The sequence below is a fragment of the Crassostrea angulata genome, chromosome 8 (genome assembly GCF_025612915.1).
Source record: "Crassostrea angulata isolate pt1a10 chromosome 8, ASM2561291v2, whole genome shotgun sequence".
Lineage (NCBI taxonomy): Eukaryota > Metazoa > Mollusca > Bivalvia > Ostreida > Ostreidae > Magallana > Magallana angulata.
This window is the reverse complement of record NC_069118.1, coordinates 24,602,164-24,710,595: the sequence shown is the minus strand read 5'-3', so window position 1 is coordinate 24,710,595 and position 108,432 is coordinate 24,602,164. Positions and strand designations below refer to the sequence as shown.

General features: G+C 31.5%; 10 protein-coding genes and 3 pseudogenes across 10 annotated transcripts in view; all 13 read right to left on the bottom strand.

The window, feature by feature from the left end:
- Positions 1–1,823: 1,823 nt before the first annotated feature.
- Positions 1,824–2,821, bottom strand: LOC128160564 (complement C1q tumor necrosis factor-related protein 3-like). Its single transcript, XM_052823900.1, has 3 exons — positions 2,790–2,821; positions 2,516–2,670; positions 1,824–2,281 (listed from the first exon to the last, which is right to left on the bottom strand). The coding sequence occupies exons 1-3, from the start codon at positions 2,795–2,797 to the stop codon at positions 1,875–1,877; spliced, it is 570 nt and encodes a 189-aa protein (XP_052679860.1). The 5' UTR covers positions 2,798–2,821; the 3' UTR covers positions 1,824–1,874.
- A 3,522-nt stretch (positions 2,822–6,343) lies between these two features.
- LOC128160837 (uncharacterized) lies at positions 6,344–10,208 on the bottom strand (annotated as a pseudogene).
- A 1,033-nt stretch (positions 10,209–11,241) lies between these two features.
- Positions 11,242–12,690, bottom strand: LOC128160836 (complement C1q tumor necrosis factor-related protein 4-like). The gene is made up of 3 exons (XM_052824152.1): positions 12,683–12,690; positions 12,409–12,563; positions 11,242–12,079 (listed from the first exon to the last, which is right to left on the bottom strand). Exons 1-3 carry the CDS (start codon positions 12,688–12,690, stop codon positions 11,673–11,675), a joined length of 570 nt encoding a protein of 189 aa, XP_052680112.1. The 3' UTR covers positions 11,242–11,672.
- Positions 12,691–15,474: 2,784 nt separating this feature from the next.
- LOC128161295 (complement C1q tumor necrosis factor-related protein 3-like) lies at positions 15,475–16,425 on the bottom strand (annotated as a pseudogene).
- Positions 16,426–18,399: 1,974 nt separating this feature from the next.
- LOC128160835 (complement C1q-like protein 4) lies at positions 18,400–19,082 on the bottom strand (annotated as a pseudogene).
- A 9,518-nt stretch (positions 19,083–28,600) lies between these two features.
- LOC128160834 (uncharacterized) lies at positions 28,601–33,669 on the bottom strand. Its single transcript, XM_052824151.1, has 4 exons — positions 33,654–33,669; positions 32,063–32,335; positions 30,992–31,231; positions 28,601–29,117 (listed from the first exon to the last, which is right to left on the bottom strand). The coding sequence occupies exons 1-4, from the start codon at positions 33,667–33,669 to the stop codon at positions 28,660–28,662; spliced, it is 987 nt and encodes a 328-aa protein (XP_052680111.1). The 3' UTR covers positions 28,601–28,659.
- A 2,315-nt stretch (positions 33,670–35,984) lies between these two features.
- LOC128160832 (complement C1q tumor necrosis factor-related protein 3-like) lies at positions 35,985–36,911 on the bottom strand. Its single transcript, XM_052824150.1, has 3 exons — positions 36,904–36,911; positions 36,634–36,788; positions 35,985–36,391 (listed from the first exon to the last, which is right to left on the bottom strand). The coding sequence occupies exons 1-3, from the start codon at positions 36,909–36,911 to the stop codon at positions 35,985–35,987; spliced, it is 570 nt and encodes a 189-aa protein (XP_052680110.1).
- Positions 36,912–39,480: 2,569 nt separating this feature from the next.
- Positions 39,481–40,531, bottom strand: LOC128160109 (complement C1q tumor necrosis factor-related protein 3-like). The gene is made up of 2 exons (XM_052823375.1): positions 40,336–40,531; positions 39,481–40,069 (listed from the first exon to the last, which is right to left on the bottom strand). Exons 1-2 carry the CDS (start codon positions 40,514–40,516, stop codon positions 39,660–39,662), a joined length of 591 nt encoding a protein of 196 aa, XP_052679335.1. The 5' UTR covers positions 40,517–40,531; the 3' UTR covers positions 39,481–39,659.
- A 13,289-nt stretch (positions 40,532–53,820) lies between these two features.
- Positions 53,821–62,346, bottom strand: LOC128160420 (uncharacterized). Its single transcript, XM_052823736.1, has 4 exons — positions 62,210–62,346; positions 61,387–61,706; positions 58,690–58,801; positions 53,821–54,217 (listed from the first exon to the last, which is right to left on the bottom strand). Exons 1-4 carry the CDS (start codon positions 62,328–62,330, stop codon positions 53,826–53,828), a joined length of 945 nt encoding a protein of 314 aa, XP_052679696.1. The 5' UTR covers positions 62,331–62,346; the 3' UTR covers positions 53,821–53,825.
- A 1,024-nt stretch (positions 62,347–63,370) lies between these two features.
- On the bottom strand, positions 63,371–69,838 carry LOC128161245 (carboxypeptidase B-like). The gene is made up of 11 exons (XM_052824487.1): positions 69,682–69,838; positions 69,148–69,229; positions 68,824–68,957; positions 68,105–68,234; positions 67,683–67,784; positions 66,743–66,850; positions 66,012–66,122; positions 65,689–65,776; positions 65,238–65,440; positions 64,592–64,676; positions 63,371–63,766 (listed from the first exon to the last, which is right to left on the bottom strand). The coding sequence occupies exons 1-11, from the start codon at positions 69,777–69,779 to the stop codon at positions 63,573–63,575; spliced, it is 1,335 nt and encodes a 444-aa protein (XP_052680447.1). The 5' UTR covers positions 69,780–69,838; the 3' UTR covers positions 63,371–63,572.
- A 4,451-nt stretch (positions 69,839–74,289) lies between these two features.
- LOC128161246 (uncharacterized) lies at positions 74,290–76,732 on the bottom strand. Its single transcript, XM_052824488.1, has 3 exons — positions 76,387–76,732; positions 75,899–76,102; positions 74,290–75,716 (listed from the first exon to the last, which is right to left on the bottom strand). Exons 1-3 carry the CDS (start codon positions 76,661–76,663, stop codon positions 75,283–75,285), a joined length of 915 nt encoding a protein of 304 aa, XP_052680448.1. The 5' UTR covers positions 76,664–76,732; the 3' UTR covers positions 74,290–75,282.
- A 6,594-nt stretch (positions 76,733–83,326) lies between these two features.
- On the bottom strand, positions 83,327–86,188 carry LOC128161247 (uncharacterized). The gene is made up of 3 exons (XM_052824489.1): positions 85,787–86,188; positions 84,206–84,451; positions 83,327–83,895 (listed from the first exon to the last, which is right to left on the bottom strand). Exons 1-3 carry the CDS (start codon positions 86,058–86,060, stop codon positions 83,675–83,677), a joined length of 741 nt encoding a protein of 246 aa, XP_052680449.1. The 5' UTR covers positions 86,061–86,188; the 3' UTR covers positions 83,327–83,674.
- Positions 86,189–103,420: 17,232 nt separating this feature from the next.
- LOC128160831 (uncharacterized) overlaps positions 103,421–108,432 on the bottom strand; it is a 5,102-nt gene continuing 90 nt past the window's right edge. The window contains exons 1-4 of the mRNA XM_052824149.1: positions 108,255–108,432; positions 107,496–107,723; positions 104,357–104,962; positions 103,421–104,067 (exon numbers count right to left, since the gene is read on the bottom strand). The exon at positions 108,255–108,432 is cut by the window's right edge and continues 90 nt beyond it. Of these exons, the coding sequence (XP_052680109.1) occupies positions 103,646–104,067; positions 104,357–104,962; positions 107,496–107,723; positions 108,255–108,432 (1,434 nt within the window). The 3' untranslated portion in view covers positions 103,421–103,645. The remainder of the gene's footprint in view (positions 104,068–104,356; positions 104,963–107,495; positions 107,724–108,254) is intronic.

The following is a 108,432-nucleotide window of genomic DNA, read 5'->3' as shown; positions in this document are numbered from 1 at the left end:
TGCATCACAAGGACGACCGTGAAATTGGTGGCTTTTGTCAGCTTTTCCGATGCTTTTCCGATGCAAGAAGAGAGAAGGCCACTGCTAATCTCCATAAGAAAAGACGCATTTACCATTGTAGGTAACGTGTCAGGTCCCTTAGGTATCATTTTTGGGGCACATCCTCTCGGCTCTTACAATACCAATACATTTAAAGCAGAAATAATGAACTAAATTAAAACTAGTATAATAGCAAAAAAAAACTAGTTTGGTGTAGTGAATAAATTTTACATAATTTATAATTTTTGCAGATAATTAGGTATCCACAATGCTGACTGTTTATTATCTATCGACGTTTTTATGATTAAATGTAGTTACAAAAAAATACGGATGCCGTAATGAATAAAGGCACTCACAACCTTCGGACAAAAAAAAACCTGATAACAAAAGGAGCGATACTTTCTTTGCCAATATATAAATGTTAATTAATTACTTACAATAATATTTCTTTTTGTGGCGACTCCCACGTTTGGCATCAATAAAATTTTGACATTGTTGTGTGTCTATCGAAAACAGATAAGGATAGATGCATTCTGTCGGATGCAGAACTGGATGACAAAAATCTCTGTCTTCAAACATCAAGCAGTTGTAATATTGTTGACACTTCACTGGATGTGGCAGGATCAATTCCGAGTATGGTTTACAAATGTCAGATATTTTTTCACCTGTATCTTCAAGGGGCATGGTCACGATTTGGGTCAAAAAATATTTTTCTGATTTGAATGTTTAGAATTCTTCATTAAGGCATTTTAAAAAGGCAACCAAAATTTGAGTGTCATTCGTTGAGATAACCAATTCCTACCACTTTGGATCATGATTTGAACACACTTGAATCTGATATACGTAGGATGCATGCACACGAGTTCTAATCTTTCTAGCCAAATGGGTCTTGAGAAGATTTTTAAAGATTTTTTTCGTCATTTATTCCTATCTTAACATCAACCCTTAATGTGTCCTTCTCTACCACAGAGGATCAAGATTTTTACATCAAGATTTGTAACACACTATCCAATCCTTCTCCCGGAGTCATGATCATTACAAACTTTAATCTTTACTATCTGAGTATACTTCCACAAAAGCGTAAGGTTTTCTGGCCAAAAAAGGAATACGATTTAAAGAAGAAATGCTAAAATATGTTTCTTTTAAGGAGAGTGTTATTTCGCTCCGAGTTCTTTGTGTCACGTTTTGGTTAGGAGAAGGCCATCCTCATTTATCCACTTATACGTGCCTGCTTTTCAGAGTGGTGTACTGTAATAAAACAATTATAAGTTAAAAGATACATGCACTTTTTTAAATCATTGCATATTGCAGTCTTAATAAATAAATTTGATTCACTGCGAGTTTCTGTCAAAAATTGAGTAATTTTTTACCCCCGTATTTAAAATGTGTAAAAACCTAATTTGAAAATAATCTGCGGTTTAAGTTTACAGTTTGATACACATTGGATTTGTCATTCTATTTCAAATTTGTGTATGTGTATGTGTGTGCTTATCAACTGATTTTTTTCTCGATATAATGATATATCAGTAATCCATTATATCTTCATAGAAAATAGAGATAACCTGAAATAGACAGTTTTTGTTAATTAGTTGATAATGTCAATTAACATTTTCTTCTTTTTTTCTACGTGGATAAATTAATTTTTTATCTTACAGCAAAGAGGCTTTGCTTTCGCTTAAAAGTTCGTATTCTTATGCACAAATAAAAAAAAGATAAGATGTAATTAAATTGGCATAATTTTAATACTATTAAGAAAAATCATCAATAAATTAAATTTATATACATTCTAATGCAATATATACAGCTTTAAAACATTGAGTACAGACATTTATTTTTCAAAGTTTAAATCCAGAAAAATTACACCACTGCCCTTTATCGTCACATAGAGCATTTTGTCCATAATTGTGATAGGGTCTGATCCATACTTCATCCCCTTTTTTCATTTTGATATTAGCCTGTGAGGATGCCATACAATACCCTGTGCTGAGACCCCTTGAATCCGTATAATTATACGCTATTGGAATACCGTTGAGAACGATTTCAGTTATAAAATATTTTCCTGTATTTGACATAGTTGTCCAGCTGAAGGAATAAACACCATCTACCGGCGCAGTAAATTTTCCTGTACTGGTACTGTAAGCGCTGCCTTCATTTAGCGATACCTGATTGAATTTCATAGTCTGACTGGTTTTTAAGTTTTCCAAGGTACCTCTATATGATGATTGGAATACAATAGGTCCTTCTTTAATATATAAGCAAAAAACATGAAATCAAAATTTGCAGTTTGGTCTGAAGTTGAAATTCTGTTATCAATAATTTTAATGATTTTTCTTCTAAAATCAACGATAGTGCTATCGATGATCTATTTCATACAGATTTTATAATCTTCAATAATTTTGGATCTGTCATACACTTATTACTTAATTATATGATTACAGAGTAAAGTAAACTACTTATCTTTGTATATACACCGTACCTGTGCGTCCACCGTTGCATTGTGTGTTTTTATAACCCAGTCCGGTACATATTGTTTTGTAGTTGTTGTACTTCGTCACCACCTGCTGTGGAGTGTCAGGTACAGACTCTGATACATCCGTGACCAAGGACAGCAGCATCACGAGGAAACTGAAACTAAATCAATAATATCTACATGTAAATAACATCACAATAAGGAGAGAGAGAGAGAGAGAGAGAGAGAGAGAGAGAGAGAGAGAGAGAGAGAGAGATGGCATGAATGAGAGATATGGTACCTTTTCATATTTCCAGGATACGCAACGTCATTTACTGTAAAGAGGAAATTTTCAAGCTTATTTGTACTTTTTTGTGAATTATCTCTCATGGAAAATAAATTTTAATTAAAGCAAGTCACGCTAACCTGTCATTTGTTCGAAACACTATTTTTTGAAGAAATTAAATAAATGGACAAATAAATCGTATAACGATACACATTTTCATACATATCCATCGATAACGGTGCAAAAATGCCTTTGCGCAAGTCGTTTGTAACTCGGTTACATGTAGACAGAACACTTCTTTATTTCCCGTTCATATATGGCAATGAGTACGAATCATAATTTATGGTCATAATATCATATACTAGATGTATAATTAGGGTCGAAGTCCAACTGATGGCGCCATTTAAGGATCAGTATGTCCCCCTGTCCGTGCCTCTCTATCCGTCCAACTTACTTTTTTCTAATTATAATTTCTCTGTTATTTGGTCTGCCTATATTAAACTTACTTACATTTATTCTAATAATTCATCCATATGGTGACTTTAGAAAAGACTGTTAGTGATATTAATCCAAGTTTCTAGGTAAAATGGTGAAGGTCAGATGTCCAGACCATAGAAATGTATAATTTCAAAAGTTGGTCGAATATTGCCCCAAAGTTTTGTAACTTACATGCATATACCTCTAATAGTTCAGCTATAGAGCGCCTTAAGCTAAAGGGTGTCCAGTGACCTTAAACTAAGTTTCTGCATCAAAGGCCAGGGTCATATGAGACCTGTTTGAAAAATCCTGGACTAACCGTAATTATTTTTTTCTCCCAATGATTCTGTCTGGCTCATAAATTTATATTACAATTAAAAGTGCTTGTTAGTAAAGGGTGTATAGTGACAGTAAAGATACATGACGTGGTCATATCACAGACCACTGTAAAAAGTTTCAAAAATTCAGTTCAAAATTTAAGACTAAAACCTATTTGCACGCAAAGTTTTTCTTCCTAATGCCCAATATTTAAGTGGCTAAATGCTTTAAGAGAGACACCATTTAAATGATGCCAGATATATTGCACACAGAGTGTTTTTTGCGTAAAGGACATCAATCACCCGATGTCTATGTAGAGAGTCAATGTCATAGCATACAACTGTATACACTGTAGTCTAGACCGTGTGTTCTCTCTCATGGCAAAAACTAGATCATGCTTCGCACAAACAGTGCTTGTGGTTTATGAGTGTGGAGTGATCTTAAACTTAGTTTTTAATTCAAAGGTCAAGATCACAGGAGGCATTAGTTAAACAGATGTATATTCATGTTATCTCCTTATGTCAAATCTAGTTTTAGTTTCACCAGAAGTAAGGGGTGTGTTTTGACCTTTAACTATTTTTAGTAAATATTTACGCATAGTGCTTTTCAAGGTCTGGCTATTTTAGAAGTTCAAGATCCCAATGATGTATACTAGTAGTTGTAAAATTCAAAGAACAGAAAATAAATCAAAAATAGGATCTAAACTCTTTTGATCGGTCAATCTCTTTGCGGTCAAAAAATTATTGTTATAAATATTGCATCTGATGTTCAGCAGTTGCTGATAAATTCGTTCTGAATTTTGTATTTCGAAAACATTTTCAACCATCAATACGCTGTCAAATGTATTTAAAATAGAAACCACGTGTTTTTTCCTGATAAAATGATTTCAACAGCGTCTGGGATGTTCCATCATATATTTGTGGCGCAAAGAGACAACGATGTGTTTGTTCTTATTTGGTAATATATATATTTGTAATATTATTTTCTGGTTATCTATTTGAAAAAACCCATGGTAATTCAGGATTTTGGAGAAGTGTGTATGAAAGTGAATATTGCTAAATTTTGCTAAATTATATTAGATAGTAAGAATGTTCATTGTTATAAATTTCAGTCGTTACAGGTAAAAATAGAGTAGAAGGGGGTAACATAAATTAAAGTGTTTTCTAAAGATTTTGATTCTTTAGTCAAGCATGTTGGTTATACAGATGTATTTTAATAATGTATGTTTCTTTAAGATAATCAGAGCTAGGTAAAATGAAACTGATGGAAATCAAACTTTTTATTATGCTTAAAAGAAACTATGTACCGTACAAATTAGTTTTATGTAATATAGTACAGTGAAAATGATTGGTTCATCTAAAAGGTCATATTTTTCTCAACTTCATATTAATGGTGCACACATTTTGTCAAAATTCATCATTTTACTAATATTTCTAAGAGAGGTGGCTTTTTTGAAGAGATTTATTGAAAGTTAAAGATTATAAAAGTCACATCCATTTGTTAAAAATAATGGATAATTTCAGATTTAAGGTAACTTCATACTCGTAAAAGTCTTTGATGAAAGCTGAAAAACCGAACTGATTTCAACATAATAGACTTAAATTTCATCAATTGTTAGAATAAATATACATTCCATCACACTTTTTGAGATGCCAGATAAACATAAACTAAAAAACACCCTCGCGTGCAATAATTCTGCATATTGATAACGCCGAATTCGAAATATAGCTAAGCAAACGTAAAGAGTTTCTCGAGTATAAAAACGTCTGGACAGCGTCTGCTGTTCAGAGGAACTCACTTTAATTGTTCAATTTGAAAAGTTATCGACTTATCAAAAGCATCGATCGACATTTTACAAAGCATTGATTTGTAAGATATGGAGATGCATTAATAATTGAAACACACTTGTTAATGAGGTAAATATATTTTTTACCTGATTTTGATTTTTAAAAATGTAAATATAACATAGGTACAATATACACAGAATAGAAATATATGCATTTGAACTACTATGATATATAGTATACTTAACTTGAATACTTAAAAATACAGTAACCGAAGAAATGTGAAATGTAATTTAGTTTTACATGTATTGTGGCATATAGTTATAATTATATCTTATTGGTATAGCATGGTAATTGTATTGAACATTTTGAAATTAATAAAAAATGTGTTGTTTTTAATCAACCTTTCTGAATCATTTAGTTTGATATTTTAAATAGACGAGTTAAGAAAAAGAAAAGAGCAAGAACCCCCCCCCCCCGCCCCGCCCCCACACACAAATGTTTATTTTATTTATTAACAATATAGATTGAGGGGAAAGTCAGGAGTGTCCATGCAGATAAGCCGGGAGAAGGAAAAGTTCGTATCGCAGAGGAGCTGGGCGCCGACCTGATTGTGGTCACGCGGGGAGGGAGCCGTGAGGCGGACGATAACCGGAAGTGTTAGTGACTATGTTCTTCACCATTCCAAAGTAACTATTCAGGTTCTTATCTGTCCCCCAAAGCACCGACCAAAATAAATGATTGTGTATTGTTATTTTTTGTATTTGATTTTGTGTATATGCACACATGAAAATATTTGTTGTGTGATGTTACTTTTATGTGTTCTACACTTCTTTAATGTTGTAAGATCAATAAAGAAAATCAGCATGCAATTGAAATCTAAATTTAAATTTTTAAATTTTATTTAAAGAAAATAAGTCATAACTTAGCAATATGTATTTAAGAATTATTTACACAACAGCTGAACATTCGCTATATGAAAGCTGTTGTTCAGACGAGCCTACTGCAATGCGCGTCTCTGACGCAGGTCCCAGTGTTTACGTCGAAAAGCTCGCCTTGATGGCTCTTCATCCCCCTGGCCGTTCCGTTCTCGCATGTAAAATATGCATCACAAGGACGACCGTGAAATTGATAGCTTCCATCAGCTTTTCCGATACAAGAAGGAAGAAGGCCTTTGGTGTTCTCGCTGGCAGGTATTTCATAAGAAGGGACGCATTTACAATTGTATGGAAACGATCTCCAGTAATCATTACTTGGGCAACATCCTTTTGACATTACCCGTTCGTTAAAACAAATTTTGTAACAAGGGCTCCATTTTTTCTATCATCTTTATGTAATCCATCCGGATTACCAATATAATCTGGGAAAAAATCACCTCAAGATGGCCCAAGCGGCGGACGGGAGTTACAGGGACGAGAGTGACTTATCCTATCATAGTTACCTATAGATACATTGTATACAAAGACAATAAATAGAAAACAGTTTTAACATTGAATTGATTACTTAAAAATGTTTACTTGAAAATAGTATAATGATTCAATGTTTAGAAAATCTCTTCAGATTATACATAATAATATCTGGCAAAGTACAGTAAACTAAATATTTTCGACATATTTTTTTTTAACACAAGCATGCATTTATTCGTTTCACGTATTAAGAATATCATATAAATGGGGCGAAATAGTAGTGTACAATTAATGCATTTTCGAATGAAAATGATTGAAGTGGTTCAGGAAGAAAACGCTTTAATAGCTGAAAAGTATCCCTGTTAACAACTCATTCAACATTTATCGTACTTTAAAAATTGCTCTCCTGGGACGCAGCAGCCAGAAAAAAGTTATCATAAATAAGATTAAAACTAATGTATCAAGAATGTTTTAATAAATTCTTACTTCTTTGGTTTTTGTTAAAAAAAAACTGATGGAAGGGGAGTGTTACACATTTCATGTATATTTTCAACTTTTTATGAAAATGGTCAGCAAATAATCAAATATAAGAATTCAAATTTGGAACACACGACTTTAAAAGCCATTGCATTGTGTAGGGTATTTCATGACTACGTCAACAAACTGAGGTAAAAGTGCTCACGCCGTCACACAACACCCACACAACAATAGGAACGGTGCTTTTTGCCAATATAAAACTTCAAATGTTAATAACTTACATTGATATTTCTCTTCGAAGTGTCTCCCACAGTTGACGTCGGTAAAATGTTCGCATTGTAGTGTATCTACGGAAAATAGATAAGGATAGATGCACTCTGTCAGATGAAAATAGGATAACAAAAACTATCAATAAGATCTCTGTCTTCTAACATTCAGCAATTGTAATATTGTTGACACTTAAGGTGGAATGTGTTCTTATAAGAGAGATAACTTCTGTAGAAAATAATATCACTTTGATTCTGTTAACTCACAATCATTAAGGGATGTAACAACAAGGGATGTGGTGCTGGGTCCCAATTTATGTTGGAATGCGATACACGTAATAAAATTCAAATACAGAAAGAAGAAAGTTTGAACGAAACGAACTGAACCCAAGGTCTCTTTAAAGGAGGGGTAAATAAAGTAAAGAAAACTTTTACAAAAATTTACAAGAAATGTATCATATTGATAAAGTATTAATGAGCCTCCCCACTCCCCTCCCGATGGATTAATTCTTTTTTTAAATACAAGTGTATAGCTAAATTTTTTGTACTTGTTCAGTACAACTACCGTACATGTTTGATGTTTTAGGCCAGAGAATATTTGGATGGAATTTTTTTTAATATGTCTATGTCTATGTTAACAGAGCTAAATGAATTATAATTTTAAAAATGTGACCAAAGCATGTAAAATTCTAGACTTAGTTATAATTGTTTAAAACTTATAACATAAGCTTTTCTATTCTGAGGGAACAGATATGGGAAAACAAAATTGAAAAAAAACAACCAATATCTCATATGATTCAAGACTATATATCCCTATATTAATATCATACCAATTACTGGAAGATTATTCACTTGAATTCTTTTTTGTGTTATAACAAAATGCTCTGGTTTACATTTTTAGGATTTCTTAAATATATGGATCTATTTACTATTATCTTATCCAAATTTTAAAACAGAAAACCTTTTCTGAAATTTTAGAAACTGTGGCAATTTATCATGCACTGTATTGTATGTAAAACATGTATGTAAAACCTTTAATATTTTATGATAAAGAAAGATAATTCTTGCTGATTAAAGCAACATTTGTTGCAAACCTATACAACAAAGTGGAACTAAAATGCAGTGCTTTAATATGTTTTGTAATATTAATTGAAAACGTATAAAACTATATAGTATTTTCATATACATTTTAGATTTTTAATTTTATGCTGCGATGGTAAAATTTTGCCTTTTCTAATCACTATGTCTAGTTTTCTTCATACATGCATCATGATTAGACACATTATCAATTTTTGAAAAATTTAGCAGCACTTCATTACTTCAATTGTTTCATATGAATTGATTGATATTGACTTTGATGACAATCAATATGAATTTTTTTTTTAAATATATGGTAAAATTAATAGCAGAGGGATATTACACCTTAAAGTAGTCCGAGTATTGCACTACGTCATAATTCGGATTTTACAATATTGGTTCGACTTTTACAAAGCGTTTTAGATACCCGGTATTGATTTTGCTCTACATCGCTGTTGAAAACAATGGCAATAATAAGCAATTAGAATGGTAATATATGTATTCTATGAGAGATAGAAATGATGAATGTTGAGAAACTCGATTCTGTTAAAGTAAAATGAAAAACGAAGTTTCTGATTAAACAGGATCTCAGGTATGCTTATATCTTCTTTGTTTTGACCCCCCCCCCCCGAATTTTTATTTTTCTTTGACTAAAACCGGTTTAAGTTTAGAGACAGAAGCTATTTCGAATTTAATCAATTGTCAATTAATTAATGTTTAAATGATATCTAATATTGTTGACAGATCTAGGCAGAAAACTGTAGCAAAATGTGATTTTTACGGATTTTTTCGTCAGGGTCTACTTTGTTTAGAGCTTCTAGAGTGAAAAGTAATCCGTCAACATATAATTTATTTTACCAAATCTTTTTTCTAAGATGTCAATCTATAGAATAAACACCATGAATTTAAGTTTGAGCCCATAAAATAGTAAAAAAAAATTACCAAACGCGATACTAGCACTGCATTTTTTTGTATTCTATTTTGATACATCAGGTCTATAAAGCGTACTTATTTACAAAAATTTGCGCAAAATTATTAATGAGATATGGCTTAAATAAATATTTATACTCTATTTTGTATGTTCAGTTCTAATTTTTCCAAAATTGGTAATGTTTTTAGGAAAAACGGACGTCTGGCAAATTTCATAATTGTCAATAATTTTTGAAAAGGGGTACACCCGTCTAAGAGGTGATAACAAACAAACTAGCATGTAAACATACATATTTTCTTTTGTATATGTATTGCTAGAATGTATATTTATCATTTAAAGCTAAGCTTTTAATAATTGAGCCCATTTAGTACCGTGTATAGGATTACCTTAAATGGATATGGAAGGACCAATTCTGGGTGTTTTTTTTACAAATGTCAAGCACCATATCATCTGAAAAAAAAGCCAAAACAGCGGATTGGAACGTGGCAACTACATCTTTGTATTAAAGATCATCAGCCCGAGACAGAAAAATTCCGTCCGACGCAGCGAACGGTCTGTGTAGAAGTGCTGAGAGATAACGCAAACAATTAATTTGCTAATTGGGGGTTGATGTTAATTACGTTGTACAAGTAATATAATTCGTAATGAAGGTTTGTATTTTGGATGCATAGACTGAAGTCATTCCGCCCTGACGGCATGAACAAATTAAGTGACTTCACCAAAATGAACATTAACCAAAGCATCCTGATTTTTGAACGATAACTAGTGAATTACATCCTTTAGTTAGGCGCTTCTTGATTCAGATATGGAACTCGAAAATACCCGGTTACTGAGATTGTATCAGTTATCGGCAAAATTGAGAGTTCTGAAAGTTACCTAATTAAGTTTCTGCAACAAATAACGTAATAAAATTTATGTTAATTTATCCATTAGCTTTAAAGCTGCTTGGTCCGATTTTATATCAAATCATAACGATGGTTATGCTTTGTATATGTAAAATAATAGATATTGCAGTATTTTTTTCTAGTCAATTATGCCAAATAGCAATGCAGAAAAATATGTACAAAATTTGCTAACAAACAAACGACATAAAAGGGTACCGCGTTATTTCGCCTCACGTTAAATTTTACCCCTGACGACGAGACGGGTATGGTTGTATTACGCCTTTGACATCGTAATAAATAAAGGTCGAAATAATCAGACAAATTACCAAAAAACATGTGTATGTTTTGTTCGCTAATGTTTCTGAAGTTTGCTTTCTTTACAATCGATGCATATCATGCGGGTTGAAAACTAGTAACCCCAATCATTCGGGAGACGAAACCAAACGGTTTCCTTTTCTAAAAATTCCCGTGATGCCCTTTGGTTTGTTTTTTCGTTTGCCCAAAAAGAAATTATTTTTAATTCCTTTGAATACTTTTAACTTTGAAAGGAGACTGATTCTGCTGGTGTAATAGGAGAAAGTGCATAACTTTCTAATTTAAATGGTTTGTATGGGAAAAAAATGATACTGTAATAACAAAAAAATCGACCAATCAGCTTTAAAATATATTATAAGAATCAATGATAACTAATTTTAGATGAATATTGTATATCATTCTAATTAGATCTTTAAATTGCAACAATTGGGAAAATGATGCAATCATATAAAGTCTAAAAAATATAATAGAATAACATTGTTTGCGGCAATTAATAATCTATTATAGTATAACATTGAAATAATTAGTTCACTTAAGATACAGCGAGAATATTCAACAGAAATATACAGTTTGGTATTTATGAAGCAGTTTAAAACCATTGTTACATGTACCCGCAATCAAAACTTGTCACAACTTCTGACCTTCACTGCCTCTTAAATTTCAAGCCTTAAACAAGTTATGCATTGATGTTATAGTTTAAAAATTTTTAAAGCTTTTATACGAGTAATCAGTCCTTTAATTATTTTGGCTATTGGATGTGGGCTTCAACGGACTATGTGGCTGTTGTTATTTGCTGATAGCTTCAGTATGACCGTGGCCGATACATATATTCTAACACAAAAGAGGCATTTGTGTCGCTAAATAGCAAGTGTATAAAATCAGTATAAAATGTAAATTGTCATGATTTAATTGTTTTTCAGAAACACAAATTAATCAGATGTTTGTAAGGATATACTGAAATTTTCAAAGTTTAAATCCAGAGAAAATACACCATTGTCCATCACCACATCGTGCAAATTGTCCATAGTTGTGATGAGTTCTGATCCATACTTTATCTCCCGTCCTCATTTCTATTATGACATTTGAGGACGACATAACATTTCCTGCGTTCTTCGTGCGACCCCTTCCATCGGTAAAATTGCATGCAATTGGACTACTGTTAAGAACGATTTCCGTTATGAAATATTTCTCTGCGTCAGACATTGTTGTCCAGCTGAAGGAATATACGCCATCGGCGGGCGCAGTGAATTTTCCTGTGGTGGTATCATAAGCACTACCTCTATTCAGCGACGCCTGATTAAATATAACAGTCTCCCTGGTTTTCAATTTAACCAAATCACCTTTGAGTGAAGATTGGAATCCAATTACCTCTATTAAGATAAAACAAAAACCCGTATTTATATTTTTTGGCTAAAGTCAATATTTCTCATTCACTACTGTAATTTTTCTGAAACTTACAATGCTTCTTTAGATAAATTTATCGACAATTTTTGAAAATTATTTTTTTAAAATTGATCTTGAACTATTTTGGATCAGTTTCTGCCATTTACTTTATGATATGTTTACAAAGTAAGAAAATCTCTGCATCAGTATATATATATATATATATATATATATATATATATATATATATATATATATATATATATATATATATATATATATATATATATATATATATATATATATATATATATACTTGTCTGTTCCCCGTTGCATTGTGTGGCTTTATAACCCAGTCCGGTACATATTGTTTTGTAGTTGTTGTACTTCGTCACCACCTGTTGTGGAGTGTCATTTACAGTCCCTGATACATCCGTAACGAAGGACAGCAGCAACACGAGAACTCTGAAACTAAATCAATAAAAAAAATTGAATTAAAGTATATAAACATATATCGTTTAAGAGAGAAATGGTAGAAAAGGGAAGAGAGAGTGAAAGAGAGAGAGAAAGAATGAAATTAAAAAAGGTACCTTTTCATTTTTTATGAAGACGTATTGCAACTACAGAATACGATGACTGTGACCGTAAATCTTTGATGCTTATTTATATATTGAAATGAATTATATGAAAACATATTAGATATTTTTAATGAGTCAAGTCACGATTATGTGTCATTTGTTTGAAACACTTCTTGAAAGTAAGATATTAAATGACAAACAAAGCATATAACTTTAAACTTGCTTAATATATATTTAATTGTATATAACAGCAAAAAACTATGACACTGATTACCAAGAGGAGCAACATCACGATTTTTTAAAGCCATACAGCAAAACTGTACTCGAAGGAATCAAAACAAAGTAAGAACATTGAGGAAACGATTACATGATCCAGTTTAAAGTTTTGGATTAAAGTTACATTTATTTGAACAAATGTTTTTAAATTGACAAAACTGTGCAAGAACTAAAATGCTTTCAATGGCATCATTTGGAAAAAAACACACGTACGAACACCTGAAAAATTATCTATCAAATAATCTCTCTCTCTCTCTCTCTCTCTCTCTCTCTCTCTCTCTCTCTCTCTCTCGTCTAGCATGTTATACCAAATGTTTTATTGTAAAAATTACTCAAAACTAAATATCTTTAAATTCTTTATTTTTTCTTTTATTAATAACTGTCGATTTTTTTCGCAAAGACAAATAGTGTAGATCTACAAAAGCTGGTTGATGTCCGATATGTTGACGAGTTGTCATTAACTTATCATTTAAAAGATTAGCACTCTTCAATTCATTTACGTTATTTTATTCAATTCATTTTTATATTTTTATTAAACCATCATTGCTGATGAGTTCCATTCAAGGCCATAAATAGTCTTTTCATTTACTTTAAAAATTGTTGTCTCTCCAATCATGAACACATTTTAATACACACTAGAAATTGACCCGTGCGTGCACGGGTTGACATAGCATATGATATCGGACATTTACGAAATAGATACATCGACAAACCGTATATATTGTTGATATTTGCATAAGGTTCAAAGCTTTAAAGCCTAATGCTTTTAATTACACTACACTCTGCTGAGTTGGAATAATGTAACTGTGTCTGGGGGAAAGGCCTTCACTACAGTTAAAATGCCTCCAATATACCCGTAATGTAGCAGAAAATTACGGAATCGCCCCAAAACGATTTTGGAGAAAATTCATAAAGTTGCATTGAAAATAACAGTCAAATTGTTTAACAAACATTTTGAAGCTTTAAATACCTTTTTTGAAAAGTTTATTTCTATAATTGCAGAATTCAACGTTTTTTCAGCAAACGTTTTTTACACACCATGTTTTCATTCGAAAATCTCGGGATTTTTTTTTATATAGTAAATGCACTGTGTTAGAATTATCTCCCGTATTTACATTGATGAACAAAAAAAAATTGCAATTAAAATTTAAACGCATTTGTAATATCGTCTCTGAATTTATCCATGCAAATGTGATATTGTGGAAACATAAAATAAAGAGCCTCCCGCGCAAAATTGTAAAATCCAAAAAATTCAGATGATTTCCGGAATTTTTTGAGGAATTTTCGTTGAATTAGCGAAGCTTGATTGAGAAATAAAAATAAAATTGGTAATCTTCAAGTACCAATGATGTTTAGAATATATAAAACAAAAGACAATACTCTTCCGATTAATCGGTATTAAAGCCCTAAGATTCGAGTCTATTATTTTAATACAGTAGTATAAATTTAACATTGAAGTTGTTTTCTTATTTTCTATATACACTTAAACATCTGTTGTCTTTGCCCCTTCCAGGGTTCTTTGATATTAACTTCCTGCTTGACAAGTAGCCTCTATTAACCCAAATTAGTTTGATTATTGGAACTCTTCCCATTAACTTAGAGTCTTTTCGATTTCTGTACTTTAATATTTTACACATTTTATATTGGCATTGTTTTTTCTTTCCATCGTCATTGCATTCAGATGTTAACATTATTTTCCATACAAAAATATCAACAGCAAATATTAGATCTGTTTATCCATGTATTTAATGTACATTTATCATCTTATTATTGACTTTTCCCATATGTTTCATAACTGTACCTATTTTTTTTTTTCAATAATTACGTCACCGCTACCATCTGTTTTGTTTTTAGTAAGCAAGATGGATTAGGCCTGAACAGATCAATCCATAATGGTAAATTAAACAACTTAATTATGTACTAAAATAACAAATTCTATCAAGTCTGCTGTTAGCGTTGTTTATTTCTTATGCAGACAATAGTTTGATACATTTTTTTGATTCTACACTTATGTGGTAGTTTTGCATTTTTCTGCACTCAATGTTGGTTTTAATATTTGTGGTCACTATTAACTTTGATAAGATATAAAAAAAGAAACGTGTCACTTTATTTCGGCTGCTTGGCATTAGTTAGGAACTTGGTTTTGCTAGAAACTGTTAAATATTCAATCCAATTCAGTTTTTATTGGTCAGAACTACATCATATGTAACCTTCCACAAGGTAATAGGTGCCTGTTAAATAAACTTATATAAACTTAGTTTACTTAAATATCTTTAGTTGATATCATACACTTGTTCGTAAGTAGACCTAATAACAATGGGTTCCTTGCAATATTTCAAATTATTTTTATTAAATATTTTATTAACAGTTTATTGGTATGTGCTACGCAATTTGGTCACAAAATAATTTAAGCAATTATAACTATGCAATACAATTCAGCACAACATACATCAACTATATATACGTTGATAAACATGTATAAGCATAAACCATCGAATGTCCATTACGCATTGAAATATTTAAAGATGTTAGAGTTTAAATCTAGAAAAGTTACACCATTCTCCTCTATCTCCACCTCGACTAAATTGTCCATAACTGTAATGGGTTCTGATCCATACTTTATCGCCTTTCTTCATTTTTATGTTTGCATTAGAGGATGACATAACAAATCCTGAATTGCTTGGGCGACCTCTTCTATCCGTATAATTGTACCCAATTTGAATACTGTTAAAAACGATTTCAGTAATGAAATATTTTCCTGCGTCTGAAAGGGATGTCCAGCTGAAGAAATAAACCCCATCTACCGGCGCAGTAAGCTCTCCCGAAGTTGTATTTTAAGCGTTGCCTTCTTTCAGCGAAACCTGATTGAATATCACCGTCTCATAAGTTTTCATGTTTTCCAGGTTACCTTTTGAGTGACGATTGAAAAGCAATTTAACCTGCTTAACGTTTGGAATAATATATTATCTTAGATACCATATACAAAATTACCAGTATATTTATATACTTTGAAATATATATAATTACTTATCTAAGAAAATTATCTTCTTTAAATTAGGGATTGAGCTTCATTGTAAGAACAAACGTGTAATTACAGATAATACAGTTTAAGCATAGTTTGACGCCAGTGTTGTTATTAATGATCTTCTGCACACTGTATACATGTAAATGCAATTTGAATAGAATATATTTTGTGTATCGATTTTTACATCTCTGTTCACCGTTGCATTGTGTGATTTTATAACCCAGTCCAGTACATATTGCTTTGTAGCTGTTGTACTTTGTCACCACCTGTTGTGGAGTGTCAGGTACAGACCCTGATACAAACATGACCAAGGACAGCAGCAACACTAGGACACTGAAACTAAATCAATAATATCTAAATAACATCATAATAAGGAGAGAGAGAGAGAGAGAGAGAGAGAGAGAGAGAGAGAGAGAGAGATATTGTATGAAAGAGAGATATAGTACCTTTTCATATTTTCTGGATACGCAACGCAAAAAGGTCAGTTACTGTAATTAAAAAAAATTAAAGCTGATTTACATATTTTTATGATTTATCTCTCACGGAAAAGAAATATTAATTAAAGCAATTCACGCTAACCTTTGTTGGAAATACTATTATTGGAAGAAATAAAATAAATTCATTAATAAAACGTATAACGATACACATTTTGGCACATGTCTATCGATAAACATATTTTATCTCTTCATATTTTTATTTTAATTGTAGTATCATGCAAATTCAAACCTTCATGTAGGGAGTTTCACAATAAAGCCATACTTGCTATGTAAAGCTATACGTCAATCAAGGAAATCGTACGAACCATTCGTACAGTAATATGCTTTAAAAATGAATATTTGGAAACACGTTTTCCAGTTTATTTGTCTATAATAACACTAATAATCGATTTTGTAATGTAATGTTTAGTCCAATTGTTTCATCATTGGTTCTTTTTATACTTAATCACAAAATTGCTGAAAATAATATAAATTAAATGGAATCAATTTTTGAATTTTTTGAGGTGATCAAACACCCCGTCCGTATTTGATCACCTTATACTGCTACAGAGTGTATGAGTAGGATTCCTTATTCATTTAAACTGTAAGCAGATCAAATAAATGTCAAATTATTGGTACTAACCAAAATTAAAATCTTTAAGTGATGCTTTTAAACTGAAACATTTGGGAAAACGCCAATATCATTTAAAGCTTATTTATACATTAACCAAAATTTTCCTTGAAACACCAATGTTTTAAGACAGGTGTTGCTAAAATGCAGAATGTAAAATGGAACGGAAAGCGGAATGGAAAGCGGAACGTAGAGGAAAACAGACAATCATATATTGCATGTATTATAAACTTGATAAAAGTGTCGGAATTGCTATATCTTATGGGTCATTAAAATATTGTTCACAAGATTATCAATATTAGTTACATGGAATTTATTCAGAGATAAAATGATAACCTCAGAATTATTTAATTGTAGATACATTAGCCACTAAACCCAAGAAGGCACAAAATCAACCAGACACCGTTTACGAGGGGACGAAACGAAACAAATTCAAATCAAAACCCAACAAAACGAAAAGAAATCAAATAAAAAACGAAACATAACAGAATGTTTATATTTCAGATCAATATGTATAATTTGTAATCTATTTGAAGCTTATCTGAACTTTTTTCTACTTTATATGAAATTCAGTTCCAGCACTTGTAAATATCAAATAAATACAAGTAAGATAGACATAGTTTACAATAATTCTAATAAATCTAATTTCTTTATTAAATGAATATGTATTTTTATTGGTAGATCTCTAATGTGTTTCCTTCCTTTTAAAATGATAGTCAGTATTGCTTAGCTTATTGTTTATGAGGCTTTATGGTCAGCAACCATCATATGAACTTTGTACGGATCTCTTCGTCTTATAGTGACCCTACAAATGGCCACGACTATACATACCTTTTAATATAAACTCTATTCATATTCCTATCTAAAGATTCATGGATTGATAAAATAAGCCATGTAAACTGGTGGTTGAGAGGGGGGGGGGCTTAATCGAATGTTGGTAATTACATATTTCATATCAGGAAAACAAAAGGCCCAGGGGCCACATAGCTTTTCTGAGTAACGATAGCAATAACTATGACCAATAAGCTACATGTATATGAAATTGGGATAACATTAAATGGATTTTTGCTGATTAGTTGAGATTGTCAATTAATATTTTCTTTTTTTCTCTACGTGGTTATACAACAAATTATCGATTTAACAGCAAAGAGGTCTTGCTGTCGCTAAAAAGTTCGTATTCTTATGCATGCATAAGACATATCAAATGTAGTTTATTGGCATAATTTTTATCATATTTTTAAACACCAATAAATCTAATTTATAAAAATTATGATATAATATATCAGGGTTTAACACTTTAAATAGGGACATTTTTTCAAAGTTAAAATCCAGAAAAATTACACCATTGCCCACATTTCCACAAACTGCATTTTGTCCATAGTTCTATATACACTTTATCACCTATTTTCATTTTGATATTAGCGTGTGATGATGCCATACTATGTCCTGGGCTGAGACCCTTGAATCCGTATAATTGTACGCTATTTGAATACCGTTGAGAACGATTTCAGTTTTGAAATATTTTCCTGTATTTGACATCGTTGTCCAGGTGAAGAAATAAACACCATTTATCGGCGCAGTAATTTTCCTGTAGTGGTACTGTAAGCGCTGCCTTCATTTAGCAACACCTGATTGAATGTCACAATCTCACTGGTTTTTAAGTTTTCAAGGGTACCTTTATGTGATAAATTAAATCCAATTGGTCCTGTTTAAATATAATTAAAAGACATGATGTAATTATTTGCAGTTTTTATCTCAAATTAAAATTCGTTTTTATACAATAGAATATTTTTTTCAATAAACATTGATACTTTACGGTAATAGTACTAGTGCTATCAACAATCCATTTCATGTGACTTTTTTAATGTTGCATTGTGTGGCTTTATAGCCCAGTCCGGTACATATTGTTTTGTAGTTGTTGTACTTCGTCACCACCTGCTGTGGAGTGTCATTTACACTCGCTGATACATCCTTGAATAAGGTCAGCAACAAAACGAGTACCATGACACCAAATCAATACGATATAAATAACTTAAGAAAATAAGTTGAGAGAGAGAGAGAAAGAGAGAGAGAGAGAGAGATAAAGAGAGAATATAGTGATTACGTTAAAAAGAATACCTTTCCATATCTTCTTCCCGCGCAACAAATCATCAACTAGTTAATGTGACAATGAATATTTCAAGCTTATTTTTATACTTATATCAATTATGCTTACATGTATTTGATACGCCATCGCTAAATCACTCATTTGTAGGAAATACTTTTTGTAATAAAATTCTTTAAACTAACCATCATAGCATATAATGCTACATGAACTTTATATAAAACTACGCAGTTGCTGGAATGGTTAAAATGTTGATGATAGAAAACGTCAACCATTAAGTACTTATTTCAGTTATGCGTATTAAATAAAATTATATAAAAGTTCTACAAAGAGTTAAATATGATTCAAATTAGGAAACTTATCACATGGTAACTCGAACTTTCCAAAACAAGTTCGGGTGTATTGTAGTTATTCTGTTCGGTAAGCCAGCCCGCCTGTCACGTTCTTCACGTCTTTCTCAAACTGCTTTCAAATTTTATTATTTGACTTATCATGTCTTAGGATATGTTTTGGGGTGTTATTATGGTTTGTAATTATTTTTTTCTAAAACTCCTACATTTTACACTGGAACTTAATTACGAGTGTCACCAAGTTTTTTTTCCTCCCTAGGGTCAATGAGATGCTGGCAAACAACCTAGTTCCCATAACGTTAACATTGCCCATAAAGGCTTCATATGTTTTTTAATAACCTCATGGGGATTTCAAATTTTTAAACTTTAACTTTTTTTAACTTGCTTTATTTGGGATTTGTACACTGTCAAAGATAAATATTAAAAAAAAAATTAATAAATATTAATAATATTTATTAATAAAAAAAACAAACCCATAAATTTACACTTTTCATAGATGTCAATTTATCTATTGAAATATGATCGGACATTTTATTTTCTCACTGGGGATAAATAAATCATATTCAAGTTTAGAGATGCAAAACCAGTGATATCATTAAGGGTGTTTTTGTAAATGCGCAATAAGGTTTGTGAAATTCTATTTTTTTATTTTGGTGGTCAAATAGTGGCTAATAATGATGTTTATATCGACATCCCTTTAATTAAACATGGTTCCTACAACCCTTCTAAAAATTTTCACAATAGCTAAATCATCTTTTGGATATGAATAAGGTTGTCTTGTTCAATTAAAATGTGCAATAAAGTTTTTGAAATTTAATTTTCATCCAGGAGTCAATTAGATGTTAAAAATGACTTTCTTTCTATACGAAGTTCCAATACCTCCTTTCACATTTTGCACAGTAAACAAATATGCTCTTTAAATATGATTGAGGGTGTCCAGTAGATGCCCAATAAGGATTTAGATTTTTCGCAACCTACTTCATTGAGATTTGTAAATAAATACGACCCCCTAAAAACCCAATACTTCTTACATTTACACTTTTTATAATTGTCCAATTATCTATTGAAATTGAAATATGATTAGTTGTCCAACCAATTAAAAAAAACTATAACATTTACTCCTCAGTACATAATTGTCAAATAATACATTAAAATGATTGAATATTTTTTTTCCTCTGGGGATCAGGAACTTATATTCAAGTTTAAAGAAGCAAATTCAGTTCTTGATTGGTATGTTTCTCTAGTTTGCATCAAGATTTCGGAAATTGCTTTTTAATCTTGAAATAAACAAGATGTAATATGTAATCGGGGCAATTATACAGTCTTCAAAACAAAGCAGGATCATCATTAGAATAGGAATTGTCAATCTTTAGATACATGTATGAATAAGATACAATACTTGATTTTTCTCGTTCTGAAATATCAGGGCACCTCAACATGGGCCTAACCGTTATACCATTTGATGCAATGACATTGGGAGCATGAATAAACTTTAGGGTGAGGGGTTGGGATCTCAAAAGCGATCAAAATATTTTATAATATCCTGTTGAAGAGGGGGAGGGGTGTTAAAACAATTTCTTAGAGGTCATGAACTTTACACAATCGCATTATAATACAAGAAAGAAGAATGTAAATGGTTAAGTGTTGAGAACCTCAACATTTTTCAATATATTTGATTATTTCCTGTTTCTGTGGGGTCAGAACCATCCAACAGGGCCAGAACTACATTGCACTTGATGCACCATTACACAAGGAACAAATGAGATGTATAAGTTAAGGGGTAAGAAATGCAGTGGGCATCAACATTTTACTTGATCACTTTTTCTTTTTCTTTTTTTGGGGGGGGGGGGGGGGGGGTAAGGGTGGGATGACCCCAAGAGAAGGGGTTATCTTGACATGATCAGCAGAATATATATGGTTAAAGGTATATATTTCAACCCTTTGAAATATATTTGACCAATTAGTGACCATGAATATTAGAATAAAAGGCCAGTGGCAATGATCAGAACTGATTTCATATGTCCCAAGGATAATTAAATATACAATATAACCCATTTAATGTCAGTCTCACAGCTCCTTAAGATGTAAGAAAAGTAAATGCATCTCTTGCTTTAAGAGAAACCCACCAACTGTATATTTCTTGATGGGTATATTAAAGGAAAGTCTGCAGTGTCCATTCGGATAAGCCGAGAGAGGGAATATTTCGCATCGCGAGGAACTCGGCGCCAATCCAAGTGTGATGGAAACACGAGGAGAGGAGGGAGCCGTGAGGCGGACGATAACCGGACATGTTAGTGACTATGTTCTTCACTATTCACACTTTCGGTTTTAATCTGTCCACCAAAGCACCGACAAAAATGAATGACTGTGTACTGAGTATTACATGTATCTTCCAGAAATCAAGCTAAAATGATAAATACAATTTCAACAATATGCAATAAATTCAGAAATAAAAACCGAAAGATTTTTATTTTACAGAGGTGAATCACACACGCAATAACTTGTTTCTGGAACATCAATTAAATATATTTTTTACAAATCCCACGTCAGTATCAATATATTTTATCACATACAATATAACTACTTAATTCCATCAAACCCCACCGCCCTTTTGCGTTGTCACCGGTTATGTAAGACCAATACTCATTTATAAAGTTAATGTTTTTCATATATCATTTTGTTACCCCCAATTTTTCTATATAAATAAAGTTTGATTGGAGTTTGATTAAGGTGCAAGGGCCTAAGATACAATCAATGTATTTAATTCAATACCTTCGTGTATTTTGCAAATTATTTTTATTACAAGTATTTTTATTTATATACATTTTTCAAATAATTTCAAAACAATCCGTTAATCCGTTCAAGAACTATAACATTTGCCTCCAGGTATATGAAAATAAATACAATTATGAAAAATACACAAAATAAGAAAACATTAATCTATTTGTCTAAATAAGTTTCCACAAACTTAACAATTTATTAGTTTTTCCTTTAAGCACAAATCAAAACGATTAAACCACAAACATAAAGTTAACGTTAATAAATAACAGAAGAAGGAGCTGCATGACCCTCCCACATTGTTACTAATGGCCAATGACATAAAATCAGGGAACGATTCCTTTAAAATTTTCTAATGGCACCAAACTTACAATTGTGTTGGCATTTCAGCCTATGGGAGAAAGACATTTTACAATACGGTCAAACTCGATAAGATTAAATGATATATGCTTTCTCAATTCTATTATCGTTTGTTACTAGCTCTCCTTTGTTTGGCAGCCGTAACTCTAATAAAAATGTGTTCAACATACTAAGACTAATCTTCAAAATATTGTATAAATTACTATACATTACCATAATGGTAAATTATTTTACAGTAGGTAGATATAATCACGTAACTTTATTTGCTCTTATTTCAGCTAATATTAATATACATATGTAGTATTTCATCTACGAAACAAGTTGTGCAAGTCAAACTGTTTTTGTCAAATTCTTGAACAGAAGAACAAGTCATTAAACACTAGCCTTTTAAGATCAAGGTTTAAATTATGTACTATAGACCCTAATCTGTAACTGAAGTACATTCATTTGTATAATCATTTGTCTTAAGATAGTCCATCCATAACTAAGGCAAATTTAACGCTTTTGATTGATCTAGACTACAACAAATACGTATTTTAAAGCTATTATGAGGCTGACATAAACCAAACTCGGGTGTATGTATGTAGTCAATTAAATGAACTTTTTGCACTTAAAACTTTTAAAAAGAATTGTCTGCCCTTTGGGAAAATTTTAAAAATGCATTTTCTGAAAATATATATGGTTAACTATGAAAGTTTTTAGAATATTCGAAGAAAGGGAACGCTTTTGCAACTTTTTACCAAGAGAAATGTGAGAAAATTACTTGTACTATAGAAATATATTTAAAAATGCATTTTTCCCATAGACTTCAATGTTAACTTTAACATATCATAAAGTTATTAATATTAATTTTTTTTTAAATACTTCAAAGGTAAATCTTTGTTATTTAATAAGCTCCTTAAAATCACACGAAGATTTTATTGATCAAACTTGCAATCTATTAGATATGAAATCTGATAGTTATGGATGGACTACCTTAAAACATATATATTTTGTAGTTAATAATACAATGTATATTTTACGCATCTATATACATGTATACAATTGATAAAATTAAATATAGTACCCTTTAACTTCAACCACTTTTAATACCGATGTTTAATCAACATTTTATTTCTTGCTTCCAAAATCATTGGTTGAATGCTTATTTCGTAAGTATATGAATCTTGTTTCATCTAATATCATCATATCTATATTAAACAAGAGGCACATGGGCCACATCGCTCACCTGAGCAACAATGGCAAACTACATTGACTTAACACACTTTACGGTCAGACGCCACCTATCTTCCATTATTTTCTATTTTTTCCTATCTCCACAATGTGAAGATTTCCACCAAGTAATTCCATAGTTATATTTTCCTGTTATATGATACTTTTTTTATTTAAATATAAAGTGTGTACTTATAAGCATTCCAATGCATTTTGCATGCTATTTTAAGAAAAATTCTAAATATTATAGCTCTAAAAATAGCCTGGTAATAACATTGAATTTTTGGGAATTAACAGGTTTAAATGTTAATAAATAAGGAATAATTTATCAATGAAAATTATATAAAATTGAGGAACGTCTCGTGTGTCCTTAAATAATTAAGAACAGCAAAATTTATTATTTAGCAAAGTTAAGTACCATGATAATTTTCTGACCTAAAACTCAATATTTTATAAAGGGGTAGGGGTGAAAATATATTGTGATATATTAATTATATATAACACCGGTATATTATTTCCTACAGTTTTTGCACATATGTGAACAGTATTAGCTCATTTAAGATAAAAAAAAATCATACATTTCCTAAGACGTATATCAGTTAAAAAATCAGCACCCATTGTGGGCCTACCATATTGTGTAATCATAATTTGAACATTTTGAATCTTCACAATTCAAGGATGCCAACATTTTATTTCATTAATATGTTGTCTTAGAGGCCATGCAATGCATATTTATTTTATATGATGAAAATACTGGAAAAGGTGGTTACCATTTACCTGCAATATTTCTTGTTTGGTATATTGGTACTTAAGAAAAAAAATATCGAACTTAAAGTAGATCCAGTGTTCTGTGACGTCACACTTTTTTTGTAAAACTTTGAATTCTTTCAAAATTGTGCAAGATAGTTTTATTTATTTTATGTGAATATAATCACATGGATGTAATTAGAATTATTGGTAGGTTAAAGATATTTTCGCACTTAATTTTATACTAAATTTCCAAATTTTTATATATTTTATCTATGCAAAGGGGAAATAACTCTTTTTCTGACTTTTCTCTCAGTTGTATGTCTAAATGCTATAGTTTTTCTTATTCCAACGATTAATTTTAAAATATTTTTGTAATTTTAGTTTTCTGATAAAGTTGACATTAAAATTAAACAAGAAAAACAAATTTCTGCATACAATATTTTACTTTAAACAGAAAAAATACATTTTTCTAATGCTAAAATATGCTTTAGTTTATGTTTATCTGGCATCTCAAAAAGTGTGATGACATGTATATTTTTTCTAACAATTGATGACATTTAAGTCTATTAAGTCGAAACCAGTTCGGGTTTTCAACTTTCCTCAGAGAATTTTACGAGTATGGAGCTACCTTAAATTAGTGTAATTTTCATTTTCCACATCTGAGTGAATATTTTTAGTGTGTTTATTTAAGATGCCAAGCTCTATGAATATACCATGCAGATGAGATACATTTCATTTTCACAGCTGATATCTCATATGTGAAAGTTAACAAAGATTGACGGACAGAGAATCGCCAGCTAGTCTGGAAGGCAGTATGCAGTGTTAGAACTATATGGCAAAAGTTGTTAAGGCTACAGTAAAAAACTTAATTGGTCTTCCCATAAAGAATTGTTTACCTGATGTAAACTTGTGTGACGTTTTATATCCTTACTCACTTGATCGATGAAAACATTTGACTGGAAAATGTTGTCACATGATGTGTTAAAAAACTATATAAGTTAATGTATTGTTAGGCATACAGGTATCAGTTCTGTACTAAGGCCCATTAATTATTTCATATTCCCTCAAAAACAACAAACGGCTTCAAACCAAGAAAATTTTCTGCTGCAATATTTTCTTTAAAATAATGATACATGTAACGCACGGATATCCTCATAATTATAATGTGTCACAACTGTTTTTATTTACTCGTTTGAAAAATACCAAAATTGTTGAAGATTTCAAATAATTTATCAAATGAGAAAGGACCCCTGAAAGTAGTTATAGCACATCATCCTTTTGATTTTTCTGTACACAAGTATATAATGTTTAGCAAGACAATTCCAATGATCAACAAACATTTCAGCGTCAGTCGCAGAATGATAGGCAACTTTTAAAAACTTATCCAATATGTTTAATTTCATTTTTTTAATGCATTCATACATTATATAGATAAAATGTTTTGTAATTGAGTTAGCCAGGTGACACAAAATTAGTTTATGCACTGTGTATTTTGGAGAAATTAGTCCTACCCTATGACCAAATTACAACAGTTTTTAGTTTTGAAGATAACTGTAAACAAACGGTTTTGCATTAATTTGGCAGAGTTATTAAATAATTACAAGTTACCTTCTAATTGTAGTATCAACAAGAAATGTAATGATTATCGATTGTAGTTTTCAATGCACGGTATATGGTGTTTGCATCACCCGTATTTATAACCTCTAAAGATAAGACAGTCGCGGGTGATAAATCACAACAGGGTTTAACTGAGACTGTGAAAACGTCTTCTCAAATTCATAAACATCTTTTTATTGTCTTTGGATTTAATTTACACGATTATGAACTCGGAATACATGGCTGCTTTAAATTCTCTTTCGGAAGAAATTCCGGCGAAGTTACCGATCAAAAATTGATTATTTCAACCAAAGTCGCTCCCTTGTTTGATCCTTGTTGACGCAATTAGAAATAAATTAACAATAAAAACAGAGGGAAATGTACTTTACTACGTTGTTAATGCATCAGATTTTATCATTTTCGCAGGTAAACAATCAACTGTCTATTTACCGAAGTCTACGTTCTAAATACAAGGCGATTGTTTCCCAAGTTAAAAAGCAAAATGAAACGAAAAAATCAAAACAAGCTAAAACCACCCTCACAATTGAAAATGACAACGCGTTGAAATATTTAACCTCAATTTACTTCACAATAATCGGCACCAATGTTATTTCCATGTCTCATAGATTATATTCGCACGTGAACTGTTGCACAACAAACTGCCAGCTTCAAACATAGAACCTCGTTTTCGAGATGCGGTAGACTGGCGATGCCTGTCATAAGACCAGTCTATCGCAATGAATTGCCAGTCTACAATATATGGAATAACGAGCCATTCTTTATGAGTATTTTCGCAGTTATCTCAAATTTGGAACAGAATTCGCCTATAATTTTTGCAATTTATATTTTCCTTTCCCTAAGGATGATTTATGCTAAATTACGTTAAGCTTAACTCAGTAGTTCTTGAGAAGATTTTTTAAAATGCAGCCCCCTTTTTTACAGTTTCGAGGTTTTCTCCGCTTTGAATACAATCTGGCCTTTTATTTTTGCAATTTATATTCACCTTCTTATAAGGATGATTTGTGCCAAATTTGGTTAAATTTGGCCAAGTGGTTTTAGAGAAAAAGATCAAAATGTAAAAAAGTTTACAGACGGACAGACAGACAGACGGACGGACGGACGGACGGACGGACGGACGGACGGACGGACGGACAGACGGTTGACGGACAACGGGTGATCAGAAAAGCTCACTTGAGCTTTCAGCTCAGGTGAGCTAAAAAGTATCTCTAGAAACTTAGGAACATAACACTTTTTCATCCAATAACCACTTCTTATTCAATTACTACATTAAACGATGATCTAATTTTTTTCAATTTCATGTGCTCAAAAATAACGACACATTCTAAATTGACAGTTGCTTTAGCCCCTTTTACAATTGTAGCACGAGCAGAAGCGACCGAATAAAATGGATGTGATTCGTAAACTGGTGCCGAAATAATTGCATTTGGAAAAGTATTCGTACGAAATTCGCACGATCTAAGCGAGCGTTGTGCAATGTAAACGCATTAAATCTTGCGATATATTTTGAGTCTATATGCGACTGTTGTTCAATAATGGCGACTGTTGAAAGAAAATGCGATATGGTCGCGCGAGAGACCAGGTGATCGGACGATTGAACATGCGCTTATGCGATTGGACGTGCGATCATACGTTCCAAGGTACGATTGCTCGTGCGAGTCAGAGGGGGATATATACCGCGAAATATCGACGCTCTTCAGTAAACATAGTTGAAAGCGAGAGAACATGTTGCCTAAAAAGACACAGATATGCAGCAACAATTTATAATTATACCAGAGTTCGACCCCTTTCTTTATTTATGGTTACATTGAAATTAATGTTTAAACATGCTTGGCACCTCTGTGTTTAACTGATTTATAAATAGGCTGGGACATCACGTGACGAAAATAATTCTGTCTTTTAATATCACGATATGCCAAGGCCTTGTGAGGAGCGGTGCGGATCAGAACCCTTGGCTAGCGAAGATGTTGAGAACGTAACTTCGTTTTTTCTCTTATATCAACTTAAAACATTATTGTATAAACCTAATTCATTATTTATTTCGTGGAGGATTTTAATTTGTGGTACCCGCATATTCCACGAAAATTGAGCAACCACAAAATCCATTGATTTCACGGTATTCGAATTTATTTTTCACCATTGATAATAATAAGACTTTAGTCTCTTTGCTTGACATTGATGTAGTTTAAATTTGTAAATAAATTATCCAAAAAAAAACTTATTCCTAATGCCAGGTTGAAGACGGAGATGTTGTACACGTACATGTATTCTTATTCAAACAAGTTAAAGGTTTAAAATTATTATCATGATTGAATCACATATTTCGTCTTTTCTTAAAAAGTAATGTTTATTGCTGAAAACAGTTATATAATTTATGACAATCAATATTCTGGATTTTGGCTTAAAAAATTGATTATTCATTGCAGCTTGCACCTTCCTGACAAGTTCCAGTGTTCACATCAAAGAGCTGGCTACCTGGACATTTTATTCCTTTAGCCTTTCCGTTCTTGCACGTGAAATACGCATTACATTTGTGTCCTTCTTGAGGATACTGGTAGCTTCCATCATTTTTTCCAATACACGATGGAATTTGGCCATATCTTTGTTCATTGTCAGGCATCTCAAATGGTGATACGCATTGCCCTTTGTGCAAAAAAGTTATTGTCTTCCACATGTGGCTATATGGACACTCTCCATATTCAATTGTTCGGCCATCTAAACATTTTTTGTAATACCTGTCATCACCTCTATGTTCATTAAGATATAACCCGTCAGGGTAACTGTCACAATTTGGAAAGTACCCGTAACAATACGGCGCTAGGTGAGGACCAAGTTGATATTCGCAGAAAACTCCGCCACTCTCGTAATCACCTTTAAAGGACAAATTTAAACAATAGGTCCACACCCGAGGAACAATAGGTATGATAAAATCAGCTTGATGGAGTCATAATACAAACTATCTGGACAATGTACAATAATATATGTAGATCCTGTATAAATAAAATCCATTTCCCCTGGATATACTTATGTTTATAATCATTAGTCCCTTTTCTAACAGGAGACTTTTATAGTCATATCACATGTTGAGTATTGCAGTTATCAAAAAAATCCTTAACAGTTGTTTCTATATGGGATATAAAGCTACATAAAACTCTGAACCTTCTTGTGAGGCAGTATAATTGTCCTGGAGCCAAAGTTTTAATAATTATAAAGAAGCATCTGGCTGATTAGTTTCTGAGAAGATTTTTAAAGATTTACTCACTATTTTCCTATTTAAAACTTTAACATCCCCCCAAATTGTGGCCAACCCTACCCCCCTCCCCCTCCCCCCCAAGGATCATGATTTTCAGAACTTTGAATCTACACTACCTCAGGATACTTCCACACAAGTTTCAGCTTTCCTGGCTGATTAGTTTCTGAGAAGATTTTTAAAGATTTACTCTTTATATTCCTATGTAAAACTTCAACCCTCCATTGTGCCTAACCCTACCCCCAGGGGTCATGGTTTTCACAACATTGAATTTACACTACCTCAGTGTGCTTCCACACAAGTTTCAGCTTTCCTGGCTGATTTGTTTCTGCGAGGAAGATTTTGAAAGATTAACTCAATATATTCCTATGTAAAACTTCAACCCCCCCCATCGTGGCCCAACCCTACCCCCGGGGGTCATGATTTTCACAATTTTAAATCTACACAACCTGAGGATACTTCCACACACGTTTCAGCTTTCCTCGCTGATTAGTTTCTGAGACGAAGATTTTTAAAGATAGACTCCATATACTTCTATGTAAAACTTCGACTCCCCATCGTGGCCCCACCCTTCACTCGGGGGTCATGATATTGACAACTTTGAATCTACACTACCTGAGGATACTCCCACACAACATTCAGCTTTCCTGGCAAATTAGTTTCTGAGAGGAAGATTTTTAATATTTAATCTACATATATATATTTCTATGTAAGACTTCGACCCCCCCCCCCCCTCGTGGCCCCATCCTACCCCCGAGCGTCATGATTTTCACAACTTTGAATCTACACTACCTCAGGATGCTGCCACACAAGTTTCTGCTTTCCTGGCTGATTAGTGTTTGAGAAGAAGATTTTAAATATGTACTCTATATATTCCTATGTAAAACTTCGATCCCCCATTGTTGCCCCACCCTACACCTGGGGGTCATGATTTTCACAACTTTGAATCTACGCTACTGGAGGATGGTTCCATACAAGTTTCAGCTTTCTTGGCTGATTAGTTTCTGAAAAGAAGATTTTAAAGATTTACTCTATACTCTCGTTTGTAAAACTTCCACTCCCCATTGTGGTCCCATTCTATATAGGGGTAATAGTTTTTACAACTTTGAATCTACAATTCCTGAGAATGCTTCCACACAACTTTCAACTTTCCTGGCTTTATGCTTCTTGAGAAGAAGATTTTTAAAAATTTCTCAAAACTTTTTTTTAATTTCTAATTATCTCTCCTTGAAACAGAGTGTGGCCTCTAATTTTCATAACTTTGAATCCCCTTTGCCTAAGTTTGGTTAAAATTGGTCCAGTAGTTATTGAGAAGATGTTGAAAATGTGCAAAGTTTATGGACAGACGGACGGATGGACGACAAACACAATGTGATCAGAAAAGCTCACTTCACTTGAGCTTTCAGCTCAGGTGAGCTGTTAGAAAATGATTATCATAATTTATATTCCACATTAAAAAAATTAAAGTTGATGTGACATAAATTTAAACACTTACATGCCCATTTTATTTCGATGCGATATCCACACATCACATTCGTGTAATTTTCACACTTTAATGTTTCTTTTGATAATAACTTGGGGTAAGGACACTCTGCTAAATACAACCTAGGCTTGCAATCGTTATCTTTTAAACCACTGTCTCCTGGTATTGAACAGTTGTAATATAATTGACAGTATGTTGGATGAGAGAGGATCAACGATGGATACATCTTGCAAATTTTAACAACCTCGGGCTCTGCAAATATATTAATATTAGATGTATTATATGTTATCCTTTTTTTCTGTAAAATGTTTACAACCTTACATAAGATCACCTTGTGCGATTAAATAAAGTCTTTGTTGCTGATTACACGACACAGAGATAGACAATAAGCGTATTTTTAAATTAACTAACGTGCAACTTGAGAACACTGACATTCAATTTTATCGATTACACATTTCCATGAATATTAATTTATTCTTTGCTGAACGACAAAAATGGTGATATCCTTTCTTCTTTGTTCGTCATTTGACACCCCACTTTCTCCCATTCCAAGCATAATGGGTTAAATTGACATTTTTTTATGTCCAGCGATACCGTAAGTTGATTTTATTCTAAATCTTACCTATGTTCTATCTCGGTTTAACAGTTTTAGAACAAAATAAGGTATAATTTAAGGATTTTTAAGTATTTCAACACAAGAAAACTGAACCGGAGCTTTAGGAAGGAAATATTTAAGATATTTTTGCAATGACAAAATACAATTTCTACGAATATGTTATGGACTTAAAGTAGTCATGCAATCCGAAACGCCTTCAACTAGTTGGAATTACAACATGTGTAAACAATTTGATTTATTTCTGCATTAAAATTGTGTAACTTTTCATACTAATGTATTGATCCTTTGTAAATCATTTTAAGGGCCTAACATTTGTCTTTACAAAATGAAAGCCAAGAAAATTTGAGAAGACATATAGGTATATACGGATATGTACATGTATCAATGATAAAAAATAATGACGCCATGTCATACTATTTTGAAACAAAGTTAACCTACTTTTTATCACTTCTTTTATTATGTTTTACCTTGGAAATAGTGTCCGTGTAAGGCCATGACAGCGATTTCTGATGCTTCCAACTTGCTTTTGAGTTCTTTCTCTCTTCGAATCCCTTCCTTAGTTTTGATACTTTCTTCACGTAGTTTATTTTCACATCCATCTAAAAGAATATTAAGTTCTTTCTCCTTTCCATCATTTAAGAAGGAGTCGTTGATGAAAACAGATTTATAAAGTGTTTGGCATCTAATAACCTGAAACAACACTCCAACAAATAACAACTTCAATATTGCATCAACAACAACTGAAAATACAGATAATAAGTTACTTTTTAATAGTTGTTGTCGATACACGTTCTGTTATTTTAAACACTTTCCAATCTAGAATCAATATCTACAGAAGCACATTGCTGCCAAATAACACGGCCGTTTGTGATTTCAACAAATTTTGCTGCAATGTTGTACGATGGGGAATTCTAATATTTTCATTTGCCTTATTGTCCATTTTGCTATAGAATGTGATCTGTCCTTAACTATCTTAGGGGTAGTGAAAAGCATGAACTTTAATCAGGATAACTCTTTACATGAAACTCGTTTGATACGGATATTTTATTTTTTAAAATCCTTAAATAACTCAAACTGACATTAGAAAATAAAGTTATTGACTTTTTATTCTAATGAATGATTCTAAAACATATTTTTTTTAAAAATATAAAATGTACTTGCATTCATCTGTACCTTATACTAGTAAATTGAAGAATTGAAAAAATAAGCAGAAGTTACCGAGCAATTTGTTTCTTTGTTCTAGCATGCGATTAAGTCAGCACATGATAATCGACATTTTACAAGAATTTTTGCTTTGATTTGATAGTGTGATATATTACCAGTAATTTAAGTGCATCATTGAAATATTGAAAGTTAAATCATATTTCAAATTGCAATATCATGTATTTATTCTGAATTTTAAAATGTCAGACATTTGTGAGATATTAATTGTTACAGAGGTATCTGATGTTTCTAAATATGTACAGCACACAACAATATTTGCAGAGTTTCAACAAAACTTGTAGAATTCAACTTTTATTGGACGGTCTTAATGCATATTCAGTGTTTCCAAATTGATGTGAGAATGTTATCCACACAAATCATAAGGACTCTGATAGTGATATTGACATTAACAATTACATCGCATAAAACACTATCACTAAGTGTTCCAAATATATTAATTTTTTTTTTGATTTTTATGTAAAATAAATAATCTTGTTGAACCTTTCTTAAAATACATATAATTGTTCGACACAGAATCCTAGGACTGTATCGTTTTCTGCTTTAATGACATTTTCCAATGCCAAACATAACGTTATTATCTTACTTTTATTTTCCCGATAGGAGATAAAATTGTAATGCAACTAGGATCAACTGGATTTGGACGTTCGCATATAGATTGTACACGACACATGTATTATTGAGCATAAAACCGTCTGACATTATCAGTTTAATAAATGCACTTTAACTGGTTGCGAGGTACGTACCATTTTAGATAAGGACCAGTATATAAAGAAATGCTCAATATTTATCACTGCATGCATACTTAATCTAAACTCCAGATCGTTATTGAAATACCTTTCAAAATCTCCATATAGTCGCCATAGAATATGAGAGGTTTAGTTACATTCTTTGTGTTTGCTGACATACAAATTATGTCAAATGTTCAACGATTAAAATATTTACATGTAATATGCAAATAACTATTGGTAGTAGAGGATGAAATCGAGGTCTGAGAGGAATTAGGCTGTTGACGTAAGCTGAACTGCAAGTTTGGCTGAGTAATATTTTTCCAGCCTGCAATAAATACAAGGGTGAATTTTGTGACATTACATGCATAAGTGTTTATATCCTTATGGGTTATTTGGGCAAAAGCCCCTGAAGTTAAATTATAACATTTTAAAGTGGAAAGTGGCTGAGTGGTCATTGGTGCTTTTGATGACTTTCAGCATCGACTGATCCCCAACTAGTGGAAGTATATTTGGACATTTTTTATCTTAATTGCCTGTCATACTCGATCCAGCGATTTACCCCCAAACGTAACGTTTGTATGTACATATATGTACTTTAAAATGCCGTTGGTGTCATTCAGATACTTTTGTAAGAAAGATACCGGCATATGATAATAATGCATCGGTCCATGATTGAATGAAAGTGATTTGTTGACTGGGCTTCGGTTAAAGAACCAATTGACCTTGAACTTTTGCGATTTTTTGTTGATCACCCAAATCAATCTTGGATTGTACAACTTCAAAAAGTCAATGTATTATTGTCCTTAATTGCTTGACGAGCATGAATGCCAAGGTTATTAGATACACCTACAAAGGGAGAAGCTAGCGAGCTATTTTTCACCGGTAATCGAATCGGTTTGACCGTGACATCCCCTTAAATGATCTTCGCCCTTAAAGATCACAATGAGTTCGTCCCCATGTTCATCTCAAATATAGTTAAGGTATTTTGTGCTTAACCTAGTTAAATGTATTACATTCTCTGTATATTATAACCTCTTTGTCTATTAACAACTGTTTGATATACGACCTTATCGGCATTGTTAAGTTTTTTTTCCACCCAAGCAAGCTTTTCCTGTTAGAAAAAATAGTATCTTCAGTGCTAATGACTGTTGGTTATACACTGTATGTAAGAGTGAACCCTTATGGTATAGACATGTTTTATCAGTTGTCACTCTATGTTTGGGAAGAAAACATTGGCCTCTCTTGTATTGTCCTTGATTTTGTCAAAAATCTTAATATCCAGCACCCCGAAGCTTTTTCATATTCAAATCCTTAATTAGAGCTGTACAAGTGGAATCATATGCAAATTTAAAGTGATATAACAATGATTTAAACTAAATAAAGCATTGTCTAACTTACAAAAACTGAAAGGCGTGTATAAATGTCATTCGCGTTATAATTTTTACATGTAATATCACATGAAATATAGTAATTTCATTCTTGTCAACGTCTGCGGACACATTTTCCTCTTCACAAAACTATGAGAATATGTTCCCTTCTTTATTACTTTTTATAACAAATTTTAGATTTTAGAAATATGGCATCATGTTGAAGTCATTATTCTCTTTCTAAATACAGAATAGTCTAAGAATAAAAGTAAATACATGGTACTTTACACATGTATATACAAGTATTCAAGATGGTATATGTGTATTTTCATGATATTTAATCAATTTATGACTTTTAAGGCATATATTGAAAGAAACTATATATTCCTTCTTTAACATTACAGTTTTTTATCATAATGAAACTGGTTAAAATCGAAATAAGCGTTTGGCTTTTTTAAAACCGTGTTTCTACTAAACTTATGCCTGCGGGATGTGTTAAACGTAGAATTACCTTTTGACAGTCTAACAGGAAAGAAAACTAATGATGAACAGATACTGTCTCCCAATATTTTAACTCCTAATTATCTTGTTTAAAAACACATACATATACATGTATATGGAGAACGGTTCTCAAAGCATGTTATTTCAAAGACCCTCATTACATGGTTTTCAATGGTAATTTATATGCTTAGAAGTGATCCTTTTTATTGATATGGACTATTTTGAAATAAGACACGTTTAACTCTAGAAAACACATTGTATTCATAATATTATCACGTACTACTTGTGACTCGATCTGCATTGATTTCAAAATTCGCAGCTGAAGGAAAATGTGTGCAATCAAGGTCGTGATTACTAGTACTTGATCTTGGTCTTACCTATTTATCAGACTTTTAAATTGATTGCGTCATGTAATTATAATATTATGCAGTGTATAAAACATTTTTTAAACGGAAAATAACTATGACTACCACACGGGTATCCTAAAATTTGTGTGTAAAGTAATGAAGGCTCTTAAAAAAATTAAATGTTTGAGTATTTTATATATTTCGCCATTTTAATAAAATGGTTTACAGTTTATACCCAGAAAAGTAGCACCATTGTCCTTTATCACCACACCGAGCTACTTGACCATAGTTTTCAAATACTCTGATCCACACTTTATCGCCTTTCTTCATTTTGATATTAGCTTGTGAGGATGACATCACATGTGGACTGTTATGACCCCGTCCATCAACATAGTTGCCTGTAACTGGATTACTATTTAGAACGATTTCAGTTACGAACAATTTCCCTCTATCTGACATTGCTCCCCAACTGAATGAATAAACTCCATCTATCGGCGCAGTAAATTTCCCCGTGGTGGTATCGAAGGCGTTCCCTTCATTGAGTGACGCCTGATTGAACTTTACAATTTCACTGGTTTTCAAATTTTGTAAGGTACCTTTATATGTCGATTGGAATACTATTGGTCCTCCTTAAATATAAATTAAGATTATTAAATCGCAGGTTTATTCTGAAGTCAAAATTCTGTTCAATCAAAAATAGATAATGTTTTTTCATTTTTTTAAATTAACGCTTTGATATTGTTATTGAACAATCGACAATCTTTTTTTATAAATGCTTAGAACCTTGAATAATTATGTATCTGGCCCTGTCAGTTACTAAATTATATGATTACAAGGTATTAAAACTTGAGCATCAATATATAAAATATACCTGTCTGTTCGTCGTGACATTGTGTGGCTTTATAACCCAGTCCAGTACATATTGTTTTGTAGTTGTTGTACTTCATCACCACCTGTTGTGGAGTGTCATTTACAGTTCCTGATACATCCGTGACGAAGGACAGCAGCAACACGAGAACTCTGAAACTAAATCAATAACAGAAATAGTAACAAAATATGTAGACTTTTTTCGTTTATTATAAGGAATGGTAGAGAAAGAAAGAGAGAAAGAAATAGAAAGAAAGAAAATTAAAGAAAATACCTTTTCATTTTTTTTAAACGTACAGCAACTAAAACCAACAGAATGCAGTGACTGTGACCGTAAATCTTCGATGCTTATTTATATGTTGAAAATAATTATATGAAAACGTATCACATATCTTTAATGAGTCAAGTCACGTTAATGTCTCATTTGTTTGAAACACTTTTTGAAATCAAGAGATTAAAATGGAAAACAACGCATATAACTTTACACATGCTAAATATATATTTGGATTATTCAACGGTTTATAACTATAACATTAGTTTCTATGAGGAGCAGAATCATGCAATTTTAAAGCAATGCAGCTAATATTTACTCGAAGGTATTCAACTTAGTGAAAGCATTGAAGGGAAGATTATATGGAGGATTCAATTTAAAGTTTGGGATTTAAAGTTATATTAAGGACACACGAAACGTTCCTCAGTTTTACATAATTTTCCTTGATGTGTTATTTCGTCTTTATTAACATTTAGACCTGTTAATACTAAACAATTCAGGGTACATTACCAGATTCTTTTCCGGGCTTAAATGTTCCTTAAAATAGCATGCAATATGCATTTCAATGCTTATAAAAAAAGTCATATTATATATTTTCAACGGAACACTTTATATCTAAACAAAGTATCATATAACATGAAAAAAATAATTATAGAAATACTTCGTTAGAAATCTTCACATTGTGGAGATATAATAAATAGAAATAATGGAAGACAGGTCGCGTCTGACCTTAACTGAAACAGATGTCTTTTACTTGACAAATCTGCACAAGAGCATGTAATATCAAATGTTTTTTGAGAAAAACAATCTCCGTAATTTTTTCATTAATTTTTTTTATCTGTCGAGTTTCTTTCGCTAATACATATCTTCATAAAATGGTTAAGATTGTAATCAATGTTCGATACGTTGACGAGTTCCTATGAATTATTTTAAGTTTGACACTCTTCGTATAATTTACGTTATCTTTTTTTTCAATTTATTTTCATATTCAATTAAACCCTCATTATTGAGGAGTTCTACAGTCAAAGTCATAAATAGTCATTACATTTCCTTATAAATTGTTGTCGCACCAATCATGAGAACAATTTAATACACATTTAACATCGAAGTTGATTTTTTGTCTTCTATGAATATGTTGCAATAAAATGTCTGTAGCCTACTACCCCAACTTTTTTCTCTAGGGTTCTTTAAAATAAACTTCCATGCTTGACAAGTAGCCTCTATTACATATTACCAAATCAGTTTGATTAGTGTAACCTTTCTCATTACCCTAGATTCTTTTTGGTACTTTTATTTTGTACACATTATGTATTCGTATTGTTTGTCCTTCCATCATTATTGTATTCAGATGTTAACGTTATTTCCTATAAAAAAGATATCAACAGCAAATATTAGGTCTGTTTATATATTTTGGTCTTAAGCAATAAGTTTCATACGTTTATCTGGTTATTTCAATAATTATGTCATCGCTGGTCATATGTTTTGTTTTCAATATGCAAGTTGTATTAGGCCGGAACGAATCAGTCCAAAGTGGTAAACACGACTCAGTGTTGAACTTGAATAAGACATTCTATCAAGTCCAATTGTTCACGTCGATTTTTATTAATGCAGATTATTGTTTGATACATTTATTTGATTTACACTAATGTTGTATGTTTGCACTTTTGTACACTCAATGTTGGTTTAAATATTTAAGGTTATTAACATTCACCAGTAACTTTGATTAGATATGAAAAATGTGACTGTCACCATTTCGGCTGCTTGATATTAGTTAGGATTTTGGTTTTTTTATGGGGCATGGTCACGATTTTGGTCAATTTTTCGTTTTCTGCTTTTATCAATTACAATGCTTTAGGAATATATTCTACTGATCAAACGCCAATTGAGAGTCAGTTGTTAAATTACAGGCAAGATACATAGCTCACAATTCTCTATCGTGTAAACAAGGCTCGGGCCCTGTTCTTGTTTACATTGGTTTAAAATATAATTTCAAAAATCGTTTTTGAGCGGATTGTTCTACTTTCTTATTCATGTTTAGCATAAATAAACAGTTTTTAACATTTAACACATTCATTTCAGGTCTAAAATTTGAAGTTTTACTTTAATATTCAAAATCAAACAAAAGCAAACAATTCTCATGTATATAATTATGTAACTCACTTATAACTCAAATAATGACACTCAAATTTTGGTTGCCTTTTAAAATACTTTACTGAAGCATTGTAAACATTCAAATCGGGGAAAAAATTGACTGAAATTGTGACCATGTCCCTTTAAGAGCACCTAAGCTTCATTGTCATTTTAAGCTCTACTTCAGTTACATAATAAATTTTTTAGGAAATGCCATTTGTTTTAACTTCATTAGAAATTACTTTGATAGATGCTGTGAATTTTATTTAATCAAATTCACTTTAATTTGTATTTCATAGAGTTAACCTTCCGCAATAAAATAATTGATTTTTTTAAAATCAATTTAACTTATTTCAGTAACTACCATAGATTGATATTATGTATACACGTTTTCCTAAGTGGACTTAACAACAATAAATGGGTTCCTTTCACTATTTCAATTAATTTTATTTAATTTATTTTATTTTTCTTAACAGTTTTTTGGCATGTGGCATTCAATTTTGTTACAAAATTTTTTAAGCAATTACAATTATGCAATACAATTTAAAATTATAACTATATGTACGTTGATAAACATGTATAAGCATAAACCATTCAATGTTCGTAACCCACTGCGATTTTTGAAGATGTTAGAGTTTAAATCCAGAAAAGTTACACCATTCGCCTCTATCTCCACCTCGAGCAAATTGACCATAGTTGTAATGGGTTCTGATCCATATTTTATCTCCTTTCTTCATTTTTATGTTTGCATTAGAGGATGACATAACAAATCCTGAGTTGTTTGGACGACCTCTTCCATCTGTACGATTGTACGCTATTGGAATATTGTTAAGAACGATTTCAGTAATGAAATATTTCCCTGCGTCTGAAAGTGTTGTCCAGCTGAAGAAATACACGCTATCTACCGGCGCAGTAAATTTTCCGGAAGTTGTATTGTAAGCGTTGCCTTCATTCAGCGAAACCTGATTGAATATCACCGTTTCATATGTTTTCATGTTTTCTAAGTTACCTTTGAGTGACGATTGAAAAGCAATTGAACCTGCGCAACGGGATGAAATGATTTTTTTAAAACATGATATAAAAAGTTGCTAGTATATTCAATTTGATATATTCTGAAATTGGTAAACGTGTGAATTTTAAAAAAAAAGTTATCTATCTTAAATTATGGATTGATATTCATTGTTACAACAAAAATGTAATTAAAGATGATCAATTTTGAATAATTTAGATGCAAGTGTTGTTTGTAATAATCTACTGTACACTTCTTGAAAATGCATTTGAATAGAATTGTTCATTAATATTTACCTCTCTGTTCATCGTTGCATTGTGTGGCTATATAACCCAGTCCGGTACATATTGTTTTGTAGTTGTTGTACTTCGTCACCACCTGTTGTGGAGTGTCATTTACAGTCCCTGATACGTCCGTGACCAAGGACAGCAGCAACATTAAGACACTGAAACGAAATCGATAATAACTAAATAACATCACAATATATACATATTACGTTATCAAGGTCAGTAGCACATCTATATTACTAGAACACAATACTTGTACAGAACATGTAAGTAACACCTTATAAATTGATTATAGTTAATATTCATGAAAGGAAAAAGAATAGAGAAAAAGAGGATAAAAAGGGGACGAAGATGATAGACACACTCTGAAAGAGCTGAGTGGGTACCTTTTCATATCAATATATGAATATGCAAAGCGGATAAACAGAATTTACCATGATTGAAAAACCTCCAAGCCTTTTTATACACTTCATAAATCAGATACACACGCATTAAAAAAGTTTTTTATATTAATTCACGCAAACATCTCATAGGTTTGAAATTCTACTCCTGACAAACAAAGCATATAAAAGACACATCTTCATCAATGGAAAATAAATAAATATTATACCTCAGTGCATTGTTTACAATGTAAAATTACGATAAGTATACCTGTTTTGTAATGACGATGTCATCAAAAAATATTTTAAATTTGAGATATATATTAATTTTGCTGTTTTTGAATAGTCGTCAAAACTTTTCATTTCTATCACGATGCTTTCGGAACTTTTCTAATGTTTTCTTAATCCACGTTCTATTCGAAGTGCTTGATTGTCAAACTTTGTACATGTATCGCCGAGAAATGAAGTTGTTTTCGGTAAAATATAAAAACGTATTTTTTGATCCAAAAATGGCAAGTTTGTCTCATCAGTTTACAATGATGTTCTCTTCATAGCATTAGATGGTAAGAAGCATATATATTTATAAACGCCGTCAAAAAAAGCTGTGGGGTTGGATAAATATAATTATAATTTTTAGTAATCGGATGTTTTTGGGAAGTATTGGTTTTTAAATCTAAAAAAAAGTATTATTACTTTAAATATTGTTTGGGTGCTCCCTCTAAAAAACACAACATTATGTCTTAAGAAATCTTCGAAGCACAATTTGCTTAATTACTCGATAGTTATAAATACACCCGCGTTCAAACAATATTCAGTTTCTTAATAATATATAAAAGTCCAATATTTTTTTTGAAACGCCCCTCTGGCTTGTGAGGTTTCAATATAAAAATAAAAAGTCCAGGGAAATTTTGCATTACAAAGACATAACCGGACGATAGCGTTGCAAAGCTATTCCGAGTGTATTTCGAATTGTTGAAGCTTTCAGATTATTAATATACGTAAAACAATCTGTATTCAATTTTTCAGATAAAAATAATGATAGGTGTCAATAAAGAAATCTTGGATTTTTTTTCTTTCATCGATTTCAATTGTTACTGCTTTCACGTGCATTTGTATTAGAAATCATCCGAATAGGACGAAAACAATTATATATCAAATAGCTACTAAAACTTGTTCTGACTTACATGTACTACCCGTTAATATTATTTACTCTTATAGTATGAATGATGAAAAACATCTACTAAACAGATCTGGTCTGAAATTACTTTGTTCATATGTCTGTAAGAAGATTTCCCATGCAATACAATACTAAGAGTTGTTTCAGCTATTAAACTATGCCTCTAAATATTGTTCTCTTGAAATCTCCTTTTAAGTGGTAATCGTTTTCACTTAAACGCATGACGGCAAGAACATGTAACCAAATATACTGCCCCGGCCGGTAAGTTTGCTATTACCAGGTCATGAACCACCATATACCAACAAAACAATTTACTCACGTGTCATAAGCAACTGTAGTTTTACACAAATAACCGCCACATTTTTGTAACACCCGTAACAAAGTAGATAATTACATTCTCAGATAAAACATATAAACTTATAAACAAAAAAATTACACAGATGATATGTTGCTTATTACTACTAAAAAACAAGCTACGCAAATGATAAAACGTATCGTGTCCTTTTGTTTAAAGATTCTATATAAAGACATAAAAGGAAACGTTAAAACAGTTATAAAACTGATTTAAAAAACACGCCTTTAAATCACAATAAAATTAAGTAATTGAACTCTAGCTTCATTAAAGCAGGACCCGAGGTACTTCATGTACTCCGTTACAGCATAATCAGCAAGAAAGATAAATTCAAAATGGCTATCGATGATTGGTGACAAGCCTTGATTTTACATCTTTTTTGCTTGACATATACTAAAGCAATAAGCTGTAACACAGGAGAAAATTAGCCCTAAATGTCACTTGCTTGTTTTGAATTATATCGGTTTTCTTCTCTACTAACGTAGATCCGTGATCTATCTGTCGTGGCTGTAAATCCAAAGAAAGGAAATATATGTAATTGTTATAAGATGTTTCATTTCGGATTGCGTCGATGGAAGTGGCCGAGTTTGGACGCATTTTCACCAACTACCCTGCGGTTTTGGATTCCAGGATTTTGGTCAATCAGAATTCAAGATTGGGTTTTTTGCCGAAATAAAAGTTGTGAATATTTTCCTAATAAAGCAGATTTTTTGAAGCGAGTTATCACATGGCTTTAAAAAGATAGCCACGGTGATTAAATGGACATTTTTACAGTGTTTGTCTAATTCTGTAAGTTTAATTATGTAGAATGCTTTAGGAATGCATTTCTTATGATCAAATGAAATTTGAGAGTCAGTAGAAGAGTAATAAGCATGATCAAGGTTCACATATCTTTGTTAGGTAAACAAGGTTCGTGCCTTGTTTTTATTTACATAGGTTCAATATACCAGTAAGAAATCTTTTTTCAGTTGATTTGTCTATCTTCTCATTCATTTTATACATAAATCAACAGTTCTTAACCTTTAACATATTCATTTTAGGTCTAAAACTGGAATGTTGGCTTCAACATTCAAAATGTAAAAAGAACCTTTGTGTACATAGCAAAAACTCGCTTATAAGTCAACGAATGACACTTAAATTTATATTTCCTTTTACAAATGCTTTATTGAAGCATTGTTAACATTGATATAGAAAAAAGGTTGACCAAAGTGTGACCATGCTTCTTTAAGCTAATAAATACACCCGTGCTTGACTTCAGGCCTTTCGGCCTTAAAACAAAACAACAAAAGGAACTGCAAACTCTTTAGTAATCACTTTAGCATCGGTTTGATTAAACATTGGACGGTAACAGCTCAAAGTAGATCAATTACTTAATATATGCAATATACTTTTCATTAGCTTGTCATGACGATTTTTTTAAGCAGAGACACCTTTGCGGTTTTCGATATAAACTAATTTAACAAGGTAAAACTACAAAATGGGACATCGTCTGTCTTAAATTGTATATTGCATGAAATAAAGAAAGATGCATATTTCTGTAGGAAAAACAAATCTAAGAATCTTACTACAAATCAAATCTTAAAATGATATCACAAATTATGAACTTCATAAATTATGATCATTTTTTTAATTCATATCTGTCTTCAAAATAGTCATAACACCAAGTTTTGTTTTTTAAATAAACATTTGTGGGAAAACATTTGCATTTACAAGGACATAAGAGAAAAAGTGTTTAAAAGGAACCTTCTCACTAGACTGCCGTGTACAAACTGCTATAATTAATCTTTTAAAATTCATTTTAGAGTCGCCATCAGATTCACGTACATGATTAATTATGTATGATTTTGTAAACTGATTGAACAATTGCTTGGTATATTAATCGACCATATAAATATGTAAAAAAAATTAATGTTGTCTTCAGATTTATCAATCTAATGCAATTTTTTATATCAGTTATACTATAATCTAAAGAAGAACATCAATCTATCCTGAAATAACCCTTTTATTGTCATTTAATAAAAAGCAATACGGTGTATTAAAAATACCCTTTGTCTATAAATTAATTTAACTTTTGTCATCTCAGAATATACAGAAATTGTGCAAAATGAGTAAATTTATCAAGAATGTGTTGTCATCAGAAAACTTGATCGTAAAAAAAATGAGTAAATTTATCACGAATGTGTTGTCATCAGAAAACTTGATCAGATAAATTGTCTTTAATGTCTATGATCTGCAAAGCTGTTGGTTAATAAGTTGTACAATAAAACCTATGTATCTACAGATCTGCAATTCATAGAGGGTAGTTTGAGTTAAAATAGCTGAAATCAATGAAAAAACCGTACGTAGGAAATGATTCATAATTTTTTTTACTTGCAAGGTACACATTTCTTTGCAGATTTCGATAGGAGATATAATAAGTTACAAATTTACCAATTTTTAGTGAGTTTTAACCATTATTTCAAAAGTTATAGACGTTTTAAGTTGCTAAACTGTACTTATTCATGGTTGAAAAATTGAATCAAAATGCACTCTAAATGTGATAGCTTTCATACTGGCAAGTTTAAATACCCTTAAAATGTTAATATACATAAAATAAAGGATTGCGAATAATTTCATTAAAAAATTGCTTTATCATATAAAAAAAATCATTATGATATTATGATTGGAGAGCAGTCGTCGCTATAACTGCCTTGATAGTTTACCTGAGTTAACTCCTATGAACAAAAATTTGCAACATACCAATATCTAAGTTCAATTTGAATGTTTACATATTAGTCTTAAATGTTAAACAAATATTACACGGATTTCACCATAAAAACAGCAAGGTTGGAGAAACCTTAAACCACACTTACAGGCGTAAATGTTTTAAATAAAAAGCGCATTTTATCAATTTCTAAATCAATATGATTTTATTTACTTCATTCAATTGATATGACAATTTAAAAAATACAACAAATAATATGGCTAATTTCGAAAAATCAGCTCCGCAAACTATGCTATACAAATAAAACATACAAAACACACATTTAAGGACAGAAAAGAAATCGGCATCATATCAGATTCTACAAAACTTTATTTATCAATAAAAATTAAGATACATGGAGGCAACAAATTGTAACAGGTGAAATCGTCGGAAAATGATAAAAACATGATAATAAATTTGTTAGCATATTAAACACCTTTTTACATCCCGATTAGAATCTCTTTTTCAACGCTAGTGCCAAGATATGTACACTATGAAATAATAAGTAAATTGATTTGTTCATGTATAAATCAACGTATTTTCTATAAAATGTTGAAGATTTTTTGAATGATATGCTAATGATATCTTTAAAAAATACTCAACATGTACAATACAAAAACACCGATTTCACAACGTTTCATGAATTAAAATATGTTGTTAATCACAAAAAGTTAAAAGTAAACAGTGTGTTCGACGTGCGTTTAGTTACTCGGGTTTCAACAAATATTTTTAATACTTGCGGCTAAAATCATTGATGGTAAAACCACTCGTTTCAATGCATCACCGATCTATAGTTTTTATCCATTATATTGTATAATTAATATGTAATATCGAATACAGATCAAGACGTTTTGCTGAAAAAAACCCTTAAGGTCAGGATCTAGTAAATGATTACAGAATGTCTTTTTTGGTGCTAGAACCATTATGACGTCATAATTAATTCTTTAAGGAAACGTGTAGAAAATGATACAATATCATGATTCTATATTAAATTATGAGAAAAATAGCCCTGCTACCTATATTCAATTTGACATTATTTTAAAGAAGAGGTCAAGAGCTTGTTTAATGCCTTTTTGGAAAGACTGTAAGCATTTTAGATATATTTCCTTATTAAAATATGGCCAACACTCTGGGATTTTTTTTTTTACTTATTTCTTTCATATTCTATAGAAAATGACAATTCAAAAAATAATTTTTCATTGTGTTTACCATAAATTTAAGCCCGATTCACCCTATCAAACAAAGCTATCGTTTTTAGGTATCATTGAAAAAATTTATATCTTGAATTTCAAAAACCTTTCCGCAACTTTAGGTTCATAGATCTTGACCTTAATTAAGGTCTTCCGTTTCCAACGGAAGACCTTTCTATTATTGTGCGGGAAAAAAATTAAGATTATTCTTATTAGGGTCTTCCGTTTCCAACGGAAGACCCTCTTGTTATTCTTCGGTTTCTTTTTATTATTAGGGTCTTCCGTTTCCAACGGAAGACCCTCTTGTTATTCTTCGGTTTCTTTTTATTATTATTATACTTTTTCTTTTTTTTTCTGACTCCTTCTCGGCTTTATAACTCAAAAAGTTTCCAACCGATTTTAATGAAACTTTCAGAGATAATGCGAAATTATTATCCCTCAAAGATGTTAAAGTTTTCTTGACAACGTCTTTTCCGTTTTGACGTAACGTCATTTTTAAAATTTTCAAAAAGTCATTTTGTCCGCGGCGTTTCTAAAAAACGCTTTAAGATAGAGGCTTGAGATTTTCAACGCTAATGATTTAATCGATTTACCTCTGTAATAAGGCTGGAAATGAAAATCTGTCACTTCCGGTCGAAACTGGAAGTGAAACAAATTTTTCGAAAAAATGAATTTTCTGATCAAATCAAAAATGAATATGTGTTTTGTAGAGCTTATTAAGCTGAATCTAACACTGAAAGCCGTTTTAAAATCGGACGATGCATTACAGAGATATCGGGGTTTAAAAATTGATTTTTCCGGAAATTTTGATTCCGCGTCCTTGGTTTAAAAAATAGCATAATGATCATAGTAAAGTTAACTCGTACCAAAAATAATTGTTAAGTCGTACTTAAACACATTCGAATTTTTTTTGGTTAAGTCGTTCTTGAAATCGGAAAGGTTTTTGTTAATTCGTACTTAAAATCATTCGGATTTTGTTAAGTCGTACCAGGAATAATTCGATTTTTTTTATTTTTTTATTTTAGCTACTCTTGTTATTGGTTTAAAAGCTCTGCTTCTTACAGGAACATTCAGCTTTACTTTCGACATTAACGGAAGACCCACTCGTTGCTTTGCAACGAGCTTTGCTCTAGTTATTATTCTTTTTCTTTTCTTCTGACTCCTTTTTTGCTTCATAACTCAAAAAGTGTTTAACCGATTTTGATGAAATTTTCAGAGATTTTTGTAAGTTGGCGTCCCTCAAAAATATTACAGTTTTAAAGAGAACGTCACTCCCGTTTTGACGTGACGTCATTTTTAAAAATTTCAAAAAGTCATTTTGTCCCGGACTTTTCTCAAAAACGCTTTAAGATAGAGGCTTGAAATTTTGAATGGTTATGATTTGATCGATTTACCTCTGTAATAAGGCTGGAAATGAAAATCTATAACTTCAGGTCGAAACCGGAAGTAAAACAAAATTTTCGAAAAAATGAATTTTCTGATTTAATCAAAAATGTATATGTGTTTTGTAGAGCTGATTAAGCTGAATCTAACACTGAAAGCCGTTTTAAAATCGGACGATGCATTGCAGAGATATCGGGGTTTAAAAATTGATTTTTCCGGAAATTTTGATTCTGCGTCCTTGGTTTAAAAAATAGCGTAATGTTCAAAGTAATATTAACTCGTACCAAAAATAATTGTTAAGTCGTACTTGGACACATTCGGATTTTTTTGTTAAGTCGTTCTTGAAATCAGAAAGGTTTTTGTTAAGTCGTACTTAAAATCATTCGGATTTTGTTAAGTCGTACCAGGAATAATTCGATTTTTCATCTTTTTATTTTAGTTACTCTTGTTATTGGTTTAAGAGCTCTGCTTCTTACAGGAACTTCCAGCTTTACTTCCGACATTAACGGAAGACCCACTCGTTGCTTTGCAACGAGCTTTGCTCTAGTTATTATTATTATTCTTTTTCTTTTCTTCTGACTCCTTTTTTGCCTCATAACTCAAAAGGTTTTTAACCGATTTTGATGAAATTTTCAGAGATTTTTGCAAGTTGGCGTCCCTCAAAAATGTAAAAGTTTTAAAGAGAACGTCACCTCCGTTTTGACGTGACGTCATTTTTAAAAATTTCAAAAAGTCATTTTGTCCCGGACTTTTCTCAAAAACGCTTTAAGATAGAGGCTTGAAATTTTGAATGGTTATGATTTGATCGATTTACCTCTGTAATAAGGCTGGAAATGAAAATCTATCACTTCCGGTCGAAACCGGAAGTAAAACAAATTTTTCGAAAAAATGAATTTTCTGATTTAATCAAAAATGTATATGTGTTTTGTAGAGCTTATTAAGCTGAATCTAACACTGAAAGCCGTTTTAAAATCGGACGATGCATTACAGAGATATCGGGGTTTAAAAATTGATTTTTCCGGAAATTTTGATTCCGCGTCCTTGGTTTAAAAAATAGCGTAATGTTCAAAGTAATATTAACTCGTACCAAAAATAATTGTTAAGTCGTACTGTAACACATTCGGATTTTTTTTGTTAAATTGTTCTTGAAATCGGAAAGGTTTTTGTTAAGTCGTACTTAAAATCATTCGTATTTTGTTAAGTCGTACCAGGAATAATTCGATTTATTTTATCTTTTTATTTTAGTTACTCTTGTTATTGGTTTAAGAGATGTGCATCTTACAGGAACGTCCAGCTTTACTTCCGACATTAACGGAAGACCCACTCGTTGCTTTGCAACGAGCTTTGCTCTAGTTTTTCTTTTTTTTTTTTTGTTTCCTAGACGCGAATTTTGAGGCTTCATATCTTGCTCATTTCTAAACGGTTTTTGCTCAAATTTTCAGGGCTAATGTACTTTACAAAACACTATCTTAAGCAATTCATAAAATGTAGAATTCCCTTTCCGTTAAAGAGTTATTCCCCTTTTAAATTTTTTTAGGGCCTTTTGTTTCCAGACAAAGGCTCCGAGACTATGATAGCAGGGAATGGGAATCCAACGAATTTTAATAACAGAGACATTGTAGTTGTGCACATCTGTTTATGTTTTTAGATTACGTTTTTTATTTAGGAAAAGGTTGGGGGTCAAAAAACAGGATTAAAAAAAGTGCAAAAATTTAGACATGTTTTCCTTTATATCTTTTGAACGAAAAAAATTTTGTAAAGACATGTAGAATAAAAGTTGTGCAAAATAACAAGGGCTTTCATTTGACACCAATAAAAAGGGGCTGTCCCCTTAAATTAAGGGCCAATGGCCCCTAAAAAATTTTGCTTAATAACTCAAAAACGGTTAGGATTTTGATATGGCTGTCGCTGGAAAAGTTGTTTGTTGGGATCTCATGAAGGTCGTTTCAATGTTATTTTGTAAGTGGTTTGTGTAGTATGAGTGTAAAAAGCTTTTCATGTTAGCATGTACCTGTTTTTATTTGACAAGTTAACGAAAGACTTTGTGCGTACAACTGGCATGAAGTTACCGCAGAAAGTATGCTGGTTTATACAGGAGGCATTAATTCATAAGAATTTTTTTTTTTAGAATACATGCTTTTTTTTAGGAGTTTAAGTCGTTGTTAAGTTCTTATAGTGCACAATCCTTAAAAACGGGAATTGGAAAACAAAACATTCTTTTTCTTTTCTAGTAAAACACAAAATATGGAATGAAAAAATATATGCATTACCTTTTTAATATAAACATCATGCATTCAAAATCTACCTTGAATCAGAGCTGTGTGTGTACCATTACGTAAGCTCTCCCTCGCCCGCAGCCGAGAAAGTCGGTCACCGTGGTCGCGGCTGGACTACCTAGCGGTCAGTGGTTATCTAATACACGAGAGTTGCGTCTCTCATATATGAATTTTTTTAGCCGCGAACTCAAGAATTGTTTTAGTTTTGATTACACAAAATCTTTGTGGATTAAACGATTGGATGTCAAGTAAGAAATACATGTAGTTCATTTAATTAATAAAAGCAATGTCATTCTCTAAAGCAATAATAGACATAGATCAATTGTGGGTTTTTAGTTTAAAATAAAGAACTTCTATTTGATAGAGTAAGGTCATTATACTGCAAACTTTTCAAATCTTCCTTGGTTCTGAGCTGTGCGTTTCTGTGCGTTGTACCTTTACGTAATCTATCCTTCGCCCACGGCCGAGGAGATCAGCCACGGCTGCATTACCTAGCGGTAAGCGGTTATTTAATACACAAGATTCGCACACCGCGATTTACACTTGCATTGCATATGAACGTGTTTGAGTTAATAAAGCCGTATATACAAGAACTGTTTTAATTTTATGTTTTAAAGGTTTGTCCTACTTGTATATATTTAATTAAATATTTGAGTGTAAATGAATATTAATGAACGATATTACTCCATATCGGAAAAATCGTTAGACATAAACTAATGGTTGGTTTGTTTATGTAAACTACTTTAAAAACTGTACAATTAATGTTTTAAATCAACACCCCCACCCACCCCCCTCAAATATTAAACCTTTAAATAATGATCATCCCTCGCACATGGCTGAGGAGATCCGGCGCGAATGGTTAAGTGATCCGCGGTCGGTTCGTGTTCTTCTACATGTACCTTATGACGCGTTTATGTTTCATATTTTGCATTTATACGATAGCGTACAAGGTAGTTTAAAAATCAAATCAAATTATAATCAAAGTTCCATGTTACATGTTTGCGGTAGGTGCTAGCACGATAAAGGAATGCCCTGAATTGAGGCATTCGATGATTATTTTAGTAAATATTCACATGAGTTTAAACAACTTTAGATTAGATTCTATCGGTCACATATTAATCACTTCTGTAGTTTCATTGTGGAAGCGAACTCATTGCTGCCCCCCCCCCCCCCCCCACTCCTCCCGCCCCGCTGACAGGTGCTCGCGCTGGATTTTTTTTTAATTGGAGAAAAGATATCAAGATCTGTCGAAAAACATTTTTGGTGGTTTCTTCTTATGTGTAACATTTTGTTTCACTTTCCCACCCCTTTGTTTATTCGGCCAGTCTGTGTTAATTCAATTGCCGCATGCGATCGAGAATCTTGTGCCGCTTCAGCGCACACAGCTCAGAACATTTATAGCCCCAGGTCATCAATTGTTATGTAATTGAGTAACAGTTGGAAGGGTGATTTTACTACATAAAATAATATTCAATTTCAATTCAATTCAATTTATTTTCACTCAAACCGTCAACATGACGGTACATGAGGTACACATATATATATATATAAATATTTACAAATGTATGTATAGAGTCAGAGGTACATGTACAGTACAAATTAGAGAGAATAAAAAAGATATGAGAAAAAAGTACAAATGTTCAAGGAGGACAGACTGATTCAAAAATTTCATTTATAAATAAACACAGTTTTTTGAGTTTTTTAAGTTTTAAAGTAGACAATAACTCACAAAATTTAAAAGTGTTTGGTCTTACACAAAATCTAGGTTACAAGTATTTTTGTCTAGTACATGAAAGAGCATTACATTCTAATATAAAGTGCATTTCATCGGCTATTTGATTTTTATTACATAATGTGCAACATCTTTCATTAAGAGGAATGCCTAACCATCTACCAGTTTCTACAGGAAGTCGGTGATTCGACGTACGGAATTTAACAAGAATTTTTCGAAGTTTTGATGGCAGAATACTCAAATATTTTTCATATCCAAAAATAAATTTGAAAGTTCTATATATATGACCTTTTGAAGAATTTGCAATATCAGCCGACCATTTCTGCACAAACTGGTCTTTAAGCCTTTGCTTGACAGCATTTGTAATCCAATTAACATTTACAGTACATTGTTCATTCCAAATGTTTGAAAAACCACACTTATTAAAAATAGAATGTATACAATCAATAATAAAATCATAATATAATCTATTTTAATTGAGTACCATGCGTATAGATTCCCATAATAATTAATTTTTTTATTTCCTTTCAATGTTTACATTTAATTTTGTTCAAATAATTAATAAATTTTCTATCATTTAAATTGTGTGCTTTATCAAATTCTGATTCCGATTACCTTGAATTCATTAATTTTCCATTGGCTTTTGACAAAAGAGAGACGCCTGACCATCCAATGAAAACAAATACACAGAGTTTGATTGACAGGTTCAGCCAGGTGCAGGTCTCGCCCGATGTCCGAGGTTATGTGTGCTGCTTGTACACAGCCGAATGGTCTCAGTAAGAGTTATCGATGTAAATAGATAATAAAAATACATGCTTATCAAAACATGATCGTGCAAGTTAAAGTTGATTTAGGTTTGTTCCAATAGAAATCATGTTTCGCTAACTGTATTTAATATTTTTTATGTATAGCGAATTTTAATATTGTTTCAGTACTGAAACATCGCATGAAAACGTTAAATATACATGTACTCTGTAACTAGTCGTCTTTTAATACATATACCTTTCTTTTTTTTGTTAAAAATTCGTTCAATTTTGTTAAAGTAATGTAAAACACGCGCGCCATTTTGAAACAATTAACTTGTCAGAGAGTTCCGAATGAAATCTGATGAACGTTTCAAACGGTTCTCGCACGCTTTGCTCGAAACGATTTACACGCTTTGCCCGAAACGCTAAACGGTTTACATGAAACTCTAAAAGGTTTACACGAAACGTTTCTCGCACGTTGGCCGCACGCTTTTTTGGTGTAGTAGTACGTTTTAGGGTCTGTAAATTTTGTCAGCACGCAATTCTAAACTTGCACATAGTCTTCTAAAATTTAGAAATATTTTAATATAGAAGTTATCTTTGAGAAAAGTTTACGTGTTTTGTAGGCGAGTTCAGTTTAAAAAAGAAATACAATTCCTGACATGAATCATGAGTACATACTGTTTAATGTTTATAACAATGCTTGCTACCCTTTGAAAATTTAACTCGCCATTAAACATGATCTCATTTTTTAAACAATGTTTGAAACGATTACATAAACTCTGCTCGACAAATAGTTTTCCTAAAATATTTTCTTCCTTTCTTTTTTCAAAACACGTTTTATATACATACTTTCAATTACAACACATTTTTATAACAAAAGCAGAACTGAAAGTATAGTCATTATAATCGTAACATATATTTTCAACTCGCAGCAACAACGGAAGACCTACTCGGGGCTTTGCCACGAGCTCTGCTCTAGTTAATTGTAATGATTATACGTAATGTATACACTGTCAATAAAAAGAAACCCTAAAATGAAAAAAAGATAAATCAAGAAATAATGGTTTGATATTGAAATTCGGTGTCCACACCTACTTCTCTACAGGAACGGAGAATGCCACACAAGGTATAGCTTTTCTGGCCAATTGGCGCCTGAGAAGAAGTTTTTGTTTTAAAGATACAAACAAATTTTTAATAACTCTTAATTATCTCCCTTTGTAAGAGGGCGTGGCCATTCATTTAAAAAAATTGAATACCCTGTAAATAAGGATGCTTTGTGCCAAGTTTGGTTGAAATTAGTCCAGTGGTTCTGGAGAAGAAGTCAAAAATGTCAAAAGCTTACAGACGGACATACGGCGCCGGACAACAAGTGTTCAGAAAAGCTTATTTGAGCTTTCAGCTCAGGTGAGCTCAGGTGAGCTAAAAAAGACCAACATATTTTGGATGATTAAGATATACAAAAGTTAGTTATTGACAAGCAAATTTAGAAAACATTAAAATACAATTCATGATTAAACTCATTCAACACACTGCGCTCCTTCCATACAAGTACCGGTTACTACATTGAAAAGCTGGCTTCCGGGGCACTTGATTCCCTTTGCCGTTCCATTGGTGCACGTGTAGTATGCATCGCAAGGGCGATTAAGATATTGATAGCTGCCATCACTTTTCCCAAAACAAGACGGAAGAAAACCAAACTTGTGAAAATACATGGGTATTTCAAAAGCTGAAACGCAATGTCCTTTGTATGGGTAAGCACGCCAGTGCCAATTTTCTGGATCAGGACACACTTCTGTTTCTATAACTCGCTCTTTGTAACACTTTTTATAAAAACCGAATGGTCCTCTTCCTCTCATTAATTCATTGTCGTAGATTCCGTCTGGATAACCAATGCACCTTGGATTAACATCTATACAAGGTCGTGGCGGTCGAAAATAAAAATACCACTGGGGTTTATATAATGGTTGGGAAATATACCTATCGTATGCGCCTGTGAAAAAAAAATAAATATATATATATATATATATATATATATATATATATATATATATATATATATATATATATATATATATATATATATATTCATTCATTAGCCATTCTTAGTTCTAAACCCCCCCCCCCCCCCCCATTTCTCACCACACATACACATGCAATGCTTTTATACCCAAGATCTGCTCAACGTGATATGAAACAAATGACTTGGACTCTGTGGTATATATATTTTATTTTAGTGGGATATGTTGAGTCGATGTAAGAATGGAAGTAACCATTGTTAATTGATAATACGTCGCTGATATACCTTAATGTCGAGTTGAAGGCCACAGAGAGTGATTTTTTTTCACTTACACGTTTTTGAATAAATTCTGTTTCATATGAATATAGAAATAGGTCTGCTAATAAAGGAGCGCAATTGTTGCTCATGGGAATTCCAAGAAATTGCTTGAAGACCTGATTTTCAAAAACTACATTGATGTTGTTAATCTAAAACGCTAGCATCCTTTTAAATCATCTTCAGAGTACTTATGTACTCAATTAAAATGATTTAAAAATTGTTTTATAGATGGCCAATGACATAATAAGTAAACTTACGATATCCATTTAATTAAAAAAGCAGATATCAATTATGTAATTTAAGCTTTGATGCTATTGATTTTGGTGAAAATTTGGATTTCAAATTCTCTAAAAGTTCCTTGTGATTTTTTTAAGTATCCACATTTGATTAACATTGCTTCTTGAATATGCTGCTGCACAGTACTCTTGACGTTTCTCTTTTAGTGCTGCTACTATTTTAGTAAATCGGAGAGAAAGAGGTTTGGTTGAATATTACGGTAACCCGCTATGAGTCTTTAATTGTTTAAAAGGATTTTTATGGAGGATAGGTATTCAATATAAGTGAGGTAATTCAAAATTATTTTGGTCATTTGAAATATTAAAAAATATTTAAAACTGACACATGATTTTGAAAACTTTTCTCTTTACAAAACGTATGTATCAAATCTAGAAATCAGAGTCTGTTTGCTTCTTTTATCTACAATTAATTTGAAGTAATGCTATAAAACTAGGCCTCATTTTTACTTAGTGAGTATGAATTATTTATAATATAAGTCAATTTGTCTTTCAAACCCAAAGCGACGCGTGGGCTAGCGGCTTATACGTGTTCATGCATGCCCCAAGGGGAATGTGGCGGCAATGCAAGGTTAAGAAACAAACATTATTTTTTGCATGCAACTATTTCTGGTGGGCTTTAACATTTATTCGGGAATATCTTTTAAATATTCGTAAATATACATGTATTGAATAAGAATACCATAAAAACCTTAAAGCGATTTTAAGGTATGAAAAACATTCAACTATTAATAATTATTAATATCATTTGTATTTATTATATCATAATCATATTGGTTAGTTTTAAACAAGAATGATGATGCTGAAGTGGAAGACACATTATCGTATGCTTACTTTAAAAGAAGTACATATATATTAATGAGTGTTAAGGTAAAGGTCCATACCCCACTTGATAAGTAAAATGCGTACAGATTTTTTTCATATTTTTCAAACATGTTTTTAAGCATATGTTCTTATCAAATTGTACTCAGTTGGCTGGTCCATCGGTTTCATTGAAGCTATGGCCGTGGCTAAAAATAGAACCGATTGAGGAAAACGGCGCTTTTTTCATACATAATGAATCTAAGCCTAACCCTGAAATTTTACTTTCACAAAATCATTTTTTGACTTTTGTCTTATGTAAAATGAAGGAATTATCATTTCAAAACAAATACTTTTTTGTTCACTTGCTTATTTATTAAAATATAGATAAATCTGCTAACAAATGAGATAAAATGAATTAAATTTTCAAAGCGAATTTAAGCTCTTGTAATTTTATTTACGTACAGAATTCTCTGAAATATTGATATCATTTACCCCTTAACGTCCTTAATCAATTGGAAATAAAATTACCCAAAGGACCGGCGTTTTCAGGATCACAATGGGCGTATTTTTGGTAAAAAACATTAAAATATATATTTTGAAAAAAGATCCGTAAAAATACAATTGTGCATAGGTTTATTATTTCATCACTCTAAAAAATATGTTTAGTTAATTGTTAAATAGAAAACATGATTTAAACAAACTGTTGATTAATCTGTATTATTTGAATAGCAAAAGATGGTTTCTTTTGGATTCGGTAAGTATAATGGATCGAGATCGGTATTTAGAAATTGCAGTCACACGCGTGGATAATACTAACTACCTGATATGCTTTTAAGACAAACCTCTATTCAAACTTTTTTAAACTGGTTTAAAGACTGTTCTTAAAATGAAATAACTTTTCTTCAGCGTATGGTTTTAATTCTAAAAACATTTTTTGTGTGGAAAATATATATATGCTCGTTGCTAAGCGAAAAGGATAAAGATGATATCGGTCAAATTATTTCCCCTTGTGTATTTATCTCCCTTATGCACTGGAATAGATCTCGGTCAGGATTTCATTTTGGGTGTTTATGGACTTTCGGGGATTAATGTTCAAATATTTGGATTAAATTCAACCTTATAATGCATTGATGTTTATGCAGGAAAACAGTAAGTACACAATCGACACAACCTATTCAAGTTTTCATTTTGCTGATTAATAGGCCCAATTGATTGCAGTTGTCAGTATTTTGAATAGCTTTGTTTTGAATCAATTTCTAGGTCAGCTTGATTTCAGAACAAATTAGACCCGGCCTCGTTAAATTACACCTTTTAACGCTAGCTCTCAATTAGATCGGGCACGGACAAGACGTAGTAACGCGTGAATTACGTCAGACGTTGTTTTGTGACGTATGGATAATTATCTTAATACGCGTAGAAGTAACATATACGTCAGTAATTAAAAGATAAGGTTAGGGTGGTAGCTTTCATGTTCCTCGTTTCGGGCCTGATTTTTCCGTATGGTGTTGTTAAACAACAGACTATATAATTATGCATATTCTTGGTCCACATACATGTACTAAGTTGGGAACATGTAATCTGTGTTGAACTAGAGTGTCAACAAATTTAATGCTGAACGCGAGCTGATTTTTTTATGCAAAAAATGCATTTATTTTATATAAGTATTCATAATTTGGAAGTAAACAGTGTAAGTACAAGATGATCTTAAACACTTTTCATGAAGTTGAACTTACATATCCATTTCACCTCGTATCGGTTCCCACATTTGACTTCTGTGAAGTTTTCACATTGAAGTGTCTCGGTGGAAAAAAGATCAGGGGGGTCACATTCTGTTAAATACAACCTTCTTACGCGATATCTAGAACTCAGATCTTCGTCTTCCTCCATGGAACAATTGTAGTATTGTTGACATTTACGAGGGTGAGCGAGGACTAATGATGGATGTTTCTTACATATTTCAACCATGTCGGAATCTAAAACGGAAAATATTAGTTAACATAAGTGTTTGTTATCGTGGTTTTCATTTATGGAAATACTGTGATTTCATTAAACATTGGAGTATCACAATGTGTTAACAAAAGCAGTATATAGCCTTGGTCAGAAAGCTAAAAGATTTTAGAAACAAATGGACACATTGAGAAGTTGTTTTAAATTAATAGGTGCAAGACTGTTTTTTTTATTTGTAAGCTTTTCAACTTAGTTCTGTTTTGAACAATTCAAAATAAAAGTACATTAACATGCATGTTTTAACCGCTTAGAACAAACTAAAATCAATCTATTAAAAAATAACCTTTTAAGATAGAATCAGGTGCCATAATGCATAATTTTGGATAATAATGTTTAACATATTTTTAAACATATAAAAACATTATATCGGTTTTAGATAAAGATTGCCAGCGTCTGTTGCATCTTTTTCTTTTTAAGGTCAGACGTGACCTATCATTTTTCCCCTATCTCTGCAATTTGAAGATAATCACTACGTAATTCCAAAATAATATTTGGATGTATAGTTTGAATTGAAAATACATATTACATTGACTTTATTAATAAGCATTCGATTACATTTTGCATGCTATTAAATGAACAGTACATAATATTCTATCTCAAAAATAACCTTGTAATGCACACTGAATTTTTGGCCATAAACAATTTTGAATGCAAGAAGAAATAATCTATCAAGGACAATTACCTAAAACTGACGAACGTCGAGTGTTTCCTTAAATTATAAGACACATTTATGTTAACTTGATTCCTTGACACAGAACAGTCGTTTTGCATGGTGCAAGTTGTCATCTAACTAAAGCATTTTAGAACCCCTGTAGTAACCCTAACGCGCTAGATATCTTTTTGGATTACATGGATCGACAAATGACCATTTTGTTTTAAATGTTTTTTGTTTATCTTTTAAAATACATTTGGTATAACTAACAAATTGCTAAAATAATTTACCTGTTAGATTGATCAGAGGTTGAAGGGTCATAAGGGCAAGATCTGACATTTCCAGTTTTTTGGTAAGTTTATTCACATTCCGAGCCATTTCAGTAGATTTCTCTCTTTCATCCTGAAGTAGTTTATCACAATTTTCCAACAAAATATGTTGTTCTGACAGCATTCCATCGTGTAAAATCGTATTTTTGACTAAACCAGACTGATTAAGTAACTGGGATTCAAGCAATTTAAACAAACCTCCAACAATTAAGAAAATCAACATTGCACCTATTATAGAATTCAAAAACTGAGTTGTCGATGGTTAAATTTAAATCTCTTGCAATCTAGGAGGTAGCCCTGAATCAACAAACAAGATAAGACCGTAGTGATATCATATTGATCGGTTTTCAAATTTGTTTTTTTTTTAATAGCAATGCCAAAAAAAGAAGGATTATAGTGGCAATGCAAAACATACCTGATACTTTGCCTGCCTTGCATCCATCTTTCTCATGATTCTGTAACTCACGTCTCCAATGCTTATATATCTCTCATATATCAAGTTCTTCGTTTTTTTTCAATCTATTTCATGAAAATGGTTGATCAATTTTAAATGTTTATAAGTAAAATAAGTCGAACATCTCTCTCTCTCTCTCTCTCTCTCTCTCTCTCTCTCTCTCTCTCTCTCTCTCTCTCTCTCTCTCTCTCCTGAAATGCAAATGCATTTTGAGTATTGATTTTGCATTGTTCTTTATTGGACGTTAGTGTTTAACAGGTTCATTCTTTAAAAAATCATGAAGTATTTTAAGTATTATAAATGTTTGTAAAATAATTATGAAACATAGCATGCATTTTTTAAAAATTTAGCCATATGAATTAAATAATCTGCTAGTTTCCTTTTACGAGAAAGAAACCCTTCCGTGATTGGCAAATAATAACTAATCTTTTGAACCTTTATAAAAAGAAAATGCCGGATGGGAATCTTAGGTTGATGTCAATGCAAACAATTTTCTTTTACTGATTCGTCCAACATACATTAAGTTCGTCCAAACATCTGTTTCGTTCTAACAAAAAGCTCATTTGTTCTAAAATGTCTTGCTAGTTTGGCAATAAAAATTAAAAAATAAACGTATCCACCTGAACAAATACAAAGTCCATGAACCAAATATGGCCCTCAGGCTTCTATCCAGCCATTAATCTCTAAGCTAGAGATAAAATTCCATTCCAGCTAGGTTCCAATAAATTGAAAAGTTTGGTAACAGATTATACAAGACACATTTGTGTTTGAGTTTACGCAAAACATATTCTGATCTATGCATGGTATAAAGAAAACGCTACAATGCTGTCTTTTTTTTGGAACATAGGAAATGAGGATTAAAAAAAATAAACCCGTTGTGAAGTAAAATAAATACTAGGCTTTCATTATGAAGAAACTTTGAACAATTTATTTGTTGCATTAATGTCATAAAATGCTTATCGACATCGCTCAGTACCTCAAACAACAAATTCTCTGTCTGATTTACATGTAGTTACAGCATTTGGTATCATAATGTTTGTAGCATTCACTTATAAGTTTTAAGCTGAATTGGAAAGAAAATGTGCGCTTAAGATGCATAGATTAGTCAAGAATCAGGAGGAAAAGGGAGAACACAAATTTCCTTGATTATTAGTGCACATCTTTTAACTTCTGATAGTTATTTTACATGTATCTAAGTTCTATTGTGTTCCTGTTTGAATTTAATTTTTTTGAAAAATATTATTGGCAAGTTTTCCTTAAGAGTACTAAAAATTTAGAGAGTAAAGCACAACTGTAAATGATTATCTTATTATTGACTTAAAATGAGTGTGCGTTTCTGTTTCCTGACATGTCTATAGACGTAGTTACATGTAAACAATGGATTCACCGGAAATGCATATTGGGTGTTGTGTTTGCAATTAAAACTTAAAGGCAAAATGAAGCGACCAATTAGTATTAATGACGCAAAGGATCTTCAAACGAGAGACATAATTTAAGCAATTAGATGTAAACACACGTCGCCCATGTTGGCTTAAAAATAAACATAAATAATCAAAGAATGCATAGAGCATATCAACACAGGGTACATGTAAGTCCAAAAAAGTCTTAAAAATAGAGCATCAGTTTGCCATTTATTTATGCAAGCTCAGTAAGTACATGTAATAGATTTTACATGGATATAAAGATTAATAGAGAGCATATTTTGATAACTAAGTCTTAATTACTACTTTGAACTTTTTAAATCGTTACGATGTCAACTAGTATACATTAATTCTGTATTTAATTTTGTAAAACAAAAAAATTCTTAATAACCGAGTGTGTTTGATACGTTTAAGAGGACCGGCATTTTCTTTAACGCCACACCTTTTTTACTCTTTGTAGAGTTTATATATTGTACAGATATAATCTTAAATAGTAAAGAATAGAATAAAAAATAGAAAGAAAAATAGAAAGATCGATATACTTTCAGATTAATTACATGTATTATGAAAATGCTTGCGTGTTAACATTATTTTGCAGAAATATTGCTAAAAGAACAACACTCCAACAAGTAGAAGTATGTACCTTTTAATTTATGTACTATGTACATGCTGCTTTGCATCTTTGTAATAAAATGGTTTTCTTATATTTTGAATCCAGAGAAGTAACACCATTGTCCACATCGACCTAATTTAAACATAGTTTAAATGGGTTCTGATCCAAACTTCATCGCCTTTCTTCATTTTGATTAAAGCGTTCGATGACGTCATTATATTTCCTGCTCCGCGCTGGCGACCTCTTCCATCGGTGTAATTGTACGCAACTGAAATGCCATTTCGAACAATTTCAGTTACAAAATATTTCCCATTTTCTGTAAGTATTCCCCAGCTAAAGAAATAAACTCCATCAATCGGCGCGGTGAATTTTCCTGAGTTGGTATCGTAAGCCTTGCCTTCATTCAGGGAAACTTGATTAAATATTACTGTCTCACGGGTTTTCATATTCTCCAAGTTATCTTTCATTGACGCTTGGAAACCAAGTATGTCTGCTCAAATATTTAAAGCATGTTTTAAAAGTATATTTTCTTGCGATGCTTTGATAACATTTTTTTTATTCAATAATCTGTATTGACCTACAATCCACGCATCAAATTTGTAGTAATACCTCTTTTTTTTTTGTTCTTGGAATATAGATTTTTATCAACTTCAGTTTTAAAGCCTATAATCTATACTACCCCCAAAGTTTGTTTCCTACACCTGTTGCTTTATAACATTTCGATAATCGTGGTGGCTAAACGTGTACGATTGTCAAACTGACTGAGGAAAAAAAAAAGAATTAGACTTTTTAGATTTAAAACGCCCTATCTGCCGCTTAAAAGATTTCACTACATAACAAAACTAGAAATTCCACGGGACTTTTGCAGAGGTATGTGACTGAATTCTCGTTAAAATTCGGCAACAAGTTACGGAAGCAGTAACCCGGGACGGACTATAGTTAAGTAATTGAGTTCGGAAAAATGTAATTGTATATAAATATATACAAATTTACCTGTCTGTTCACCGTCGCATAGTGTGGCTTTATAACCCAGTCCGGTACATATTGTTTTGTAGTTGTTGTACTTCGTCACCACCTGTTGTGGGGTGTCAGGTACAGACCCTGATACAAACATGACCAAGGACAGCAGCAACACGAAACTAAATCAATAACATATACAATGCATAACAATAAGTATGAGAGAGAGAGAGAGAGAGAGAGAGAGAGAGAGAGAGAGAGAGAGAGAGAGAGAGAGAGAGAGAGAGAAATAGAAAAGAGAGAGACAGACAAAGAAAGTGAGAGATGGAGAGCTTGAGAGATATAGAGATTATATAATTTGCATAACTGAGAGATGGTACCTTTTCATATTTTTTGGATACGCAACGCAACAGCTACTGTGATTGAGAAAATTTCAAGCTTATTTAAATACGTTTGACAATTATAATTATCTATCACGAAAAATAATTAATACACCAAATCACGCTAAACTCTCATTTATTGGAAACATTTTTTTAAGTAAAAAAAAAACCTTCCCAACTTTTATACAGTTTGCACGGAAAACGGCATGTTGCATCAAAACATCACATAACACAGGATTCTAGCAGCACTTTTCAATTTAAGCATTAGTTAAAACATCGATACATCTAAAGTTTGAATTCAATATATACGGGGTAATGTTGGTTTAGTCGGATTTTTATATCAGAAACAACGACAGAGGATAGCCTGGTCGAGAAATAAAAGCAGATTTACATATTAGTATTACCTTAAAGCGAATAATTGTTAAAACTAACATCTCTCCCATTATTCTTTTGTTCCGTTCTCAATAAATCACACCGAAATCCTTTATTCAAGTTCTTAGATTACTTAATATTTTGAACCTGTTTACAATGCTTTCCCATAAAATTTACCCGACATTCAACATTCAGTCAGGACGCCATCACTGTGTAAATCTACGTAATACAGTCTAATTTGTGAAGAAAAAAATTGTCTCCAGCATATTCTTTATTTGTTCTTGGTCTACGTTTTGTTGCTTAGATATTTGAATATGTACACAATAACTAAGATTTGTTATTTCAGGAAATTACATGTAACTAAGACTCCAAATGCTTCCTTAACACCTCCGCGCATGTTTTTCACCCATAGAAAGTCGTAAAATTAAAAATGCTAACCAATGAAAGCGGTTTGAACAATTTTAATGCAGAGATGTCCTACCATATTATCAATTCAAGGATGTTATTCATAATTATTGGTAAGGTTTTTACCATCTGGTTGTCATAGAAAATATATAATATATAAAAACAAATAAACAAACAAAAACCCTAAATGCTACTCTATTTGTTTAATGAAACATGAAAAATAACCGAAAACATTTTTCTCTCTAGTATTGGATTTCCGTTGCTATAGTGACAAGGGACGCCCATACTTCTTCTGCATTCGGTATAATTTCTGATTCGGAAAGGATAAATCCGGATTGTCCGAAGCTTGCTTCAGCCGGTCTCATCTCGTACGTGTAGGCATACTGTATTCCTGCCACCGATTTCGCCCAGTCATATGAACCACCGGAGGCAGCGTCTGAAAAATTGTATTCAGAAGTCTGGAAGATTGTACGTTTTTTTTGTTTTTGGTGTAAGATATAAAGTCAAACGCTATTGATTGTATAATTATCGCAATGATGTTATGCACAAAACTGAAGGGATGTATTATGAAAGCTACAATAAAATATTCGGTGTGATATTCATTGCGACCAATTTATCAATGTTGCTATTATATCAAATGTTCTAGAAACATGCATGTATGAATCTATAATGTTTGTTTACTTTTAGACTAATACTTGGAAATTACACCAATATAAAGTGCTGTTCATTCTACTTATCACTTATCTTTTTATCATTTACAATTTACTCATCTGCAAGTGCATATGTTTCAAAATTTCATATTCAGGGTAATCTGTAGTTAAAATTCGTTGAGTTCATTTGTAAACAGAAAATACATGTACATAGAAAAGTTACTAGTTTTAAAAATTAAACTAAATTATTATACCTCCACAACTTTTAATAATTTAAATAATTCGATGCTCATCCGACATATATAAAATGATAAATGATTTAAACTTGACTGTAAATAAAGTAGTCAATATTTTATTCAGATGAATCAATGAAATGAAGAGTTGAACCTGGCCCCGGGGCCATAAAACTTAGACAAGCTCACTTTTGATCTAAGTCTCACTTTTCTACTATATATTCCTTGTGGAAAAGTACGTAAGACTGAGATCAAAAAGGAGCTCATCTAAGTTTTATGGCCCCGGGGCCAGAATTGTTGTTTCTATGCCTAATTTTACGTGTTTATTTTATACAGAAAAATATCATATCATATGTTAATGTAAGGATTCGTTCTTACACAGGAGATCAGGCGGTGTTCCAGCGGTGTACATCTCGCCATGAATCGTCTTCAGTGACGCTACCCCTGCCTCTGCGACTCTCATCTGAAAATAAAATTTTAGTAAAGCATTTAAAGGAATCATTGATTTGCATGAAAAAGGACTAGTTGTCGGCACTTCATATACAAACAAACATAATAGTTCGGATTTTATTTGTCGCCATCTACGAGAGAGCTAACCAGTTCCTTTGATTAAAAAAATCTAAAAATGCGATGATAGAAGTTAGTATCAACAGTATTTACACTTAGGCAATACTTCATTGTGTCACTGCATATGATTTAATTGATAAGTATTACATGTATCAAACGAATGGATATATAAAGACTGCATAATGAAGTATTGTACTAAATTGAAATCATAAGAAAATTTAATTTGTTGAGGATTTGAAATTCAAATCCATGTAGCCATCAGTTTGTAAAATAAAATTTACACCAAAATCAATCTTTGAACAGTTGGTTTATGTAAATAATTGACTAATGATACTGATTAAAAAAAATAACTCTCCAGACAGTTGGTTATTTAGTCATCTAGATAACATAAAATGTTTCATTAACGTTTAAATAAATTTTGTTAAAAAAGAAATTAATTCCGTATTTATGTACTTACCAGTTCCTGGTTATCTGAGGGTTTGATACTGGTGTAGCCGTACGGTGTCAGTATGAGCTGGGAGTACGCATGGAACGACAAAAACAGCTTGATCCGCGCCCTCTCCGACAGCAAGGCGTCTCGGATGTTTCTAGTTTCTGACTCGGAGAAGGCACTGGTTCCGGGATAAATATCGCTGCAGGGGTTTGTGCTTGTTCCTGCTCCTTTTAAATGTTAAAACGAAGCGATAGATATGTAATCATTGAAAAAAAATAATATACTGATTTATTAATACATGCAAGGTTTTCCACGAACATACTTGCGTTACTTTGCAGTTGCATTGTTTCATAAAAACATATTTCCTATGGTTGAAAAATATTTCGTACAAGTCCGGGTTATTTTAAGATATTAAGTTTTTCAAATTCAATTTAATAGTTTGTATTTTAAGATGAGAAGATCTAAGCATAACTACCTCCAAACGAGATGTCGAAATTCCGGTTTGGATCCACGCCTGTACAGCGCCCCGACTGACGGCTTCTGGTCTTCCTCCAGAGACGGTCCTTGTATCAAAAAATATTTTGAAAAAATAATTTTGATTATTTTATTCATAAGTTTTACAGCAATACTAAATGTTTAAGCATTTTGTTTAACCATAAATTACAATGAATGTCTAAAGTTGTAGCTTGTTTTACATTATATCATAATTACTTACAAGGGTAATAATGTAAATTGTACATTTTCATAAGTTTATCTAGTCATGCTAAAACAATATATTATAATATCAGTCTAATTTACCATAGTGTGGCTATATTCATAACCGTCCGGGTTAGCTGAAGGAAGAATTAGCCAATCGAATTCATCCATTAACTGCGTCACAACAGGGTTGATTCCATACTCCGTTAGTAACTACATGTGGGTTGTTAATAAAATTAACATCAAAAATTGATTATATGTTTTCATAACATATCACAACCCAACTCATACATGCATATTTAGTTACAGCGTTGACTGTGTATAATAAGTAAGCATAAAATATGCATGTGGATTATCAGAGTCAATTCTTCAAAATCATTCAAGTGGCAGAGATAAATATACATTATATACATGTAAGTAGATGCACAAGTACATTTTATACGCGCCAGTTTGTACATTATAAATGATTAATTAATATGACAATACACATGCATTATAAGTATTTGCATGTCCTTTTTAAAAACATGGCTACTGTATTATAAATGCTATAAAATAGCATGTGAATATCTTATGCAAACAATGAAACTATTTTCAGTTGCAACAATACCCTGCACATGGAACAAAGAGCCGATGTAAGCCGAAAAATTTGTTAATTTTTTTTCAGTCAGCTGCAACAAACCGAATTAAGGCCAAGTATAACGGTTACCCAATTTCAGTTTAGGATTTTATCCCTGCCCACTCCTCCAAATATCCAGTCATGTAGTTGCTTTTTTATTTTTAGCTTATAAAAAATCAAGAAAAAAGTAGAAGTACATGTATCTTGTAAATATAACCTTGTGTATTGTGTAAATTGCCGTTGCGGGGGCCACCCACTCCCTGGCGTGAATTCCGGCTTCTATCCAAATGATTGGTTTTGTCCGAGCCTCGTTGTTTTTGCCAATCTGTAAAAAAACGTAGTTATGACTGTGTGATTAGCTGTTTGATTACCAGAAAGCAAAAATGTTTAAAACAAATTGTGAAAAAAAGTCAAAGTTTTATCAAAGAGAACATATTAATATCACAACGTAAGATAGCGCATTGTTTCAATAATTTTGTACAGGTATTTCTTAGAGCATTTCGGTATATATTAGAGAGGTTTAGATTTCAAACGTGTACGGGTACGTGTACGTGAACTAGGGGAATCACCTAAATTCTTCGCGTATTACGTCATCAGTTTTTGTGACGACATGGTTTCTACACGTTCTCTAAACTTGTAGAGTGTCGTCTACACGGAAGTACAAACGTGTAGCTATTTACAACAAATAAAATCTTATTGATGAGTGAATGTATTCTTGTGATACAGTATATAGATTTTTAAACTTCATTTCCATGAAAATTGATAAGAAATTTACCATTTATTTGGAATTAACTAAATAAATTCATGTCACAAAACTGCGTCGATTTACGTACACATTTATATCCTACAAGTTAAGAAATCTCAACTGATAAATTACAAAAAACGTGTACGTGTACGTGTAGTTTTAACACACGTACGCATACCCGTACACGTTTAAAATCTCAACCTCTCTATTGTCTCATTATTTGTTCTTAGTTACAGTTGCTCTAGCTGATAAAAAAATGCTGACCGAATTTTGCTTATTGGGTTGATATATAATTGCGTTATGAAACAATACCAATCTGAATTTTATTGGGTGCTATGCAAATACTACATATAGATAATGATATGACTGTATAAAGTTTTTAATATCTCCTAAACTGTTGAGGTTTGTTTACCCTGATAAGTTTCATGTCTCTCCCCTCATGAGAACTTCCAATTGATTCCACTTTAGCGAGGGTTGGATATTGATCCGCTATATTAATAAGCCAGCTATCAATCTGAAATTCAGACAAATTTAATTTTTCAATAAAAAAAAATATAAAAAAAATTATATCTGTATCATTGTTAAAATAGTCTGTTATTGAATAAAACATTTGCTTATCATTGGGAGTAAAAAGAACGTACTAGTAATTGTACGCACAATGAAGAAGTCGTCATAAATTTTTTGTACACTACAGTTTTCAATTTAAATAAAACATATCTTAGTTTCAATAGAATCTACAACACATACGTGTGCCTATGTTTCAACATAATGTATTAGAATGCCGTTGGTACATTGTATTTTGAGGGGAAAATTATGTACAGAAATGCGAATTACCTCGCTATGGCGGGCGTACTTCCCAACTATGTCCGAGTTTCGAGGTTTTAATCCAGAAATAGACATCACACCAAAAGAGTTGATGACGTAATCAGGAATCTCCATAGAAGCTTGCTCTTGGTCAATCACACTAGAATCAATTCAACAAAAGCCCAGAAAAATATTCTATTTTTTAAAATAGTAAATAAAACGCCTAACATAATCATTTACATACGTTAAAAATTAGACTAATTCTTATCCCAAAACATAATAGAAACATTAAGATAATAAACAAGGTCAATCTATTGTTCAATCAACCAAAGAAGTTTTATACATTATCCAATTTCAAAATTTAATTTTCTCGTCAATGGTTGTTACAATTTTTTTTATAAAATCTAAATTCTCACTAATGTCCTGTTTTTATGCTATGCAATATAATATTTGGTATCATTTCTTACTATCAGTCTATGTGAAACCAAACAAAATATTTTGGTACATATATTCTCTGGTATATGATATTATCATTTATATTGATACAATATCAAAACCTTAGCAGCAAAATATCAATTGTCATTTTGCTAAGTTCTACATGAAATCATTGAAGACTGATCAAATTATGATCATGAATAAATGATATTGATAACTTCTAATGATTTCTTTGAAAAAGGATTTTTTTTATTCATTTAGGAACAAACGGAAATGCAAATTCTAAACAATATCCATAAACATTTTGAACGCACCTTTGTAAATCATTAATTAACAAGGAAGGATGTAAACCAACACGTGACAGGTGCTTCGTGACGTCATTATACACATGTATTGGGACATGGATATCCACGCTGGTGTTTAAATGTGGCACCTTCCAGAAATCAAGCTAAAAGAGAAAAGACATTTTATATGAATCTAAACTAAGAGTTATGAGCTCTGTTCATAAACATGAATTGATAATATATTATTATAAAATTAGATTGTATTAAATGTATGTACATGTATTTCCGTTCAATTACATTTGTGTAAAATGTTATGTTTTTTTATTTTTTAATTTAAGAACAACATTAACTTGCCTTCATTGATGGATGATTCTGAAGTTTCTCTAACGCCACAACTTGTTCCAAAGATGTAGGGTGCACCCTCACCAACTTGTCCCTGAAAGATCAAATCCTAATCTCAATGACCAGCTTCAGGCTCAGACATATGTATATGTTTATTTTATGCAATAACTCAATTCCCTCATAAACTGTTTTGCTTTTCCCAACTAGCGCATCTTATAGAAAATATCGTCCTAATACAGAACGTAGACTTTCAATTACTCCCAAGTTTCCACTTTTCTCTCTTATTTCAATTTTAGCTGCCACTACCCACTTGTAAACTTTCTGAAAACGAAATTACTCATTGATGGACTATCCGAAAGATTTATTATTCCGATGCTAGTACTTAGTTTTATTCCATGTTGATTTGGTACATTTCCATTTCATTTTTAACAAATAACCTTGATGACTTATGTAAACGTTAACTTGTAATCTACCTTTTCAGATGTATAAAAATACTTAAAATAAGTTATATTTGTTTTCATCAATCATGAAGTTTAACACACTTACATATTATAAGTTTTCCTCGGCGTTTGAATTGGCGCAGATTTAACTGCCAGCATAACCGTCAGTAGAGGAAAAAGGACTTGCATTATCCGACCGGCCATTGTAACCAGTCGTCAAATGAAACAATCAAGTAACGGTTCCTGTATATATGAGTGTTTCATGACATCACATTCAAACTTAATTGAGTGGGCTTTCTAACTTTCAGTTATTAACGTTATTAAACCGTGTCAACATACTATCTTAGATTAGACCAACCAAATGCAATTAAATGTTGAGGGACACTTTTAATCTTCTGATATCCCTATTGCAATCGATCCGTTTATTTAAAAGACGTCCATGTAATATATCTATACTACTATATCAAAATAATAGAAAAATAGAATTTTTGGGCTTTAATACCGATAAATCGAACATCATTGGTACTCGAAGATAACCAATTTGTTTTTAATTTTTCTCAATCAAGCTTCGATAATTAATAATCAACGAAAATTCATCTAAACAATCCAGAAATCATCTGGATTGTTTGGATTTTACAATCTTGCGCATGCGCATTATATTCACGCTAAATCACGGGAACGTCTTTTGTTTATGGTTCCACAATATTATATTTGCATGGATAAACTCAGAAACGATATTACAAATACATGTTAATGTTCATTGAAAATCTGTCATATATTCTGTTAATCAAAGGAAATACGGGAGATAACTCTAACTCAGTGCATTTAACATGAAAAATCCGGAGACTTTCGAATGTCAACATGGAATGTAAATTCGAAGCGAGTAAAAAAAGTACGTGAAAAAGTGTTGAATTCTTCATTAAATATGAATTTAATTTTCAGATGTAAGATATTTTTAGCCTCAAAATGGTTTTTTATGAATAATTTAACTGTTATTTTTCTCCAAAATCGTTTCGGAGTCATTCTGCAAATTTGTGCTACATTACGGGTATATGAGAGGCATTTTACATGTAACTGTAGTTAAGGTCTGTCCCGAGACACAGTTAGATTATTTTATCTAAGCAGAGTGTAGTGAAATTAATAGGATTATTGTAGGCTCAAGCTTGGTTATGTAAATGTCAACAATACGGTGTGTTGGTGTATCTTTTTCATAAATGTCCAATATCATATGCAATGTCAACCCGTGCACACACGGGTCAAAGTCTAGTCTAGACTCATTCAATCAAAGAGTGCTTTAAGATGGATGTGCAGCCATCTTGCAGATTTTAAATGGGTTTATCATAGATACAAGAAAATGACAGTGTTGCACTTTTGGGTAATCAACTATCATGATGATTATGCTACCGTAGGAACCTGTGTCTTAAAAAAACTCTATATTCTATTATAAACCCATGATTAATTATCAAGTATTCATAATCAAATTCCGGTAACATATTCTTTTGCAGTTTTCTTGATTACAAAATCGAATTTTCATTTTAGTGCATGTGACAAAAAATATATACTTTTCAAAACGTGAACAAAACTCTTTCAATCTCTAACTTAAAGAATTATTCAAAAACAATCATCAATGATATTTTTTATTTTTTTCATTTTAATGTTATTATCCTTGTTGTATAAATTTATTTTGGTTATGAGGAGACACAACTATATTGATCAAAATTTGACTTATATTTTATATAAAAAATGGACCAATTTTCTAAAAAAAATTCTAAACGATTGTGTTGCTTGTATCAATGTTTGTTACAATAGAAACAGTTATATGTTTCCCCTCTCTGAACGTTCCTAAAAACTAAAAATATTAATCAAAGAAGGAATTTAGAAAATAAATATCTATCAAATAATATGCTTAGAGTCTGTTTATCGTTATTTATTTACATCTATCGAGGATGATTCCCTCTATTTCTAACGAAAACTAATAGTTAAAGCAATATGAGCTGCAATTTTCATGTTGAAATTTTTTTTACGAAAATGTTATTATTTACTAAAATGACAAAAATATCATGTTTTAAAATTGTTGCCATATTTTTGTGGGAAAAGCCGTTGAAAAGCCTTAATTGGAAAAAATTTGAATTATTGTCATCCTGTACGAAAATTGATCTGCTATATATTCCTTAGAAGAGAATTTTTTTTTAAGTCTTATTTATCATAAAAGTTTAAGCTATATGCAGACTTATCATACTAGCAGGTTTTTGCAGCAAAATAAAATTCTAAATAATACAGCTCATATTGCTTTAATTCATAGCTCTATATTTACATTTAGTGTATAGTTTCCCTTATGTTTGCATTGGAAATCCGCGACGTTCAATTAAACAAACAAAAGCTTTCTTTGGTGAGTCATTTGGGATATGAAGGAAGCGACATTGCAGAAAAAATACATTACCGCGTTATCATTCTTTTAACGAATTAATAAATTGAGCGTAAAAAGTAAGTAAAATTCACTAAATTACTGTGAACGTAAATAAGTACGTTAGCTAAAAGAAACAGCCAAATCGTCTTCTGTGAGACTTTGGGTCTGACATCATCATGATTATTTTGTGCAGTCTGTGATTTTTCTTAAGTAGTTGTAGGTCTCGAGCAATCGATAAAAAGGGCGTGTCAATGTCAGTTCTGTCACAACTTCCTTGTGAGTTTCAGCTGCTGTAGATTTCGACCAATCGATAAAAGGGGCTTGTAGATTTCAATGTGGCTGTTTCTATTTTTCTATGAATGCACCTTGGTAATTCATGCGCCATAAGCACAAGAGTAAGCGTATTCACGTGTTTTGAGAATTTTTTTTTGTAAGATTAAATGAAACTTTTCATCTTACACGTTAATTATATATATGTGGCTGTTCCATGTATGTTTCATATCCCTGACTAAGAGCGTAAAAAGGGCTTTAATTTATAGCGGCGATACACAATATTTCATACAAATAGACATCAGTATGAAAATTTAAATATAAGCACAGTTTTATAAATATAAGCTTTTAATGCTTATTTTTGGATGTCGTCGGCAATTTATATTTTATCATTGCATATAATTATGTTTTCTGTTATGTCGCTACCTTCATATCCTGAATGAATCACCAAAGGCAACATTTTATTATTTAAATAGTGCACGTTGCGGCCATTATATTTGGCAAATACTTAAAAAATTGTTACATGTTCAACACAAGTATATTTTACAATACTGGTTTTCGGAAGTTTATGATTGACTAAAGTGCTGTATTCAAAATCAAAATACTGATGTCCTAGCGGCAGTTGATTTTATTTATTTATTTTTAATTTAAAATCAACGATAATAATTGTATTATTTAATTTTGCATAGCAAGAAGTTTCTTAAAGTTTGCTGTATTAAATAATTGCGCGCATTTTTTCCAAATATGAATTATTGGGCTTTTCCGACACGAATAGCGAGCTATTTAAAAACCAATTGGGATATGAATCATGGTGTGAAATATCTAAAGATAGAATTAATACCATCTACGATCCATTATATATCATAATATTCAATAATCGAAATATTTCTGGATAATTGTATCTAAGGAATTTTTTAACAAACAAATAATAATTAGGTATAATCTACACAAGTACACAGACTCTATCCTTAGATTTCAATTGGTAGTCTGCATGTCCTTGATTCACAACGCTACTGCTGGCAATCAATGACATTGTAACTACAGTCAGTTCAAGCATATCTTTTACAACATAAGCCATAAACACTTTGCCGGATTATTATGCCAGTGCCAAGGTGGCATTTTCGCACCCGCTTAAGATGCAGTTTCAGAAAAATCCATGTATACCAAATGATAGACCATTGTCTAGAGAGTATATAACCACTTTTGTTTTTAGTGTGTTTCACCTGACAGGTGAGATATTTACCTTTAAAAATTAATATCCTATAGGAAAATGATAATTCCCATAAGAGATTTGATTCTCCTACAGGAAATATTGACAATCCTATAGGATTTTTTGAAAGTCCTACAGGAATTATATTTCCTATAGAAGAATGGTAATTCCTGTAGGAATTTGATTCAGACATGAAGTTTTCCTATAAAATATTGTTTTCCTATCGGATTCTATCAAATCCTATCGGAATTGAAATTCCTATAGGAATTTCTTGTATTCCGATAGGAAATTTCAAATTACCTATGGGAATATTGTTTTTCCCATGCGAAAAATTATTTTCCTATAGGAATTTATTTTTGAAAGGTAAATATCTCACCTGACAGGTGAGATATAATGATAAAAAGGTGGATGTTAACTCTTTAAGCAATGGTCTATCATATGGCATATTTGAATTGTTCGATATATGCAGCTTAGGCGGGTGCGAAAATGCCACCTTGGCACTGGCATAATTATCCGGCACAGTGTTCATAGCATAGAATTGAAATCTTATAACATAGCATTGGAATCTCATACCATAGCATTGAAATCTCATACCATAGCATATAATTTAATAGAATTTCATTCGTCATACTATATCATAGTATACCATAGCATAGCATATTTACAGCATTATTTTAACTCGGTTTAAAATGTTTTTATTTGAAATAATAAATGTTCACATTGCAGATTAGTGGTAAACTTTAACTTCTTATTATTTTATTTCGAAATGAGGCTTTTTTGTTCAAATCTCATAGCATACCATAGCACAGCATACCATTTCATTAAGCCTTTCATTTCAATTTCTCTTAGCATAGCATACAAATCTCATAGCATTGCTTAAGCTTTGAAGTTTCATAGCATATCATTAAAACCGCATACCATAGCATAGCATAACATTGTAAAAGATATGCATGAAATGACTGTACTTGACATGTAGTTACAATTGTGACAGAGAACCAGTCTAATTTAACTCTGGCCATAATGAATAATTACATGTATACGAATAAGTTCTAAACATTTACAATCTTACTGTTTTCAATGTATTAATAAATAAGTATCCTTGAAAAACATTGCTCAGGAATACATTACACCGAATTTCTCGATTATTTTCAAGCATTAAGTCTTGTCAATGGTGATGATTTGTGCTTAGGTTCAACCACTATTTCATTTCAATTTATTTCATTTCCGTTTTGCAAAAGTAACTGCATAGGAGAGTTGATCAAATTCAACTCCAAACAACAAAATGAATGCTCAACATAAAGCATTCACTAAAGAATCTTAAACTACAGAACCTATCAAAACTGTTTAATAATACTAAAAAACATTCCGAATGACAAATAGTTAAACATGTTATTTATCTTTTAATATGTGTGTACATAAACACGATAATATATCGTGTTTGAATTATTTTACAATATGGACTCTTCGAATAATAGAATTCATTATTTTGATTATAATGTGTGATATGCACGTGTTAAATCCTTAAAGGAATGCATATTGTGCAAAAAGTTTAATGCCAAAGCAAATTTTCAAAAATTATTCTTAGTAAACTACTAAGCGTAAACGTTTCCAAGAGGGTTGATTTTAAGTTCACTGATATGCATGCCTTTAGATGAATATGGTATCAAAAGAAAAATATTGATTCATATATTCGTGGATTACGTCCTAAAAGGTACATTAAGCAAAGTTTCACATTCTTTAAAAATTGGGTAACCTTTTTAAACAAAGTTAACTTAAAGTAAAATAGATAACAATAGGAAAACATTGGGGATATACTTTAATTAAGGAGCACATGTTCCTCCAATTTCACAAGTCTTCTTCACAGTATCAAAAACAGTGTTGTTTGGACATTTCACCGCAGAAGCTACACCACATTCACACTTGTAATAGGCATCACAAGGTCGATCAGGATATTGATAATTCCCGTCAGATGTTCCATTACACGAAGGTAGGGCGCCGTTTGGGTTGTAATCTGTAGGAAGGGCATAGCGGTGTACACATCGTCCTTTGTAAGGAAACCCTTGACTGTTCCATATAGCGTCCACAGGACAAACACCTTTGTCAATTGTTCTTTCGTTTTTGCAAACAACATAATAGGGAGAATCAGTCCTCCCTGGCCACGACTGGAACCCATCGTTTAGCCCTCGACATGGTGGGAATGACACACTGCATGGGATACAATGCGCACGCATGCATGTCATTCCAGAATATTCACCTACAATTCGCCAAAAAGAGTAAGTCTTTGTATGTCTATCCTTCTTTCTCCTTCTCTTTCTTTCTGAATAGTGATATTATGATCTAACATTTTAATGCAAAAGAAACAGGTTTCCAACATTTAATCAGACGCGTTGGAAAAGATACTAGTAAATATTTTTTAAAAGCTTTGTTAATACTTACAAGCCCACTTTGGTTCATATCTTGTCCCACAGGAAACTTTCGTGTAGTTTTCACACTGGAGAGTTTCATCAGAAAATAAAAATGGATAACTGCATTCAATGGATCGTCCGACTCCGCCAGAACAGTTATAGTATCTATGGCAGTCAGTATAACTTCTTAAAATCAAATATGGATGTCTTGAACACACTTCGTCAATCGTTGTATCTATATTTTATGATAACATTTTAGAAATATTATTGTTTTATTCAAAACAAACACATTTCAATATATATCAATCAGTCAACTGAACGCTCGTGAAAGGTAACCGAATGGCATTGCACTCTCGTGCAATTTTAGTTACCTTTTAGTTTTATTTCTGTTACCTTTAATTCCACTGAATGTCAAAACTTCATCTTGTGAAAATCTAAAGCTTCAAACATCTAAACATTACAAAACATATTAACGACAACTGTTGATAGTATTTGGGCTTAAACAAATATTCAACCTACCGTTAGGAACCTTTTTGGTCATGTATATGCTGAGCATCTCATTAAAAATTTCAGTCATTAAAGTTTCCATGTTTGTTTTCTCTTGTAAATGGTTGATCTTTTCCTTCAGGGTAGTCTCTGTATTGTGCAACAATGATTGAATAACGACAAGCTTGCTATCCCTGTTAATCTCTTCGTAGTTTCGATTACCATCATCATACAACGACTGGGAAAAAATATTACTCCACAGCATTGCCAACAGAAAGGCTATTCCAAAACACGAAAATAAGAAGGTCATGATTCCCCATTTAATGGTCGCTGGTACATGTACATTGGTAAATCCCAATGTATTTTACTTCCTCTTACAGAGGCGCATTGAGAAGAAAAAAATGTGTCATAATGAAAAAGGGTTTTTGTCGAACCTATGAGCAAAGCAGCATTTTTTTCTGTAGAAAACTTAAACTTTATTGTGTGTAAGGGTTTTTCATTTCATTGATTGTTAACTAAATTGAAAAAAAAACCATAAATAAGCATGCAACCTCTTTTGTATAGCAAAGCCTCTCGGCATTGCGAGATATGTGCAGTTTCTTAAGCACATAATTTTAACCATAAATCATCTCCTTAAAATGCCAATCTTTTAAAAGATCGTTCATCTGATATCTGGTAATTGACTTTAAAAGAGTTCAAAACCGCACCAGACATTTAAATGTTGACCTCGACGTTAAATATGAATCCTCATGGCATAAGTTCGTGTAAATTATACAATTACAACATGTATTTAATTTTTTTCTTACAATGTCTCATATGTTTGTCTACTTTGTCAAAGAAGATGTAAAATTTATGTAAGTAACGGTAACTTCCTGTAGCAGCATTTGCTTTCTTAATCATGATAATAAAGGAAACAAAAGTGTTTGAAATGTTTCTTGTATATGCCTGCATTATCAATGATTTTATTAAAACTGACATTAACTCATAAATACGCATAATTTCCCTTCTATTTTTGACTACCACCATATTAGCTGTCGATATGCAAAAAAAAATGGAATTTAATTTGTACTAAGTTAAGGGGGATGTCGACACCAAATAAGTGTAGGAGATTTTTGTTGCATGCATTTGTTACTTATAATAGGCAAAGTATCACCAATAATAGACCTCAAAGTACAATACTCTATTTTAAGAGAATTTTTAAAACATCAGCCTGCTTCCAGATCACCCCTTATATGTCAATTTTTTTTAAACATTTCTGTTTTAAAACTCTAATGAAAGTGAAATGTTTTAAAAATTAAAAATGAAAAACAAAATAATCATGAATGAAGTTTGTATGATTTTTATTGGAATCCACATAGATATCAAACTAAAATATTTAAAAATTCTTTTAAGGCAAACTGCTGGATGAAATCCCACAAAAATATAAAAATTGAAACAATTTTCGTTGGTTAATGACATGAAAAAAAGAAATTGAATGAAATTGAGAAATTAAAAGAAATACTGAATTATTTCAAAAATCTTGGTTTGAAAGATCCTGTTTAAGAGTTGTTTTTCTTGATTATACTTGGTCTCAAATATCTTGGGACCAATTTTCTAATTTAAAAAAAAAATCACGAACAAAAATTTAAAAAAGGTAAAACTATATGCTAACTTTTAGGAATAGGGCTAGTAGTGTTTATGATAATGTTTAAATCTGAAAAATTATAATTTTGATGAATGCATTATAATTATATTTAACTCTTTAAAACAAAATGTTCGTAGTTACATTGCCTTTTACTTTTTTATATACAATACAAATTATAAAAAACCATATGCATATTTATACATACATTAGATGTCCATAGTGATACACATGTATGTGTGGTTATTGAAAACATGCTCTTTTTCAAGATTCTGTCGTTCCCTCATTTGGCTTGCAAATCCGGCTTCCACTGCTATTGCTAGCCTACCTAGCTATATCTATTTAAATTAAAATACATTAGTTAAGGTTCAAACTTTCAATGCAAGTCTAATACTGCAAATGTTTTAAATTTTTGGAAGTTGGAATCAATTAATACAAGAGATGGTACTACGGGACTTTAGTTTTATATTAATCATCCATACATGTAAAGGGTTCAAGCGAAAATTATCTGCTCACCTTTATCGATAATCCGTCACATATTTATGATCGTCTGTTGCAGATGAATGTATTGCCATTAGCAGGGAAACAATATATTTTTTCGATTTCACGTTTTCTCTACATAACAGCTGATAATCAATGTTAGTTGAAAGCTTTAATCAGGAAGGGAATTGATATTTTCAAGCGTTTTGGTGATTTCATTCTTATCTCATCTACCTCGTTAGAAGAGTTCAATTGAACGGTGTATAGCTATATTGTACCACGACATAATGCTATCAATCCGGAACAAAATGGCGTTTCAAACGGATGTCAGACATTTCGTGACGAAGTAGCCTTCCACCTTAATTGTGAATGCCAAAGTATTGACATATTTCTATGTATTTCTTTTCTCAGACATATTTGATTCATCTGGAAGATGTTGAAAATTCCTTTCTTAACAATTGAAAGTAATCATTAAAAAAGAGTGATTTTTTTTCAAACAAAAGTATCCATTTTTAACAATTACTGATCATACATGTATTGCATTTTTTGGTGATGCAATTCAACAATTTTGCTTTTTCAGAGCTAGTTGCAATGTGAAGTATTTCGAGGAAAATACAAAATAAAAGTGCATGCACATAGCTAAAACAGGTCATTTAAAAGTCTTCAGTAACGGAAGGGATGTATTTACGTGTAACAAAAACTTTCGTTTTTAAAAATCTATTTTTTCAAAAAAAAAAAAAAAAAAGAAACTTATATTTTTCAATTCAACAAAATGGTTTACTTATAATATAATTAAAATGTAAGTAACTAAACGTTTATGAATTTATATGCATTGTCGGACAATGATCAAACCTCTTTCTTTCTTGTCGCTACCGAAGAATAATTTTGATATTTTACGTTGCATAATTATGTTTTTTTTATCAACTGTTGTGAAAAGAAATTCAAAAATTGTAGTGACTCGGAGTATTTCATTTTATTTGATGACGCTACGTGTACCCTGAGCCAAATCTCTTCTGCGTCCATTTTCCATCATACGTATCATTTGTGAAACTTAACATACAAGAGATTATATATCAAAATAGCTATTTAAACATTCAGCAAGATATTTTTTTTTCATACTAAATTCAAAGCTAGTGTTTGTTTTTTGTCATTTAGATATAATTATGTGCTTTATCAATTCAAATTAAATAAAAAAGAAAATATGTGTGAAAATGATATATTATTACGTATACTAGCGAGCAAAAGTTATTGGTCTTAATTTTCCGGACCTTTTATGTACTAGTTAAGTTTCCTTCAGTGGTGCCGATAAACTAATATATGTAAATATCCGACTTTAGCTGAATATGTGTGTGGCTGAATTTTAATAAAGACAAGTAATTTGTATGGTTTTTGTTTTACAGCTACATGTACATACACAAGAGAAAGCTACATGCTCTAAATACATTTATCCATGTTAATTATGTGATTAACGCAGATATTTTCCTCAACACTGAAACTTCGTCGTAAATGATTGTATTAACATACTAGCTTCATTGTATATATTGAGCTCATTTAATACTTACATGATGTAACTTTTATCACGAAGGCTTAAAATGAAAACAAAATAGGTCTTAGTATAAACAACTAATAAATGACACCGAATTTAAATGATTAAATCTAATTTGAGACATCTGAAAATGACACGACGTGGGTTTATATCTGTGGACAAATTTGAAAATAGAAAGCACCTTCTGCTTAATCCCATTCAATATATTATAACATATATAATTATATTTCTATTCCCGGCTATATTCGTTAAGGGAAAATTAAGACACTCTTTTATGCAAAAGCTCTTTATAATCCATAAAAGCAAGCTTTGAAAATAAGAATGCAAATTGGACATAAGCATGTATTCATTTGACATACTGATGCTATAAATAGATAGAAGTGTACATCATTACAATAGAATAAGTCGAAGTAATGTGCAAATATGTTATAATTGAACAAGCTATAATATATAATCCAATGTTTATCCGAAACGTTATAATTGGTGCTGCAAGACCATGATGATGATGTTTTTTTTTTTGTTTTTTTTTTTTGTTTTGTTTTTGTTTTTGTTGTTGTTGTTTTTTTGTTTTGTTTTTTTTTGGGGGGGGGGGGGGTCCAACTGTTTGTTCAATTGTTTTATATTCTTCGACCATTCACTGAACTCTCTTTTTACACATTTTCAAACCTGGAGAACTTTTCTCACAATGTGTAATACAGACTGAAGTTCAGAGCTCATTTCTTTGTTGATTAACGTAGGTCTTTACAGTATTGTATTAACTTTATACAGACTAGCAAAAATAAACAAACTCTGCATTGGCTGGTGTCAGATGTTTTAACGCGAATGTTATCTAAAATCTTAAATATTCATAAAAAATACTTTTTGTTAAACACAGGTATGTATAAAAAAATTAACGACAATTCTTGCGGTCAACCTTTAACAGCTATCTACTGGAATTGCAAAGGACAACGGTGTATTCTTTCCCCGTCATAAGTCTTTACAGTTGTATGATCTTAAAGATGATTTTAGCGAATGCAAAGGTGTTAGTTCAAGGATGTGTGATAATTTGTTCTATATATTTCAACAATTAACATGATTTAAATGTTTAATTGATTAAAATCGAAGACTCGTGGTTTTGTGTTTTTTTTAAGGGAAATGGGGGGGGGGGGATATACATTTATAATTGTTAAGTCTTTGAAAGTGTCTTCTTGAGAATGCAAAATGTACAAAACCCAACGTAACATCTCTGAAACATTATCAACATATCTGTTCATAAACATCATCAGATATTGAAATAAGAATTGTTAAAGGAGACTTTATAGCTAAGTAAATAATATAGGTCTCAAACTGCCGATTCTATGAAAGAAAGACTCGACAGTCTCATAATTATATCAGCTCACTTTTGATATCCGTCTCACTTCAAGAAATGGAATAAATATTGGAAAAGTGAGACTGAGATCAAAAGTGAGCTTTAAAACAGTTCCCCCTTTATTTTGATAATGTGCACTATCACATACTTGTAAACCTTAAGGACAGCTTACCTGAAGCATTAAAATAAGTTGACATTTTACCTGTCTCTGTCCATTATTTGTTTCAGAATGGACAGCCTTTGATTTTTTTTAAAAAATGGACACTTGTTACAGGTAACTTATATGATTGTTTTTATTTTATTTAAAGTTAATACATTTTACTTGTATAAAAGTAAAGAAAACCATATACATGAAGTTGCATAACAACAATTCTTTAAGGGTTGTAAAGTTATTTTAATATTGTATGAAATGTTAATCTTTTGTTTTTAGATTTTGACAACTCTATGAAACTATACATAATTGGGAGGAAAAACACTATTAAGTCACTATTAGAGTGTTTTTGCTTTGTCATTCATCTTAAAATAGTACATGTTTACATGTACATGCAAGTGCAAATATTTGCCAGAGTATAGAATATATCATAATGTTTCTCTGGTACTACAGTAAAATATTGATTTTCTTGTTTCAGTGACCCATGTTATGATAACATTACACATAACATCTAGGTCCTGAACGAAAATATGCACATATTTTAGTAAATATATTGTTTTATTTATTTTCATCTTGATATTCGTATATTCGCTGAGTCACTTATCCATATACATGTCTGTTGTTAGCCATGTCACTGTGCAAACATGCATTGGGTCATACATGTATGAAGTCGCCTTTGAAATTCTTTTATTTCTCTCATAGCACGAACTCCTACTTACACACCTTTCTGAACAACGCCACCTAGGTGACAAAAATCAAAGTACACTGAAACGCCACCAGGTGAAATTAGAAATTATTTTTTATATTATTTTTTTGCGAAAGATTTAAAATTATAATGTTAAAATGCTATATCAAATTGTTATTTTAATTGTCGTTAAAATATTACATATATTAAATTACTGAAACATCTTTTTAACATGTTTATGATGCGATTGTTGTGCCAATAGCAGCATTAATTTAATTTAACATACTCTGTAACATTTGTTTCTTATAAATTATAAATTAAAGCGTGGTTTATTTACTGTATGCAACAATGTGATAAAACGAATAATAATAAAATGTTTACCCTCCAGTATACATGTATAAATATTTATGTTTTACGGTGTGGCCGTGTGAAAGGCGAAGCCAATAACAAGATCACATATCTTCTATCAAATTCATTAGAAAAATGCAAATTTGGATCCGCCTATCTATTTTATTTATTTCTCTAAAGATCGTTTGCTCAGTTGCATTGTGACGTCACGTAAGTAGAGCAGACATCGGATGACAGTTTCCGTCAAAGTTACAATGATCTGAGCAATATATGCCAAATAAAAATAACCACAAAAACCAAAAAAACAACTAAATTTAGCTAGGAACTATTTTTATAATCAGCGTAATGTTAAAATTATCTTTTAAATGCAAGACTTTCTTACCATACATTTTGTCAAAGGGAGCACGCTGGACAGTAGAAATCAAATCAATATATGTTAACATCAAAATACAGAATATATAGTCATCTTTCTTATAAAAATCAAAGAGGTTGCCGTGTTCGATAGAAATGCGCGTAAAAAGTTTATGTATTTTGCCTACCGATAGAACATACAATCAATGCCAATATCGTCGTCCACGAGAAGGGTCTATATTTAAATGTGACTCTTCATGCGATACGGATAATCCTGCGTTTTTATCAACACTTTTTTTCGCCAGTTTGTTTCAATAAAAAAAATAATAAGTAATATCGAACACATCATGTATGGAGTACCGGTATATTCATTAACTTAATTTACATTAGTTATATGAAATTCGTCTTCATATGTTTTTTTTTGTTTGTTTAAAATTAGATCATCATAACTGTCTGTCATAAAAGAAAAAAAATCTTTTGAATTTTAACAATACTACTACACTTGAATTAATAAAAGGGCAACACTAGAGTTAAGCAAATACTCATTTTTTTTTCAATTATTACATACACATTTCATACTCAAATAGAGCTTTTAAAATACAATTCACCAATTTGAATTGCGAGATTCTAATGATTACAAATACACAAATATAACAATTGTAAATGCACCAAACTTTATACACATTCTTTAGAATTACATTTTTAATGCAAGGCTACACTGAAAAACGATAATTGGAACCGATCGATGTTGGTTATAAGTTACACTTTATGTTATTTTGTAGAAAACTTTTCTAGCATATTCCTCCAACCTCACAGGTTCTTTTTACGCTATCAAAAACTGTACCACTTGGGCAATATTCATTAGTAGACCTTTCGCCGTCACATTTGTAGTATGAATTACATCGTCGTGGGTCGTATGGGTAATTTCCGTCCGTTTTGCCTTCGCAGTTTGGATGACGTGTTACACAGAGACTACAGTGGGACAGCTTACATTGCGGTCTATAGTATCGACCTAAGAATAATGAAACATTAGTTTTGAATTGTGATTGTCTCACTTGTTTCAATTTATTAAAATGTGAATATTTAAGAAAATAATTTTTAAAATAGAATTAGACAAAAAAAGTATCTAATAACCAGCAAAATATTTAGTAGGATATCAAATTCTATAATCCACGCTCGATATAAACAAACTATATTAGACCAATAAAAACAAAACTCTATAATATTGTTTCTTCAAATAAAATATAGTATTTCCTTTATAACAAACGTTAGAATAATTTATTAGATAAATTATTAAGTGCAATATACAAGTATCTACTTACATTCCCAAGTAGGTTTAAATCTTGTCCCACAATCAACGCTAGTATAATTTTCACATCGCAGTGTTACTTCAGAAAACATAAGTGGATAATAACATTCATGTTTGTACTTTGAAGGCCAGAAACCGTAAGATACCCATCCGCTTAATCCCAAAGCTTCTCCAGAGCAATCGTAATATCTATGACAATCATCTGCATTTTTTATTATCAACTCTGGATGTCGGATGCATATTTCATCTATTGTTGTATCTAAATAAAAAGAATGCAATTTTAATTTGCTATAACGTGTTTACAGGTTGCTTGTGAAGGAGAAGATCCAATTTTATTCATAATTAGGCTGTAATTGCTACTCAAATGAAGTAAGTAACAAGCAAGTAGTTGTGAAGAATTGTGTTAATTATCTACATTCTTATTCCTTTAGATGACAACTTAGCCAAAGGGAAATGATACCTTAGCAAAAGAAAACAAAAATAAGAATCAATAGGACATCTTGATTCCTAATAGATAAATGAAATAGATATAAGCCCTATTTAATCAAATAAAAATCATTTAAAAAAACATTTTAAAGCACGCAGCTCCAACGAGCTCCAGCAAGATTCTACAAATACGTATTTTAACTAATATTTGTACAAAAATGAGGAAGTTATGAAATATGTTATTTCTAGATAATTTAAAGTAAGATCTACAAAGAATAAAGATAATTACATTGTATCCACTAGAGTTAAGTTATCTAAATCAGCAGCACATTAATACCACAAATCTTATAGTTCACTTCATTATTACATTTATGAGCACGCTAAATAAAAATAACTCACCGAAAGGTAACATCAGTTATACCTAGAGGTACTGTAAGCAAGTTCACAATAATACCCAAATCAGAACTCCAGTATTTTTCTAATATTATAATAGCAAATGATAGACGCAATCTCAACCGTCCATGCTCTATAACAACTGTTCAATCTGCTCTATTTCTTTTTTGTTATGAATTGTTACTTCTAGTATGAGTACACGAACCAACTTCTATTCTTTAAATCCATATATTTCAACTTAACTTTTAATGCATGAAGACATGTTTGTCCTTATGATAACAAACATGACTGGAATCAACAAAAATATACATGTCAAGCAGCCATTAGGATTAAATGTTTTGAATTTTTAGTATACCGAGCTCGCTTTTTTCTGATTTTTTTTTTCAAAAACGATAAATTACATCGGGGCGGGCCATTTTTGTGGAGGCCAGACGGGGATTAAAATCTTACAATTTATTTTATGTGGCCTAACACAAGCAAGCTTTACGTCAAAGTTTACCTTCTAATCATGTTTATAATTACAAGACATGATACAGACAGGAATGAAGCATTTTTTAAACAATAAACTTAACCTTGCACAAATACATGTAATCTTTGGTGACGGTCATGACAAACATTCAGGTCTATGCAGTTTTTGTATGAATTAAGAACTGTTTCTGAAATAAATAAAATCACGACCTACATCTCACACCTCAAAAAATAAATGCCATTTACAAACACACAGACAAAAATATTTCATTGTATATGAACATTCAAAAAAATATTAATTTCTTACCATTAGGAATTTTTCCTTGACTGTACATCATCATTAATTGATTGTATGCATCTTCCTTAATATCAACAAGTTTTTGTAAATCAGACGTCTCTTTCTTAAGACGGGCCTCCGTCTCGCCAAGTAAAGACTGAACAGAAACTTCTTTACCTTCTCTATTCAAATTGCTGTATTGTTGATAATCAGTTTCATATAACATTTGTGCACGAAAGCTGGTCAAAAATACCTTGGCAAGGAAAGATATCCTAGCGGGCAATGCATTCATTAGTCTGTTCATGTTGTATCAGACATATATATCAGAGAAAAAAAAATCGTTCTTCCTCTGTGCAATACAACTTAATTCGTACGGATTGAATCCTGCAAAGAAAGGCAGAGCTGGTCTTTAAACTGCTGCACAGTTTAATGCAAAATAGTACTGTGTTAGCATTGGCAACGGTCTTAAGTAGTCTTTGTGACGTAACGTCCATGTGACACAAAAATCACAACGTTATGCTCTCTTGGACATGCAAAAATGTTTCCAATTAAATATAATCGAAAAAAACGTAAGAGAAAATATTTGTGCAATATTTTGTTCTTTGTTGTGCATCAAAGACTGTTGATAAAAATGACGCCAGTGCATAAACAAGTTCAATGTCATTCTTTGAATAAATATGCATTACATGTTTCTTCATCCTGGTTTTAATCCTTAAAATAATCCTTACAAAAATGTTGAAATAAGAAATACTTTGCGTTTCAAAAAAACAAGGTTAATTGCTGACTGTCAACGATAACGTTCTAAACATTTTGACAAAAAAAAAAAATACGAATTATAACAATTAATAGTCTAGATATGTGAATGAATATTGCATTGGATGCAATCTTTGACAATTTTCAATCAGATACGTGCACCAATGCTTAAACCTTTATGCGTTTGTGTAGATTGTTTCAAACCCGACCAGGAAGTAAAGATCTGTTAAAGATTTTTGAAGAATAAAATAAAACTACAAAGACACTGATTTTACATTGTAAAAATCTGATACAAAAATAGTAAAATTGATTCATCTCGTTCTTTTATTTCATGACATTTCAAAAAAACCTATAAGAAAGGATTTCAAGGTTAACTGACTTCAATCGATTGTACATGTAACCATGGTATGGCTATGTATAAGTGCTTATTGAAAATGGGATAACGGCTTAACATTTGTCATCGGGTTATATCAAATTTACTGTTTGCACATTAAAACAGAAATGCCAAATTAAACACTTTTTAAAACTCTGATTAAAACCATGGGATTTTTTTAGCAGTACAATTTTTATTTGAATAGTTTATTACAGTCTTTCTATTATGTTCATTTTCTAACAGATATGGCAGGTGTTAATCACGAGACAGACTGTTACAATGTAATGCTTGACTTTATATTTATCCATCTAAGTGCACGTTGAATATTGTCGAGGAAAGATGTTTATTGATATATAGTCAAAAAATATTAATAAGGCATTTACATTCAAATAGGATTACAGGTTATTCTCAACGCTTTAAGGATTACATATATACCTACCCTCGTTTATGGAGGCTAATTTATATCTGCGTAGTATTTACGTTTGATGCATTTGATACTCAACCCTAACAATTATGTACTAAGAAAATTACTATTTCAAACAACGCTACTTTATTCATATGAAGACGTTAGTATGCAAAATATTGGTGTCCGGAACATGGTGGAATTTTTATTTTTTCATAGTGGAGGGGGGGGGGGTTGGCTAATCAATAATTCATGACTAGCACAAATTGTAGTTATATGAAATTCTAATTCCTTTTGTCATTTCAATTTTTATCTTGGTTATGTTAGATTTGTGACACTTTTATAAAATAGCGACACAAGATACTGTGTGTATATTTTGAATAAAACATACCCTTGATGAGAAAAAATATTATGATAGTATGAGTGCATGGTGTATTGGTGTATTGTGTTGCTAAGGACTATGTAGTAACATGTATTTGATATATTATCGTCAATGATATATTTGAAAATTTTTCCTTTAAGATAAAATAACTAAAATATCACACTAATATATATATATATATATATATATATATATATATATATATATATATATATATATATATATATATATATATATATATATACACACACACATCAAAATGAAGCATACAATTTATTTTCAATCTGACTTAACAATAACAAAAGTACAAATTAAGCATAGCATTAACCCAATCAATGAGAAGCCATGGAATCAACTTCTACGATTTAATACATTGTTTTAACATTTTTTTCAATTTCAAAATGTCTATCTATTAACTATCAAGGCACAAGTAATTTATATTAATGTTAAAACTATCATAATATCATCAGAAATGGATAACACTTCATTTATTGTTTATTGGACAGAGGGGTAAAAAAAAATACAGCAATTTCAAAATATGTTGCAAACATTTAATAGCATTAGCTCTAACAAAAAGTAGCTCATTTTGTTTTCTTAAAACAGTGCTGTTAAATGTAGGTTGGCTATGTTTCACAGAAGAATTAACAATACAAAAAAAAATTTAAAAAGTAACGTGATTTTACAGAACAACTCAACTTTTATAAGCAACTGCAACATGCATAGCTTACTATTCTTTGTTATCTCCGAATGAAACCGAGGGGAAAATGTGACCATAACTGTGACCAATCCCCTTTGACGTCCATTTGACAGATTTGCATACATTTTTTTTTTAGAGCGATCCGATTGTTACAAGAGACTTTCACATAAGGATTCACGTCTTTGTTTGCAGTTCACACTTTCTAATGATATAGACAGATTAATTTTATATAACCCTTCAGCTTCCCATAATTGTTGTGGAAAAAATATTTAGATGTACAATGAGAAGACGTATCTTTAACACAATTTCCTTTTTATATCTTCAATAGGTTTTATGCGTCTATTGAGATTATTTATTTTCCGTTATTATATCTTATATAACTAGTATGCACTATGACACAAACTGAATTAACCAAGCAGAAATATTTGTTTGGAATAACTGTCACAATAGAAAAAAATATAGATATTCATCCGTCCGTTCCTATATTGAAAAAAAGTATCTTTGGCACAGGTTTTTTAATCATCATAAGTATTCATAGGTAAATTACTCAAAAACAAAACCCTCTTTTATAAGTGCAGGCTCTATTGGGCATTCTAAAAGTCCTTTTGTAATATTCCTAATGTTTTTGTGCACCCTTAATGAGATAATATGTTTTGCTTTGTCTACAGTGCGCTAGCACACACACAACTTCCTTTTTTGAGTTAACCAAGCAGAAATGAGTTGTGCGATCTTTGCTCTGAAACTTTAGATGACATGAGGTGATAACAAAAAGTGTTTGAAATCAAAACTCAGTTGGAAAAATTCAAAACAGGAGCAGAACGATCACGTACCTCTAAAACCATCAGTAGTAGGATCAGGCCCCGAGGTTATAAAACTTTTTCCATACTCGTACTACAACTCGTACTCCGTACTCCGAGTATGTGCTCCACTGATTACGACTCTAAAAACCGAGGTTATAAATGTTTTTGAGTACGTTCTCCCCTGAGTACTATTTGGAGTATGCTCCTAAAGCCGATGAATGAAATTTTACGTTTCTGGGGTAAGACCGAGCACGGTAATTCATGTAAATAGTCCTGGCAACACATTATTTACATGTACATATGCCCTTTTTCATCTGCAATCATGGAGATGTGTCTGCCTCTATAACTTTTGAGCAATAAAGACGATAAATCCAGTGTTATTGGTAAAATCATCAACAAATTGTGTTTATGTCAAATGTGTTTGGAAATGAGGGTAGGGAGCGTAGATATAAACAACTTTTAAAAGACCGAGGTAATTAACGGTAAGTAACTCTCTCTCTCTCTCTCTCTCTCTCTCTCTCTCTCTCTCTCTCTCTCTCTCATAATTTCTATTTTTATCATGAGTGTTTTAATTGATTAAAGTGTGATCATTTGTTTTTACATAAACAAGCTTTTATTTAACTGCATTCATTCATTCATCATTCATACTTTATTTCCCTCATATGAGGATTATTTCAGAACATACAATTATACATACATGCAACACATATAATTATAAGAAGAAGCATAAGTATTTACATATATGCACAAAAAAAGGAGGGGTGGTTCTACAAGGGGGGGGGGGGGCACGCACAAGCATAAATTGTGCCGCTAACATTTGGTTATGCTGAGCTTTGCGGGTCCGATTATAGCGTGCGGCAGTGTCTAACACCAAATTTTATTTTTAAATAATGCATTGTGGAAAGACACTAATATAAGACTTTAGACTATGGGTCACCGGGATCCACCGCCCTTATATTCAAGCGTTTGTAATGAAATATCAAACAAAATAATGCAATTCACTTTACGTTTATTTAGACATGTCTATATTTCGATGTTTTAATTTGAAATAAATTATAAAGATCATGAGGTAGGTGATGTTCCGTGTAGTCAATATGACTTTGATATTTGGAAAATAAAAATCAAATACTCGTACATGTAGATTGCTGGATACCCTACATCCCGGCAGAAATATTATATAAAAGTTGAGGCCTATATTAGACAAAGAACACACCTAGATCTCTACAGCTAGTATGTAAGGCCACATAGGAAGCCAAATATGTACGTCATAGTTTAAAAATATTGCCAATCCAAAACTTAAAAATTTGAAATCTTATATTTTAAGTTTACATCTAATGCCCTTTAACATGTGTTTTAATCATTTAATGCTGATTCTTGATTACTTTCTGTATTTCCAAGTAAGATTGCCCTTTGTCAACTTTCAGAATAGGCTTTTAATCTTTTTTAACGGTCTTGATATTTCGAGATAAAAAGTAACGAACCTTGTTCAAAATTACTCTAAATTTTACAGCGATTTTGACACTACAGAGAGAGGCGATTTTTAAAAGCCAATATTTTCCACATGCAGACAGTAGCTGTTCTATAAAAATAAAAAAAAATGAAAAAACAATCGTATAGATAAACCACAGGAAGTAGGATTTGAACCCCCTGACTGTAACTTAATCGGTTTAAAGAACAATTTCAATGGGACAATGTAAATTGATGAAGTTTTAAGAAAGATAACTATGTCAGCTCATAATATAATAACAATGGAAGAGTCGTTAAAACACTAGTTAGTATAACCAATTACTTAAAGTTGGTTACAATGTATGTGGGTGACTGGTCATATTTGAACACAAGGACAGCGTAACTAAAATGGGCTTTCTATGTACGTAACACCATTGAACACACGGTTTTTTTTTCATATTACACCATTGAAATCAGTCTAATGTAGAGAAATCCCCCAAGAAGATAATTAAAACTCGCAAGTTGTACATTTTCTTTGCCAGAAGGAATATGATTTAACTTCATTAAATCCGCCACTGATTTAACGCTTATTCTATAAAATGTTTCCATTTCCAAGGTCTGTGGAATGCAACATAAATGATGAATAAGTAAGTAATAGATAGTGTTATACTTTTATGCATCCCCCATCCTTTGTAATGTTTAGAACTAACCTACATTCTCACTGTAATCAAAGAAGGGAACCTGCAAGTGCATACGATTAAAATTGATTAATAATAACTATACCTGTACATTGATTTCTTGGTTTTAAATGATGGGGAGTATGGGTCGTATTTGAGTAAACACAGAATTCTTAAAAAGTCAATGAAATTCAATGAAATTATTTTGTACGTACACTGTAGATTTACATGTATCAGTACATTAATTAATAAAGCAAAATATCTTAAAGTTATTTTGATAATCTGGGTTGAGCTCGTCCTTACTCTTACATTCACCTTCATTATATCTATAGATATGTCATTGATGAAATGGTAAAAACTTTCTATTTTAATTCATATATATATATGTAATTATGATTATATCATAGCGTATAATACAGCAACATTACAATATGAACAATATAATATCTTTGCACTACATTTTATTTAGATTAAATGTCTTTAGTACGACTTTGAGAAAGCTCCAAAGCTTACTCAGAAAATCGCCTTTTTGTACTCAGCCGGAGTACGAGTATGTGTATGAAAAAGTTTTATAACCTCGACACCTTGAGTACGAGTACGATTTGATGCATGGAGTACGATTTGAAGTATGAGATCGTACTCAAGAAAGTTTTATAACCTCGGGGCCTGGCCCCGGGGCCATAAAACTAAGACCAGCTCACTTTTGATCTTAGTCTCACTTTTACACTATACGTTCCTTCTATAAAAGTGAGACTTAGATCAAAAGTAAGCTCGTCTAAGTTTTATGGCTCCGGGGCCTGGTGACATCGAGGAGTGAATATATATTTTTATTAACTAAGATGTTAAAAATTTTTTTTCAGATACATGTATAATTGATTCTGTTAATATACAACACATCTGTATTGGTTAATTTGTCATCTTTTATATTATTCTACAATTTTATATGTCTATCTGAGAATCAACTAAAAGAGACCTTTTTGGAATTTGAAAAAAGGGTATTTTCATAGAAGATTATGATATATATTTTTTCTAAGAACGAAGGCACTTATCGGTCCCGATAAAAATTGAAAAAAATGGAGATTCAAATTATACATTAATCTCAAATTATTTATTCATATAAAAACCATAACAATCAACAAGTTTTAGCGCTGAATTAATACATTAAAAAGCACAAAGCTTTACAACATAGTAGGAGGCAGCCAACATTCGTGATTTCATATAGGAAATCGAGGAGGGGATTCAAAGCTTTTATTTATTGTCAGCCTAACCGTGTTCAAACTTTTGATAAAGACAAAAGACACATTATATATTTAGAAAACGTTTTGTGAAAATAACATATATGTACAACATTAGGCTGATACTGATAGTATGTTAAAAACCAAGGTTTTTCCCACAGCAAGCGATAGCTATTATCTGCATGACCAATGCTGAACCAACGTATGGGTTAAACTAACTCAAATAGTCACGTAGGTTTTATCCAGGTAGACGTTTGACAAACATGCTCAATGTAAAACACTGACACGTTTGAGATCGTTTTCCATCGACTTTGTATGGCCAGGAATGTTTGCATAATCACTCTGGTAATATCCAACTTTAAACCTTTTGTCTGACTTATTTTTTCAGACATCAAATAACGCATACAGTATAATTCAGCTAACGCGCCAATCGATCCACAAACATAATAGCGTAAATTCAAATGATTCAAACAGACAAAATTAAAAAATATTCGGTACAATTTTTCCGGATTAAGATTATCTACAGGAATTTGTTTGAAATGTATGTTAATTTTGGTAATATTAAGTGTGGATATAAATAAAACTATCCATCAATGCTTAGATATTACATGAAAAGCAATTTGTTGATATTTTTTTTTTACATCAAAACGACACTGAAAATGGCCCATTCTATATAGCTTAAGGTGGAATAACATATCATCACAAAATGGCTGACCGCTTATCGAAACGACATTTCCCTTTTTTTAAAGGAGTTTATGGACTGAAACATGTAACTTACTCCATAGCTGAGTGAATTAAGTGTCGGACTTGTGATCCGTACATCCCGAGTTCGAATATCGCAAGGGTTTTTGTTGTTACTTAATGAAATAATTATTTTAGATATTCTTTTTGTTTTCCCCAAACTGCAAATTTTTCGCTTATTTGACGTTTTTACAGTATCTTACATTATCAAAAAATTCCTTTTAATTTGAGTGACTTTTTCCAGGTATGTTATTCCGCCTTAGTTTCAATTGTTTTTTATCTCCAATTTTCATAAAGCATAATAACAGATTTCCTAAGAAAGACAATTTTTATAATCATAATAGTTACGTTTTTGTAACTTCAGAAAGACTTTATGTAGAAAAGTCATCTGCAAATTAATGACCACTTAATTCATTTCCTTCTTCGAGTAAGCATACCATTGATTGTTTGAACTTAGATATTACACCGGAACAAAGGCACACATGCAACATTTTGCATCTTAATTTATTTTCGTTTTTTAATCATTTAATTTTTTGGTCTATGGTTTTTTTTTTCTGTTGTTATGTTTTGATTATGTTTTGGGTTTTTGTTGTTGCTTTATAAGTCTATCATTTAAAATTTTATGTTTTGGGTTTTTTTTTTGTTGCTTTCTTAAGTCTATCATTTTAAATTTTATAATTCGTGATACAAGCAATACCTTTAATAGTCCTGTGGACGCGATCCACAATTGACCTTTGTCAAGTTTTCACATAGATGAGTGACGTCAGAGAACTACTCCGTATATTGACACTCAGCCAAGTTGTTTGAAAAACCGTACATATCGATACTTGGATTACAATAAAGTTGGCACCCCAGCCCAATAAAATTATTCCCTGGCTTACAACTTCTACTTACCGATTCGAACGTGGTTTCATCCAGACATTTGACAGCAGTTGCCACTACCCCCTGAAATCGATAGAAAACATTGCATTTTCTACCTACTCCAGAGTAATCATTAGTGTATTGTCCGAAATGAATATAATGCGAAGCCATTTGCATAATTTCCGTCCTCCTTTCCATTGCTTCTGGTCGTAAACCACTATCTTTACAAAAAGTTTCATTTAGGATTGCGACATTGACCTTTGTATATTATCTGCCTTATATCGCACAAACTATTTTAGTCACAAATTTTTGTGTTCAGTAATCGGTCCTTAAAAAGATATGGCCACGATTTTGGTCAAATATTTTTTTTTCTGATTTCAATAATTACAATGCTTCAACAAGACATTTGTAATAGGCAACGAAACATGAAGTGTCAGTCATGGAATAATAAGCGAGTAACAGAACTTACAATTCTCTGCTTGCCCAATGGTAAATTTATTCAAAGTTTTTGTTTACATTTTGAATGTTTGATTATAAGTGATAATTACAGTTTTATGCCTTAAATGAATGTGTTAAACGTTAGGAACTGTTTATTTATGCATAAAATATAATTTGACCAAAATTGTGACCGTCGGTTTTTACCGCTTAGACGTGTGTTTATACGTTTGTGTGTGTAGGTATCTACATATAACCTTTACTAGCCTATAATTAAGTATTACCCCTGCGAGATGAAATTCATGATTTTAAGAACTTTAATGAACCGTTCATGAAGTTTCATGATGTATTCATGACTGGTTCATAACTGGTTCATAAAGGTGGTTCATGAATTTTATTCATGAATATATTCTTAAAATGTAATTCATGAATAAATTATGAATATACAAGAATACAGGAAATACCTGGTATTCAATAGTTCCAGGTATTGAACATTCATGAATTTTCATGAAGTTCTAATTTACGAAATATATAATTAATTTCAAATACTTTTATAAATAACATAGTTTACTCTTAGTATTCAGAACATTATCTTTTTAGAAAAAAATTATACATTTTAAAATATTAATATTAAAACACAGTTTTCATGAACATTCATGAATATTCATGCAAACACCTATATAAGTGTGGCATCTTTAATTTTGAAAAAGAAAAATGTGATATATTATAGTTACATTATTTATTCAATTCTTAGAAACATGTAAATTCATTGACAACAACGAAGGTCTCGGACATCATGATCAAATGGTCATTACTAGATCCTAAATTTGACGCTTAATTTCTTCATTGTTCAATTTATATATATTTTTTAAAAATGACATAATTTATCAGTGAATAATCAGTCCTTGCAGATGATACATTATGACTGTTTTATGTTGTTACAAATCTTGTAATCTAAACTGAAAAAGTGAAATAATTAAAAAATTTGCATATTTCTTTGGAAAAAAGATTTAGTATACGTTGAATTCCAACTTGTTTGAAGTACATTGTATATCAAGTTTATTAAAGACGTGGTAGGTTGTCAGTCTATCATAGAAGCATAAATACACACCAGACGAAGTGCGTGTGTTCCTGGGAGAACGACAGAGAAAATGTTCCGAGCACATTCGGTTGAAATTTGGACCCCGTCGAGTTTAGAACCTTTGCGGTTTCTTTGTTAAAGGCATTACTGTTGCACACATTTGAAAGCGATTCATTCTAAGAAGTTACAAATCCGTTACGTAAATATTCCGTTGAGAACTTCAAACAATTCATTTATGATTAGCTGTTTAAACTCAGACAACTACCGTTACTACACTCCGAGTTTCGAGGAGTCCGCCATTGTTTATGAGGTGTCATGTTGATTCGCCTCCGTTACAAAACCACACTGAACTTCAATTTGACAATTAACTTAATAATAAGCAATAATGAAATATTACTTTAAAACATCAATGCAAATTATAGAAATAAAGTATGAAAGAATATTTAATTGAGTGTAAATTATTTTTCAAGTTCCAAAACCTTGAGGGTTCAAAAACGAAGTGGGTTGAAGTTTAACAGACACAACTTGTGTAAACCGAACGATATTAAATCGTACGTTTCTTATAATCTCTGAAAATATAATAATGAAAACTTAAGCATTTTAAAATTAGTTTCATTTAAAGATATTTTTTGATTATTATTTACATTTGTTAAAAAAATTATTTAACCAAATGAAAGAGTCTCAGAATACACAGTCAGCGAGTTGCTTTGATTCTTTTACGTCACTTCCGCCCAGTGATTACGCATTTTGAATGTAAGCAGACGGATCTTCAACATGAGCGATGGATTAATTAAGCATGGAACATGCAAGAAGATAATGCAGCAGATGTAGTTCAAAGTAATGGTATTAAAGGTAATATAGTATGTATACATGTATATTGAAATAACTTTTATGAGGGAGTCAAAACGTAAGATTAAGTTTTGTTCATTTTTTCAAACATTTCAAAATGGCGGTTTTTAATTTGTAGTGAAATTCTTTTTTGACTAACTTATAAGTTTTAACTACATAATTGATAATAAATTACACATTTGTTATACCTAAATCGGTGCAATTACAAGGTAAAGTTATATGCTGATGTCATTTGAGTTAATACAATTTATTTTTACTCTAGAATTATGCAGTAAAACCAGAATATTGGACAGCCCTAAAGATAGTGATCATTGAACATAAATCTCAGTAAGTAATAAATAAATGCTATTGCAAGTAATGAAAATTTCTAATAGAATGGCCAGTAAAAATTTGAAAACAGTTATAGTTTCATCGTAATTAATTTAAGAAGTATTTTATTCAAGTATATAGATACATTGAAAATGGATTGAACAGCAGGCATAATGCCTATTTATGTTTTCTCCTGAATTTTTCATCTTGTTTCATCTTGAGTTGTTTTTATTTTTCTGCGATATCACTTTTTTCTAGGGTAGGCACTCTCATTCTTAAGCTCTAGTGCAATTTCAGCTTTATCATTTGATAAAAATATTTGAAATAAAAATTAAATGCGATGATTGAATGATTAGTTGATATTCCAAATGTTTTAAACGACATGTCATAATTATACTGCTAATTGAATGTCATATTATTTTTTTACAGTACACTACAGAGGTACAACTCTTCTGCCACCGAAGGGGCTATATGTGAGGCCTGAAGAATTGCCACCAAGAAGTATTGTCACCAAGACAGTCTGGGTTTGTAGAAAATAATCATTTAAAGGATGGAGCATTTTACCTACCATGCAGTAATGCACATTGCAATATATGGAATACAAGTGAAAACAACATGAACAGAGTCAAGGAAGATGCAACAAAGGAAGATTTTATAAAGAACATATTGATAGTTATCAACTCGCAATCATATTCTAATGTCGCTTATATTTCCAATCATTGCATATTGGTATGTCAATTCTAATATTGTAACATTCCTTTAAACAGTTAAAGCTAAAGAGTTAGTATTGATATCATTACCTGTTGTTTTTTAAAACAACTTTATTAAACTTGCTGATTATTTAAAGTGATAGTCAGTACATAAGAATTGTGTGATACTTAAGATATTGTCTCATAATTCTTCAATTTATTATAATAAAGTATGTTATATTTGATTTTTTAGGAGATTTTACCTTTTTATATACAAAATGTAGAAGGTAAGAATTTTCATCAATAGTTAATGAATTTTATTTATGAATTATGCATGAAAGATATTCATGAACAGTTTATGAAGATTCATTAAACTTATTCATGAACAGTTCATGAAGATCCGATGAACTTATTATTGAAAAAGTATGTTCATGAATATTCATCAACATTTTTTCATGAACAAAAATTCATGACTTTAAAATGTCCAATAATAAGTTCATGGGATCCTCATGAACTGTTCATGAACATTTCATGAATATAATTCATGAATCATTCAAGGGAAAATCATGAATTGTTCATGATCATCTCACAGGGGTATATATATTTGTTTAAAAAAACCAAAAAAAAAACAAACAAACAAAAAAAACTCCCAAAAACTCCATTTTTTTATACTGGTTATAAAATGAAAACATTTTTAAAATACAACACTCACTGAGTTATACAACATATTTTAAACATAAACATTTACTGCATTTTGTAATTTTATATTTGAGAAAAACAGCTCTTTAAAAATACAGCTATAAAATGCTTCAAATGAATGAATTTGCCAAAAGTGTTATTATTAATTTTAAACAGACACGACATTTAATTAGCACAGCAAATATATTTTTATGTGTTACAGAACAATTTACTCTTTTTTTGTGAAATAATGTGCCCGTTCAGAACTAAAACTAAACAATACTTGTCAAAATATTCCATCAACTCTAATTGCAAAGACTTATCAAATTTGAACAAAAACATTCACAAACACTACAAAATGATATGATCTCAACTGAGCAAACCTCGAAACAAAACGTCATGAATCCGCCTCAAACAAAACTTTTAAATTGACATACTCAATTTCAATACATAAGGCACGTAACAGTAGATTTACATTCCATTAATGCAATATCAAAATAATATTTTTATATCACATTATTTTCTTTAACAAAAGATCCTTCTAAAGCATTTGTTTTTAAAGATACATATGTATAATTGCCTAACCGTCCTAAATTTAGTCTATTATTCCGCGAACTCTAATGGATTCACTCAAACTGAAGTAACTGTTTTACTCAATATCATCTGTCACTTATGCTTACATATGTATGCGTAGTGCTATCTATTGCAAACAATTTCCATACCTTCACGTTATTGTTATATGAAATAATGAGGATTTGTAATGTTAAAGGTGTATTTTTTTTTTATATATTTGATTGCTAGAAGTCACCCTGTTGACCTAAATCATAAGTTATAAACTTAAGTATTTAGTCTTAATGTCGCCTGATACAGAGAAACGCCAAAGTTCCCCCAGCATACACGTACTAGTCTTATTTATCAAAATGGAGTCATAAAACTTTCATTGTTGTTGAACATTGAATTTTATTCCTTACAATAAACTTATGCAATACAAAAATCACATATCACCACCCCAGTGTCACAATGAAGACAGATTTAATTCATATATCATACTCTTGAATTTTTATTTTCGTATTTACCGATACACTCAAAGAGGGTGCGAGAAAGTGACTAATAAATCTTTAAGCGCAAATTTGAAAAAAAAATGTTCTTTGGGGAAGATAGAGAGGGTCTCCTTCAAAGACAAAGATTTACATTTTAATATATGAGTCTCTAACGGTCACAACGAACATACTCCTTAAACTTAAATTCCCAATGTGTCAACCTCATGTTTTACTACGTGACTGTGCGCTGTTACAAGCACTTTTTCCCTCAGTTTAACCAGTTCTGTAAGTGGGTGGCTGAACACTGACAATATCGCTTTAGCCAAATCACACGGAATATGTTATGTCAGGTACAAACCTGCTGTCAGTGCTTTGTGACTGTATAGGAGATTGACATGTATAATTAAAGGTCACACTATAGGTCCATCATCAGATTTAATCGCTTTTTTTCAAAGCAATTTAACTATATTCTCTGGATTGATCCTTACAAGCGAACACACAAGATGGATCAAACTTTTAAATAATCAATTTTACAAACATTTTATGCCCAATTTTCAACATGTAATAAAGCTGTCCCTTTTTGGTAATGTATTTAGACTGTAGACGAATTCATCAAGTATTCCAATTATCTCAAAAAGAGAGACAGTCACATAGTTTATCATTGAGAACAATTTCTTTGCATAAAAACATGACACCCTTTTCACTGTTCAAAGAAGATGCATTTTACTTATTATTCGATAAATCTAATGTCAACTGTAATGAATACACGAAAATGAACCGTTTCTATACACAAACAGCCTGAAACAGTAGAAGTAAAACAATTATCAATAAAATATAAATTTACATTTGTAGTTCAGTTCATTCCCTTTCCACAGCATGCATCAGTAAAGTTCTCCCATCTCGACGACTTTGTGGAGAATTGGCGAACATCAACGAAGTTGTAATACAGGTGGCATTTGTCCGGATGGTGATTTGCCAGCGAAAAAGATTCAAAGAGTTTAAGGGGAAAATGGACAGAATCGAACGAAACATATTATGATGATTGAAATACAGTGATCAATTAAAATCGCTAAAACCAAAGTATGATTTATAGTGCAATTTATGTAAATGTAAAATTTACTGTTAATTTGATTTTAGGTATTGATTTACACCGTTTTTCATATATCTACTGGGCTATGATTTTAAATAAATAAAACTTAACGTATCACAATGAACATGTTTTGTGCGTGTTGTAGACAATTTGTTGAAAATTCCGTCAGCCTGAGTGTTCCGTGTCTGCTCCTCCAAAAATTCGACTCAAGTTTCGTCTCTTTTAGAAGAGCCTCAAACCTACCCTGTAATAATTATATAAATAACTTTTTTCTGTCTTTGATTAACTCATTGTTCCAATGGTTGCTGTTTTCATACAACAACTGGGAATAAACGTTATTTCAAAACTAGATTGTTTACCAGGTTTCTCGTAAACTCAGTGGAAACCTGAATGTAATTCACGGATTCGATCTACCTGTTGTTAAGGTGTTCATTGCAAAAGTTTTCAAAACAAAACTGTATCTATATTTTGACGAAAAATTATGTAGTTTTGAAATGTGAAGCTGTATTTCTATTTGATTGTTTAAAGTTTTTCTTAAAAAAATCCGTCTTTGAAAAACAACAACGCCTGAAATAAACAAGGGCTTCTCAGTAGATTTGATCACCTACCAACCAACTTCATATCATGGTGAACTTTTTAACATTGCTGTTTATTACTTATATCAACGTTTGAAAAAGACAAATCATTCAGAACTGTTAAAATTACCGAGATTTTATGTTTACAATAACCCAAGCGACAAGCATTTAGCGCGTGCTATGATCATTGTGACGTCACGAAAAAGTTCATACAGAATTGAACGTGTTCGCTATTCTATACGTTCATATAAGGAAACATATTTTGTAAATGTAAATATGTTTACATATACAATGTTCACAGCGCTGTGAATAAAACGCTTATTTAACACTGATAAAAATGATCATGTTTAGGTTCACATGTCTATCTAAAGAATTAATACATGTTTGTATAACTATATGCATTTTTATCAACTTAAGTAAATGACAGTTGCTATCATCCAAAGTTGAAAATAACCTCGAGTGAATTGTTATTCCAAGTCAAGTTTTTCGCTAATTAAAACAGTATGTTGTAATTGTAATTGGGATGTATAAAATACATTCCCTTTAGTCGGAATTAAATTAAAAAAACAACAGCACATATATTCTACAATATTTGCCATCTGCTGACAATTTCTACGGCTACGCAGAGATTCCACCGACACTAACCTTCGCTTTTATAATGAACATACTTCGTTTGACGTTGGTTTGTAATTGAGGTCAAGATCTAGTAAATAATTCCAGAGTGTCTTTTTGGTGCTAGAACCATTATTACGTCATGATAGATTTGAAGAATCTTTTCCCCGTACTTTACGATTTTAAAGGAATTATGTAGAAAACCAAACAATTTCTTGATATTCTATATTAAATCATGGGAAAAGTAATCACGATACCTATATTCAATTTGACAACAATTTCAAGAGGAGGTCAATGGCTTGTTTAATTCCGTTTTTTGGAGAGACTGTAGGCATTCTGTTTATATTCTATTAGTCAAAAATGGACAAAACTCCGAAATTGGGTCCTCAATTTCTTCATATTTCATTGAAAATGACAGTTTAAAACATGATTTTTCATTGGGTTTACCAAAAATTTTAGCCCCTGTACATCCTTTCAAACAAAGCTATTGTTATGAAGCATTATTAAAAGAATTTATATCTTTAATTTTATGAACCTGTGGGCACATTTCATTTACTAGATCTTGACCTTAAGTGGAAAGTCAAAGATAAAAGAACGGTCCCAAATCCATATTTTTTCAATTTTTACAGAAGTTGTCATTTAGAGTTTGTTGATGAAATAAACTGGAATAGATGGTGTGACGTCATAGATTTAAGTTCAATGGCAGCTCTCAAGGAGACAGAAAATCTAAATTTTAAGCTGACGATTTTCTTGATTTTTTCATTGTACCGAGGTTCTTAATGAAAATTAATACGATTTACAGTTATAGTAGATGATGAAAAATTGATTTACTGTACAACATGTTTGAGTTTCCTTCCCTTTTGAATTTATAAAAATAATCAAATATCCATTATTTTACTCATAACAAATTACGTTTATAATAGGATCATCTTAAATGAATTTTCGGTTGAGTACAAAACTGGTATTTTCTGAGAAAGCTTTGTCTCCATTTTATGATATTTACATGTCTATATTAAAATACATTCATCAAGTATGATTCCCTCTATTTCTTACATATATTGATCGTGATTCATTGCTCTGTCGAAACCGACAGAACGGAAATCTACATGCTTTTTTATCGATTGTTCGAAACCTTCATTACCTAAGAAAAATCAAGGAGGTAACGATCATTGCAGAAAAAATTACATGAACTACTAAAGCTGGTTATGGTTCTATTTTTATTACAATGTCGCCATCTTCCTTTAAATCACCAAAAAAGGGCATTTTATTGTTTAGATAAATCAAAATTCGGAGGTTTTACCATTTTATTACTAAACTATCTATATCTTATGATGATAATGTAGATTAAGGAAGAACTACAAAAGCGAACTTAGACATAAGCAGCATGCTAACAAAGTTTACCGGGATATGAATCTGGTTGGTCACGTAACCAAATCATGTGGAGCCCAAAGAGCTTCTCAGAAGATTTAATCACTTACTATCAAGTTCATGTCCCAGCTAAATTTTTATCATGTTGTATATCATTTATACATGTATTTACGTTTGAGAAAGACAATTGTACCTATTAAAACATGTCTGCAGTTTTTGTTTTTGTTTTTTGTTGTTGTTTTTTTTTGTTTCAATAATGCAAACATCAAACGATAGGCACGTTATATAAAATGAAAGTTTTCCCTACTTCATTAGTTTAAGTCGCAGAACATAAAAATCTGCGTCTATAAAATATTCAAAACTATTTAAATAACTCCTATATATTTCAAAATAACTTCAGTTTATAAAAAAGTATATATAATAACATATATGTTAAGTTTCAGTATTTATAACTAACAGCATATGTAAAAATATAATATAATATACATATAAATGTCTTAATGGATAGCATATTTTAGTTGTAAAAGCCTAACTTCCAAATAACTATTCATAAAATTATACACAGTTGAGTGTACCATTCGAGTATGGAGTACGACTTGGAGTACGAGTATGTAAAAAGTTTTATAACCTAGAGCCAGGTTACTCGTAGTGTTTAGTAATTACATCAAGCTGAAGCATACTATATTACATATTATATATCAAAGGCGATTGGTTTGACTTTCTTCTCGCTGAAACCTTTTACACTCTAAATCATAAACTTTTCTTGAAATCAAATTGTCGATATCATAATAGTGATCAAGAACAAGATATTCCGGGCTTACACACGCCAGTGATTTTGTCGAACATGGTATTAGGTGGACATTTCATCGCGGTTGCGACCCAGCCTTTACATTTGTAGTAGTAGGGGCCACAAGGTCTAGTAGGATATTGGTAATGTCCGTCAGCTATTCCGGCACAGTTTGGAAGAAGTCCAACATTATACCAGGATGTCGGAATAGCATATTGATGTGTACACTTTCCGTTGTATGGAAACATTTGCGCCTGCCATTCCTCATCTATCGGACAATTTTCTTTAGCGATAACTCTTTCTTGAAGACAGATCATATAATTTGTACTGCCAATTGTTATTGGGTTAATGTTAAATCCATCAGGTAGACCTGCGCAGCTGGGAGTGTAAGTCTCGCATTTTGTCAGACGTACATTAAAGAAGTACTTGCCTGAAAAAAACCCCAATTTTTTTTTTTTGGAGTAATAGGATTTGAGAATAAATGTATATTTTTTAACACACTCTATCAAAGAGCAAATATCGCAGAAATTGATAAAGATGTATGTTTACAACAAAAACCATCAATAAGTTTATAAGTTTACTATATGTACTTCAAAGTGCCTATGATCATTTTGATCGGCATTATTGGTTTTCAAAGATTTGATTAAAAAAAAGTTTGATGTGACAAAACGTATGCAAGCAAAACAATTATTCATATCTTTTATTTAAGATGTACTCACAGTAGTCTTTGACTTGTGGACGCGATCCACATGCGACCTTCGTAAAGTTTTCACATCGATGAGTGACGTCAGAGAACTGCTCTGGATACGGACATTCCGCAAAATTGTTTGGAAAACTGTAAAACGTCTTGAAGTCAGGATTGCAATAAAGCTGACATCCCAGTCCATTAGAATGATTCCCTGGCTTACAAGTTTTACTTACTGATTCGAACACAGTTCCATTTGGACATTTGACAGCTCTAGACACGCCTCCTTGGCAATGATAGTAAGCATCGCATATTCTTCCGAATTTGACATCTCCTCGGTATCCGATATTAAAATCATTGGCGTAATTTCCGTCATTCTTCCCATCGCAATTAGAAAGCAAACCGCCGTCTTTCACAGGAACTTCGTAGGGGTTTCGGCATTGGCCTTCATATACTATCTGCTTAATATTCCACAAATCATCGTTGTCACAAGTTCCCATGTTCATTAATCGCTCCCTAAAGCAATTGAAATATGAGTGTTGTCCATTGTTGCTTTTGTGATAACCGTCTGTTTTCCCGCTACAACTAGGGTATTTTTGGTTGCATGTAGGGGTGCTTTCCGAATGCAAACTATAATCACCTGTAAATGAGTTAGGATCGTATCAAAATTCAACTATATATATATATATATATATATATATATATATATATATATATATATATATATATATATATATATATATATATATATATATATATATATATATATATAAAGCATTGATAGGTAATTTTAAGCACACGCTCTTAATTTAAAAATTTAAACATTTTAATGTATAAAATAAAATAATATATTTTATATGTTATCCAAGATAGTGCCATAAATAATATGATAAATACTTCGGTCCCTTGCTGTCAAACTTGATAATTAAAAGGCAAGGGAATTTATTCGAATAAATTATTGAATTATTGTCATTTCAAGGTTTACTAATAATCATTTCATACAATTATGTAATATTCGCTGGAGATATTTGTGACGTGTGCTCCAGCGAAATATAAAGAACTTTGACTGCAGTAAAATTTTCAAATGAACTCAGCTGGAATGAAAAAGCCACGAAAATCAAAGAAACATAGTGAAGCACCAGAGGAGCAGGGATTAACATTACGACTGGAATAATATTACCACAATGGCAAATTATAGAAAAGGAAGATTCCTAATTGAATGCGAAGTATTAATATAAGCGTAAAATCGCGAAAAGTACACTTCGTAAATTTTATAATCTCGCTTTTTTAAAGACAGATGTAAGCTAAATGAAATTATAACAAAGATTAGAAATTCGCAACTTCATACTTTTGTTATCTGATGCAAAATGGTTGAAACGCGGAATGAATTACTCTCGTAAATAACGATTCTGCAATATGTGCAGAATTGAAGAGGTTTAAGAACTAATGCAAACCCTGCATCTGTCCCAACAGAACGTCATTTACGTCATTGATAAACTTAAATGGCATACAACACTTTACGTAACGTAACGTAACGTAAAAGAAATTTAAATAAAAGATTTTTTTTGGTTCATCTTTAGCACTTACATGTATTTATATTATTGCCGGCTATAGATTTACACCCCTATGTTCTAGGGTAATAAATGCATAGGTCTAGTTATTCATCAAAATGGTGTCATAAATCGTTCGCTGTTGATTTCCACTCATACCGTCAATAAATTAACGCAAAACAATTACAGAAATTCAAATTTCATCATAACAATGTCTTGGGAAACTAGGTTTAAGAAATATTTCAGACGGTAATATATAGACTAAGTGTTCTTATTTACCGATACACTTAAACAGTACAACGAATTGACTCATAAATCTTCTGCGCCTGACTAAAATATCATTGTTTAGGGAAAGGAGAGGGGCGCTGATTTATATTCAAAGACATCCTCTGTACAAGCACTTAAATTGTAATCACTATTTCATAAGATGTTACTCTCATATATTCACACCAAACTTTCATCTCTAAATTTTAGTAAATCTCAAATTTTCACCACGCATTCGCTGTTATATTCACTTGTTAAGCTTAATTCATTTGAATTAATTATCAAAACCTTTCAGTCACAACGCTTAAAATGACGTTCCCAAGGATTCAAAAACTTAATAGACGAATCATTCTTGTCCGGAACTTACCTGTGAGTGCCTGCCTGAATGCATGATTTAAATCACATTAAGGTCTATCCATAGTCATATGTGATGTCACGTTAATTCTTGCGGTGCGCTGTGGCCGCATAAAAAATTAACATGTTTTGAATGGAATATCTAAAATCAACGTCTGCTTAAAAGGTCCATCACTAGATTTATTCGTATTTGATTATAGCATTGAATCATGAATTTTTGAAGTATACAATCACATAACTGCAGCGGTGTGTGCATAGAAATTGAGTAAAGCGCGTAAGCGCGTAATGAAAATGTGTATGCACACATCGCTGCAGTTATGAGACTGTGTACTTAAAAAATCATGATTTAATGCTTATATTTACATTTTTTTTTACCTTTTTGCCTTTTCTGCAAATGTGATTTATACCTTATCCTAAGGTAAGTTCATATTAATGGAATAACCACGTAACAGCCACACGCGTGAACTTTGATTTTCGCTTGTGACGTTGCAGTTTACAGCGTTCAACGTTTGTGCCATCATAATAAAACTCTTCATTTTAACCTTTGAGTACCCTGTGTGCATTACAGTGTTATAACTGCCGTAGTTTTCAACACACTTTACGAGCCAAAAATATGTGGAATGTAAATTTATAAACCACACTAGCAATCCTTAAAGGGAGTGCAGAGGAGCTTCTAGTGTTAACTAGTAGATAATGAAGTTTGCATATTTTTCATGCCTACATTTCAATTAAAATAAAGCTATCATCAACTTTTCTGTCCATACATTTAGACTATATGACGAATTAATGAAGTTTATCAATTATCTCCATTAGAAGAGCAGATATTTCATTATTTTTAATAATTTTCTTGGCATTTAATCATGACACCCTTTTCAATGTATATGGTTTTCCATTTTACTTTCGATACATTAACAGATAAATAATGAGAACATATCAAAGAGCAGTTTTATGCAACAATGCGTGAAAGAGAGTTTTAAAAAAACCACCAATAAAGGAATTGCTTACATTTATCCTTCAGCTCTTTTCTTAATCCGCAGCATACATCTGTAAAGTTTTCACATCTCAAAGATTTTGTAGAGAACAGACTTGGGTATGAACATTCCACCATGTGCTGCTCTAAGTGAGATGGAACTTCGGCATACGTCAAGGAGCAGTTGTAATACAGCTGACATTTGTCATGATGAGGAAATACCAGAGAACGGTCGTCTCGACAGATATCTATTACTTTTGAAACTGAAATAAATTAAAGCATATGTCACAGATATGCATCTGAACGTCTTTTTGAAAATGTATTATATCCAGTTGAATAGTTTAATACAGTACAATGTATACATGTGTTTTGTTTTTTAATTTGATAATCGACCGGAAACAGTCCATTTATGTTTGACGGAAAAGTATTTTATTCTGTAATTTATCTGATAATATTTTAATATAGTGTTCAAATTATCAATGGAGAAAAAATGAAGAGTAAAGAACAATCAACAGGAACCGATCCCGGGCCAAATAAAAGGATTTTAAGTATTTAAGGAGAAAATGAACATAATCAAAAGAACACAGCACATACTATCTTAATTGAAATACAGTAATAAATTAAAACCGTTTCTTAATAAATCGCTTAAAGTTTAAAATAATTTATGAATAATGCAATTAAGGTATACGAGTATAAAATGAACCGTCACGGTGTATTTACTTTTAATATTAGTATACACCGTTTTTTATATATCAATTGAGTTATAAGTTTGAATTAGAAAAAATTAAACGAACCATTGTGGACATGTTCTTTGCATACTGTCGGTAATATGTTGAAAGATTCCATATGCGTTTCGTATCTGCTTCTCCAAGTTTCCGACTCAAGTTTCGTCTCTTTAAGAAGAGCCTCTAACCTCTCCTGTGACAATTGTGCTGATGCCTCGTTGCTATCAATTATCAACTGATTGTTCCA

What these genes read in the sequence shown, in the direction of transcription:
- LOC128160564 (XM_052823900.1), bottom strand. An exon ending in ATGCAACGGTGGACGCACAG is followed by an intron (nt 2,282 to 2,515) that starts GTACGGTGTATA and finishes TATATATTAAAG; the next exon opens with AAGGACCTATTGTATTCCAA.
- LOC128160836 (XM_052824152.1), bottom strand. An exon ending in ATGCAACGGGGAACAGACAA is followed by an intron (nt 12,080 to 12,408) that starts GTATATATATAT and finishes TTATCTTAATAG; the next exon opens with AGGTAATTGGATTCCAATCT.
- LOC128160834 (XM_052824151.1), bottom strand. An exon ending in ACACGGACACTATTTCCAAG is followed by an intron (nt 31,232 to 32,062) that starts GTAAAACATAAT and finishes ATATATTTGCAG; the next exon opens with AGCCCGAGGTTGTTAAAATT. An exon ending in CATCGAAATAAAATGGGCAT is followed by an intron (nt 29,118 to 30,991) that starts GTAAGTGTTTAA and finishes TGTCCTTTAAAG; the next exon opens with GTGATTACGAGAGTGGCGGA.
- LOC128160832 (XM_052824150.1), bottom strand. An exon ending in ATGTCACGACGAACAGACAG is followed by an intron (nt 36,392 to 36,633) that starts GTATATTTTATA and finishes TTTATATTTAAG; the next exon opens with GAGGACCAATAGTATTCCAA.
- LOC128160109 (XM_052823375.1), bottom strand. Translation starts at nt 40,516, where the DNA reads ATGTTATTTAGTTATTATCGATTTCGTTTCAGTGTCTTAATGTTGCTG. An exon ending in ATGCAACGATGAACAGAGAG is followed by an intron (nt 40,070 to 40,335) that starts GTAAATATTAAT and finishes CCCGTTGCGCAG; the next exon opens with GTTCAATTGCTTTTCAATCG.
- LOC128160420 (XM_052823736.1), bottom strand. Translation starts at nt 62,330, where the DNA reads ATGTTTGTATCAGGGTCTGTACCTGACACCCCACAACAGGTGGTGACG. An exon ending in ATGCGACGGTGAACAGACAG is followed by an intron (nt 61,707 to 62,209) that starts GTAAATTTGTAT and finishes ATATTTGAGCAG; the next exon opens with ACATACTTGGTTTCCAAGCG. An exon ending in AAATGAAGAAAGGCGATGAA is followed by an intron (nt 58,802 to 61,386) that starts GTTTGGATCAGA and finishes AAACTACTTCAG; the next exon opens with GATGAAAGAGAGAAATCTAC.
- LOC128161245 (XM_052824487.1), bottom strand. Translation starts at nt 69,779, where the DNA reads ATGGCCGGTCGGATAATGCAAGTCCTTTTTCCTCTACTGACGGTTATG. An exon ending in TTAATTAATGATTTACAAAG is followed by an intron (nt 68,235 to 68,823) that starts GTGCGTTCAAAA and finishes AATTGATTCTAG; the next exon opens with TGTGATTGACCAAGAGCAAG. An exon ending in GAGACATGAAACTTATCAGG is followed by an intron (nt 66,851 to 67,682) that starts GTAAACAAACCT and finishes GTTTTTTTACAG; the next exon opens with ATTGGCAAAAACAACGAGGC.
- LOC128161246 (XM_052824488.1), bottom strand. Translation starts at nt 76,663, where the DNA reads ATGACCTTCTTATTTTCGTGTTTTGGAATAGCCTTTCTGTTGGCAATG. An exon ending in GACCAAAAAGGTTCCTAACG is followed by an intron (nt 76,103 to 76,386) that starts GTAGGTTGAATA and finishes CATAAAATATAG; the next exon opens with ATACAACGATTGACGAAGTG. An exon ending in ATATGAACCAAAGTGGGCTT is followed by an intron (nt 75,717 to 75,898) that starts GTAAGTATTAAC and finishes GGCGAATTGTAG; the next exon opens with GTGAATATTCTGGAATGACA.
- LOC128161247 (XM_052824489.1), bottom strand. Translation starts at nt 86,060, where the DNA reads ATGAACAGACTAATGAATGCATTGCCCGCTAGGATATCTTTCCTTGCC. An exon ending in TCAAGGAAAAATTCCTAATG is followed by an intron (nt 84,452 to 85,786) that starts GTAAGAAATTAA and finishes CTTTTTATTTAG; the next exon opens with ATACAACAATAGATGAAATA. An exon ending in ATTTAAACCTACTTGGGAAT is followed by an intron (nt 83,896 to 84,205) that starts GTAAGTAGATAC and finishes CATTATTCTTAG; the next exon opens with GTCGATACTATAGACCGCAA.